The sequence below is a fragment of the Microtus pennsylvanicus genome, chromosome 13 (genome assembly GCF_037038515.1).
Source record: "Microtus pennsylvanicus isolate mMicPen1 chromosome 13, mMicPen1.hap1, whole genome shotgun sequence".
Taxonomy (NCBI): Eukaryota; Metazoa; Chordata; class Mammalia; order Rodentia; family Cricetidae; genus Microtus; species Microtus pennsylvanicus.
In genome coordinates, this window is record NC_134591.1 from 31939915 (window position 1) to 32084093 (window position 144179).

At 42.9% G+C, this 144179-nt stretch overlaps 2 long non-coding RNA genes across 2 annotated transcripts; one reads left to right on the forward strand and one right to left on the reverse strand.

The window, feature by feature from the left end:
* Positions 1–4616: 4616 nt before the first annotated feature.
* On the reverse strand, positions 4617–19083 carry LOC142833753 (uncharacterized). Its single transcript, XR_012907443.1, has 3 exons — positions 18746–19083; positions 5500–5677; positions 4617–4910 (listed from the first exon to the last, which is right to left on the reverse strand). It is a non-coding gene; the product is annotated as an uncharacterized LOC142833753 (long non-coding RNA).
* A 10472-nt stretch (positions 19084–29555) lies between these two features.
* Positions 29556–43107, forward strand: LOC142833752 (uncharacterized). Its single transcript, XR_012907442.1, has 3 exons — positions 29556–29577; positions 41786–41885; positions 42926–43107. It is a non-coding gene; the product is annotated as an uncharacterized LOC142833752 (long non-coding RNA).
* The last annotated feature ends 101072 nt before the right edge of the window (positions 43108–144179 follow it).

A 144179-nucleotide genomic window follows, 5' to 3' on the forward strand; every position in this document is an offset into this window, starting at 1 on the left:
CCTCTTTTTACATTAATTGTTGTTACATGTATATGTGTGTATGTATATATATGCACATGTACACACACACACACACACACATATATATATACATACACTGTTTGATCTGTTTAATGTTACTTATATATGTTTTCAGGGAAGAGTATTTGGTATTAAATAACCAATTGATGAGTTCTTCCCTGAGGAAGACTGTTTTTCTCACTCTCAGCATTCCTTAGCTGCCTAGAATTCTTTGTGTAGGGTTTAGGTTTCTTGGGCTTTTCTCTGTCTACTTTGACATGGCCATTGGTGTTGTCCTTGTTAACCTCATGTTGAAGCAGCCACGTTGGCGAGACTTTGGGGGGTAGCTTCTAACATTAGAAGGAGATAGAATCTTACAGCTAAATTCCTGATCCTACGGCTCTTCCTGTCTTTGTACCCACTCTTCCACAATGTTCCCTGAGCCTTAGGTGTGGTAGGGTTTTGTAGATGTATCTATAGGGACTGGGCTCCACAACTCTGCATTTTGATTGGTTTTGATTTTCTATACTGGTCTCTGTTGCAAAGAGAAGTTTCATGATGAATGGTGAAGACAACAGTTATGCTGGTTTAGCAAGGTCGTGGTTGTAGGTTTCCTAATATTCATGACTTTACTAGTACTGAGTGGTTAAATAGGTTTCCGGTACCAAGGATGGTTTCCCTTTATTTGAGCATGTATTAAGCCCAAGTAGGAAACTTTTGGTTACCTCCATGTTATGAATGCCACTACTGCACCCTTAGCTTATTGTGCCATGCTGATCATTGATGTGGTTGACTGTTGGTTGCCTCCCTCCTTTGAAGCTTGCATGATGCTTTCTGGTCAATTCCAGATCAGGAGCCTCTGGGCCTTGCCTATGAAGTGCCTGGTGTCTTCAGCAACAAAATCTCTTATCTTCCACCTCTGGGAAGACAACCAAGGGTAAGAAAAATAGACTGTGTGTTTGGGGGAGTTTCTTGGACATCTCTAACCAATAACTCAAAAGAGGGCTTCTTATGCCTGATATTTGAGTTTTTGTTAGGTGGTCTTCAGTTTATTGAGAGAGCATTATTACCCCAGATGTGAAAAGGTAAGTAAAACTATGTATATTTATATACAGAATTGTATGTGTTGTAATTTCAAAAGATAAATAGTTAATAGTATGATTCCTTATGACTTCTCCAGATATTTTTATTCTTATTTTACCCTCATCCCTCCTTCTGTATTAACATATCTCCCCCATTGTTAAAGAACCTCTCTTTCCATTTCCCTGACCAGATTTCTTATATCCTACCATCTTCCTCTCTATGTCTTTCCAACACCCCTATGCTGTCAATGGTCCCATTTTACTCTCCTGGTTTATGTAGTTACTACAGGCTATGTACTTGTCTCTGAAGATTTAGAGCTAAAAGCCTCTAGTGAGCGAGAACAAGAGACACGTGTCTTTCTGGCTCTGGTTCTGACACTCAACATGATCAACCCATTTACCTGTAGAGTTCATGATACCACATTTTCGTTAACCATTCACTGGTTGAAGGACAGTTAGGTTGTTTCCGTTTCCTAGCTAATGTGACTAGAGTAGTAGTAAACATGGCCGAGCAAATATCTGTGGATATTTGTGAATCTTTGGGCATATGCCAAGGAGTGGCACAGAGGGAGCATATGGTAGATTTGTCTTAGCTTTTTGAGAATGCTCCACACTTCTTTCCATAGCGACTGCCCCATTTTACCATCCCAGCAACAGCAAGTGAGAGCTTCTCCTTTGGCACATCCCTCCAGCATTTTTTGTCAGTTTATTTGTGTTGGCCTTTACCATTCTGACTGCTGTAAGATGAAATCTTCACATTGTTTTCCAACTCCCTAGTTGCTAGGGATGATGAAGAGTTTTTGAGCTATTTTTTAGCCATTTTTTCTTTTATTTTAAGAACTGTTTTTAGGTTTCAGGCCCATTTTTCATGTGTCTTTTGTTTTTCTGACTTTTTTTTTAAAAAAAGTTATTTGTATATTCTGGGTATTTCTCTTCTGTCAGATGTATAGCAGGTAAATATTCTCTCTCATTCTGTGGGTGTCCTCTTCAACTGTTTTTTTTTTTTGGCTGTGTAGAAGCTTTGTAGTTTTATAAAGTTCAACTTGTCAATTGTTGGAAGTTTCTATTCAGAAAGTCTCTTCCTAAACCCATATTCTGTAAGGTTATATACCTGTAAGATTCTGTGTATGGTTTTTGTTTGTTTATTTGTTTTTGTTTTCCTAGTAATTTCAGTGGTTCAGGTTTCATGTTTAGGTCTTTGATCCATTTGGAGTTAGTTTTTGTCCAAGATGACAGACACGGTCTAATTTCCTTCTTCTTTCTTTTTTGTTGTGTCTTTACCTGGTTTTGGTGTTAGAGTGATACTGGTTTCATAGGAAGACTTTGGGAGCATGCCTTCTATTCCACTTTGCTGGAATAATTTAGGAAAAAATATTGACTGTAAATCATTGAAAATCTGGTATACTTCTGTTATGAATTCATCTGGCTCAGGGCATGTTTTTAGGCTGGAAGGATTTTTATTACTATTTTAATCTCCTCATTTGTTATGAATCTATTTATGTTGTTGACTTATTCTGGGTTTAATTTTGGTGGTTTAGCTGAATTTAGAAACTCATCCATTTCTTTTAGGCTTTCCAGCTTAATAGAGTACAGGCTTTTAAAATATTCCATTAAAATATTCTGAATTTTTTTTAGAGTCTGTTGTAATGTTACTCTGTTCATTTCTAATTCTGTTAATTTGGTTCCTCTATTTCTTAGGATTAGTTGGGTCAACAATTTGTCAGTATTGTTTAATTTTATCGAAGAGTCAGGTCTTATAGTCATGGATTCTTTGTATTATTTTTTGTTTCTATTTCATTGATATCTGTTGTTTTTTATTATTTATTTCCATTGATTGGGTTTGGATTTGGTTTGTTCTTGGTTTTTATTTTTGTTTTTTGTTTTTTTTGCTCTTTGACTTGTATCATTTAGCCATTTGTTTGTGTTCTTTCTATTTCTTTTAGAAACTTATAGCACTTAGCGCTATAAGTTTCCCTCGTAGGACTTCTTTCAGTGTGTCTTAGAGTTTTAATTGTATTGCGGTTTCATTTTCATTTAGTTTCAGTTTTTTTTAAATTTCTTTCTTGCTTTCTTCTTTGATCCATTCGTTAATGAGTAATGAGTTGCTTAGTTGCTATGACTTGAGTATTAACAAGAGATTTTCCCTCTGTCAACTTTAATTGTATAGCATTGTAATCAGATAGAACATAGGGGGTTATTTCATTGTTTTTGAATTTGTAAATATTTGTTTTATGTCCCAGGATGTGTTCAATTTTAGAAAAGTTTTTTTTTTTAATGCTAAGTAGAATGTCTGTTCAGAGTTTGGGTGGAATGTTCTATACATAGCCGCTAAGTTAATTTGATATATGATGTCAATTAATTTTGATGCTTTTCTGTTTACTTTTGTTCAGATGACCTTTCTGTTAGAGAAAGTAAGGGACTGAAACCATACACAATAAATGGATTGATGTTAATCTGTGTATTAAATTCAAAAGTACTTTTTAAATGAAATTAGGTGTTTCAGAGTTCGGTGCATAAATGTTTAGGATAGTATTGTCTTCTTGGTTCATGTCTCCTTTTGTAAAATGAAGCGTGCTTCTTTGTATATTGTGATTAGTTTTAGCATCGTCTCTGTTTTGTCAGATATTAAAATAACAACACCTGTTTACTTCCTGGTCCCATTGGACTGCAGAAATTTTGTTCATCCTTTTGCTTTAAGGCAGTGCCTATATAAAACTAAGATGTGTTTCTCATCAACAGCTAGATTTTGTTTCTTGATCTATTTGGACAGTCTGTGTCTTTTTATTGGAGATTTGAGTCCATTTATATTTACAGTTATTATTACAATATGTGTGTTGCTATAATCATTCTGTTGAATTTTGGTGCTGTTGTTTGTGTTCTGAATGGTACTTTGTGTTTTAATAATCATGCCTTTGCACATCTTTCCACAGTCTCTCTGCTAAGCTCATTTCTCTCTTCAGCCAGAAATAATGCTTCTGGGTTTTTTTGTTTTGTTTGGTTTGGTTTGTTAGATATAATTTTATATCTCCCTGACACACTGCCCAGTGTCTGTGTCTGACACAGAAAACATAATGTACTGCTTGATGATTTCCTGGAGGAGATCACCATTGTGTTTCTCAACAACATCAATGCCTTCTTTCCTATTTAATTTGGGGTGTGTTGTTCAGGCATCCCTACGAGGGTCAATTCTCCGAGACCATCTATCATGTCCTAAAGATAAAAGCCTATTCCAGAGATGCTGCAGTGGCTCTAGCACGCTTAGCAATGTCAGAACCAAAGTTATGATCTTCTACATCCCCTAAAGGAGCAGCTCCTCACCCCAGATGGCTGCAGAGAGCATGCGAAAACAGTCAAGTCTTTAAGAGCCATTGGGGAAGATGAGTGGCTTGGAACAGATGCTCCAGCTCTGCCCAGTAAATAATCCAGAGAAAGAACAAATGCAGGGAGAAAGAGGAAGACACCTTTTCTTATTTTTCTTCATATAAAGGAGTTGGCTGAGCCTAACAGAAACATGTGAGAAGAAAGTTATTTTTGGAGCATTTTCAATTCATTTACTGAACTAGGCATTTTGTTTGTGCCTCACCTTAATGTAAATGGAGAGCATATCACCATCTGAGTTTTACGGGTGAGCTAATTAGCACCCAAAGATCTTAGAACATTTTCCCAAGTTCTTACAGGCTCTAAGAGAAATTACATCATATCCAGACTTAAATCCAGGTCTGTGTGACTCCACGTACCTCTATTTTTCTTCCTTGATTGGTGGATATCTGGAGTCTTCCACTGACATTTTAGAAGAGTTGTGTCCATTGAGATGTATCCATCTGGGTCCTGTGTTTTTAGAAATCAGAATCACTACTCGGCAATCACAGTATTCCACACATAGTTTTATGGACCAGGACTAGCTATGTTACAAGCTCAGCATTGTCCCTTATGCTCCAGGTATGTTCAGAGCATCTTTACTAAATGTGGAAGTCAGAGGGCCTCCTTGGCAGCACGCCAAGAACTGATTTCCTGCAAGGAGACAAGGAAAAGCTGCAGACTGAGCCTCGAACTTGCTCATCAGGGTATCAGAATTTAGAGAATTAGAGATTAAAGAATTTCCACCATGGCATCGCTAAGGCTAAGACCCTGCTTGAGAGGTGTGGGGAGAGGACATTGGGTTTGAAGATATGAGAATTTGAGAACCTACCAATCTTGATCTGGTTCTGTCTGTTTCTCCTGGCAGCAGAAGCTGATCTTCCCTGTTTCAGGATAACTCTTTCATCTTGTTTAAAGATGATGAGGGAAGCTCAACCTGGCAAAGAACATTGCTACATCTCCCTTAAGTCATGAGACCAAATGCAACATAACCTGTCAAGGATTTGCTGGGCTTCCAAGGAAGGGGCTAGACCCTAAAGAAGCAAAGGACTTCACCAACCTGAGTGACAGAAGCCAAGAGTGTGTTGGAAACAGGTTCCGAAGGTGCAGGAGGAGAGCAGGAACAGATGTTGGAAAGTGGAGAGAGTGTTCTTTGGCCTCATATTTAACAGCTAGTGAGGCCCCCTGAGACACAGCAGTAGGATGACCGTAGGGATCATGCAGATCACGCTGCATGCCTACAATAAGTAAAATACGCAAAGTGGGAAAGAGAAAGGAAGAATAATTGAAAAAACTCAGCGAATGGTCATATTTGGCTAGATTTACCCCATAAAGCCAAAGAATCTGATCTGATCTCTAATTCTCTAAATTCTGATACCCTGATGAGCAAGTTCGAGGCTCAGTCTGCAGCTTTTCCTTGTCTCCTTGCAGGAAATCAGTTCTGCCAAGGAGGCCCTCTGACTTCCACATTTAATCTGAAACTAGTGGGGACTGGTTTTATTTATTTATTTATTTATTTATTTATTTATTTATTTATTATTTCAGTAGTCATCTTATTCAATAGTTTTGTCCTTCCTTCCTTCCTTCCTTCCTTCCTTCCTTCCTTCCTTCCTTCCTTCATTCCTTCCTTCCTTCCCTTCATCTCTCCAATATCTGATACCCTGAAGCCCTGCAGCTATGGTTACCTTTTCTTTTACTATACTCAACCCAAGAATGCAGTCCTTGTGTCTCACTCCTATGTGCCATATGCTCTCAGTTCCCTTCCAACCTCAGCGAGGAGTCTCATGGCCAGCTAGCTTTCAGGTGACCCAGACCCTGGGGCAGAGCTATGCATGGAACCAGTTGTCTTACGTCTGAGGAGCAGACTCAGTGCAGGTACTTGCCTGTGGACAGGTCATAGGCAAATGCTCTTGAGAGCCACCTGTCGAGAGGCAGGGGACTAGAGAAGGACTGGGAAGACACAGACGCTGAACAAGATAGAGCTACGGGGCTCTGTGGTTTGGTTGTCTCTTCTGAGTTGTCACAAATTGAGACGAGCAACCCAGGCCCTCCACACAGATCCATTTGTAGGTGTTCTAGAAAACAAGCCAGGTGACTGCTGGAGTTATGGCCAACACTGTTTGTGATTGTGGGAAGAGCCTTAAGTGGACATGTGGGCAAGCAACCCATTGCCTTAAGTGACCGCTGTTGAAAGGGTCCATTTGACTCTCTGAAAAGGGCTGCGACCCACTGGTTGAGAACTGCTGGGAGCTCCGATTATGGCTACACTTCTGGTGGTTCTTCCTAAGCTCCATAGTCTAGGGCATCTTTGCTCCAACCTCTCTAGCCATGACTTTTCCCATGGTACCCGACCGGGCTGAGGGGCTAGAGGCACAAACGTTAAGAGGGACAGTCCTTGCTCCTGAGAAACTGGAGTCAAGTCAAGGTGACCAATTGGTAAAACATAAAGTTGTTTAGTATTCCCATATGAACGGAGCTCGGGGAATGGAAATGCTCTGGCCTCATAGAGTTGGGTAGTCACAGAGAACTTTCTATGGGGGTTGTTTTAGCAACAGCGATGGAGATGTGAACTGCCTTTCATAGGTGACTGAAAGGGCCGAGAAACACTATGGAGAGAGGCTGCTGGGATGGCAAAGCTTGGAGGACACTGGAAGCTGCAGGTGCTTAGTGGGTGTTAGATTGTAACATGCATGCATCTGGAAAGCAGTGAGCTCCCCGTCAGGGCCAGCATTCAAGTTTCGAGAACAGCAATAAAATCTGGAACAACTCTGCACCCAGAGAGGTTAGGATCAATGCTTATGAGCACACTTAACAGAGGAGGGTGGGCTACGCTGAAGAGCACCAAGCTTCTGCACTCAGCAGAAGGTCCTCACATGGCTATTATTTTCCCCTCTCCTTCTCTCCTCAAAGATAAGACCCTGCTTTTTGGGGAACTTGCATCAGAGTCTGCCTTTGAACTTGGGAAAATAGCCAGTGATTCCAAAATGGGCACCCCGAATTTACTTAGGGCAGGGTCTCCCTGGAGAATGGGGCTTTGTTTGATGGCTCGCTTTTACCAACTAGCTCTCCCTCGGGCAATGCCCCACTGTAGAACGGGTTAGGCATGGAAGGGGCCTCTGTCTCCTTACACCACTCTTCCTATTGGATATACAGGGACATTGTGATGAAGAGTCGGACATGGACTGACTTGTGGTCCATCAGGAAAGAAGCGAATTGAGTGTGATTCCATGAGAAAATCATGTTTGGATTTGTCATCTCGCTTCTCCTAATGGGTTTTTGGGTCCAGGATGAGATGGAGAAGCCAGGAATAAGTCCAGACATCACACCTGGCAGAGGTGTGTGCTCGTCTGGAGACTGGTGTAAAAATGCTCGTGAGAGGAGAAAGGATCGTCAGTGTTCTGACTTGGGGATGCTTGTCAGAGAGCCAGGGTTCGGCCTTGTGGACACATCAGAGGGTGTCCATGTATTCTCACAAGGAGAATCCATCGTCTCCTGCCACCTTCTTTTACAAAGATGAAATGGAGACTCAGAATGAAGAGGGACTTAGCTCAGGGTCACAAAGCCAGAATGTGACACAGCCCAGACTGTAGCATTGTCTTCAAAACCAGGACGGACTGTGGCTCAGCAGCTGGGCTGTCAAGCCCCTGAGCTCAAATCCTGCTTCTGCTGTTTGCTACCCATGTATTAAGAAAGTCACTCTGTATTTCTGAGCGTTTACTGCCTGTAAAATGAGGTCAATGGGAGAACTGAGTCCTTAACAGAGGTGCAGGTGTTGGTTCACAGTAGCTATGAATCTTCAGACGGAGCCTCCTATTTCACCTTGAAATCTTAGAAATAGCGCTCCAGAGTAGGACCGAGAAGGGGTTACCACCGGCTATTTCAAACACAAAAGTGAGAGGAAGGCGGGGTGTGAAGATGCCCAGCACCCTGGGAGAGACAACCCGGTGATGTCTCTGAGTACAGGTGTGAACAGAACCCACAGCTAGAGGAAGCAGCAGCTACAGCTGTGGGCAGGCCTGGCAGGCTCTATTTTTATCTCTGTCCTGTGGAGTAGCTGACATTTGGCCTTGTGGGTAAAGGGAAACCCAGGTGCATAGCAAGACTTTTGTTCTTGTAAGTCCTCTATAGGGGATTGGGCAGGTGAGTTTAGATATGGTGGTGGCAGCAGTGGTGTTCCTGCCATTGGGCCGGTAGGCCTGAAGAAACAAGCCCAGTGGTCTTGATGGTTAGTATGGGGTAGATGGAAGTAGAAAGATAAATGGGAGAGGGGGATTAATTTCTTGTGAAGAGCAAAGGAGAGCAGAAGGCCATGATGCTTTCATCTCCTGACACAAAAACACCGAGTTATTTACATTTCTTATTCCCTTGACAGACACCTGAGAGTAACTTAGAGAAGGAAAGATGTATTTCTGACCAAGGGAAAAAAACAGGAGTTATCAGTTAAGAAATAGAAGCTATTTAAAAAACAGAGGCGGGGTTGTGTTGTAATAGGAGCGGCGGGATGGCTCAGGTGTGTAAAAACACTTGTGACCTAAACATAAAGGCCTGAGATTGAATTTCCAGAACCCACAAAAAGCTGGATGCATAGCGTGAGGGTCTGTAATCCTTGCTCTCTCAAGCATGAGGATGGGTGGTAGAAAGAGGAAGATCCTGGAGGCTGGGGGCTAGCTAGCATGGAATAAGCAAGGAAGAGACTGGACTTTGAGAACATAGAAGGCAATGGCTGGTGCCTGAAGTTGTCCTGACTCAATGCCTGTGTATCTTCATTCACATGTTTATATGGGAATGTACACACACACACACACACACACACACACACACACACACTGGAAATCTTATATCTGAAAGACCTAATAACAGAAATAAACAATTGCCTAGAAAAGGCCAGGTAACTAAGATGAGGAACACGAAGCAGGATCAGGCTCTGATGTGCCTTTTCGGTAAAGACAAGACACAGACAGTATTTTAGACTGTGTCATTGTAATATAAAAACAGCTACAGACAAAATACAAACGAATGGGAATGGCTGTGTTTCAGGAAATCTTTGTCTAGCAAAGGAGACAAGGTAGAGACTAGGGCATCTTCAATACATTTTATGTCGTCGGCATTATCCCAATACCCAGAGCATACAACAAAATGAAACAAATGTATCCGTAAATCAAATACAGACCAATAGAAAAATTAATTTCTCACAATCAACTGAAGGTAACATGAAGAACACAAGTGCAACTCGTTACTGAAAATCGCAAATGTAATCCGCCATATCAACCAGCTACGGAAAAGTAACACATTCATAGACACAGAAAAGACCATACTCATCATTGACAGACTCAGCAAACTGAAAATAAAGAGTCCCCTAGGCTGACAAAGGGTCTACAGAAGCCTGTATATGTATTTCTGCATGAGCAAAGCTCAAAGATAGAACATTGAATGAAGAAAGATACCCATACTCAGTGAATAGACTGCAGAGCTATCCTGAATACAGTATGATATCATGGCCACAAAGTTTAATACTTTGCAAATTATCTCATATTACTTACAGATACCACATATGCTTTCAAGGGAGTAGGGAACATTAAAATGACTCTAAATCGTAACGCTTAAATTCTTTTTAAAACTGTGACTCAAACACGACACAAAAGTAAGGTCTAAGGACAGAAGGGAAGTACATGATCATGCATTATTTTACCCTTGATACTTTCCTATACGGTCAGCATTTTATGTCAAAAATATACTCTTTACTTAAAAGGCATGAATACTATGATTAAAGCTTGCTAGGATTTTATGGCATGAGGCCTAGGCAAAGGGGGAAGGAGTCCAGGTCCCAGGGGTGGGGGGCTTTGTGCAGATGACTCTCTCTAGCAATTCCAGCACACTTTCTGTGGCTTGGCAGGGCTCAGGCGCAACTTCTAGCAGAATAATTGACTTTACACGGCCAGTGATGAGGTCTGCCCGCCCCTTATGTACAGATAAACTGAAGCTCAGGAAGTTCAACAACGTATTGTCAATCAGAAAGCCAGTGAGGGAGGGGCTAGGACACAGACTTCACAGGCTGGTCCCAAATCATATGTTTTTTTTTTTATGGTGATATTTGTTGTATAGAAGCTTTCCGTTTTCTCTGGAAAATGGGACCAGAACCAGTAGTGAGAAAAGGAGAGAAATCAGAGGGGGTGATGAGATCTCTAGAAGAGGGGCTTTAGTAATGCTTCCTGTGGCCTTGACACTACAGGACGGGCTGGCTAACCCTTAGAGGACACTCAGATCTGCTTCTAGACATGGCAAGATCTGTACAGTGGTTTATGAAGGCAAATTCATGGCCAGCCCCTACCTGAGGACTTGTGGGGTTAGATGGGTTAACATCTGCAGGCTAAACACTAGCCATGGTTTGAGATTATAAAAAAAAAACCAACCAGCTTTTCCTATAGCTTGGCTCATTCTATCGAATCACTTTTCTCCCTTATTGTGTGTTTCCAAGGGGCGTGGCTGAGTTTTCATTTCATGCAAGCAAGGATAGTGATATTAGATGGCGTGTCATCACTTTCCAGATTTTTCATTAAATAACGCAAAGTTATTTAATACATTCTTTGGCTCAGTTGTTAAAAACAAAGGCAAAAACAAGTCTGAGAACAGCAGTGACCGAGAAAAGAGTCTACCTATGTCTCCAAACATGTTTTCGGTTGAGCCATACATGAATATCAGCCCTCCAACCATGAGACAAGTCAGGGAACCCCAGGGAACCCCATCACTCTTGGTCCCTTCACTGGTTAGTTATATCCGCCTTGGAAAGGAGGTGAGGAAAGAAAGAAGTGATAGGAACAGGGCTTTCGCTCGCTTCAGGTTGATTTTTTTTTCTCCCTTCCTGGCAGAAAGGGACAAGAGTTTATTTACATACCCCGACTATCTTCTTCTTTAGATCTGGTAAGAGTCCGCACACCAAAATTGCTTGTTAGAAACCACAACAGTATCCTGTGGCATGTCTTTTAGGATGGCCACTGAATTAGCTCTTGCCTCGTTGCTGTAACAGAATGCCCGGCAAAAAGCAACTTAGCGGGAGGAAGGGTTTAATCTTTAGGTTCATGACAGGGAATGTATTGGGGCGGAAACATGAGGCAGCTAGTCATTTTGCTTTCCCAGCCTGGCAGCAGACAGTAGAGTGAGGGGGTGTTGATGCTCAGCTAGTTTCATCTGTTTCCCCTTTTTATTTGGTTGGGAACCCCACTCTATGGGGTGTTGCCATCCACATTCACGGTGGGGTTTCTCTTCTCGCTTAGTTAAAGCTTTTAGGAGACAGCTTCACAGACGTGTCCAGAGGTATGTCTCCTGGGTGATTCCAAATCCAACCACACTGACAGTGAAGATTAATTATCATAGTTACTGTCAGAAAAGATGAAAAAAAGTGATGTGGGAGTGTCATATATCAATCTGTTGATTTCATTCGTTAAGCAATAAAGAAACTGCTAGGCCCATTTGATAGGCCCACCCTTAGGTGGGTGGAGTAAACAGAATGGAAGGCTGGGAGAAAGAAGCTGAGTCTGAGAGTCACCATGATTCTCCCACTCCAGACAGATGGAGGTTAAGATGATTCCTGGTAAGCCAGCTGGTGGGCTACAGCAGATTATTAGAAATGGGCTAGTCCAGGTGCGAGAGCTAGCCTAGAAGAGGCTAGATAGAAATGGGCCAAGCGGTGTTTAAAAGAATACAGTTTCCATGTAATTATTTTGGGGCATAAGCTAAAGCTAGCTGTGCAGGCGGCAGGGGTGCCAGGGATGCAGCCCCGCCACTCCTATTTCAACAAAAACGACAGAAGGAAAGAAGAGAAAGAAAGGAAGAAAGAAAGAAAGAAAGGGAAAGGAAAGGAGAAAAAGAAGGAGAGGAACGGAAATAAGTATTGGTGAAACCTGAAATTCTTATGCACTAATGTTGGGACAATGAAATAGTGCTGGCTTCTGTACAAAACAACATGGAAATTATTGAAAAATTATAATTACCCTATATGATCCAGAAAGTCCACTTCTGCTTGTGTATCCAATAGAATTGGAGTCAGGACCAACAGATCTGTGATTTGTCTGCCCATGCTTGTAGCAGTGTTAGTCATGATGGGTAGGAGCAACTCAAGTGTCCACTGAGCAGATAAATATGTAAGATGCTCGGCCAACATGTAGTGGAGTGATAGTCAGCCTTAAAAGGGCAGGGAATTCTGCCACGTGCTACAATGATGAACCATGAGACCACTATGCTCAAGTGAAATAAGTCAGTCAGGTTGACAGAAAACTTGTATGAAGTACCTAGAACAATGAACCACAGAAACAGAAAGAGTAGTGCTTAGAAAGAGCTAGAATGGGAAAACGGTAGAGAATTATTGCTGGCTGAGTGTGATTCTTCAGGTTTGAAGATGAAAAGAGGTCTGTGGATGGATGATGGAGATGGTTTACGCCATGTGAGGTCACCTCATGCCACTGGGCACCATAGTTAGTTGATCCTGGGTAAAATAGCAACTTCTATGTCAAGTGTATTTTACCACAACTAACTAACTAACATGCTAGCATGTAATTAAAAAAACTAAAACTTAATATAAAAATTTAAAATTTATTTGCTAAGTCAAATAGCTGGGAAATGAAAAAGGAGAAGGCTGGATAGGCGGGGAAGCCTCAGCAAATCTTCCACAAGGAAAAGGGAAGGACTTGTTCCCCAGAGGCCCATTTGCCTCAGTAGGGCAGCTGAGGGGCACAGTTTCGGACAGGGGTGTGAAAACACACCCTGGAGGCCTTATAGGCCTTTGCACTTGATTGCCCACCCCCCCCTAAGAGGGAGGAATAGTGAGTGAGCCTAGGAGGATGGGCACTGGAGTTGGGAACTGAGTCAGGCCTGCCATGGACCCCTCCAGTCAGGAACCTGCTCCTGGGCCTCAGAGTCAGTCCAGGACCCACTAGGATTCTCAAGACCACACCCACCATTCTTTGCTTAGTCTGATAGTGATCTTGCTGAGCCAGGGGGGCAGTGTGCATCCTCTTCAGAGAAAGCTGGGCTGTGGCAAAAATTCAGGTTCTCATTACTGGTTTCTAAAGAGGGTGGGGAAGTGTGAAGGGTGGAGGAGCTATTTCTCTAATCACATAATTAAATTAGAAACTGGTTGGTTGCTCCCAGTGGTGCAGACACACCTAAATAGTCCTGCAGGGAAGTCACCCAGCCGCAGAGCAACTCCTCTAGCTCTGGAGGGGTTTTGAAATTTTTGGACCTGACTTCTCAGTTCTCCATATACACCAATCATTTATTGACTATCTAATGTGTGTTGAACATGTAAACACTACCCTCGAGTTGGTCACAGAATCAATGGTGGACCTCGAGTTACTGTATAGTGTACTACGTTCCATAATATGGTGGTAAAAAACGTTAGCCTGACAGGCATCTTTCTAAGTGATTTGCATAGAGTTGGTTAAGGCTGAAGGAAATACCTATGAGGTAAATGCCATTACTAGCTACTTAGAGATGAAGATATTGAAGCATAGTGTCTACCATTTCTAAATTTCATCAAAGTTTCAAATGGCACGTGTGTCTTTTGTTGCGCTTGTACCAAGTTGCTTTGTCACTACAGTGTATTTTGTAGTTTATTTTAAGGTCAGGTATTGTTATCCCCTCTAGTGTTCTTTCTCCGTTGATGTTTTTGACTATTTGTGGTCATTTGCATTCCCTTATGAATTCTTGAACTGTTTTATTTTTCTAGCTAGTTCTATGTAGAATGGCATTGCAGTTTTGACAGGAGTTACACTGAACAAACAGGTTGCTTTTGGTAAATACAACTCTTTCTACAATATGTATTTTGTCGATCTAGGAGCATAGAAAGTCTTTTCACCATCTAATATCTTCTTTGGTTTCCTTCTTCAATGTCTACGAGTAGAGATTTCTCACTGCTTTGGTTAGGTTTATTCCTAGGTAATGCCCCCCCTTTTGTTGTTGTTATTGAAAGTAGATTCCTCTCTTATATAGTACATACCAACCACAGTTTCCCCTCCCTTCACTTTTCCCAGTACTCCTTCTTCTCTTCCCCAGATCCACTGCCCCTCTATTTCCTCTTCAGAAAAGACCAGGCTTCCAAGAGACCACAGTCAAACAGGACTAAACAAGATGCAGGAAGATAAGACAAAATCCCTCATATCAAGACTGGACAAGGCAACCTAATAGGAGGAAAAGAGTCTCAGGAGCAGCCAAAAGGGTCAAAGATACACTTGCTTCCACTATTCAGAGTCTCATAAGTACACCAAGCTAAGAGCCATAACATACAAGCAGAGGACCTGGTCCAGAAGGACCCATGCTTGCCATTTCAGGCTCTGTGAGTCCATGTGAGTCCTTCATAGTTGGTTTGGTGGGATGTGTTCTCCTGGTGTCCTCCAGCCCCTGTGACTCCTCCAGTCCTCCAAGAGGAGTGGCTCTTTCTCGGATAATATCAGGCTGTCGTGGGCACTCTGCACCTGCTCCTATCTGCTACCAGAGGAAGCCTCTTTTTCCTTCAGCTACTGTGAATGAGATAGTTTTCTTAATTTCTTTCTTTGTGAATTCATTATTTGTATAGATAAAAGCTACTGATTTTGTGTTTTGCAATTCTACTGAAATTGTTTATTAGACTTAAGAGATTTCTGGTGAGTTCTATGGGACCTTTTAAGTGTAATTAATGTGTGAAAATAAGATAATTGATTTTTTTCCTTTTTAATTTTACATCTTTTATGTCTTTCTCATGTCTTATTGTTCTAAGGCTTTAAATATTATACTGAGTAAGAAAGGCATCCTTGTCTTGTTCTGGACTTGAGCAGAAATGCTGTCAGTTTTTCCTCTGTTTAATATAATGTTGGCTATAGGTCTGTCATATATGGCCCTTATTATTTTGATGTATGGTCCATCTGGTTCTAATTTTTCCAGGGCTTTTATTATGAAAGTATATTGATTTTTGTCAAGTGCCTTTTCCATGTCTATGAAGATGATCATTTGATTTTCATACTTAAGTTTATTTATAATGATGTATTATATCTTTGTGTACATTGGAACAACCTTGCATCTCTGGAATAAAACCCATTTGGTCTTGACATACATTCTTAATATGTTCACAAATTTGATGTGTGAGTATTTTCTTGAGAATTTTTGTATCCATATTCGATAAGAAAAGTCTTGACTTTTGATTCGTCATTTTCTTTTTTATTTGTATTCTCTGGTTTTGGTATCAGGAAGTACTGGCTTCAAAGAATGAATTTGGTAGTGTTCCTTCTCTTTAAGAGAAGTGTTGATCCTAAATCTCCCTTAAATGCCTAATAGACTTCGTCAGTAAATTTATACCTAGCCACCAGGGAAATATGGATTAATACATGTTTGAGATACCATTTCTCTCTAGTCAGAATGGCTAGCATCAGGTAGACTGACAATTAGTGCTAGCAAGACTGTGGGGAAAAACGAGGGTCTACCTGATGGTGGTGGTGTGAACTACTCCAGCCATTATAGAAATTTTTGTGGAAATTTCTCAAAATATTAAACATAGAAATACCATTTGACATCTAAAGGCCTCCACGTTCGATGGTAGAGATGCTTCACACATCTGGGTTTGTTAGTGCTCAATTCACAACAGCAAGCAAACTGAACAATATATGCCCACCCACGAATGAATAACACACAAAGTGAAAACACACGAAGTAAGTTTACTTCGCTCTAAAGAAATACGGAATTCTGAAGTTCTCAGGGAAATCGATGGGCTTGGCTAATATTATATTGAGTGAGATGGCCCTAACTTAGAGAGACAAAAAAAAAAGTATATTTTCTCTCATATACAAATCCTAGATTGTAACTTAAATAAATGGGAGTTAATGTGGCCAACTCTCACCCAAACTAGAAATGAAACCAAGAAAGGCTAAAAGGAGATGAAGCAAAGGACAGATCATGGGAGATATGGTAATATGAAAGCAGAATGGAGACAAAGGCATGGGGAAGAGCTGTGTGGGATAATCAACTAAAAGAAATTGTGTTTAAAGATTTCATTACAACATCTAATCCATAGTGTGCTGATTTTAAAGGTTTTCCATAAAATTATATTCCTATAGGCTTAAGCACAAGGGTCAAGAGAATGAGAGCACTCAGAGGAAGGATAAAGCATACCCGTGAACATGGGAGTAGGCTTCCCAAAGATAAATGCCTGTGAATATGGAAGTGTATAGCTAGAAGTATTCTCTGTCTCTCTGGTCCCCCTGGGCCAGTTTCTCTCTGCCCACCTGTTCCCAAATAACCAGAGGCTTGATATCAGTTACAGCTGTCTGGCCATTGGCTTAGGCTTCTTACTGGATAGCTCTAAACTATAAATGAACCCATTTTTATTAGTTCATATTTTACCATGAGGCTCATGATTTCTTACCTCATATCCAGCTACCCTGGCAGCTACATGGAGTCTTCATGACTTTGCTGTCTCTCTCTCTCTCTGTGTATCTTTGTTTGTACCTCCTGCCTCGCTATATTTTACCTGTTCATTGGCCAAAGCAGCTTTATTCATCAACCAATAAAAGCAACACATATTCACAGCATACAGAAGGACATCCCACATAATCTCCCCTTTTCTGTCTAAATAAAGGTTTTAACTTTAACATAGTAAAATTACATATAACAAAACAGTTATCAAGCAAGAATTATTATAACATTTATTCTATTTGTATTAGGCAAAATTAAATACTCTATCATCTATCCTATCTTTGTGAGGTTTTATATCTAATTTATCTTCTATCATTACTAAGGAAAACTATGCAGTTTTCAACTACATCAAAAACCCCAGAAGAATATAATATTACCTAAGTAAACAGGAAGAGCACTAAAAGAAACTTCAAACACTCTAGAACTAACAGAAACGTCTTGTTGCCTAGACAGTTACCCAAAGTTCTTTTGAAACATTGGGAAATTCTTCTTCAGCCTACAGGCCCATAGTATCTGGCAGACTTTTCAGTGAAGCAGGAAATTTGGGGATCTGTTCTGCCTTGTACTGGCAAAGTTCATCTGTTGCTTTCTTCTGTGTCCAGCAGAATGGCTGGCAGTTTCTTCCGTGAAGGAGGAATCCTGAATGATTTGGCAAGTTTAGCAGTCACTTTTCTGTGGGTCCTACATGTCCAGTTGATACGAGATATCATCAAAAACTCAGAAGCAGGGGTCTGGAGACAGGAACCACAGTTGAGGGAACGAAGGACTGCTGCTCTCTGCCACATTCTCCACAGCTTGCTCAGCCTGCTCTGGTGTAGACTCCAGGACCATCCAAGGTGGGGGGACAGGCCAATCTGATGGAGGCAGTCCCTCAACCTTTAATCCCAGCACTCAGAAGACAGGCAGATAGATCTCTGTGAGTCTGAGGTCAGCTTAATCTACAGAGTGAGTTCTGGGACAGTCAGAGCTATATAGTGAGACCCTATCTCAAACAAACAAACAGACAAAAAAAGAACCACCCCAAAAACAAAAACAAAAGACAAAACAAACAACCCCCCCCAACAAACCGCTGGAGACATCACTGTTATTTCAGGCACACCATTTTCCTGAGAACAACAAAAATGACTGTGAAAACAGCTTGTATGTCAGAGCAGCATACGCCATGCTGGCAATGGTTATCCTTAATCTCAATCACATGATGCTGTTGAGGAAGTGACCTTTGACAGGGCTGATAGGAGGGGCCCTTTGAAAACATGATACAATGTGTGATAGCCCCTTTCCACGTATGTAGAGCCTAGAGAGTAATGCCTACAAGTGGATGGGGGAACTTCAGTCCTGACTAGGGCCAGCGGACATGTCAAATGCCAAGAAAGTCTATCTACCTTCTTACCATGTAGGTAGCTATGCATATAGGTAAACTCATGCATGTACAAGTGCACACACTCCCGTGAACATGTACATGCCACACCCACAAACATACACAAAGGTACAGGTGATTAATTTTGCTTTAATCTCAAGAAAACCTGGACATCTGTTAGGATGGCATCTGATTTAGTAAAAAAAACTCAGTTATTTTAAGTTTTTTTTTTAAACAGAAAATACGCTTTCTATTGTCTGCAGACAGCTCAGATACCACACAAGAATTGACTTTTAATAGCGAGATTGCTCTGCTTCTTCCAGTAAGGTGACCGGTTCAGACATTTCCATCTCCCTAATTCAGTTTTCTGATCTAGAAAATGGAGTTGCCACCTTCCTCAACGGTGCTTTTCTGGCAGCTCTGAATTAGCATATGTAAAGAACTTCTTGGCTAGGCAAGTTGGTTCTCCAGTAACTGTCTTGGCACTGAATAATTTGTTATTGTGGCTACTCACCTCTTAATGAAGCAAATTCCCTCGACTGAACTTTCACCTCCCATCTTCTCGAACCATTTAGCTCCTTTAGATAAGAGTTTTGGCTACTGAAACCACAGAGTTCCGTGGCTAAGAGATAGTGCAGGTATTCCTGCCTCCTACCGCCCCCACGTACTGACTGCAACATCCGACCGCTGCTGCAAGCTATTTACCAGAGCTGCTTGTCTTCCTAGGACACAGCGGTGTTTACCATACAGAGCTGGTATACAGGTTATGCGACGTTCGGGTGAGTTTATGTGGCTTCTAGTGAAGGAGAGGTCAGAACTCAATGAAGTAAAATCACTTGCTCTCCTCATTCTTTGAAAGACTGAAAATGAGGCATGCTGGTCTGAGGCAGGGGGCGTCACTAAAGTGCTCACCAACATGGAGCTGAAGCCTGGCCTGCTAAGGGTGCTTGCTCTGTAAACGCTGCCGGCAGCTCAGGGCTCAGTTTTGCTAGTGGAGCAAATTCTCGGTAAACAATATCTCGTTCTCTCTCTCCAGAAACCCGAGGTGTGAGACGAGAAAAATCCCTCAGCCCGGAGGTCAGTGGTGACCTTTCCACCGAGGCTGTTTACCGAAGCCAGCAGCCTGGGGTGGGCGAGCAGACAGGGTGGGAATTCCCTCCCGAGCCCTGAGCATGCCTCACTGCCTGCTCAGGGTTTCTGTTGGGCTGAAACTACCCTTCGCGAAGCAGCCAGAGAAGGGGAGACTCCGCTGTTCTGTTTCCCCCCACTTCGTTTTGAAAAGTGAAACTCTCAGACTAGCTTTCCTAAATCGCAACCAAGCCAAAGCCTTTCTGATGGGGCAAACACAGGAGAACACACCCAGGGGCACGCTAACTTTGGCTGTTGTCTTCCTGGGCTGCAGAACCCCAGCAGAACAGGTTCCCAGGCCGCCTGGGACAGCTGGAAGGCAGCTTTGCTTTCCTTTGAATTTATCGGCTGACTCCTCCTTCCTCCCCGCCTCAGCCTTGATTTATGGTTGTACAGACTCGGTGGGGTGGCTTTGCTCCAACGTTATTTCTCTCTTCAGAAATAAACAGGGATTTTTACAGCTTCATAACCGTCCCTAAATTTGTTTGTTCTTCCCTCTGCACAGCGTGGGCCATGTTTGTTCCCTGGAAAAGTCGCTTCTCTAATCATTTTCACTTTTCAACAGCTTTTGTTTCTTCTTCTTTCTTGAAGGTTTATAAAAACGCGGATGACACATTTGCTTCAGGTGAAATGATACCTTAAACGTTTTCCCTGGCACTCGCTGGGAGTCTGGGTGGCTAGAGGCCCTGTTGTCTTTGCTTAGAGTGCAATGTGCACAAATCCGAAAACTCTAAAACACACTCGTGCCTTCTGTGAGGCTGTACCAGCCTTGTTCCCCCACTCGGTGCCTGGTCCGCTCATCCAGCCACGTGGCTGGATACCCTCTCTTCACGTATTATTTATGCTCCAGGGCAGCTCCCTTGACTCTGGCTGCTCTGTGCCCCTTCTCCAGCCGGCAAACATCTGCTTAACCTTCAAGGCCCAGTTCATATGCATGCATATTTATGAGGCCTTCCCAAATTCCCCTAACTGAACTCACACATTCCCTCTCAGCCTTCAGGAAGGAGCTTGCACACATTCTCTCAGTGTCTGTTTCTATTCACATTCCAGCCTCCGACATCATACCTGTCCTATAAGGTCCTTAAAAGTCTCATCTGAAGTTGCTTCCTTCTACCTAGCGTACTCTGGCGTGGAAGATGGACATGGGAGACTTTATTCAGGTGATTTTAAGTGGTACCCATTCTGGGAACTACTGGAGGTTATGAGGGTGACAGTGAGCTCCTGTGTTGTGTAGAAGACCATAGAGATTTAATACAAGTTTAGGGGTGACCAAGATTGAAATGGATGGGGCTGAGGCTTCAGTTGTGTTCAATTCAGTCACCCTTCCAGAACAAAAGGGGAATCTTGGGTATCTCCTAGCTTGGGTATCAGGTGGATGCATTGCCTGGAACCCTTGTTGTCATGCCCCCCAGCACACATACATATTAGGTACACATGGGCCAATGCCTGAATTTGGCGTGCTTCCTATTTTGTGTAGGATTGAACCGGTGCTCATTTTAGGTCATGCCTGCTCCACCTCTTGTACTGGCCTCACCTGGATTCTGCTAGACCTGAGGATGTTTCAGTGTGCCTCTGAGACAATCCCACTTCTGCACACTTTGCCCAGAAGTAGGGTAGCAACGAGTACCTGGAACTGAGGGCAAAAGCCCCTCTTCTAAGACTCCAACGATATAGTAAAGACTCTAGGACCCCACACCTTATTCATTCATCCAGATCACTTCTCTGTGAACCTAATGTGTGCTGTGGATTATGGAGGTGCTGTCGAGACTAAGGTGACTTCATGACATTGCTGTTTTTCAAGAATTCTAGACTCACTGCAGGAGGTGGGTATTAGAGAAAGCTAAAAGGCAGGCCTGAGGAAAGTCTGAATCCCAGTGTGATCCAAGGCCTTCCTCTGTCTGCTCTTGGCTTGTTCATCTCCTTGTTCTGTTTGCAGTACAGGGTTATGAGTGCCTGTTCCACAGGTCAAGGTTAGAATTACCAGCATAAACTTATTGTGGTGTCAGCACCTAGTAGTGCTTCAATAAATATTGGTTTACTAAATGGCAACAGATTAGTGGTTTTTGCTCTTAGCCTTAATGGTGGAAGTTACAAAATAATCCCACACTAGTTTGGAATTATATATAATAAAGGGTTATTTTTTTGGGGAGACTCACAGATCACAGCCCTCTGCACGAATGGGGAACAGGAACAGAGTCAAGCAGAAAGAAGCCAGAGTTGTGCAAGCTTTACAGATGCATTTATAGTATAGGAGACCACACCCAAGAAGGCTGGTATCTTAAAGACTATTGGCTGAAAGAGCTGATGGAGCTCCCACAGCATTTCCCCCTTTTGTTTAAGTAAGAGAGTTCTAAACCCAATACAAAACTATGTACACTAGGAACAGATATCAAGTACAAGATTAGAATTACAACCAGCGTAAACAATATTAAGCAAGGAACATAACCTAGTGTTTTAATAAACATTCTATCCTAAGGAGTCTAAGTCTTGCATTGGAAAAGGCTTGGCTAGATCATAAGAGGATGGTAACTACGACTAATCTTCAACCCCATTGAAGGCCTGAGAAGGGAAATAATATTACTTGAGTAGGCAGGAAGTGCAATCAAGCAGCTTCCAAAATGTGCTGTATATGGCAGAGATAACTGGCTGCCTGAGCAATCACCCATAGTCTCATTTGCAATGTTGAAGCAACCAACTTTGGCTAAGGCCTAGAGTAACTGACAGACCATTTTCAGAGGCAGAAATTTTTTAAAAACTGTCTTACCCTGTCTTGGCAAGATTTGACAGTCTTTTTTCTTGTATCCTGCTTGTCCAGTCCAGACATCATGCATTTTGTCAGTGGTTGAGGCATGGGCAGTTTCTTTCCCAAAGGCCAGTTGTATCAAGAAGAAGACAAGCTCCTAGTGGAGTGTCTTTGGTGCTCAATTCTCTCTCGGGAATAGATCAGTGCTGCCAGGAGCAATTGTGTCTCTCGTCAACAGAATCCTAAGTTATTTAAATGTCATGTACTACAGATCTTTAAAGTGGTTGAAGGTTACCAATCGATGCAGAATAAATCTCTATGTATCTAAAGAATCTAGTTAGTCTGACTAAAAGGATAACAAACATGAATGACTATAGACCTATAATACTTAATACCTACATAACTTAAAGATTAAGACTTCATATCAGAATATTAAAGTCTTTAAACAACTGTTCAGTAAAAGAGGACAATGACATCAAAATGTAAACAATGTATAAATAGCTTAATCAGAGGTAGAAATATATAATGCAATATGATAACTATATCTTAAAATGGTATCAATTTGCCTTAAACAGAGATAGAAGCATGCATGCATACAATATGACAAAATAACTTTGCATAGGTGTACTGTTGAAAAAGCTGCGGGCCGCGTTCCTGCCATCTGACTCCTGGCCGCCAGCTAGCTTATGCCCTGAAACAATTACGTGGAAACTGTATTCTTTTAAACACTGCCTGGCCCATTAGTTCCAGCCTCTTATTGGCTAGCTCTTACATATTGATCTAACCCATTTCTAATATTCTGTGTAGCAGCACCACGAGCTGGCTTACCAGGAAAGATCTTAACCTGCGTCTGTCTGGAGTGGGAGAATCATGGTGATTACCTCACTTGGCTTCTTTCTCCCAGCATTCTGTTCTGTTTTCTCCGCCTACCTAATTTTCTGTCTTATCAAAGGCCAAGCAGTTTCTTTATTAATTAACCAATGAAAGCAACAGATAGATACAAGACCCACCTCCATTAGTGTACAAATATTGTAAACAGAATTAACAAATATAATTTGAAGTATCAATATACAAGAAACTATACCAGTGTAAATTGTCCATAAATAATAGTTCACAAGTATCACTCTATTACTCATTATTATTATTATTAGTGTGAATAAGTTCACATTAAATTACCTATTATCTCATTCAATCTTTTTTTTAAATTGAGATCTCTAGGCCTATATAATTTCCACCCCAACCCCGAGCCCTATGTGAGTAATAATGAACCCCTAAATGGTATCTCTAACCATGAAGACAAACTTTGTTGGGAGAGGGGACTTTGTTTTCTGGAAATGCTTTCTGCTGTCATGTGGGCAATGCTTTTTTCTATGGGATCCCGTAAATGTAAAATGATGGCTAAGTTTCAAGATTGCTGTTTTGTATAATTATAGATGGTCTCTGAGTAGTTGATAGGGTCTTTGTTTATTTGTTTTGAAGTTCTTATTTGTAGTTCTGGCCAAAATGTAAGAAGATACACCATTTCTGCAGCTGGTACCTAAAAACTGGTCTCATAGTAGTGCTATTAGCATCATGATGTTATATCAACCAGGTGGAGTCATTGTTGTGGGGTCCCATCTTCTTCCTGGAAGCTTTAAACATTACTGCAGGAAAATCTACTGCTCATTGTGGAAAACTTAAGCATTATTTATATAGACATATAGTCAATGAAAGATACAATATAAACAAAATAGGCATGGAGAAAAGTATATTTCCTTAAAATCTATCTTCTTCCTGTCCCATACCAGATGGCTCCTGACATGAGACAGAAATTCTGAATTTTTTCTTTGAACAACGTGCTTGGATTTAGAGAAGGATAGTCATTGTCCAACTCCAAAGCCAGCTCTGATTTTTAACTAGAGATGTATATGTGTCCAAATAATCAAATTTTACCATGCAGATAATACAGCATCATAAGGTATATTTCTCTTTGCTTGTTGACTCTTTCTGGATAGCTATCTTTTTGTCTTTAGGCACCTAGATGTCCAAGGTCTCACCATTCTTTGAAGATAAATATTTTCCTGCAAAGACAAGAACAGAACCCTGCCCCAACCCTTATGAGGTTTTCTTACCACCTGTATGATTGTCACCTCTATGGATGAGCCATCATTTCTCTTTCTCAAGATGTCTCTCTTTTTCAAACTGAATATTTATCTATTTGTATTGTGTCCATAGCTTTTCTTTTCCCATGGAAACAAGAGCAAAACCCCTTCCTCAACATAGCACATCTTCTGGTTTCCATTGTAAGGTCAGCACATCCTTGAAATATACTGGCTGATTTAATTCAGAAGTTTTTTCTATTATTCAACGTCTCTCTGCTTCCACTGTTCCTTTCTCGTTACCATTAAGAAAATGCAAGGTTAATAAAGCATTATGCAATATATTTCTGGGAGTATTTTTCATTCCTTTCTGTTTGTTTAGCATATCCTTTATAGTGTGATTTGATCTTTCTATAACTGCCTGACCTGTAGGATTCTTTGGTATACCTGTAATATGCTTTATATTGTAACAAGCAAAAGAATTGTTTTGTTTTTTTAGACTCATATGCTAGACCATTGTCTGCCTTTCTTTGTGTAAGTATACCCATAATGGCCATAACTTCTAATAAATGTGTGATTACTGAATCAGCCTTTTTTAAGCTCAAGGCAATTGTTTATTGAAAACCTGAATAAGTGTCAATGATGTGATGTACATATTCTAATTTTCAAAATTCTGTAAAGTGAAACACATCCATCTGCCAGATCTCATTTCTTTGAGTACCCTTTGGGTTACTTCCTGCTGGTAATGGTGTTTGATTATAGAAAGAGCAAATAGGACACCTCTTTATAATCTCCTTAGCTTGTTGCAATGTAATAGAAAACTCTTTAAACCTTTGCTATTGACATGATGTTTCTTATGAAATTTTGAGGTCTTCAGCATATTTCCAATCAATAATCGATCAATTTGTGCATTACCTTGAACTAGAGTACCTCTCAGACCTGTATGGGATTGGATGTGTGTTATGTATATGGGACAAAGCCTATTCCTGATTATATCTTGAACCTGTATGAATAATGCAATCAATTCTGTATCATCTGGTACAAATTCAATGGTTTTAATAGTCAAGACAACTCTTTCTGCATATTGTGATTCAGTAATTATATTGAGAGGTTCTTTAAAATCCCTTAGTACCATGAGAATAGCAAATAATTCTGCCTTCTGGACAGAATTATAAGGGCTTTGTTCCACCTTACTTAATTCTTCTGATTTGTAACCTGCCTTTCCTGATTTATTTGCATTAGTATAAAATGTATGGGCTCCAGTTATTGGTGCATCATGCACACTTCAGGAAAGAATCCAAGTAGTTATCTTTAATAGGTTAATTCTATCACATTTGGAATAATTGCTATTAATTTCTCTCAAGAAATTAGCACAAGGTCTCTGCCATGGTTCATTGTCTTCCCATAATTTTTTAATTTCATCAGCAGTAAAAGGAACTATAATCTCTGCTGGGTCTATACCTGCTAGTTGCCAAAGTCTCAGTTTTCTTTTTATAATTTATTCAGAGATTTTTTTTCCACATGAGTTTTAATTTTTTTACTTGGTTTATGTGGTAAAAAGATCCATTCTAAGATAATATCTCCCCTCTGCATTGAAATTGCTATAGGCGAAATTCTGGAAGGCAATATGACTAGAATACAATTAAGATTTGGATTCACTTTATCTACATGTGTCTTCTGTAATTTCTTTTCATAGACCATCAATTCTTTTTCTGCTTCAGCTGTTAATTCTCTGGGACTATTTAAGTCTTTGTCACCATCTAAGGTTTTGTTTAAATGAATTATTAGGTCAGGTATTATCCCAACAGCCAGTCATAGACTGGAAATATTTCCTAACAATCTTTGAAAGTTTTTAAGAGTCTGTAATCAGTTTCTCCTGATTTGTGCCTTTTGTGTTTTAATTTTCTCTAAACCTATTTTGTAACGTAGGTAATTGACAGAATCTCTTCTTTGTATTTTTTCAAGAGAAATTTGTAATCCCCATTTAGGCAAAACTTTTTTTTTTAAATTTTTTACTTCTTCAAACATTCTTTCTAAAGTATCTGCATTTGAGTCATATAACAAAATGTTGTCTATGTAATGGTAAATTATAGACTTAGGAAATTGCTTGTGTATTATTTCCGATGGCTGATTTACAAAGTATTGGCACAGGTTGGGACTATTGAGCATTCCCCGTGGGAAGGTGGTCCGCTGGTATTTCCTAGTAGTCTGAGAATTATTATAAGTAGGCACTGTGAAAGCAAATTTTTCTCGATCCTTTTCTTGTAAAGGTATAGTGAAGAAACAGTCCTTTAAATCAATAACTATAAGAGGCCATCCTTTTGGTAATAGAGAAGGCAGAGGAATTCCAGACTGTAAAGGGCCCATAGGTTGGATAACCTGTTGACAGCTCTTAGATCTGTCACCATTCTCCATTTTCTGGATTTCTTTTTAACAACAAATACAGGAGAATTCCAAGGGCTTGTTGATTCTTCCATATGTTGAGCATCTAATTGCTCCTGTACCAGCTGTTCCAAAGCCTGCAGTTTGTCTTTCATTAAAGGCCATTTTTTAAAACCCATATGAGCTTCTCAGTCAACCATTTTAAAGACAAGGCTGTTAGTACTTCTGACAGCTTGCTAGTTGCTTTGTGTTCTTGTACAGCCTGAATGGCTGGTGACCTCTGCTTATAATATTTTATAATATCCTTCCAAGAAACATGAGTTTTGGGGACTGCAGGAATGTTAACCTGAATTTTCCATTGCTGCAATAGTTCATGGCCCCATAAATTCACTGCAGTACTAGCTACGAATGGCCTCAGCCTTCTTTTCTGTCCTTCTGGCCATATGCATTCAACCCATCTCATGCCTTGTTTTCCTTGAGATGTTGTTCCAATTCCTAGGAATTAAATATCTGCCTCTTGAAAAGGCCAATCTGGATACCAAGGTTCTGGAGTAATGATAATCACATTCACACTTGTGTCTAGTAATCCTTTAATTACAATGTCATTTATATGCACTCTTAGCTTGGTCTTTGATTATTTATAGATGTCTGCCAAAATATACATTTCTTATTTCCTATTGGAGTTTTTAACTCATCTTTCAAGTCTATCTCATCATCCAGAACAGTATGGTTTTTTTTTTTTTTTTTTTTTTTTTACAGTAGACACTGGATTGTTTAATTTTCCTGGTGAGACATGTTCTCCACAGTGACTGGGAATGACTGGACCTTGTTTGACACTGGAGACTGTGTGAGAGGCCCACCAAGGAATTTCTCAGTGCTATCAGGTTGCCTTGTCTGTCTTTTGTCAACCTACATTCATTAGTTCATTGTCAGCCTTTGTCACATCTCCTACCAGAAGACTGAGTCCTACTTTCCTTACCATTCCTTGAGGAGACATTATTCTTAGGAATTCCTTGTCTACAGTCCCTTCTTGATGCCCTATTCTTCCACAATTAAAACATTTGGCATTTTGGTGTCTCCTTTTACCACTGGAAATCGCTTCTCCTATCCAAGCTTCAGTACTATAGTCAAATGTTTCAACATTCATTGTATGCAAGATCCATTCATCTACGGGTGCTGATCTAACCTTTAAAGAACCAAGGATCTTCTTACATTTTAAGTTGACATTTTCAAAAGCCAAGGATTCAATTAGTACATCTAGCTTCAGGGTCTGTCACTCCTAATTGTATAGCCTTAGTTAATCTTTGTACGAAGTCAGTAAAGGATTCTCTCTGGCTCTGTTTAACCCTAATATATGACTCAGTCCTCTTTCCTAGTTCCTGAATCCTGTCCCAAGCATTTAAAGCTGCTGTACTGCATAGAACAAGGTGTGTTCATCGTAGTGAGCCAAATATTCCTGAGGATCAGAGTAATGTTCCTCACTAAAAATTTGATATTGGGACATCTCAAATCCTTTTGCTTTCCCCTGTTGCTCTAAAATTTTTGCCTCTTCTTTCCAGCAACACTTCCAAAGCAGCTGAGGTCCATTTTCTAGGACCGCTTTGATTAATTGAAGCTAATCTTGTTGGGGTCCATGGGTAAAAAAAAGAAAACTCAAAGTTTTCTGCCAGTGTGAGTTGCAGACTGTATACACCATGGGCATTTCAGGCAGCAGTGTGTGGGCTGGTGTGCAACACACAGAGAGGTAGCATGTGGGTCATGAGTCAGGGAGCAATGAGCAGCAGCCTGTGTCTGAGGGCCAACTAGAGCCATGGGCGGGAGAGTCAGTGCCCAATGTGCCACACGACTGGCAGACCAATCCCAAAAAGTGTGGCACCAGATTATGGCAGAAGTTACAAAATAATCCCATACTAGTTCAGAATTATGTATAATAAAACACTATTTATTTAGGGGAGACTCACAGATCACTTTCCTAGATCAGAGTCCTCTACACAAACAGGGAACAGGAACAGAGTCTAGCAGAGCCAGAAGCGAGAGCCAGAAGCAAAAGAGCGAGCACAGGCTTTACAGCTGCATTTATAGTTAAGAGACCATGCTCAAGTGGGCTGGTATTTTAAAGGCTATTGGCTGAATGAGCAGAAGGAGCTCCTACTGTATTTTACCTCTGTCACAGCATGTATACATGACAACTGCTGTCTTAGTTAAGGTTACTATTGCTGTGAGGAAACACCATGACCAAAAGCAACTTGGGAGGAAAGGGTTTATTTCGCCTACACTTCCATCACACAACAGTTCATCACCGAAGGCAGTCACGGCAAGAACCCTAGTAGAGCAGAATCTGAAGGTTTGGTGAGCTGATGCAGAGGCCATGGAGGGGAGCTGCTTACTGGTGTACTTTTCATCTCTTCCTGCTCAGCCTGTTTTCTTATAGTACCCAGTACCACCAGCCCAGAACTGGCACCACTCACAGTGTGCTGGGAGCCTTCCACATTCACCACAGATTAAGACAATACTTACAGGCTTGCCTATAGCCTGCACTTATGAAAATACTTTCTCATGGGATTTCCTCCTCTCAGATGACTCTAGTTTGTGTCAGTTGACACAATCAGCTCAGCACAACAGCTAACAATACCAAGATAGCACACATACCCACAGTAAGACGGGGATGCATGAATTGAAGAAAGATTGATGGGGAGTTGTGTAGTGTTTTTCCTCCCCTTGGGAGACAGTGTAGTTACTCTTCAAGGATACAGGCAGGTGGGGCTTTCTGGAAGAGTGAATCCGTCTTTATGTAGAATTGAACCAGAAATCCTGTGTTCTTCCTCCAGGCTCCCTGAGAGACTGTGGCACTACAATGGAAGACTTCCTGCAGTTCTGGAGTCTGTATCCTAAGTGTCTCTCTCAGCCTCTTCCTCAGGATCTGCACTCACTCACTGGGAAGTAGCTTGTCTGTGAAAAGAAAGTCAGGCTAGACATGACTTAAGGGTTCTACTGTTCTTAGATCTGTGAAATTAGGTAAGAAGTGGGCTGGGGAATCAAAGCATCTGTGTGAGGAGCTGTGGCCCTCAGAGTAACAACAGGGAGCTGTGCAGTGATTGATTTCTCAATGCTGGCAGCACACGTGTGTCTGAGCTGTGTGCTGACTCATCCAAGTCAACCTCAGAACTGCCTGTTCCAGGTCAAGACAGGGTTTTCAGTCTCAGTGTGGCCACAGGCACATGTGAAGATAGAGTGCAGAAATCCAGGTCCAGGCCGGGCAGAGGCAGGCGGTTCTCTGGGAGTTCGAGGCCAGCCTGGTCTACAAGAGCTAGTTCCAGGACAGGAACCAAAAAAGCTACAGAGAAACCCTGTCTAGAAAAAAAAAAAAAAAAAAAAAAAGAAATCTAGGTCCAGAAGCATGAGTATCTACAGTGGAAATAAACTAAATACTTCACAGTACTTTCAGGAAAATAGAACTCTGTTATGGATTTCATGCTTCTATTTCCCGTTTCTGATGATCCCTAAGCTCCCAACATGCACTACATACCAGCGCTCCATCAGTGAGGTCAGGCAGTGTGTAATTTCAGCTCCCCACTCCACCCCCCCACATGGTCCTGTTGCAACCCCAATATCCAGCTACACAGCAGTTTTATGCATCACACATTAACATATACCTGGAGGTTCTGTGTGTCCCGTCCACTCACATTTCTAGCCACATACTCAGACATTTGGTCTTTCCTGGATATCCTACATTTAGGAAGCACACTATAGTGGGAAGAAGGAGAGGCCTTCAAAGATATCTCAGTCCTAATCCCTGGAACCCGTAAGCAAAAGGGAATTAACGTGCTGGCTAGAGTTAAAAGTCTTTTTACTGACCTGGCTTATCTAGGACCGCCTAATATAATCAGGGCCTTTACAAACTGTAAGATAGAGACAAAAGTCAACATCATAGTGATGTAGCAACTGCTACCCGCCTTAGATGCCTTTGCAGATGAAGGAAGGGGCTCTTGGCCACAGACTATGGGTAGCCTATAGTTGGAAAGCCAAGAAAATAGGTTTTCCCAAGAGCCGCTGGGTGTCTTGACTTTATTAGCCCAGTGAACTTCTGTGAAACATATACCTAGGTAACCACAGACGGTAAACTGTCATTTTAAGCCTCAGAGTCAGGCAATTTGTTATTGAAGCATGGAAATCTAATACCCACCCAGTCAGACAGACAGACTTCTGTCCTGTGGAGCCTGTGGTATAACAGAGACAGATCCATATCCGGGGTGCCATGGCACAGAGTAAGAAAGCTGCCATCTGATAAGCCCAGGATGTCATGCCAACACACTGGAAAATACCCAGCCTACACGTGGATGTGGAGGAGCAGTTTCCTCAGAGAACCCTGCAGGCCTAGGGCCAGCTATCATGGCGTCCGTGTACACCAGGCAGTCAAATAAATACCTATCAGAGGGAGGAGAGGGAGGAATGATGAAAGAAAGGCCCTCACTGGGCCCTGCCTGTTAGGTAAGCAGGAGTTAAGAAGGGGCAATAGAAAACAGGGTGAGGTGTTCCAGGCAGAAGCAGCAGCTGGGGCAAAGACCTGCGGGCTATTTAGAGAACTAAACAAAGTTGACTTTGGCTGGGACACAGTGCCCCGTGGGGGGCAGAGGGAAAGAGGCCCAGATCATGAGAGCCTTGTCAGCTATAATTAGACATTTGGCCTGTATTCTATGTGCCATTGGCTTGGCAGCCCCTCCTCCCTCCCTCGCCTCTTCCTCTCTTCTCCGGGGTTATACTTTAACGTCTTTTAACTGGAGGATGTTTGCTTGACCTTGATGACAATAAATAGCTCGCGTCCCAGCCCACACCTCATTCACCCCCCTATTTTGTCTCGGATTTAAGATCTAAACCAGTGACTATCATTTGGGGGTAAGGTGGACAATAAATACTGAATCTGTAATTACAAACACCAGGTTGAGTTTACACTCTCGCTTACAGTTAGTGTTTGAGGTCTACGATCCCGGGTTTCCGAGTCAGTTAAATAGGATCGTGATTGTGTTACCTCCTGTGTCTGCTGAAGATTCAATGAGTTAGTCTACATAAGCATTTTCAAAGGACCAAGTGTATACCAAGTACCACGGCAGTTATCCCTTACAGTCATGCCTACTTGTACATTGGTTATCAACGAAGTCGTAACTATTGTGTTGATAAACTTCCACACCAGTCCTGATTACCCCCAGGCCTCTGTTCTCACCTGCACCCAGATAGATAACCTGCAGGGGTCACGGCACTGAGCAGTGCTAGCTCTTAACTTCTGGAGGAGCCCAGCCTAAGGGAAGCAGCAGTGAGTAGCGGTTATGGCAAAGGACATGGACGTTTAACCCTTCAGCTTTCCCTTCTCAAGCTTATAGGCCTGCTCTAACAGGTTAGCCTCTGAGCAGCGGACCCTTCCTTACAAATACTGTCTTTCATTTCTGGAGCTGTTCCCTCCTCTCGCCCGTGAAGACATCCGCTGTGTAACAGATTCCTGCTGCTGTCGAGCGCCAGGGTTCCCTTTGCACCTAAGCCTGTGCTCTTTTCATTGCCTTTTCTTCCAGCAACTCAGTGTGAACGTTCTTCCTTCCTTTTCCTGTGGGAACCAGATTGCCACCTTTTGAAAGCAAGGAGGCTGCTAGACAGGGTCCTGGCGCTGGGAGTGGGAAGTGGACGTGAGCTCCCACCTCAGACCAAGAAGCTATCTATAGCTGATAACCGCTGACAGGTGAAAAGTTAGTTTTCTCCACTGGAGCTTCACAGGGAATATTAATCACACATGGGAAGGCCCTAAGCTAAGCACTAAATGGTCAGCACAAAATGAAGTTAGTGATGTGTTTGAAGACATTTTGTCTCATGTTGGTTTGTTTGGGCTTTTTGTTTGTTTGTTTGTCTTATTTATCTTCTTTTAATTTCCATTGGGAGGGAGTGGGGCTTTTTTTGTTTGTATTTGTTTGTTTGCTTTCTAAAGAGAGAGGTGGGGGGACCTTTTCTTGGTGTGGAGGATATGGGAGGAGTATAATCCAAACATATTGTATGAAGAAAACATTTTGAAAAAGTCTTTTTTAAAGACTAGCGCTTGAACTTGAAACACTTCCTCAACCAAGAGGAACCCAGAGCGGTCATCGGCCTCTCTACCTTGTGTAGCAGGGTCAACAGTGGTGGCTTCTAAAAGTCATGGCTTTTATTCACAAGAGTTTATTTCACAATATGTTAAAATCAAAATACAAAACAATCAGGGTTTAGAAAACATAACTAATTTATACTACTACTTTCAGGATGTTTATGTCTATAGGTGTTTTGTCTGCATATACCTGTGTATTATGTTCATGCCTGGTGCTGGCAGAGGCCTTGGAACTCAAGTTACAGATGATTGTTAGCCATCATTAGAGCGCTGGGGATTGAACTCGGGTCCTCTAGAAGAACAACTAGTTATCTTAACCACCGAACCATCTCTCTGGGCTCCAAAATAAAATAATTTTAAGTGTTCTAATTGGATTTGCAGGAAGACATAAACTACTGATAAGGCTGATAAGGTCTCCAGACTTCTAGCAACAGATTGTCTGCTGGATTTCCTGCAATGTCGTGGTCAAAGCCAAGGATAGAGATAGTCCGATTGTAGTACTCCTTTAGAGATGATCATGTGGGCCTCGGTTTGACACAAGAAGCTCTGGGAAAGAGCAATATATGCAAATGAAGAGAGCCATGTGATTGGAGCCTGGGCACTTCAATAAAGGGCTTGTTAGTTTCCCATGAGAACCAGAGAGAAGCTGAAGCAGTGAACTATGGGATATATAGTTTAAGCCATAGAAGTTGCCAGTGTAACCATCAGAGTTGTATGTGTTGCCTGGTATGCCACCAAAGTTACCAGGATGAAAAACTGAACAAATCTCCAGCCATCGTAAAGGTTGTGGCCTAGGATGATTATTTGGGGGTTAGGGGAGCAATCAGTGCCCTCAAATAGCGTCTCAGAAGTGTGAAGATTGAGTCACCCTTGCTGCAATAATTAAATTGAAGATAGTTTGTCCGTTGAAACAGTAACTTCAACCAAAGAGGAGTTTATTTGACTGCAATCTCTATGAAAATTTGGGGTGAAACAACTGTGTGATTCACTGTCCATCCATCACACAGAATGGGGGCTGAAAAACTACTCGGTGACTATGACGCCAAGACAAGTGTACAGTTCTTTATTGGATAGACTCTGACAGAGAATCGTGATTTTGAGAGCTTAATAATGAAGACGAGGTCTAAAAACCAGGGAGCTGAGGCCATTGGGCTCTCTTGTGATAAGCTACTCCTTGGCATCAAGTTTAGCTAAATTTTTTTTTTTGACAGATTGAATTTGTGATCCTCCTGCTTTAGCTTCCCAAGCCCCGGGGATTGCAAGTCCTCTCCACTTGAAGCCTTTGCAAGCTAAGTACCTGGCCTTGCTGTAGGCAGTGAGTGGGTCCTGTGGCCTGCAGTTTGATAAAAGGCAATCCCCATCTCTCTGCATCACCGCAGGAGCAACCATCTTCTGGTGCACGGCACCTGCCCCGCCATCATTCTCAACCAAAGTGCTCCCCACCTGCCATGCCCTATTTTCCTTCCCCGGGCATCTCGAGCAGTCACAAACACAGGCAGACTGGGAACTCAGAGACCGTGGAGTGGGAAAATCTGACTCTTTTCTTTTCCCTCACGTTTTCTTAAGTTCAAAAAAAGTTGCTGCAAATCACAACTGAATTTTACAGCCCCAAAGGGGCCAAAGCAGATGAACTTCACAACCACAACAACAAAAAGAACTTATTACAGCAAAATGTGGGGAGAGCTTCAGCCGAAGCACCCTTGAGGCAATTATCTTCCCCGGCTGATTTCCAAGTTCCCGGAGGCCTTCATGTTGATTGCATCCCCATGATGGGCCCCGTGTGAGGAGGCTGTCCTTGATCCAAATGTCTGTGGTTTTGGGTAAATATGTTCATATCCCAGCAACTCCACAGCACCTTAGTCAGAGGTGGGGGCTTTTGCATTCTGTTACTGGGAGAACAGGTTTGAGATGGGGCCTGAGGCCAGAATGTCTTGGTAAAAACATTAATTCATTTCCTTTTGGTCATCTTTGGCTACTCCTTACAAGTTGGAGTCATCTTCCAATTCAGCCTTCCAGTGTCTTCTAGAAATCCAATTTTCTGTCTTTCTTGGAAACACAGAAGCCAATGTTACTGATTTTTTCACACTTTCACTGAGGGCCCAGTTCCAGGTGCTGTTTGGGATTAGGAAAATGGAGATGCTTCCAAAGTGGCTTTGTCCTTGAGAAGCACAATGAAGACAGGAAGCCTGACTACAGAAGCTGGCTTAGACTTGCTCCAGCCTACCTCCATGCCCTTGCATTGGCTCTTCTAAGCCTGGAAGCCCTTGGCTGTCTTGCTTCTCCACCCTCACCCATGGTTGTCCATGTTTCTGGATGGACTTTTGATGCCCATCGGTTTCAGAATCTCACTAGACTCATCTGGTATTCAGCTTACCATTTCTTCCGACGGAACTCCTCGAGTTGGGAATTGTTGCTGGCATCGGTGGGTAGACTATCATTACTGGTGGATTAATTCAAGAGAAACGTACAGCATCCTATAGTCTCTCTGCCTCAGTTTAAGTCCTTATTGCTGAGTGATCCTAGCCTAGCCTTCCAGCCTCTTAAGACTCACCTTTTCTGCTTGTAAGATGGGAATAAACTGTTTCATAGTGTTGTAAGAATGAGCAAATTCTTATTAAATCCATGTTAAAATTACTGTCAGCTATAAGAATTCCATCAGCATAGCTACTAGGATGGCTGTCACTAACAGATATCTACTGAGTAAACACTATATTCCAGACAGTGTGAACTGGGTAGAAAGCTGGCTGTGTGGCTGTGTGGCTGTGTGGTTGTGTGGTTGTGTGATTGTGTGGTTGGATTGAGCTCAGTCTAGTCTGTGATAGGACATAGTTTGTTTTCACAGCTACTATATATTTCCTTTACACGCGTCTCCATCTATACAAACTTTGATTCTCCAAAGCAGGGTTCTCAACCTGTGGGGGTTTTGATGTCTTCGGGAGTCACACATCAAATTTCCTACATGTCTTTCTGTGATTCTTCTATACACCCATTCATTCATCCATCTAGCCAAAGATTCTTTTCTAAAAGAAAACAAGCTCATGGGATACTTATATTTTGTAACTTAATTTTCAAATTAATTTATTATAAAAAATTGAATTTGTCTCCTTTTGTCTTACTATAATAACTCTTCTTATGAAAGACATCCTTCCTCTGAAAGGTGCCAGCTAGTGGCTCAGCCAATTCTCCTACCTTATTTATTATTTATTTATTGACATGATTAAAATGTTTCCGTGAACATCGTGTTTTCCTTTTCACTCAAAGTAACAGCCAAGAAACAACTTTCCTTTCCAGCTTATGATGCTCTGCAATGATTGAGCAAGAGTGGATGGGGAGTCGTATTTAATCCACAGGCGTAAATCAAGGGATGCATCAGCTCTTTGTGATGGTCAGCTAGGCAGGGTGGACAGGCCTCCCGTGGTTCAGGTGCACTCCTGCAGCCATGGGCCATCATTGGCTGTGCACATGACGTGCTGGGACAGCTCTCCTGGCATCTCCACTGTGATGCGGATTCAGAGCTGTCAAGTGGCACAGCTGTGAGGAAATGCCCAGGAAGGATTTATGGGGTGCAGTGGTGACTTTGTGACCCTCTTCTGGGAAAGCAGATGCCTTTGAAATCGGGCAAGTCAATGTGGCAAGAGGAAGGAGGCACTTACCTTCCGGGTAATAGAAAACATCTTGCCATTTCCCCGAAGCATCAGAGATTCAATGGCTCCAATTACTTACAGGAAAAAAAGACCAAACATTTTAGTTCAGTGAAGAGACAACAGAGGTATAAAGTGGTCTGATGAAAGTCTGATGCCATAGATCCCAGCTATAGCCCAGCTACCCACTTGCTGTATAGCCCAGGCAAGTCACTCCTTTTGGGGTTGGTTTTTCTTCGTCTCCTCAATGACCTTATAGCTGATGTTTGAATGTTGAATAAGTAAGTCAGTGATAAGTCATTCACTGAGGCCTCTTGTGTAATGAGAGTACAATAGATCATGATGGAGCACTCCCTCATGGTAGATCCTGAATTCTGGGGTAGGATTGTGGGATGACAGTGACTATAGCGTTGACTGTAATGCTGTGGGATGCTGGAGACCAACTTAGAGTTCAGCATAGACTGCATATTAGAAAGAGAGTGCCCAAGCATTTCTAATGGCCTAGTAGCTACAGCTGGACTGAAGGGGATAGAACAAGGCACAAGGCAAAAAGAGGAGCATCAACTCAGGCCAAGGGCTACCATAATGGGCTTTCTCAGCAAAGGTGAGCAAGGTGTTCAATCAAGTACATATTTGCTGAATACCTTACTACTACTACTACATTCTGGAAACTCAAGGATAAACAAGAAGGTCAATGTCTCTATTCATCTGGCTCCAGAGTGGGGAGTATGTGACCAAAAGGTGACAGGCACTGGGATGATGAGCAGGAACATGTGACACAGGGCCAGGATGGTCAGTAGAGGCTTCCCAAAGGAGCCATCATCACAGGTAAGATCAGAGCAAGAAATAAATAAAGATTTAAAAAAACTACGTGAAACTTGAATTTGAACCTCCCAACAGGCTGTCTGCTCACGTTCACTCTGACCAATAACATCTGGGGCTCTGAATGACTTTGCAGAATTTTCTCACTTGGATGAAATCCAGGACTCAGGAGAGACTCACGAATTCAACAGCACTTTTCTGGTCTGCTGCTGCCCTTTGGAGCAATGGTTTCAGTCTTCAGTGTCAGAATCCCATAGCAGGCTTGGGGAAGCTGATCACTAGACCCAAACTTCTGCGTTTACAGTTCAAGGGGTCTAAGGAGGGGGCCTGAGAATCCAGCATTGCAGGTGCCCAAGCGATCTGTTGTAAGAGCCCTCCTTTGCCTTTTGTTTTAGACATTGAAGACAGTATGGTCAGCAAGGACTCATGTTTTCTGAACCTTCACATCTCCCTTTGCAAAAATCAGCCAGTTGCATCAGTTTGTGAAGTCTAGCTCCCACTGATGGGGTGAAATACCGTCATGGATGTCATGGATAAAAGATGGGAGTCACGTTGGCCAGTGTGCTTGCTAGCTAATCTTTACAGGTGACTTACCTCCTGAGCTACTTTCTCTGTTACATGGTTCTTTGTACAGCACTGAAATTATTCCTTGTTTACCTTTAACAATGCCCATACTATCTTCTTGGATCTGCACTTTGAGAAGCTCTCTCTTAGGGGGAGCATTTCAGTTTCTGGGGGTGCTGCTCAGGGATGGGGGTAGTTTCTAAATTCTCCTCAGAACTGGGGGAGATGGAGATAGAGGCTCCCAGTCTAGGCTGCTATGGCCTACAAAGGATCCTCTGACCCTATTTGAAACCAGTGGTTCTGAAAGCCAAATTATAACACCTAACCTTGCTTTGGTGTTTGTGATTTATTATACAAACCAAGCTTGGATTATTTTCCTCTTATTTCTAAAGGGAAAATGTAGAGAGGTTTTGCCAAGTGCTGTGGTATGAATGTCTGTGCCCCAGCCCAATTCATATGTTAAAATTGCATTCCCTGAGTGTTGATATTAGAAGGTGGAGCTTTAGGACGTGACCGGGTCAGGGTAGAGAGGCCCCTGAACAGGGTAATAAGTGTCATTATTAAGGAAATCCCAGAGGGATAATCACTTCTTTTTACCATGTGGGCACAGGGGTAACATGTCCTCATGGGACACTGTATCTTGCCAAAGACTTCTTCAGATCTGTGAGGAATAAGCATTTTTCTTTATGAGCCACTCAGTCTACAGTATACTGCTATTGCAGCCCAAATAAACGCAGACAAGGCCATGCAATCCACCAGCTTCAAGCACACAGATCAGTGAGCCATCTTCAGTGGTTTTTCCTGGATCCCAAAGTCCATACTAAGCTTCAGCTGAGCTACCTTTGGATGCCACAAAAATCTCACACAAGAGAGTGCAGTTGAGTGAAATTTACATCGTGTAACCTAGAGTCTGAATTTCAGGTCAATGCTTCATAGAGATAATTGAGTCAGCCTTCTTGTGCCTTCAAAGAATGATGGAGGGAAAGGCAATAAAAGCTCCACAGTTGTTGGAATAGCAAGAGGTGATGCATGCCACTCTTCTACATGTTCTGTGTCCTTCGGGGCATAGCTATAGGTGTTTGACATCTCTTGGCTGGTCTTTTATAGTGTCTTTCTAAGGGATTTCTCTCCCTCAAGAGCATCCTTCCGAACCTCCCCTTCCATATCTCCTGAGATAACCCATGTAAAGCAGGGGTCCCATCATCCCCTTACCCATAGAAAACTGACAACCCTTCTGAGAGCAAGGACCACACTCAGAAGGGGCAGAAGGAAATACATTCCATAAGAGAACACAGGCAAGGAGGTGTGGTAGGGACCCTGATGAACTTGAGCTTGGCTGACTAATGACATTCAAATTAAGAATTCTGGAAAATTCTAGTCTACAGGCTCAGTGAAGCTTGTTCTGGCCTTGACTGCTGGTGAGACTTGGCCAGAACATGAAACCTGAGTTATTATCTTTGTTGATAATGGTCAGCCTCCTTCTTGCTATGCCCTGGTGACTTAACAGCCCTATGGCCGTCAAACTGCCGTTTTCCCCACGTACACATACAGATCCTTAGCTCAGTGCCCTCGATGGAAGCTGGCCTGCCTGGCCCCGCTCTTTCTTTGCTGAAATCCAACTCCTTTTGGCAACCGTGCTCCCAGTGTTCCTCCCTGCTCTCAGATCCACTTCACCAGACAGGTTATGTGTGTGTGTGTGTGCTGCCCCAACACTGTCTGTTGATCTCTCCATATTAATCATTACCGAGTAGTAATAGTGCTTCCCCCTCCACTTCCCAGCTAAGACTGAGACTGAGGAATAAGAGTTAACTATCTTTGTGCCTTGAATAAATGGAGTTTTCTACCAATGTTAAATAGAGGAAGGAGAAATCAAGTGACCCGTGCAGTGATTGCCTGGAATTTAAACAGTGAATGGTATAAGAATTGCTCCAATTATTTATACTGAAAAGTCGGGTTGGGGCTGCTTTTCTGTTTCTGTCTATCTGTCTGTCTTTATTTTCCTCTAGCTCTCCATAACAGGAAAGGGTGGACACACAGAAACAAGAATTAAGGAACAGTAAGTTTACTTAATTAACATCTGAAGAGTTTTATCCTTTCTTGATGATTCAAACTTTTGAACTTGACCCAGTGTGTTGGCACACCTTCAATACCAGCGCTTGGGAAGCAAAGACAGAAGGGATCTCTGAGTTCTAGACCAGCCTGGGCCATAGAACGCAACCTTGTTTGAAAAAAAAAACAAATTAAATTGTTTCTGTACTTTGTGTAACACTGCACCTCTTTGTAGATTTGAATTCTCAAGAGAGACTCTGATTACCCAGTGGGATAGTTGCCCACAGTGAACCTGTCACTAGATGGCGGAATTCCCCTTGGTTGCTTGTGGACAGGAGCTCTTCTTTGTCCCATTGGGGGTATAGCCCCCTGCCCTGGTAGGAAATTCAGCACTTTCCCTGGATAGAATCTCTTCTTTAGTCCGGTCCAGCTTAGCTAGAAGAAAGCGCCATAAACCAGGGGACTTACAGACAGTAACAACTTGTCTCTCAAAGTTCTGGAAGCCAGGAAGCCTAAGATGAAGGTGCAGGCAGATTTAATGCCTGGTGAGAACCACTTTCCTCAAAAATGATGGCTTCTTGCCATTTCGCCACCCGGGGGAGGGGCGAGGAAGAAGGTTCCGGGGCCTTCTAAAATAAGAGCACGGCTGTGGCTCAAGTGTTTGTGTTTCACCCCTGTTAGAACTTGGCCTCCAATGCAGTAATAATACCAGGCCTGGCCTTTAGGACGTCACAGGGTCACAGGACTCCTCCCTCGCAACGGAGATTCTGACCCTGAGGAGAGAAGTTTCATTAAGCGCTTGGGCCACTTTCAACTTTTTTACCGTAGGATGACGTAGCATCCATTCTTTGAAGAGGGCACCATCCAGCAAGAAGCAGAAACCAGTTCTCATAACACTCCACACTAGCTTGATCGTGGACTTTCTAGCTTTCGACCTTGGGAGAAATACATTTCTATTACTTAGAGATAATCCAGTCTATAATAGATTTTACAACACCAAAAATTGACACAGGCCCTAATTCTACTCACAAAGGCTCCACCCTGATCATCTCCTAAAGGCCCATTCACTTTCTAATACCATCACCTTGGAATTTAAGATTTCACCATGTGACTTCGGGGTGGGAAGCAGGGTGCCTGCAAATATTTAAAATTCGTCAATCCCTCTGAAGGCATTTGAGTGCAGTGGATGCTCTGCAGCCTAAATGGTATAGTGTGTTCAGGGTTAAGATGCGATGAGCTAAACAATGATCTGCAGGTATAAATCCAGAGGGAAATAACGTTCTGAGCCACGTAAGTACAGCTCTGACTGTTGCAGAGCTGACCTTGGACTTCGCTTCTGGAAAGTCACTGCCTCGTCTATAAAAGTGAAGAGGTCAAGCTGTGTGAGTATCAGGTTCTCTGGCTTGAAAACCACCTTCTAGTCCCCGGTTTCTGTGACAGCTCATTCCTCTGTTACTTCATCTGCATCTCCCTTGTCCTCCAGGGGGCCTGACCATCAGTGGTTGCCTTTCCTGACAATGCCTGGCCAGACTCTCAAGGACTCTGCCATATGTCATTTAGCAGAAGCCGTCATGAAAGTGCAACAGAACATCTGGACCTTCCTGGAGAGACTTGCTTCACATTCCTTCCCTCAAAGCCAAATTGATTGGCCTTGACCTGGGGCCACACCAGGAGCAGGCACCTTCTGGGGCAAGGGTGCCTTTCAGTGCCTGGCTGAAGGCAGTCACCACATGGTCCAGGAAGCCTGAGGAATGATAGGTATTTGCCTCGCTGTAAATTTCTCAGAAGCCTTGGGATTATCTTAGGTCAAACTGACAGTGTGCATCTTGGTAAGAAGGAACCAGAGATTTAATAGCCATTTAGGAAAAGCCCGTGCAATTTTGTTCCCTGTGTTAGAGTTAGAGTAGCATAAAAATACGGGAAGAAGATAGTGAAATTGATGGTGAGGGTCCATGCAGCATGGTTTTGTGCATAACAATGTGTTCATGTGCTGTTCATTGACTAGTGTTTTTACTATCAATCACAGGTATACGGGAGTCCGCAGAGCTGGGCTCGCTCCTGGCACTCATCACCCAAGGGCATCTGCAAACTGAGAGGAGATTTAGGAAGATGCAGTTCAATCTCAGGTCTGCTCCTTGAACTCCATCTCTCCGTTATCCCAAGAATGGGAACTCTTTCTAACGCAGTTCATTTCACTGTTGAGTGGCAAATACTGTCAGGATTGTTTGGTTTTTGTTGTTTATTTTATTTTTTTCTTCTGTGAATAGTGAGTTAAAAATCTATCTCTGGCTCAGTAACAGTGTGGGTTGGGATCAAGTCAACTTTTTGATGGTATTATCACATCCTTCCCGGTTCAGCCACTCCCATGTAGAATGCATATTAGTTTTGTCAGCCCTTCTTCATGCTGTAGGGTTTCTGGGTATCCCATTTGTTGGACTGTCCTGACCTCCTTTCCAGGATCACAGTGTCCTGGTGTCCTTTCCACAGAGCAATGTCAGCAGTGCACGTGGTCGTTCAACTCCAGGTAGCTAAGTGATCATCTGAACTTGGAGATGCCACCGGGAGATAGTGAGAGCTAAGACAGGAGCCCAGCTCTGCTGCTCTTGGGCTCCTGGGGTAGATAGAGCAAACACTAATTGACAAAACACACAGAGACACACTCTAAAGCACAAAAACCTTTTACACGAAACATAACATGTGCACAGTTTCCTCAAGGAACCCACAAACCACACAGATGAACTAAGAAAGCTCATGTTTCATGAAGAAACATGTACTACCAGAGACCTTAGATGTGTTTGGGTGACCCACACCAATGAAAATTTCAGTCCCCAGACAGTGTGGCTAAGTTGTCTTTCTTTCCCTAATTAACAAATGTAGATCTACTTCATTAAAAAACAATTATAGCTCCAGGAAATAGATTCCTTTTCCTGCCTTTCTTAACATAGTATTCTAGATCAATTATTCTTTATCTCTTCTTTCTTTTGTTAATCAAGATACATGTAGCTTACAGGAAAATTGCACAATATAGAAATGGGGAAAGACTATTCTTAACTTACCTGCGTGATTTCAGCTGCTACCTGTAAATGACATTTTCTCAGTTTTGTATAAAATCTTTATTCCAAACGGTTGGTTACATCTTTGTAATATAACCTGCCTCCTTTCTTAGGGAATTCCAAAGATGCCTGGAATCCATCACCTCTCCATTCCCTGAATTATCTAGCATGCCTGGAGGTCCTATAATCACTGTCCACCACTCACTGGGAAGCTTAACCCGGCATTGAAAACATCTGTTTCACAGAATGAGAAAAGGAAGGAGGCTAGAGCAATGGCTCAGCAAAAAGTAAAGAGCACTTGCTCTTCTTCCAGAGTAGTAGGGTAAGCATTGACAAGGATAAGGTACTCTTGAATGGTGCAAATATAAATTCACTATTTAGCTACTATAGAAAACATAAAAAAAAATTGAGCTATCTGGCTGGCAAGAGCAAGCTATCTGGTTCAGTCAAATTGTAATATTATATACTACATGAATGCAGTTTATGCTTGTCAAATATATATCAATGAAATTATAAAAGAGAAAAACAAATACAGGCTCAGCTTGCAGCCATATCAGAAATCTAGAGTCTTCCTTCTTTTTTTTAGGCCAACGGGAACTGCAGAGCTCCTAAGTGATCTACACATTTCTCAGCATCACCACTTGGTCACTGCCACTATCATCTCGTTTTACAGCTGTTGCAATAACCTTTAGCAGCTCCTGTTTCTACCCTCGTATTCACTCTCAACTATACAGACATAGCCTTCAGAGAGAGCTTGATCAACTTGAACTCCCAACTGGATTTCCCTGTCAGTTGAAACATTGCCCATTCCACTAGCTCGAGTGCCCACAAGATCTTCTTGGACCGTCTCTCCAGCTGCTCTTCCTCCCCAACCCCTGCTCCATTTCCCACACCTTCTTCATTGTCTCTAACACTTCCTTACACTCTTGCTTTGCAGCTGGTCTTTGCACTTCCTTCCCTTCTGCTGCCCTGGGACATATTCCCCACAGGTAGCTGTATGGCTTACTTCTTCATTTGCCTTAAGGCTCTGCCCACTGAAAAACTATGAAATCAGAGACATCTTCCCAGATCACTTCCTACATAAAGTATATCTTCATGTCTCTGTCCCCACTTTGTATGTGTGTGCACACGTGTTTTAGTCACTGTTCCATTGCTGTGAAGAGACACCATGATGAGCAAGGTAACGATTATAAGAGAAAGTAGTTAATTAAAACTTGGCTTATGGTTTCAGGGTTTTATTCTATTATCTTCATGGCAGGAAACATGAAATCATGTAGGCAGATGCTGGAGCAGTAGCTGAGTAGTTGAAAATTACATCCTGATCTGAAGGCAGAGAGAGAGAGAGAGAGAGAGAGAGAGAGAGAGAGAGAGAGAGAGATTTATTATTGCATGGACTCTTGAAGACTCAAATGATCCCTAGTGACATACTTCCTCCAACAAGGCACACCTTCTAATACTTTTCAAATTATGCCACTCCCTGATGACTAAACTAGGCACTCACAAATATGAGCCTATGGCGGCCATTCTTATTCAAAGCACCGCAACAAGTTTGTGTGTTTGTCCATGTACATGTGGCACATATATTTGCGCATGTATGTGGAGGCCAGAGATTGATATCAGGTGATTTCCTCAACTATTCTGCATCTCATTTTTTGAGACAAGGTCTCTTATCAAGCTTGGAGTCTACTGAGTTAATTAGAGTATTTATCTAGCAAGCTCCAGGGATCCTCCTGTCATTGCCTCCTCAGTAATGGGGTTACAAGTACATATACCCACACCTGTTTTTTTTTTTTAACATGACTTCGTGCTTGAATGGCAAGCACTTTACCAATTGTGTTATCTCCCTGTACTTGTGTGTATGTGTTTGTGTGTGTGTGTGCCTTTATATAGGGTCTGGGAGTGGGCATGCACATGTGTATGAGTACATGAAGAAGCCATAGGACAATTTCTTGTGTGCTCAAGTACTGCCTGTCCTTTTTGTAACGAGTCTTTCTCTATCCCACCAGTCAGCTCCCAAATCATTACATGGGAACTTATTATTAACTATGAAAGCTTGTCCAATAGCTTAGGCTTATCTTTAGCGAGCTCTTTTAACTGAAATTAACCCATTTCTACTAATCTATGTGCTGCCCCGAGGCTGGTTTACCTCATCTATGCGCTGTCCAGCCTGCTTTTTTGCTCCCTCTGTGTCTTCTCTTGTTCCCACCCTCTTCTTCCCAGCGTCCTCTGTGCCTGGAAATCCTGCCTAGCTATTGGCCATTCAAATATTATTAAACCAATCGGAGTGATACTTTTTCACAGGGTACAAAAAGATTATTTCACAACCATCCTTTGTAGGCTTTTTGTTCATTTGTTGTTTGAAACAGTGTCTCTGACTGGCATGAAACTCCTCAAGTATGTTATGTTGCCTAGCCACAGAACCCCAGGGATTCTACGGTCTCTGCTTTTCTAGTGCTGGCATTGTAACTCTGTATCTGACTCTTTGTGCATGGGCGATTGGGTTTGAACTCAGGTCTCCATGCTTACAGCGCAAGCACTTGACTGAGTTATCTTCCCAGCCTCCATCCCCATGCCTGAAATGCTGTTTTCCTCATGATATACTAACAACTGGCATGCATATTCACTTTCTATTTGTTTGCTATCCAATTCCAATATTCTAATGACACATTCTGCGTCTTCCAATAGCTAGTAGGTGTGTGTGTGTGCACATGCATACCTGTAAACAGTGTTTGGGATTATGCATGCACATGTGTATATGTTATTGGAGGCTGCTTGTTTGTTTCCCAGCTGCCCAGATCAGAAACTATATTATTTAAAATACTGTTTGGCCAATAGCTTAAGCATGTTGCTAGTTAGCTCTTATATCTTAAATTAACCTATTTCCATTATTTTATATTTTACCATGAGGTTCATGGTTTACCAGTAAAGTTCCCTGGGCATCTGTCTCCTTCGGTGGCAGTGGCTACATGGTGTCTCTCTGACTCCCCCTTCTTTCTCCCAGCATTCAGTTTAGTTCCTCCCCACCCCATTGCAAAGCAACACATATACAGAAGGACTTCCCGTACCATGTGTGAGTATATAATGTTCAGTGAATGGATGACCAAGACGTAAGTGGAAGAGGGGTGTATATTTTGTCATAGGCTCTGTGCTAAGTCTTAGTGAGTTAGTTTGAATGTAATTGACCCCATACTTTCATAGGTAGTGGCACTATTAGGAGGTGTGGCTTTACCCGAGTGGGTGTGGTCTTGTTGGAGAAAGTGTGTCTCTGTGGGGCAGGTTTTGAGGACTCTATGCTCAGGATACCGCCCAATGTCTCAGTTGACTTCCTGTTGCCTGCAAGATATAGGATTCTTAGCAACTTCTCCAGCACCATATCTGCCTGTGTTGGGATTAATCAGTCCTGCTGGCCTTCAGCTGCTCTCCCCTCCTAGAACCTTCTAATTAAAGTTACTAGAAGCTGTGCCTAGCTTAGAGGATCAGAGGATGGGATTTTCACCTGTTGGCCATTGACTGCAGTGTATTTAAGCCTATAGGGTGCTAGCTAATAAAGAGGGGCTTTGGTATCAGTGTTAAAAGGTCTGAGTGTTGGTCTGTCTCTGCATGAGTATTCTCAACCTCCAGCCCCTTGCCCGAAGCTCGCAAACTGGGGTCTAGCGCATAGAGCGCAGACGGGGGCCACGGTGCACAGCATGCCTGCACACCATCATACTCCCAGCTGGTGTGCTCCCTGCCATGATGATAATGGACTGAACCTCTGAAAATGTAAATCAGCTACCCCAGTTGAATGTTTTCTTTATAAGAGTTGCTGTGGTCATGGTGTCTTCACAGCAATAGGAACCCTAACTAAGACACTTAAGGATACAGAATCTGTGGTATGAAAGCACAGTGGCCGAAAATAGAACGCACGTTGTTTTGATGCCTTGTTTCCAGATCCTGTGCATATGACAGGTCCTCCTTCAGGCCCCCAGGGTCGCATTCTGGATGCCCAAGAAAGCATCCTCTTGTTCTTTGGGATGCTGATTTACATCCTATGCATATTTCTCTTCTACTTAGTGTGGCTGCCCAGCAGGCAAGGTATACCCATCCAAACACACGTCGTGTAAATACGATCTGACCTGGGACATCTTGGTAACTGGTGAAGACAGAGCAGCTTGGGAGCATGCGGGAAGTCAGTTTGCCAAAGAACTCAGACATGCTCTGCTGGTGGAAACCTCTGGACACAGGGCACAGGGGAACGTGGTTGAAGTCAGGCCATGAGGAACAGAGGACACTTTGGTCTGCTGGGATACCAGTCATGAATAAAGCAAGCTTTAGCACAAGTGTGTGTACATATTTTGAGTTCAGAACTGTCCTAGAGGAGGTCTGGGAGAATTTGTAACATGTTGTTGAGGTCACAGTCCTCTGAGAGCCATTATTATTCTCCTAGACCCCTGTCACATGCACCATGAGGAAAAGCAAGCAAGCGATCTACTTAGACGTGGTTTGTGAGATGTCAAGGAGGAAGGGGAGGGTCACATCCATAAGTGGTTTTTGGTTTTTAATTTTTTTTCCAGTTGGTACAGGAGATAGCTAAGAAGAGAAGAGGGCAGGAGGTGACAGTAGGAGACACTGTGAGGACCCTTAGAAACGGAACCTGGAACACACGACCCATGGGCAGGCTTATGCATGCCATCCCAGGGAGGTCCACTCCAGGCCGGAGAGCCTTTTCCAGGTTTCCCCAGGGGAGACATTGAAGGAGTAGGGCCCACCATGTGCCGTGCTTGTGTCTGTGCTGGGAACTGAGCCTAGCACCTCTCATGTGTGAAGCAAGCTCTGCTACTAAAGCTTGATCTCCAGCCCTCCTTTTAGTTTTTAATTTTAAGAAAGGGTTTCAAAAAGTTATTCAGGCTGGTTGAAATTCAGCCTGTTCCTTAAGCAGGTCTTGCACTTGCTGTCCTCCTGCCTCAATCTGCTAAGCAGCAAGAATCACCAGGCTTGCATCAGCAGGCCTGCTTATTCTTATGTTTTTAGAACTGATTCTGTCATGCTTTCTATGCCAATCTTTTGCACCAGTTAGACAAAGCAACACCCGTGAGTATTCAGCCAGGCAGCCTGTATATTTGTCTGCTAAGTCTGAAGTTCTTTGCACGGTCTTTAGATGCTTTCTTGTTTGTTCTCCACGGGTGGTAGGATATCACGAGGCACTGCACAACCTGCAGAATAGGAACAAGAAGAGAAAATGCCTCCAGGAGCAGTAAGCCCTCTGTTGCTAGGACTTCCCTTGAAGTCCCTATGTTCTTCATGCACCTTTAATCCTTCAGCATCTGTTTCCTGGGTCAAGCATCATGGACCCTGGAGTAGTGTGCTAGGGTCTGACTCCTGGATCCACAACATGTTAGCTGCATAGCCTTACATTGTGCGTGTGACTTCTCCGTGGGTTTCTTGTGTTTTCATCCATACAAGGGGAGTCCCAATAGCAATTTTGAAGACACAAAGTTCTCAGATCAGTGCTTTAGCCCCAGAAAGAAATAAAATCTGTCAATCACTGTTGAAAGGAGTTGGATGCTGAGGAGCCATAGATACAGCAGAAACTGGAGGTTTTAGAAGACTGCCTAGAACACCGAGGCTCAGAATAGGAAAAGTGTTTGGGGAATCTTTGAAGAGGCTCTTCTGTGTTAGAGATGAAGGTGGCAATCAAGGCAGGGAGCCAAATGCTTACGAACTATGCAGGTGGCTCAGCCCAAGATCACAGGGTACCCAACGTACCCAAGGGATAGTGGAAAGCCACTTGCCGGTAAAGCCAGAGAATCCTAAGACTTTAGAATCACAAGAAGGGTCCAAGGCAGACTACACCAGGGCCAGCGTAGGGCAAGAGGCTGGCACGAGGAGTTTAGTTTGTGGTGCTCTTGTCCTCGTGCCCAGGTGTGCTGTCCAGCTTTTGACAAGCCTTCACTGTCTGGCCTTTGATTTCACATCTTACCAGAATGGTGCCTTTGTGTCCTCGGTCTCTAGTGCTGAGAGTCACGGGGAACTCTGGATCTATTCAATAGATACCCGTTGACTCTCTCATGTGGCTCAGCTGACCTGCACTGCCCAGCAGCCTACATTCAAACCAGGTAAAGAAGGATCAAATGTTACTTTGTGACTTAACCCTAGGAACCTAGCAAAAAGATGAGCCCAACAGTGACATTCTCTGTCAGAGATGCTACAGGAAGGATTTAGGGACCTGTGAGACCGATAATGTGTGTGGTCAGCTATCAGGCACACGCAGTGATGTTCACCAGCCTCTCTGATTTTCATCAGACTCTTCATTTGGGATCTCGGCTCCAGTTGCTTAGACATGTTGCTGTTTTCTGGCTCGTGGGCTATGCCCTCTGCTTTATCTCCTTCTACTACCCTTCCCCAGGACGTCCCTTGGGTGCTCACCTGCCATTTCCTCTTCTAGAAGCTTCCCGTGAGATGTCCTGCAGTAGATACACATCTGCTGCTTCTGAACTACACTGCCAGCCGCCTTTTCCATGCACAGAGATCTTGAGAGGACAAGTCTGTGTCCTGCCCCACCCTTTCCAATCCAGTGGTGCTGGAAGACTATTGGTACCAACTTTGATAGAAACATACTCTCAGTCCTCGCTCAGAGCCACTGATGGGGGAAACACTACTGGTGAGGTAAGACAGCTCGATCCACCCCTGCTCCAGTTTGAGAGTCTCCCCAAACTCTGGCCTGGGCTACAATAGTGTTCATCTCAGCCATTTTGGCTTCTTCCTACTGTCTTCTAAACAGCTCTCACCCCACTGTAGAATTCTCTTTTTATATCATGCGAGAGCTCTTCGCAGAAACCTTCAGTGACTTCCCCTTACAACGAAGGTTCAACCGTGCTCCTTGGTGACCTGTAAGCCCCTCCATGACCTGGTACCCACAGCAACCCTCCATCCCTTCTCAGCTTTCTGGATTGGTGTGGGCTTCTCAGACTCCCCTCACCACTGCTGATCTCTCCTCCCTCAACTCAAATTGTGCACTGGGACAAATGATCAGGATGAACTGCCTCACCGACAATTTGAGGAGGAGGGGCCGGGTGGGAGAGACAAGTAACCTGGTAGTTTGTAGGAAGCCAAGTGGCTTCAATAGCTGTGCTGTGTTTCCCTTGGGGGCTTCCATCTGCGGTCATTCCTGACTTTGTTTCTAAAGGTCAAAGGTGTGGGGTTTTCTCTTTAAACCTCCCAACTCTAGGTTTTCCACCACCCCGGACACAAGTCCCCACATTTATTGGCTTGGGATCATGCCCACCATATAGGGATGTTGAGAGGAACAGAGAGTATACTGAAACCTCCCCTTATTGGTAGGGGACACATCCCGAGATGCTACACCACCTCAAGTGTAGACAGTATGGAAACCTGGGCGTGCAAGGGTTTTCCCACACATAAACACCCACGATCAAGTTTAGCTTTCAAATTAGGCTCAGTGAGAGATTATCAACTACAGATACAACAGAACAATTATAATGGCAGGCTGCTGCTAGTGTAGGAAGTGCTTCTAAATCTCTGCCTGCAGGGAAGTACCACTGTGGACAAGAGAGGGAATAGTATGGAAAGCATGTCCCATACAGGCTGGAAGCCACAGGCAGCAGACCCCCCAATTACTGAAGCAGCTGAGAGGCTTGTGCTCGTGAGGAGCATCTGTGTAAAGCTCAGTACATCCTAAAAACTCTGAAGCTTTTAGGGTTTGACCAAAGGAAACAGGAGAATGCCCTTACTGCGGAGAAATCTCCCCTTGGGGGTGTTCAGGGAAAGCGAAAGTGGAACCCCCGCCAGTAGGGTTTACCAGAAGGGCAGTGGGGCTTGTGGAAACCTTTCAGAAAGAGAGGCAACTGAACAGGAACCCAAACAGTTTCTGAGAAGCTGTGAGCTTCAGGGAAGATCCTGGCAACCCCTGTTTACAAGCTCCAGGAGCACCTGCAGCCAGATGTGTTTGCCACAGACTGGGTCATGGTGCTCTGGGGGCAGTATTCCAAAGCAAGGAAATGGCAGCAAAAGCCAAGGTCACTTCCCCAGGATCTGGAACGCCCAGTAATTCAGAAAAACAGCAGAGTTTCAGCTGCTGAGGGAAGATGGTTGACAGCTGGACTTGTGTGAGTGAGATATTCATTCAGTTATCATTCAGTAATATGTCTATTTATTTACTTACTGTAAGTAAACCAAGTACCCGCTGCAATAAACATGATAACGAATGCTTACTGATTGACAAGCACATATCAGGAGATTAGGCTAACCATGTGGGTCCTTACAACAAATGCCCGAGGTGACTGCTCTTTACTGAACTTGCAGACTGGGAAACTGAGGCTCAGAGAGATAATCTAGTCACAGCCCAGCTAATTCACAGAACTGGGACTTGACTGCTAATTGGTGCTGTGCCCATAGCCATTCTATCTAATGAGGCTCAAGTTTAATTGCCTGTGCTGAAGTCAGAGATCGGCAAGACACCAGTGAGCCTTTAGTAACCTCTAAATCGGTAGTGCCTAGGTCACAGTCCAACATATAATAGCTGCTCACTAATGTGAGGAAGCAGCATGCATCTTGTTACATGAGGAGGGGGCCCCTTGTTTGTCCTGGCCGCCTGGCTAGCCTACACCCAAAATAATCACACAGAAACTGTATTAATTGGCTACCGCTGGTTTTAAAGCAAAAGAGACCACACACAAGTGGGCTGGTATCTTAAAGGCTATTGGCTGAAGGAGTGGAAGGAGCTCCTGCAGCAGCATCTCTTTAAGTCAAGGTGAAATGAGACAGCCTCAGAGGAAGGACAACATCCGGAACCAGATCTATGACAGACAAAAGGACTCACAAGGTACCCCCTGAGAGCCCTTTGTACCCAGTCACTGTGTCTAGGTGAGGGTTCTAAGGCTCCCAACAAACAGCATACTTGTTTTTCTTATTCACAAAGATGTGGAGGTAGAAGAATCACAGAGCAGAGTTGGGGGGCTCATACACAGCAAGGAGGGTTCAGAAGTCTCACACTGTTGACCGGCAAGCAAGTCAAACAAGAATAGAGCTGCCCATGATCCAATCTTCCACCTCATGCCTCTGGTCTCCAAGCTACTAGTTGGTCAAAAATGACCAGAGACAGAAGACTTAAGAACCTACAGATCCAGTTTAACTCCCTGTACTCAGAACACCAGAAGACAGGAAAAGTGTGGATATAGAAGGCCTTGAAAGGTACCCTGTATGTACCTGAAGACTGCAGATATTTTCTGTAAGGCAGAGTTGGCAACAGGCATCCTGATGAGAGAAAGAACCTGCTAGCATAATGTCAGGAATGCGTAGAGTGTTTTAGTTGCTTTGGCATAGCAAAGCCATAGGGAAGGAATGATTCACTGTTGAGAAAGGAGGAGGGAAGCGGTGACAAGGCCTGGGTCATGGGGAGCTGGGCAGGGGCTGCCCTTCTGAAATCACCAAGGATCACTGAAGACAGGAGAGCAGGAAAATGACTGAGGTGGGCTTGCCTTGAGGGGCAGTTCTTGGTCCTGAATGCAGAGTAGTGACTTATTTAAAGAAGGGGCTTGAGATGGGGAAGCCCATGGGAACAAAGGTGAGGGTTTGTACAGGTGGACATTCACCCTCCTAGAAGAAGATGGAGACAAACTCAGCAGGCTGGTACCATGAGACTGAGGTGTCTTTCCCACTTGTCTCTCAACGCTAAGCGTGGGGTTACAGTGAACACTGCTCAGTCCTTAAATCAGGCCCATGTTGAAGGTGAGAGTAAGCTCACAATGTCTTGGGGAATATTCTGCTTGGATTTCTCCTCAGGAAGAGGAAGTTGATAGTTAGAACTTTAAAAGAGACAAATCCTCCCAGAGCAAAGCTGTCTGACCACACAGGACTATGTAAGACAGAGGAGAAAAGAGGTCAGAAACTAGGGAGCCACCTTCATCCTTAAAGTGCCAGGGATACTAGGCCTAGAGACAGCAGAAGGTAAGTGTAGGATACCAGGAAACAACAGGGAGGGAAATGAGCAGGTTCTTTCTTCCCAGATTTATGTATTGATCAGTTGGTTTCTATTATTGAATAGGAGGGGCTTTCAGTTAAGAAAATGCTTCCATAAGATGGGGCTGTAGGCAAGACTGCAGGTCATTTTCTTAATTAGTAGTTGATGGAGGAAGGCCCAGCCCATTCTGGATGTGCCATGCCCAGGCCAGTGGTTCTGGATTCTATAAGAAAGAAAACTGAGCAAGTCATGAGAGCAGACTAATACACAGCTTTCTCCTGTGGCCTCCATCTGCATCCTTTCCTGCCTCGAGGTTCCTGCTCTGTCTGAATTCCTGTCCTGATTTCCTTTGATGATGAACAATGATGTGGAAGTGTAAGCCAAATAAGCCCTTTTGTTCCTAACTTTCTTTGTGGTCATGGTGTTTCATCACAGCAATAGAAACCCTATTTAAGGTGAATACCACTGAAGTCAAGGGAGGAAATAGTAGGAGATATTGTAAGATTTTCACAGAAACCCAGACATTTCACATGGTAGAGGGCTGGACTTTGAAAACAAAGGACTATATTGAGCTCTAAAGACAAAGGTATCATGAGTTGGGGGCCCATGGTAGAGGGGATGGTGGTTTGGAGCTAGGGCACATTATAGCATCCAGAAATTATATGGGGGATTTTATTTTTCTACTTTATTGAAGTAAAATTATATCTGCAATTCTTCATGGTAAGACAGGGATGAGGGAATGAGATGGGAGGCAGAACAGAGGAAGCAGTGTACTATCTGGCAGCTCTTTCAGACTTCCCCTAAGGTGAGTCTGAGCCTAGAGATCTACAATTGCTCTGTCTGCTGGGGAACAAGCCCTGCAAAGGGGAGCCAGTATCTCTGAACACCACCCACACCCCTCCCCCCCAGTTCCTTTATTTGATCCTTAAAGCAGTATATCAGCCCAAAACATAAAGGAGACCATAGAGTGAAGAGGTTACTAAGTTCTTTCCACTAAGGGCAAGACTAAATATTCTGAGCTTTGAGGAACCATAAGGTTCTTGTTGCCTCTACCACCACCACTTCCTCCTCTCCTTGTTCTCCCGCTAATTCTCCTTCTCTTTTCCCCTTCTTTGTAACAATCTTTAGAAGCACTGGAAACCATGATTAGCTCACAAAAACAGGCTTCTGCATGGTTGTGAAATCCAGGCATTGGACTTTGACCTGGGCATGAATTTTGGTTCTGCTACTGTCTTAGTTAAGACTAAGATGCCACAGTGATCAAGGCAACTTATAAAGGAATAGGTTTATTTGGAGCTTATGGTTTCAGAGGGTTAAAAAGTCCATGGCCATCATGTTAGGGAGCATGGCAGTAGCGTGGTACTGCAGTAGTAACTCAGAACTCACATCTTGATTCACAAGTAGAAGGAAGTGGGCGGGGGAGAACACTAGTAATCACAGGAATCTTATGAAACCTCAAAGCCCGCACCTAGAGACACCTCCTCCAACAAGATCATACCTCCTAATCCTTCCCAAACTATTCCATCAACAGGGGACCAAGCATTCAAATACATGAGCCTATGGGCCATTCTCAGTCAAATTAATATGTTTGAATTCAGATTAACAGGTCATGTGACATTTGGCAAGTTACTTAAGTACTCTTTCTCTGTGAAATTAACCCAAATCTGCCCCCCCCCATTCATAAAATGAAAAGAAGAAATACTATCAGGCACCAGGTTCAGATCCTTGCTCTGCTGTTTACTCCTAGTATGAATCTCACTAATGAACTCTCTGTGCCTCAGTTTCCTCATCTGAGTAACGATGGTGACAGCAGTACTATATATAAATGTTTCATATACTATCATTGACACTGTAGCTAGTATAAAATGGATACTTGGCAAATAATGGGTAAGCATTACGGTCACATCTCAATGAGGAAGCAACAAAAAATTGAGGAAGGCCAGCTCTCAGGTAAGGCCAGGTTCTGGTTGGGGTCACTTACAGGTCACTCTTAAGCCTGTCCTATAGGATGAAGCCATCCAGATGGGCTGTGTGAAAAGATCTCTGTTTCTCCGTTCCATGTGTGGCACTCCCCCAGCATCAGATAAGCGCTTTCACAAGCCAAGACCATTTTGATCTCGGCGGAGATCCTGTACATATGCACACACTTGGCAGCTGTGGGCTGCAGGCCCCGTGTTCTTGCTTGTGATTTGAGCTGTGTTATCAATACTTGTGAATGTAAACTTGGGAGATCAAAGCCGCCCAGGTCAAAAAGGCTAATATTTAAATTCCAGACTTACAGGCACGGCTCTGAAATTCCCTGGCTCCACATCAAGTCTTTGTACCAGAATCAAGTCAAGCATGCATTTGACACAGTTGTGGGGCTCTGGAGTGTGGGTGTGGTAGGCATTCAGTAGAAACTGGGGGTCCACCCAGCATGGAATTCTGTGGAATTCAAACGAAAGGCTGTTCTTCAGTTCAGTGCCCTGTGTGACCCCAGTCAGAGCAAACACATTTCCACAGTACAGAGTTATCATGGACGTGGTTTCAGTATCTGGAAAGACCATATGCTGTCCTCGGGGGACGACTGCTTGGACTTGGCACCGCTGCTTTTCTAGCTTGCTCTCTGTTGCCATGACAAAACACTGACCAAGGACAGCTTTGGAAGGAAATGGTCTCTTTCATCTCTCAGCTCTCAGGTCACAGTTTATCGCCGAGGGAAGCCTAGGCAGGAACCTGGAGTGGGAATTGAACTAGAGACTACGGAGAAGCCCTGCTCGCTGGCATCTTTCTCGTGGCCTGCTCAGTTATCTTTATTATACAACCCAGGGACGGCAGCACCCACAGTTGGGCTGTGACTCTTTCACATGGATCGATGATCAGGGAAATGAGCCCACAGACATGCCCCAGTGCAGCTGACAGGAGCAGCCTCATCCTTAGTTGACTTTCCCTCCTCTCAGATATGTGCAGATTTGTGTCAAAGTGACAAAGGCCATGTCAACTGACTAGGCAAGTAATACAGGGATTACAGAGAATGGTCAGAAATTTCCTGAGATCTGACAGCACTTCACAAATATTTTTTATCATTATTCCTATTGTTTGCATGGTACCGCCCACCTCCTTTACAGTTTTGAACAAGCAAAACAAAGATATTCTTTGGGGATACCAACTACTCTTTTGTCATCTGTCTAGCTCTTGCAATTCAATAAAACTTCGCTGAGTTCTTTACATATGCTTTTTGGAATATAAGCCTTTTGTAAATACAAAAAAAAAAATGAGCAAGATAAAGACCAGAGAGAAGGTTCTAGAGGTAAGGGTGCTTGCTGCCAACCCTACATCTGGTTCCATGTGGTGGAAAGAGAGCTGATTTCAGAATGTTGTTCTCTGACCTCATGTCTGGACACTCTCTCTCTCTCTCTCTCTCTCTCTCTCTCTCTCTCTCTCTCTCTCTCTCTCTCTCTCACACACGTATGCACATTGTATGCACATACACTCACACACACATGTATGCATACATATTCACTCACACACACTCATATGTATGCACACATATTCACTCACACACTCATATGTATGCACACATATTCACTCACACACACTCATATGAATGCACACATATTCACTCACACACACTCATATGTATGCATACATATTCACTCACACACACTCATATGTATACACACATATTCACTCACACACACTCATATGTATACACACATATTCACTCACACACACTCATATGTATACACACATATTCACTCACACACACTCATATGTATGCACACATATTCACTCACACACACTCATATGAATGCACACATATTCACTCACACACACTCATACGTATGCACACACACTCTCACACACACTCATACGTATGCACACACACTCTCACACACACATGTATGCACTCACAGTCTCTCAAATGTATGCTCGCACACTCACATGTATGCACACACACTCTCTCTCTCTCTCACACACACACATGTGCACACATCACAATTGTAATTTTATAAGAATTAGGGTTGGCAAGAGACCTGACCCTAGAGGGGCTCCCAGGTGCCCAAGCCGAGGTCCCCAGTTAGTTCCTTGGGCAGCTGAGGATAGGGAACCTGAAATGACCCTATCCTAGAGCAATACTGACGAATATCTTGCATATCATCCTAGAACTTTCATCTGGCGATGGATGGAGATAGAGACAGAGACCCACACTGGAGCACTGGACTGAGCTCCCAAGGTCCCAATGAGGAGCAGAAGGAGGGAGAACATGAGCAAAGAAGTCGGGACCACGAGGGGTGCACCCACCCACTGAGACAGTGGAGCTGATCTATTGGGAGCTCACCAAGGCCAGCTGGACTGTGACTGAAAAAGCATGGGATAAAACTGGACTCTCTGAACATGGCGAACAATGAGGGCTGATGAGACGCAAAGGACAATGGCACGGGGTTTTAATCCTACTTAATGTGCTGGCTTTGTGGGAGCCTAGCCAGTTTGGATGTTCACCTTCCTAGAACAGGATGGAGGGGGGAGGACCTTGGACTTTCCTCAGGGCAGGGAACCCTGTCTTCTCTTTGGACTGGAGAGTGAGGGGGAGAGGAATAGGGGGAGGGGGAGAAGGGTGGGACGAGGGGGAGAAGAGTGGGAGGAGGGGGAGGGAAATGGGAGGCTCGGAGGAGGTGGAAATTTGTTTTTTTTTCTCCTTTTCTCAATAAAAAAAATAAAAAAGAAGAATTCTAAACGAACTTAAGTGGCAGCCATGGAGAACAGATGCTCACTACCAGTTATAATACCATGCCAGTGGCTTGGCAGAAGAATATGCCCAGGTCTACACATCACAGGCAAAGGGATAGCTCATTCTTCCCATTAGCGGTAAGTCTGCTTGCATGGAGGACCTGCACCTCCAGTCTTTCCTAGTCTTACTTGTAAGTCTTGGCTCTGTTTTTAAATGGTGTCATGGGAAACAAATAGGTTAACCATAATAAACCTTTGTTTGCTTGACTGTAGAATGAGGATCTCACAGAACTTGCTTTGGGGAAAAAAAATGAGATAATCTATGCAAAACTTGCAGTGCTATTGCTCAGTGCAAGCACAGCAAACAAGTGTGGCCATCACTGTAAGACAGACCCCACTTAGAACATGGCATTCTTTTCAGATGTTCTTCTTCCCTTTCCTGCTGGTTATAGCCCTGCACTCCTGCATTGAATCCGTGTAACACTTCCATGGGTTGCAGCATGCAGAACCTCCAATGTGCAACCAATTATAGTCTATAAAATGCACAATTTTTAAACAGTTCTTCCAAGTACCCTCTTCCACAGCATCTCATCAGTCTGGCAACTCTGAAGCAGTGGCTGAGTGGCTGGCTTTGAAAGTCTGGCTGGGGAGAGGGGAGATTAAGAAAGACAGACAGACAGACACAACACAAGCAAAGCATGGATGGGGGCACTGTGTGCTCTCCCTGCAGTGAAGTAGTCTCGGCTGCAGTCATCCCAAATGAGGGCGCTGCACTCTGTGCTATCTGTACATATTGTTAACATCTGCACATGGACTACGGGGAGGATTTGCCGTTCCTGTGGATCTGAGACACTGGAGCCCTTGAATTGGCTATGCTCGTGTCAATAATAAACATCCACTCAAGACGTCATCTGCTCCTCACACTGAGGAGGCGGATACCCTTGAGATGTCCCAGATAGTCACCCAGCCTGAGAGTAGCCCAGCGAGATGTGCACACACAGGATGTACCCTCTGGCTTTTGCACCAGGATCAGGCTACCTTCAAGCCATTCGTTTATTACTCAATGGACAGTTTGAGTGATCATTACGTTTCAGACCTGGTTCTCAATGGTCCCCACCTGTAGAGTTTCACTCTAACCAGACAGTGCTAGATAGAAAAAAAAAATCAGGGCATATCTGTTGAGGATAATCTAAAAAAAGATTTGATGAGACTATGATTCTGTGTCATGGTCTGTGTATGGGAAAGAGAGTCCTGTCCAGGAAAGCCCTCTGTGAAGAAGTGCTACTGAAGACAATACATGAATGGGCAGAAGGAATCAGGCACACGGGAACGTGAAGGAAGAGAATTCCAAGGAGAGAAGGCAGTTGATGGAAAAGCTCCAACACTCAAACAAGTTGATATGTGTAAGGAATAGAGTTGAACATAGTGAGATAAAGTAGGAAGGCAGCTGAGCATGGCCTGAAGTTGAGGAGGTGAGTGGGAGATAGACGGCATCCTCTGGGGTCCAGGTAAAGGGCTGGATTTCTACCGAGTTCAGTGGAAGGTCATTAGGGCAGCGTAAAGCACAGGAGAAACACCGCTAGGTATACACTTTAATAAAACACGATCATGCCTACTACCTGGGCGTGGAAATAAAAACTGAGAGTGTAGTAATAGGAGTGGCGGGCTGCGTCCCCGGCACCCAGCCGCCTGCACGGCTAGCTTTACCTGAAATAATTACACGGAAACTGTATTCTTTTAAACACTGCTTGGCCCATTATATCTAGCCTTTTCTCGGCTAACTCTCGCACCTGGACTAGCCCATTTCTTATAATGTATGTAGCCCACGAGCTGGCTTACCAGGAATGATCTTAACCTGCGTCTGCCTGGAGTGGGAGAATCATGGCGATTCCTTGACTCAGCTTCTTTCTCCCAGCATTCTGTTCTGTTTACTCCTCCCACCTATGTTTTAACCTATGAGGGCCAAGCAGTTTCTTTATTGCTTAACCAATGAAATCAACAGATTGATATATGACACTCCCATATCATGAGAGCCTGTGGTGAGGTAGCAAGGCTAGGAACTAGGGTCACATAGTAGGAGAGATAAGGAAGAAGGAGAAGTGTACGAAGCAAGCAGGGGCAGGACTGGAGTTTGGTAGGGATCTGGAATTGGATAGAATTTAGGACTATTGATCAATCGTGGGTTAAGAAACCAAGAGGATAGTGTTTCCCCTCAGGGTGGATAAGGGAAACATAGAAATATAAACTTATCAAGATTTTGCTCTTGCATCTCACCCCACACTCTTGAACAGCTGGTGCTGGAGAAGTGGCTCAGTGGTTAAGAGCACTGGCTGCCCTGCAAAGGACCCCAGTTCAGTTCTCAGTACCCACATGGCGGCTTTCCACCACCTGTAACTCCATGTAATCTGACACCCTCTTCTAGATTCTGGCACCAGGCGCAAATGTGGTGCACAGACAGATGTGCAGGTAAAACACACATCCTCTTGGACCCCAAGAAGTCTACACTCAAGGTCAACAGCTGGCATGTCAATACAAAGAAGACTCGATAGAGAACCATCAAGGATGCAGGTCACAGACTGCTCCTCATGGCCATACAGTTGGCCATCTAGTGTTCTGTCTCTCATTGATCAGTGAGTGAAGAGTATGAAGACCAGAGAGTGGCACTGGGCAATTACTGAGATAGATATCTAGCATAAGAAATTAGAGGTCCACCTTCTGGGGGAGGTGTGGAGAAGCAGGGTTGAATAGGAAGGGTCTTCTAAGTGGAGAGAGAACCTGTCCAGAGATGGGCAGGATCACCATGAGCTGGTACTGAGACAAGCAATACTCATGAAGACTTGCATATAGTCCATCATGACAGATGAGCATTTTATTTTGCAAGAGAAAGGGAAGCATAGAAAATATCACCAGTAAAAGAGCTGAAAAGAAAGTCAGACTCATTCTCTCATTCATTCAATATTATTAACCCTAACCCATGTATAAAGCTATTTCATGTATAAGCACTTGGTGAATATCCCCCTCCTAATATGGCCTCCAATTCTCTCTTTATGCCAAGTGGTCGTGGTAGAAAGGCTTGGGTCTGAGAGAACCAGGACCTGGGCCCATAACTGTCTCTCTGTGTCCTGAGCGAGGCAAGTTCTGTCAAAGAAACGGGCACTCAAGGGCTTTGAAGGCATCATCCTCTCTAAGTTTGCTTTCAGCTCTTACAGTCCTTGCACGCTCCCTCGCCTTTTTCTCTTCAAAGTTCCTCCTCTTTGGGCTTATAAATGTGTAAACTGTTGAAAACCCAAGGAGGAGGTGCAGGGTGGAGACCTCTGGGGGTTGGGCGAGTGACCAACGCCCAGGAGCAGCCAGGATCCTGGGAGTCTTAGCTGGTGACCAGGGAGAAAAGTGTAAGCTCTCCTTGCAAAGGGGCTCTGACAGGCTAAATCCAAACCAGATGTGCACCACAGAGCGCAGCGCCTATTACTAAGTGTTGTGAAATGGCCCAGGGGAGGTAAATAAGCAAAAACAGGCCGGTTGCCTAGCAGCGCATACAACAAAACAAGCGGCAGCTCAGCTGGCGTTGGACCAGGCAGAGCAGCTTTCTGAGAGGGCTGGGGGTTGAGGGGAGACCGGGAGGGCTCAGTCTGATGAGACCCAAGGGGCTGGCTCCCCAGCACCTTCCAAACTCCCCACTAGGCAATTTCTGATCCCTTGGGTGCTAGGGTCTGTCATCTGATCTGCCCAGCTTGCCTCCACAGCTGCAGTAACTGCTTTTAGTCAACCCCTGAGCATCACTGTCACGGATTTCTTAATGCAGAGGAAGAAGGGTCTGTCCCCGTTTCTGAAAAGTGCTATGACTATATCCACTAAGAGGGGTAACTGCAGGGACAGGGTTGCAAAAGGTCTGCTGAAGGTCCCCAATATACTTGACATAGGCTTCTTCATTCACCAGTGCTCTCTATCCCATGTATTTTTTGACCTTGCAGCCTGTTATGATGGGATGGCTCCAAGTTAGACAGAGTGGGTCAAAAGAGGTTCATGCCTTGTTCTTAAAGGATCTACAGCTTATGGAGGAGATAACCATGATCAGGGAATCACATGCTCAAATGTACGGTTGTAAATATTGCTTAACGTTTGGAAAGAGAATACAGAGTGGCAAGAAACAACAAAGCAGTGGCCGAGTTTCCACAGTATGTGAGGCAGTTTTCCTTCAGGAGGAGAAGCTGCGACATGTAACATGGAGAAAGGAGGGGCCAGAAAATGAGAAGGCTTTGTGACTGGGAGTGTTGGGGAAAATAAATGCCTTGAGAAGAGGCTGGAAAAGTTTCAGTGCAGGGGGTGGCGAGATAGAGAAGCAGGTAAGGGACAGGTCACCCGAGACACATGAGGAGGTCACATGAGAAAGATGGAGGATTTTGTCTCAAGTTCCATGAGAAATGTATGGAGTTTATTTACTGATACCTCATTTCAGGAGTGTAGGAGTCCTGATTTTATTAGGCTCACATTTGTAAAAGATTATTCCTGGGTATAACATGGCAGTCGCGAGAAGGAAAGAGAGAGAGGGCAGGAGGGCTAGTCGGGAGGATAGGATTATCAGCAAACTGAAAACAGAAAAGTTCACGAATTAGCTCAGGGTCACAGGGCGGGCTGGGATCCAAGCCTAGACTTGCAGGGTACCAAATCAGGGTAGTGTTTCCAGGTTCCCACTGACTCCTCAGGCCAACTCTGCAGAAACTTCCTCACCCATATTTGACCCCTTGGAGGAGGAGTATATCCCCAGCCCAGCTGGAAGATGAGTAAGCACTGGTCTGTAAGGGTTCAATCAACACTTTCGACAAGAATGCCTTGCCTGCCACCCCAGTGCCCTTCAAATGTGATTTCGTTTTGCCTATTCTCCCAGAACTAGCCATCTTGACTGGAGAATCTTTACCCCTACCAGGTCCTTAAAGAAAACCAATCTCTGACAATGTGGAGTTATGAACAGACCCGGCTTGGCAGTGTCAGGTTTGAGTTCTTGATCTGCCATGCGTGAGCTTCCCCTCCAAGATGGCTGTGTGTCCTGAGCAAGTCACTCAACCCTTGTGAATGGAATAAAAATGCTTGACTTCTAATATTAGTACCAATAGAAAATATACTTTGAATTCTTCTCCTCCCTGGCTCTCATCCACGTTTTTTGGCATTTTGCTATTATCACTCTGGGCAGTGTACCTCCAAGGTAAATCATTAGTGTGCAATGTCTCAGTTGGACAAGGACAGGCCAAACTGAAGACCATGTCCATGAGACTTGATGGATGACCTCTCTACCCACTGCAGGGCAGTGAAGCCTGAGCCCTAGGGAGGGGAGCTTTCTTGGTTAGGATTTCTAATGCTGCAATAGAATGCCAAAATAAAAAACCAACTCGGGGAGGAAAGGGTGTATTTCAAACTTACAGTTCCACATCACAATCTACTGTCAAAGGAAGTCAGGATAGGTGCTGTGGGAACACCTTCAGCCAATAGCCTTTAAGATACTTTGGGCATTGTCTCATGTACTATGAAAAGCATGCACGGGCCTCTTGGATGCTGGATTTGATTCCAGTCCACAGCACATCAGAGGACTGCGGATCACTACTCTTTTTGTGAGTATAGATAAATAAACCTTTTTTTATACTCCATTCTGGGCTATTGTGGAACTCTTTTGTACACCAACAAATTGGTGCTTGACATGGAGCTTGAACCTATGACTCTGGGATTAAGAATCTCATACCAAATAGGTAGATTAGTGTGAGCTTACTCACATTAATAATAATAGTGAGTAATAGTGAGATTATGTGTGAGGTATTATTTATAGACAATTCACATTGGTATATTCTTATATATTGATACAAATTCAGATTATAGTTGTTATATTGAATATGCTTTTATTTCTGTTTACAATATTTGTGCACCTATGCAAAGTTATTTTGTCATATTGTATGCATGCATGTTTCTGCCTCTGCTTTAGACATTTTGTGTATTAATGCAATTGTAAGATATATTTATCATATTACACTATACATTTCTACCTCTGACCAAGATACTTATACATTGTTTACATTTTGAGGTCACTGTCCTCCTTTGCTGCACATTTCTTTAAAGATTGTTTAATTTTTTAATATGAAGCCTAAGTCTTTAAACTATATAGGTATTAAGAATTACAGGTCAATAGTCATCCTTTGTTTCTCATACTTAGACTAATCAGGTTCTTTAAATATAGACAGATTGTATTCTACACAGATAGGTAATCTTCAAACACTTCAAGGTACTGTAGGATATGGCATTTAAATAACTTAGGGTTCTGTTGGTATAAGATACGAATGCTCCTGGAAGATTGGTGAATCTATTCCCAAGAGAATATTGGGCACTGAAGACACTCCACTTGAATTTGTTTTCTTCTTGGCAAAACTGGCCTTTGGGCAAAGAACCACCCCTCCCTCAATCGCTGACAAAATGCTTTGTGTCCAGACTGGACAAGCAGGATATTAAAAAAAAAAGACTTCTAAACCTTGCCAAGATGGGGTAAGATGGTTTTTCAAATTTTCTTGCCTCTGAAAATGGTCTGTTAGTCTCTCTAGGCCTTAGCCAAAGTTGGTTACCCCATCATTACAAAGGAGATTTTTTGAGGGGGGTAATTGCCCAGGTAGCTGGTTGTCTTTGCCATTTCCTTTTACCTTTTGGAAGTTGCTTGATTGCACTTCCTGAATACTCAAATAATATTTTTTCCCTTCTCAGGTCTTTAATGAGGTTGAAGACTAGATAGACATAGTTACTTTCCTCTCATGACTTAGTCAAGCCATTTTTAATATAAGATTTAAACTTCTTAGGATAGGATAACTATTGAAACATTTAGCATATGTTTCTTGTTTGATGTTGTTCATGCTGGTTATAATTCTAATTTTTGTGTATTTTTTGCCTCTTCTTTTCCCTGAACAATACTTGATATTTGCTCTTATTGTATATAGTTTTGTATTAGGCTTAGAACTCTCTTATTTAGACAAAAGGGGGAGGTGCTGTAGGAATTCCTTCAGCCAATAGCTTTTAAGATACCCACCTACTTTGGGCATGGTCTCATGTACTATAAATGCAGACATAAAGCATGAGCAGGCCTCTTGGCTTCTGGATTTGGTTACAGTTCCCAGTGCATGCAGAGAACTGTGGATTGCTACTCTTTCTGTCAGTTTATCTCCAGATAAATAAATCTTTGCTGTACTCCATTCCAGGCTATTGTGGAATTCTTTCGTATGCCAATAGACAGGAACATAAGGCAAGAACTTGGAAGCAGGAACTAAAGCAGAAGCCATAGAGGAGAGTTTCTTACTGGCTTGTTAACCTACTTTAATACCTGGAACCATCAGTCCAGGGGTGGCATCACCTACAGTAAGCAGTAGTCCTACATCAGTCATCAGTCAGCTCACAGGCCAGTTTTGTAGGGACATTTTCTCAGCTGAGGTTGCCTATTCCCAAATGACTCTAGCTTATCTCAAGCTGAAATAAAACTAGCAGCAGAGGAGCATTAATGGGAAGCAGGCAGTTACTTGATTCTAGCACTTGACTCCCTTGGAGTCTGGCAGCTGCAGGTGGTGGAGCCTTTAGAAGGAGGACATCAGCTTGAAAGGACGTGACACACATTTGAGAGAATGTCAAGGGTTCTGTGACTGGTTTTCCAGGTAGACAGAGTCCCCTTTGCAGGGCATCTCTGCTGTAATGAAAGAAGTAGGGAAGGAGAGCATCATGTGTAGTGATCTGCATGGTGCCCTCCTGAGTTCAGGCCTCCTTCCTTTCTGGGAATGCTGTGGTCCTGACTGGAGACTCTGGGCAATCAGTGAGACCTGTTTGCTTACCTTGGAGAGTATATATAGGACTTCTTATTTAGGTACACTAAATTAGCTAAAATAACTTGACATTTCATGTAGGAGTGAGTGTTTCAAATTAAATATGAATTCTTTTCCAGAGGAGTCCTTTAGAAATGGAGTTATTTTTTTCTATTGTATGTGTAGGAGTATTTGCCTTCATGTATGTGTGTGTACCATGTATGTGCCTGGTGCCTGTGAAGGCCAGAAGAGAGCTTCAGATACCCTGGAACTGTGGTTAAAATGGTTGTCATCTTGACCAAAGCTAGCATCATTTGGGAAGAGGGAATGGCAAATAAAGAATTACTTCCATCAGGTTGACCTATAGGCAAAGTCTGTGAAGCATTTTCTTGATTAATGATTTATATAAGAGGGCCCAATGCACTGTAGGTGGTGGCATCCCTGGGCAGATGGTCCTGAGTTACATAAGAAAGGTGGCTGAGCCAACCAGGAGGAGCAAGTAAGTAAGCAGCATTCCTCCAGCCCCGTGCTTCAGTTCCTGTCTCCAGCTTCCTGCCTTGCATTCCTGTCCTGACTCTCCTTCATGATGGATTGTGATCAGAACATGTGAGCCAAATAAATCCTTTTCTGCCCATTTATTTTTTTATTCATGGCATTTATCACAGCAATAGAGACCTCAAAAGAACAAGTAACTATGGTAACAATACTGCTTACGACCCATGGTGGAGTCAAAGGATTGTGTGCGGGGTAGCACAGCATTTCCAGGATTGTAATCACATTTGCTCCACCTTCACTGTTTTCTATATATGCTCATTACCATATCCAGTTCATTTCAACACGGCTTAGAGAGCTCTGTAAATCACGGATGCTAAAATACATAAAGTCACGGATTTTTTTTATTGATTTTTTAGTTAGCATGCAAAGTAAAAGGTTTCATTATAAAATTTTCATATACATACGTGATTATACTTTGTTCTTATTCACACCCCATCCCATGCCCTACTGTTCTTCATGCCACCCCCATCTTGCAGGTCTCCAATCTCCCTGCAAATGGTCCTCCATGGGCGGATAAACACAGCTGCCGTGAGCCCATGAGTGGAATAGCTACACCATGTTTGCCAACATGGAAACGTCGTTCAAATATTTGTTCCTCATTTGTATTTCTTTTGAAAATTGTCTCTTCAACGCATTAGCATTAGTTTATTGCTGTGCTGTTGAAGGAAACACTGAGCAACAGCCATCCCTAGCACATATATTGACTGAATGATCTGGTGTTCTTCACTGCTCAGAGGTCTTTTAATTCTATGTAATCTCACTTGTCATTTAGGGGCTTACTATCTGTGCTATGGGAATCCTTTTGAGAAGGATTTTGCCTACGTTTATAACTTGAAGACTTTTTACCTGTGTCTAGAAGTGTCATAGTTTGGGGTTGTAAATTAAGGTTCTTAGAATATTTATATTTATTTTCCTTTTCTGTGTGTGAGAGAGATGGGTTCTTCTTCATGTGGACGCCCAGGTTTCTGATCACCATTTATTGAAGGGACTGTGTCTTTTCCAATATTTTTTAAATATATATGAGGTAGCTACAGTTGTAGAGTTCTGTTCTATTTTTCTCTGTGTCTGTTTAGTATAGTCTGAGATCAGGTATTGTGATAACTTGTCATCATTCTTTCTGTCTAGTATCACTTTTGCTGTTTGGGGTCTTTTACACTTAAATATGAATTTTAGGTTTGTTTCTTCTAATTCTGTAAAGAGTGTAGTAGGAATTTTGATGAAGATTTTATTGAATCTGTATATAGCTATTTTCATAATGCCAATACTGCTAAATCCACGAGTATGGAGTTCTATGTATCGCTGATGCCTCTACTGTTCATCTATGGAGTTCTATCTATCGTTGATGCCTCTACTGTTCATCCATGGAGTTCTATCTATCGCTGGTGCTGCTACTGTTCATCCATGATCCACAACTGCTCCAAGCCAGTAACTGAGTAGTTCAAGAGGTAGTTAATTCTTGGGATATGTGCAGCTTCTATAAGAAATAACATTGCATCAAAAATTCCCAGCAACTTGGCTGCCTCTTCGTACAACTAGCAGCCAAAAAAATAAACTTGTAATGTTGAAACACTGGTGTATTGTTCTTGCCTGATAAAGAAATTAATCTATTATGCTAATTGTATATTTTAATATGAGAATCCTGGTTAGTCTTGGGTTCTCCCATATGCCTTATCATCTTCTTAGTTTTTTAATGAAGATATAGAGTTTAAAATATTTTTTTTCCTGTATCCAGCCCACAGCTCATAGTATTCCCATCTGTAAATTACAGCCAAATATGGGCTATTTCTCCTTGACCCAGTTTCTAATAGTGCACATCACACACACACACACACACACACACACACACACACACACACACACACACGTTTAAAGAAAATATAATTAGGAGAACCGAATTAATATTCAATTCAATGAAATTATACATAACTGCTGATTGTTAGGTAAATTTTCCACATTTTCTGTTTCCTTTGGGCTTTCTGTAGCATTTTAACAAAGGGAGCTTTACGAAACATCCATTGCTGCACAACAATTAAGTCTCCAAATTAGTGGTTTTCAAACAACAAATATTGATCATCTCAGTTCTGTGGTTAGAAATCTGAGTGTGGGCTGGCTTAAGGGTTTCCATAAGGCTGTGGTCCAACTGAGCTCAAACTGCAAGGAGCAGTAGCTTTTCTTCTTTCAAGCTTACTCTTGTGTTTGCAAGCCTCTATCCCACACTTCTGGCCCCTTTCTTCAGGACTACCTAATTGACAGTTATCTCCTCAAAAGTGGGCTGCACGAATATGATTTCAAGATGGAAGTCACAGAGCTTTTATAATATAGTTTCAGGAGTGGCCACGAATCAGTTTTTCCGTGAAGCCTAGCATGCAAGTATCATTGGGGGCAGTCTTTAGAGCTGCTCACATCAGGAAAAACCTGAGATTTTTCAAGATTCTCTTTTCAAGACTACTGGAATCTCTTAAGCTTATTTCTGCCAACGTTTCTCCTGTTTCTTCTTCAGGTCTAGCAGGGTTGTGAGTAGAGTTGCTCAAGATATAACAAAGAGACAGAAACATTATAAAGGATTGTTAATGAAATGTTAAGGAATTAAAAAAACAACAACAAACGAGAATAATAGGATTCAGCAATCAAAGGGAGCAGGGATATTAATTTCTCCTAGGGAAATTAAAGAGCCAGATGTGTTTTAGGAAGCTGCAGTGCTCGGGACACTGAATTACAGAGGTATTAGTCAGTGCGGAACCTCTGGCCTGAGAGAGTTGCTCTGTACTTGGGACCTAGAGTCTTTAGGAGTACTTGTAGTTGGTGCTGGGGTCCAAACCACAGAGAAATAGGTGAAGCTAGTTCAGAGCTCTGTAATACTTTACACCGGACTCCCTCACAAAGAAACAAGGCTGGGGTGGTCCTGACAGAAGATGAAGCAACTGAAGTAACATGTCTTCATTTCTTCTGCCAACCCAACACCTTTATTGTCAAGGCCAAGAAGAGAAATTTGTTTCTAAAAGGGTGTCGGTCTAGTGTGTCCAGAATACTGAATGGGGTGCCTGCAACTGACAAGAAGAATCATGATTTGTACATGGACCCAGTTCCAACTCTGGCGACAGTACTTCTATATGCATGTTAAACATTCCATTGCAACGGCTGACATTTGTACATCTCATGTCTGTTATAAGTAATGATAGAGAAAAACTACCAAACTAAACCATTCAGGGTAGAAATAAAGGTTTATTTGGGAATCAAACTGCCAAGGCCATCTCTCAGGCTGGGAGAGAGGCAAAGAGAAGAGTAAAATGGCAGAAAAGCTTGCAGATTTTATGACAGCAGGACAGGGATCGGAGCTTATACAGGCTGTCTGGATCTAGGTAGTTGACCTTCAGGAACGCCCCTTAGGAGAACCTGTCAGAAAACCGGCCTTTAGGCTTGTTCAACTAATAACAGTCCTTCTGTTGACCTGGCTAAAGTCCTCCTGTTAAGGACACTGCTGCCAGCACTGCCCTTTTTTGTTGTTGTAGTTTGCAGGTTGGGATGGGAGTGGATTTGGACCAATTTTCTCCTTTCATCATTTGTGAGTGATAGGAATCCTTTTTCCATTAAAGACCACGATGCGCAGAAAGGGTAAACACCTATCGAGTGAGGTGGAACACATCAACCATCAGAGCTACAAGTTCAGCCTCTGGTCTCGAGCCAGTGGGTTGTTCACTGCGCCATACTGTCTTCTCGATATTTATCCATCAAGGGAGTCAGTGGCCCAATGCAAGAATCTTAGCAGTACTCATTAATTTTCATTTGGTCAATGATAGTTCTATTTATCCAACCAATATTCAGGGGGCACATATTAACTATGAGCACATACATAGAACAGACTTCATAATTTAATATGAGATAGAAGTAGAATTCAGTGTCATTGAAGGGCTGGTGGAAGATTCCAGTTGAGACAAACAAAAGCACTGTAGTTGCAAAGAGGAAAAGGGGAGGACAGCAAATGTTGTAGAGGGTGACAGAACTAGAGAGTGTTCCCAGAAGTGTGTCCAGAGGCAGGAAACAGCATATTCTTCTGGAAAAGCTGCATTTGTGTGCCCAATAATAGATTTTCTACCCCCTGATAAGTTTCTCCACCGATGTAGTAAGTCAGATACAGCTGGACTGAAAAACTATAACAACAGGTATATCTGAGCAGAAAAAGTCCTGGGGGCAGGTTCTCTGGTCCCAGAGACCGAGGACAGAGAAATCACATTCTTGAACTAAAGCAGGGAGGCTTTATAGGTTGTAGGTGAGGGGTGATGACCTGTCCACCACAAGCTGGGATTGTGCCCAAGTATGGTCAAAAGCTGAGTGCTTAGGTGGGGATCTGGGCTGCTGGTGACAACAGGGGAGGAGGTTGTAAGGAACTGGGCTGTTTGGCTCCTTTTCTTTGGAGATTCTCTGAGCAGGCAGGCTTGGAGAAAGAGAGATAGGAATGGGGCTTTCTGGATTGTGCAGGGGTGAGCTAGAGGCTTAATCAAACACCCAGCAAAGCTTCTTTCTGAATAACAGTGAGGAGGGGCAGGGGAACACAAGTGAGATGGACTGAAGAACAAAGTGTTTAAGACTTGTCTTCAAATCGGAGATGCCATCCTGTAGAGGTGACTGGATTACAAGAGTTTTTCTTTATCAAAAAGAAAGAAATCATTTTTTTTTATGATTTCCTAGCCAGGTTTCATAAAGAAGTGGGGCCTGGTTGGAGGAAGCAGGTCACCAGGAGGCATGTCTTTGAATGGTATATCTTGCCCTGGCCCCTTGTTGTTTTTCTCTGCTTCCTGACCTCTATAACCTGACCACATCTATAATCTGCCACCTGACCTCTATAACCTGGGTGGTGTTGCTCTGCCACATCTCCAGGTCTACAGCAATGGAGTCAGTTGACCATGCCTGATGCTTCTGAAACTGTGAGTCAAAATTAATGCTTCCTCCCTAATTTGTTTTTTTTTTTTTTTGATGGGGGAAGTTTTTCAGTGATGAAAAGTTGATTACCTCTGTGACAGTGTTGGGTGACAGACATTTCTGGAAGACAAAACACTCGTGTCTACTCACCACAGAAAGGGAACCCATAACAAATCAAAGTAATAATTGTATCAGTGTCCAACTTGGTGAATCAATGAGTCTTTATTGTAGTGATTAACAGGAATATGGGTAAGAAGTTACTTACAAGGAGCAAATATGACTCAAAAAAGCAGCCATACCACCCCAAAGCCCACCAAAGAGGCTTGGCAGGTTATGACTCATGAAAACTGTGACCCTGGACCCAGAGTCTCCTTCCCCAGCAATTGCTTACTCCTTTTTATTCCACTGACATGTGACCTTTTCTTTTCCTACTGCTTCCCCCTCCTGCAAGAAACTGCCATACAACAAACAGTTCGAATGCAGTCTTGAGGTCAACTGGGAACTTCCTCAGGAGTTTTCTCAAAACAGCAGCAAGACAACAGTCTTCTCTGGCCCTCTAAGCTGTATGTATGAGGTCACAGGAGACAAGACTTGCTTCTCTCTTGAATTCCTGGACCAAGGAGTCTGCTCTGGGTCACCACAGCTCAGCCATTCCTGAGCCCCGTTGAAGAAACTCTCCTCTCTCTTTGTCTCATTGGGTCACTCTTTGATGTTGCTAGTTATTTTCTAGAAGAAGAATGCTCTAGATTGACTCCTAAAAGGTGAGCAGCGTCTCCTCGGAGAGACCGAGCAGGAGAGAGCCCTTGGAGAACCACTAGTGGTAAGATTTCTAAGGCTGTATTCCCACCATGCCCCATCCCTTATTTCTGTGAAGATTCCTGTCTGTAGTCGCAGCTCTAATCCTCTGTCTGAGAATGCCTCCCCAAGGCCTCTGACATTTGGTCTTCTTAGCCCCCAACTCATAACATGGTCACTCCCTGTGCTGGTTATTACAATGGCTTTGACATAGAGGAGAAATATTAATACTTAACAAATACAAACAAAAACAAAACTCAAAACAACAACCCCCCCCCCCCCCCCCGCCAAAACTAAATCCACCCCATAGGCTGAATGAACAGGGACAGCAGGACATCACAGACTTTCTGGATGGTTGACATATTCTTGAATGTTTTGCCCAGCTAACAGTAGTTCTTTCTTGTGGAATATGGGATGAGCGAGACTTTTATAAACTTGTTATATTTTTAAATATCTCTGCAGTGTCAGAATTTTTAAATCACTTGTTATATGTGCAATTTGTCAAATGTGTGTATATATAAATATATTTAAACCCACTTACTGTGTTATTGTTACAAAAGCATGTTTAGTATATATAGTATACAGGGCCCAGGAGCTGGAGGAGACTTCTTTTTTTTTTTTAATTTATTTATTTATTAAGGATTTCTGCCTCCTCCCTGCCACCGCCTCCCATTTCCCTCCCCCTCCCCCGATCAAGTCACCCTCCCTCATCTGCTCAAAGAGCAATCAGGGTTCCCTGACCTGTGGGAAGCCCAAGGACCGTCCACCTCTATCCAGGTCTCTTAAGGTGAGCATCCAAACTGCCTAGGCTCCCCCAAAGCCAGTACGTGCAGTAGGATCAAAAACCCACTGCGATTGTTCTTGAGTTCCCATTCTTCCTCATTGTCTGCTATGTTCAGCTAGTCCAAATTTATCCCATGCTTTTTCAGACCCAGGCCAGCTGGCCTTGGTGAGTTCCCGATAGAACATCCCCATTGTCTCAGTGTGTGGGTGTACCCCTCGCAGTCCTGAGTTCCTTGCTCGTGCTTCGTCTCCTTCTGCTCCTGATTTGGACCTTGAGATTTCTGTCCGGTGCTCCAATGTGGGTCTCTGTCTCCTTTCATGGAATTGAATAGAAGACCCTGACTTTAACCCACAAACCTATGAACACCTGATTTTCGATAAAGGAGCTAAAAGTATACAATGGAAAAAAGAGAGCATCTTCAACAAATTGTGCTGGCAAAACTGGATGTCAATCTGTAAAAGAATGAAAATAGATCCATATCTATCACCATGCACAAAACTCAAGTCCAAATGGATTAAAGACCTCAATATCAGTCTGAACACACTGAACTTGATAGAAGAGAAAGTGGGAAGTACTCTACAGCACATGGGCACAGGAGACCACTTCCTACGTATAACCCCAGTAACACAGACACTAAGGGCATCATTGAATAAATGGGACCTCCTGAGACTGAGAAGCTTCTGTAAAGCAAAGGACACTGTCACTAAGACAAAAAGGCAACCCACTTACTGGGAGAAGATTTTCACCAACCCCGCAACTGACAAAGGTCTGATCTCCAAAATATATAAAGAAATCAAGAAACAAGACCGTAAAAGGCTAATCAACCCAATTATAAAATGAGGCACTGAGCTGAACAGAGAATTCTCAACAGAAGAACTTCAAATGGCCAAAAGACACTTAAAGTCATGCTCAACTTCCTTATCGATCAGGGAAATGCAAATCAAGACAACTTTAAGATACCATCTTACACCTGTCAGAATGGCTAAAATAAAAAGCACCAATGATAACCTTTGCTGGAGAGGCTGTGGAGAAAGGGGTACACTCATCCATTGCTGGTGGGAATGCAAACTTGTGCAACCACTCTGGAAAGCAGTGTTTCGGATTCTCAGGAAATTCGGGATCAACCTATCTCTGGATCCAGCAATACCACTCTTGAGAATATACCCAAGAGAGGCCCTATCATACAACAAAAGTATAAGCTCAACTATGCTCATAGCAGCATTGTTTGTAATAGCCAGAACCTGGAAACAACCTAGATGCCCTTCAATGGAAGAATGCATGAAGAAAGTATGGAATATATACATATTAGAGTATTACTCAGCAGTAAAAAACAAGGACTTCTTGAATTTTGCATACAAATGGATGAAAATAGAAAACACTATCCTGAGTGAGGTAAGCCAGACCCAAAAAATGGAGGAGACTTCTGAAACGTTACTCATCGAACTCTGCTCGACTTTTCTCATCAGCTTCAATAGGAACTTGAGAGATGTGCAGAATCCCAAGCATTTGAACAGGCCCTCAGGTGATTTGTCTGCACATTAGCATTTGAGAAACTCTAGATCAGCTAGCTCCTGGATTCTGCAAACAGGAGTGTGAGGCCTTTCGGAAATGTTCACATATTAGCATCTTCAGGGTGTCAGATCCTATCCTCAAACCTGCTTCTGTAGTTTGCAGTCTTCCAGAACTCAGCTTGTTTATCTATTCATAAGAAAATGTGTTCTAGGTCTCAGGGCCACATGGTAAGTGAACATCTTCCAATATTTTGTCTCTCAACACAGTTTAAAACTACTGGATAAGAGACCCTTTGCACTGGGTACCACTCGTCAGCCCTGGGTTGTGCCCCAACTCAAAGAGTGGTTGTGTTTGAGAAAAAGACCAGGGCAGATTTGGAAACAGTTGAGGCAGAAAAACCTGGGTAGGTCCATGTCACCAAGGAACTTCTGGAAAGTCAGAGACAGGCAAAGGACAAGGCAAAGAATTCTTTAGATGATATTCCTCTTTTGTACAGGTGCTGGCTTCTGGGCCACGATATGAAGGTCGGAGTCAGTGCTTGTGACTTGACTGCTTTTGTGGGTGCTGGGCAGCCCAGTTGTGGAGTCTGTATTCAGCTCTTTGCACGCTCACATGGACGAGACGATACCCGTACATTGGTGTGTCTGGGTTTGTTAATTCCACCGAGCACGAACAAGACCACTACCAGAATTTTTGAATCACATTTGAAGGAAGCTTTATTAAATACTGACTAGGATGATGGACATTCGCCAGGTTCATACCCAGAATTCCTAGGGAATGGCTGCAAACCACATTCATGGGTTCCTTAAAAGGCAAAGCCCACAAGACTATATACTTCCTGTCTTTGTCCAATTTAGAGAAAGAATACACCCCAGCATACTTCCTGCCCACATGTCTCCTACCTACATTTGATCAAGCACACCCTGTGCTGTTAGGACAACCAACTTTGTTTATACAAACGAAAACACATGGCTTGTTATCTTACACATACAATAGTCCCCAGCAGTTCAGGAAATTATCTATCCTTGGGCAAGTAGGGCTTACAAGTTTGAGGCCTATTTGTTTTATAGATCTATTAAGCACAGGGTCTGCAGCTCTGTCTATCGGTTCCTCTTGATCTGAATATACCCTGTGGTTTGGGGGTATACTGTTGAACTTAAGAGATATCTGAGTTCACACCAGCCAGCAGAGGGGATAGCTTATAGGGGGGCTTGGAAAGCCCCCCCTCCCCCCCAGAAAACCGCAGGAGTCAAGGAATCCTTACTTGACACCTTGGGAGTTCTGAGGCTGAAGATATGACTGAGTGGGGAACGTCTTTAGGACCAAAAGGACTCTCTGGAAATCAGGGGCCAAGGTCTCAGCAAGAAGCAGTCAAGAGTCAAGAAAAATAATCTGATTGACAGCTAAGAGGTGAGAAGTGGAGAAAAGCTCAGCTGAGTCCCTACCAAGGTGCTGGGGGGGGGGGGTGACCATGGAAGGACTGCTCCTCTCAAAGTACCATATATCCCGCTAACATTATTTCAAGCGAGTGGCATATCTTTTTCTTGAAATTAAAACACTATTTTTTTTGTAAGGAATAGTATAGAAAAATCCAACTCACTCTTTTTTAGCAATCTCTCTCTTTTGTGGGGGTGGGGGAGTTGACTTTACTTTGCTTTTGGGCGTACATTGAGCTTCCTCGAGGTCCTGTGTAACAATTAGTCTGGGTGATGGATGAGGTTTGCTGTGATCGATCTCACACCAGAGGTCAAGGGCTCAGTCACGAAGCTCTGCTGCCTCTCCACTGTGACTCAGTCAGGGTACCACCTGCTCAAGGCTTCCCTAACCATTACTCCTGTTTCTGCACGTGTGTGGGACTTGAGCAAGTCCTAATTTGCCCTCATCAGAACGCCATGCGTTCCTCTATAGAGAGGAAGACACCCCTTAGCCACACCAGGTTCATGCTGCACACTTAACACACAAGGCAGATTTACAGGAGAAGAATATACATAATGAATCCTAACACATGTTATAATATGTAATATAATGAAATGTTCTATGGACATCAAAGACTTCATTAGGAAATGAAGACCCAGAAAAGCAAACCCAAATAATAGGTCATCTAAGCAGTAGATAGTGTTGCCGACAATGGTGTGACCTAACAGCAATAAACTGGGAAACTGAGCTGAGGTCTTTGCAGATCCTTCCCTGTGAACTTTCCTCCCAAGAGGAACTGCCTGTCCCCTGGGTGTAGGGCGGCTTCCTTTCAGTTGAGTGCCTTATGACTTGCTCCAGGCAAAGGTTAGGAACAGCCTTCTCATGAAATGCTTGGGACAAAGAATTGAAGGACTGAGGGACATTCCTGCCTCAGCTGTTTTTCTTCAATCTGCCCTGGAGCCATATTTAAGATGGTAGGTCCTTAAATTCCTCACCACATTGTTGGGTTCTAAATTGTGGGGAGAACTCTCTGAAAGCAAAGGGTGCTACACTCACGTGAGCATGCACACTCTCCATGTATTAACTAACAGACAGACACAGGACAGACTCTCAGAACTATCTAGGGATTGGCCACCTGTTCTCAGGACCTTGACAACTCCCCCTTGTTGGATGCGGCGAGCTAGCCCTCAAAAATCTGTCTCCTCCTAGCGTAGAGCCTGTGGTATGAAAGGCAGAAGATGCCTGCAACTTAGCTCTGGCCAAGATTTCAGTTCAGCCAGTCAGATTCATGAGCGTGAAATCTAGGATGCAGAAGAGAAGATACGCTGCTGCCCCCTGCACCATGGCCTGGCCAGCGGAGTTGTGAGAGTGTTAGTATTTTTGACAACACTAGCAGTGGAGAGGCCAATGTGGCCTCCGCTCTTTAGTGGATGGATGGCAAGGGGCGTGCATGAGGCAAACACCGCTGGTGTAGACTGTGACGGGCGTGACACAGCTTGTCATACTCATAGCCTTGTGAGATGGGTTTGCAATGAAAACTTCCATTTCATAGGAGATGTTAAGAAAAGACAGATTTCAGAACTTCCCAGAACTTTGGAATAGTTCCTAAAGGCCAACTAGAGTTCGTACCTCTTCAGCCTCCTCAGTCAAGCTAGAGTATAGGCCATTTGAAAGCTAGGTTATTTTCTACTGGGGCATTGGCTCAGTGATTGTGTTAGTGTAAATCACTTAAGCAAGATAGGAACTCTGTCCTCCCAGAAGATTATAAGGTGGTGGGTATTACAGAGGAACATGGCAGCCTTGTTACTTGAGGATTCAATTTTTACATGTCTTGGTCTTCTGCCATCATCCCTAATTGTTGATCTAACCCTAAAGACCAAGCTATTACCTCCAATATGTCCCATATTCCAGTAGAGAGCGGGAAAAAAGTGTTCCAAGGGGATCAGCAGCTGCTGCATCTTTAACATTGTATTTATTTGAACTGTGTGTATACAAGCACATATGTGTGTATGCGTATGTTTCAGTGTGTGTGAATGAGTGCTTATGTGTGTTCACTGTGCATGTATGTGCATGCATATGTGTATGTGTGTGTATATGTGTGTATGTCTGCGTGTGTGTGTGTACATGCATACATACCATGACATGCATTTGGAGGTCGAAGGACAACTTTTGGGAAACCGTTCTTTCCTTCTACCATGTGGATCCCAGGAATGAAACTTTATTTTTCTTAGACTTGGCAGTAGGCACCTTTATCCGCTGAGCCATCTCACCAGCCCTTGGAAAGAAGTTTCTTTTCTAGGAAATGACTCCAGGGCTGGAGAGCACTTGCTGCTGTTGCAGAGGGCCTGTGTTTGCAAATCAGCAGCCATATTGTCAGCTCATCATCTCCTGTATCTTCAGTTTCAGGAAGGACCAGTGCTTCTGGCATCCAGGTCACGTGTACTGATGTGCACATTAACTCCCTCCCCCATCAACATATACATAATTTAAAATAAAATGCATTTTGGGAAAAAGTGCATTAAGTATTTAACTTAAAACTTCATGCATGATGTTTCCACGTATCCCACTAGCTTTATCATATGCACAGAACACTGTTCAACCATAAAAGTACTGGAAAAAGCATTTTCTGCACTGGTAGTCAAATCAATGTTCAGTTAAAATGTAGAATAAAGTTTTAGTATCAAAAGGATGGAAATAATAAATTTAGAATAATAATCTTCCATGCATGATTAAAAATAACAAATCCTGTGCTGTTTAAACTGGCTAGAAGAATGGTAGTCTCCAGTGGACACAGCCACAACTTCTTAAACCAATAGGAAGAGGGTTTTCTACATGCTGTTGGAATAGAGTTAAGCAATCATTATTGAGCCAAGTTTATGTCCTAAAGTCTCATTAGCAAAAGAAACACTAGCACAGGACCAACAAGTGGTTTTGAGAAATAGGTGGTACATTTGAAAGACCCAAAATCATGTATAAGAATCACCTAAGATGAGAACATTTGAGATTTATACTTGGGAATATGATGAGCAAAAAGGCAGACAGGCGGAAGCATGTGTGATAGAAAATAAGGATTTCAGGTCACGGGACACCACATAATAAACTACTTTGGAAGTGAGGGATGGAAAGTAGGTATGGTTTGTTATAGGCAAAGAGTTAACTGAGAGGCAGGTGGGGAGATCCGTTGTGTGCTTGTGTTCCCACTCATAGTACTAGATATGTGTTGTTTATACCATTAGCATCTATGTGTGTTCCGAACATTATAGGAATACTCAATAACTGGAACACAATGAGAATAAAGAACTTTCCCAAGGTTGTGTGGCTAGTATTAATGGTATGGCTGGGTTCCAAAGCCGGGCGGTCCATAACCTCTGCTCTTCATCACTCCTTTATGTGGTGTGTGGTTGTTGTTGACATGCTTAGCTGTGGTTACAGTCTCCCTAATTTCCACTCCAGGGTGGCCACCACCAGCTCCAGATCAGACACTGAAATGTACCAAAGGATCCATAAGATTTGTAAACGTCTTTGTATTTGAGGAGTCTCTATAAATGAAGAGGGGGTCACGTTTCATCCATCTTCTGTTTAGCCACCACTGCGTGAGCCATGGGAGAGGAAGTCCCCATGTGCTCTATGAATAATCTGATAGACTCAGCAATGTGGGGACTACAGAAAAGCCTACGCCTGCCACAACGGGTGTTAAAAAATCATGACTCTACGTCAGAGTCAGTGCTTTGTAAGAAACAACAAAACTGATAGTATTTCTTCTCTCATGAAGCTCAAAATCTAATAGGCAAATAGATCTTAAATATTTGAAACTTACCTGAAGCCCTTTAAGTCCTACAGAAAGATATGATGTATATAATAAGGAAAATGGTGCGAGGATGTACGTTTAGGATTGGATGCCAGGTAACAGAAAACGGGGTGGTGGGAGTGGAAGAAGTGATGGACTAGGCATTGAGGGAGAGTGTGGCAAGGAAGAACCGGGTTTCTGGGGTGGTGCGGAGCTCAGTGGAGTGAAGAAACTCAGGAGGACACAGGTGACCAGACCACAGTAATTAAGAGAAATAGTTGAGGATAAGGCTTAAGTTTCTGGGGAGGAAACATGGCTTTTCCTGTAAGAGGAAACAGATTCCCTTTAGCTTAAAATAAAGAAATACTTTTATGATGTATGCATGAGATAATCAGTCTTGATGTAATATTAATGGATTAAAGAGAACTAGGAGTAAAAAGAAAAGCTAGTTAAACGCTAGTTAAAGGTGTTAAACTAGTTAAAGGTGTTTGATTACATTCCACTATACCCCAGGTATATTTTGATACACCCAGACTAGGACTCTTCACCAAATTTCAGCTTGGCCACCTAGTTGTTTCTTGAACTCAGCCAACAGGGGCGCCCTAGGAGAAACCTGCACACCTGGAAGGCCAAAAGAATGGATTGCTCCTTTCCGCTTCGTGTTTGTTTTGACTTCCTAACTCTATTGTGAGCAATGACATGTTCACTGTGAAGGTAGAAGTCATTGTTAGGGGTAGCAGCTAAATTCAATCCACTTTTCATGTTTTCAGCACATAGAATCTGCCACATTGTGGCCCCCTTAGTAGTACCAGTCAACTTGACCCTTTCCGCAGAGATCTGTGACCCAGGTTAAAACACTTTGTCCTTCAAACTCTGGGACACCATCAGTGTCCTTTCTCAGAGTCTGAGTTTCGGCTCTGTGAGGGTCTTTACCCCATAGCTGTGTTTTGCAATGGCAGTCTCTTCCTTTTGTGAGCTAGTACTATAGGTAGATACTTCCTACAGAATTACCCCTATAGTACCGTAGCATTATCATTTGTCATTTAAATCTATAACTTACCAGACAGAAATTCTTTATATTAAATTATATCTGTTAAAATAATTCTTTTGGTTGGGTCTCTACTGACACAGGATACAATTTTCTTTCCCCTTACTTTTGATCTTTAAAATATGTATCCCTATTGAATCATCTAAAAATCCAAGTCAATAAAATGACAAAAGCAGTCACAGAATACATACAAACCTCAGGGTCAAGAAAGTAGCAGAGTTCTAGTGTTCACAGTGCTAGCAACTTCTGTGACGTTTTAGCTTCGGTATGTATAAAATAGATATAGTAAAGTCCATTTAAAGGGCCATTTTGATGATCTGGCATATTCCTCATAGGTATATGATTCATGGCAGCTACTATTAGAAGTACTAAATTATTAAACAATCTTGTAGCTATGGCTACATGAGGTCCTGAGTTCGATAACCAGAGCCTCCCCAAATACATTGTTCAAATGTTAATTAATTCAAAGTCTGTCTTAGAGCATGCTCAGCAATGTCAGCTTCCTGTTCTCTCTTGCTAGCTTAGAGGTCCGTCTGATTCATGACTTGCTCTCTCGTTCCTGGTCTGAGAATTCTCCTATCTACACATCTTTACTTTATCTCTTCCTCCAACATCCATCTTCACAAGATCAAGAAGAACATTCTGTACAATACAAAATGCCAGCATTTTGTAAACTTACAGTGGTCATTTGTTGGCTAATTCCCTCTCATTGCTAACAGCTCACTTCTTGTTTGGCTCCCCGCTGCCTAGACTACTCTGGCTTCTCTCAAGACACTTCATGGCTATGCTGGAACATTAGGAGAAAAGGGCAGGGCAGGAAAAATGAAAAGAAGACATTTTCCACCACGCCTCATGGCTTCCAGTTGATGAGACCAACAGTATCTCAGCTTCTCTTTAATGTCGGCCAGCTGGATCTCTAGCCGAGGCCCAGGGCTAGCAGCTAGGGCCCATTAGCAGCTGATTGAGGGATAATTAGGAAACCCTTTCAGGGCTGTTAGCATTTCTCAGTTTTCCTAGTTGTAAACTGCAAATGACTTGAATGAGGGGCAAAATAACTTAGGGAGAAATTCATCCTGGAAGTTCAACTGCAGTGCAGCTTCAGAACTGGGCCTCCATGAACCTTTAAACAATGTTGAGACGGATAGTGTCTTAGGGTTTCTATTGCTGGGATGAGAGACACCGTGACCAAAAAAGCAAGTTGGGGAGGAAAGGCTTTATGTGGTTTACAGTTCCAGATCATAGTCCATCAGGGGAGGAAGTCAGAACAGGAACTCAAGCAGGGCTGGAACCTGGAGGCAGAAGTTGATACCGACAGAGGCCATGGACTGAATGTGTTTTTGTATTATGATATGGATACAGACCTATGGAGGCCAAGGAGTGGAATGTGATTTGAATAGGAATGGCCTCCATAGGCTTATATATTTGAATGCTTAATCACCAGTGAGTAACACTACATGATAGAATTAAAAGGTTTAAGAGGTATGGCCTTGTTGGAGGAAGTGTGCCATTGAGATCTCAGATGCCCATGCCAAGTCTCTCTCTCTCTCTCTCTCTCTCTCTCTCTCTCTATATATATATATATATATATATATATATATATATATATATATATATATATATATATATATCAGGATGTAGTTCTCAGCTACTTCTCCAACACCATGTCTGCCTGTGTGCTGCCACGCACATCATGCCAAAAATGGACTCAACCTCTGAAAGTGTAAGCAAGCCCCCAATTAAGTGCTTTCTTTTATAAGAGTTGCCTTAGTCACAGTGTTTCTTCGCAATAGAACAGTGATTAAGGAAGAATTCTGCCTTTTCGGAAGCTTGCATGGTGTCTTCTGATCCCTAATAACAATCTATAAATATCTGTCCTCATACCCACAGGTAAGTATAGTCTTCATCTTCACCCTCATCCAGGAAACTTCTCTTTGCAACAGGACATCACTACAGAAAACTACAACCAATCAAAATGCAGAGATGGTAGAGCTGAGTCTCAATGTATATATCTATAAAATACAACTGCACCTAAGACTTAGGGAACAGGGCAGAAGAGGGTGGGGAATGAGTGTAAGAGCCGGAGAACCAGGGAGTTTGTCGTGAGTTTTTTGTCTCCTAGTAATATCAGAAGCTACACTGGTAAAGTCTCATAAAGACATAACTACCCAAATGTGAAGTGAACAGGAACACACCAATGGACATGCCAAAATAAATGAGCAAAGGGGAATAAGACCTCAACTCTACACAAAGAACTATGAGCAACTGCGGAAAGCTAGGAGAAGAAAAGGAGGTCTTCTTCTTCTGGGAACACTGCACTAATTGGTTATCCAGTGCCAAACAGTTAGTTTTGAAAGCATACATACAGGTAGCATTATACAGACTGAACAGCTTATATTTAGGAAAATATAAGTATACACATACACATGTATGCATAGAATAACTAGCCAAAAAGAGATCATGAATTTGAAGATCAGGGAGAAGCATATGGGTGGGTTTGGAGGGATGAAAGGGAAGGGAGAAATGTAATTATATTATACTCTCAAAAATAAAATTCAAAAAAAAAGATTTTTGAATGCTCCATGTAATTGGGTTTCCAGGAACCAATTTACTCAGACGGCAAGTGGATAAAGACTCTGAGTGGAAATTCTGTGCGCAGCAACACAGATACCCATTTTTGTCATAGTACTGCTAACATGGAACACCTGACTTCCCAGTTGACAGAACAGCCCACATCCTTTGATTCCGAATATCTTGAATTTTGCTGTGCATACATCCGCTAATGAGTTTGACTTAGGAGATCTGAAGCTCTGTATTTCCAGTTGCATCCCAGGACTACAGATGCTGCTGGTCTGTGGGCTACATTTTGAGTAGTGAGGCCTCGGAGACTCCCAGGTGATGGATGGCATCACCCCCATTTTTATAGCTGAATGGTCTCAGGGCTTCACAAAAATGGAGGATTAAAGGCATGTAATCAGCACATGTCTAGGGTTTCCCTGCTGTCCTGCAGGAAAGAGAAAGGAAGATGGGCTGCATGTCTATCCATCCATCTTAGGCTGTGTGAACTCAGTTTCTGAGGTTCAAATGTCTGAGCTGTGAGACACAAACACAGCAACAGTGACATCCCAGATGCTCTGTGGCCGCAGTGATGAGAGGACTCACAGGGGCCTTATGGTCTGCTTTGGGACTGTTTTTTCTTTTTCTGAGATAGGGTTTTTCTGTAGCTTTGGATCCTGTCCTAGAACTAGCTCTTGTAGACCAGGCTGGCCTGGAACTCTCAGAGACGCTAAGCCATGAAATCTTGCAAATATTTGTGATGAAAACTGGCATTGGGTATAGTCACCAAAGCAGTGTTCTGCATCCGTAAGATTTCCTAGGTTGGGCGTCTCAAGACTGCTTGTCATTATGGAAGTCCTACAGAAACTATGAAAGGTGACCTTGTTCCACATGTATTAGGCTTTTATAAAAGGAACCCTAAAGAAGTATTATATTCCATCCTGGTTTTCCTCTAAGTTAAATTATTACAGTTTACTGTAGGGATCAAAAGGAAGACAGTGTGAGCTCTGCAAGAGGAGGTACATAATTAATGTTTGAATAATGATAAACTAAGACATTATTGGCCCAGTAAATTTCTTGATTAATGTTTTCTGATTTCCCATCTGAGTGATTCTTCTTAAAGTTATTTTACATCGACATTTTATTTTTAAAGGTGTTATAGTTTGTAGACTTAGTAATAAGGGGAGAAATGCAACCAAAATTATCCTTCTTCCACTCTGAATACTGATACTTGAAATTTTTTTTAAAACAATCTATTGGTGCACATGCCTGTAATCCCAGCGTTTAGGAAGCAGAGGCAAGTGGATCTCTGTGAGTTTGAGAACAGCTTGGTCTGCATAGGGAATTTCAGGACAGTCAGGGTTATGTAGGGAGACCCTGTCTCAAAACAAAATAAACAAACCAACAAGCCTTGTCCTTTTAATATTTAATTCTCATTTTCAACATAAGTGATTCTAGTTAAAAACCTATATTATTTTTTGTTCCTTCTAGTACCATGCTTGAGGCTTTAAGCCAATACTAAGACAGTTTGAAAAAAATCAGCTGAAGTCATACAATCATTACAAGTGAATCCTGAAAAGGGAAGTTTGAAAGATTTAAGAACATTGTATTTTATATTTCTTTGCCCTGTGAATTCCCTATTTCATATCATCCAAGAAAGGGTATGATGAAATGATAAAGCTCACTTGCATTCACTTGGAGCAGTTTCGAGAGAATTTGAATTTTATCTGGCTTGTGTTTTTTGTTCCTGGGAATGGCATACTTACCCAAGCTTTCCTGCTCTAGCATCCCAAATCACCTCTTCTCCTCCTTAATCTTTGAGGCTTTCAATAACATTTCCTCACCCAAGGGGGTAGGGATGTCTTGGAACCAAGGTTTAACTCTGTCATTTCTGAGTGGCAGAAGGTGTGCGAGCCAAAGTTACATTTTAAGTTTTAATCACTATGCCTTAGAGATCCATGAAACAAAAATGTCTCTGATCTGCAAGCCCCTGACCCAAGAACAGACAGTTTCTGAAATGCTGGAGGTTACTGTTTATGGGCGATGACAAGCCGCGTGTTTTCACTCCCCTAACAAGTGTGACCCATCTACACCAGATGTGCTTTATCCCATGTGGGCAGGAGATAGGCAGGCAGGAAATACGTCAGGATATATGCCTGCCCCTGATTAGACCTCATGGGAAATACAATGAACTATGGGTTTTCCTTCTTCAGCCTTTGCAAAATTTTATTGGGGCCATTTTCTGGGGCACTGGATATTGAACTGACCACAGCCCATCTACCAGGCCAGAATTTAAAGTTTGCTTCAAATTTGGCTGTAAATTGTGGTAGTGTTCTTATTCTTGATCAGTGGGTTTAACAAAGGCTGACTTTGTGTTCTGTCAGAAGTAAGTTTGGTGTTGTAGAATATTACTTAAAGATGGGGCACATTTGTTTAATGCTGTGGAACATTTGTTTAACAAAGCAAAGATGTGTTGTATTCTTTTATGTCTCATTTCTTTAACTCTGCATAGCTATGTTACTCTGTCTGTCTAAAACACCTGATTGGTCTAATAAAGAGCTGAATGACCAATAGCTAGTCAGGAGAAAGGAAAGGCAGGGCTGATGTGTAGAGAGAATAAATAGGGAGAGGTAGGGAAGTTTGTAGTAGGAGGCTGCTCAGTTGGTAGAACATGAGACCCTTAATCTCAGGGGTTGTGAGTTCGAGGAGGCCACTCATTTGTTCCTGCCTGCTTAGACCCAACATAATTATTCTATATTATTTTCACAGGAACTATATTATTTTCAACACTGTTTGGCCAGTAGCTTAAGCATATTGCTAGCTAGCTCTTACATCTAGAATTAACCCATTTTTATTATTTTATATTTTACCATGAGGCTCATAGTCTACCTGCAAGGTTCCAGCTGGCGCCTTGTATCTTTTTCCTCTAGTGGCTCCAAGGCATTTCACTGACTCTGCCTTCTTTCTCCCAGCATTAAGCTTAGTTTCCCCTGCCTAGCTCTACTCTACCCTATGGCAGGCCAAGACGGATTCTTTATTCATTAACCAATAAAAGCAACACATAGACAGAAGGACCCCAGGGTCTCAGGCCAACATCCATCTTCCAGCTGGCAGAGGTAAGCCTGCAAGGTTCCAGAAGATTCCACAGGCTTCTGTGGAGTAAGGACGCATGGGAGGGCCAACTTATCTGGTGTCCACAGTCTGAAGAGGTTGTCAGCAGCTGAGGTGAAAGGCAGGTTTTCTCAGTGGCTAGGGCTGCCACGTGTGAAGCAAGTTCTGGGTGGAAGTTCTTCTGTGATCATCCATCTTCTTTGGAGGAAATAGGGGTGGTGCCAGGAGCTGGCATGTCTCTCTATTACAAAAAGTCTTTTTAATTAAACATTTTACAAGCCAATTTCTTTAGCTCTCTGAACATCAGAGGACTGTTTGTCTATTGGGTATATCTGAGTTATGACTATAATGGTCAGAATCTGCCTGGAGAGCTGAACACAGGATGAGAGGTTGTGGAGGAATGTTTTACCCAGAGTCCTCCAGCTTGAGTCTAACTGGTTTTAACTTAGCAGATCAGATTTATGCTTGTGAAGGACAAAGAAGTAAAGAAAAATTCCCCTTTGCAACAGAAGCTTAACACTAAAAATTGACAACAGTGAAGGCCACACAGTTCAGGAGGGAATTCTCTTCTAGGTTCAGTTTATACCTGATTTAATTTAATTTTGCTGCATTAGGCCACTGTTATAAACAACTTACAGGAAGGGCTGGGTGGTATAAATCTCTAGCTTAGTTTTTGCTCATTTGAAATAAATCTTTATAATCTTAAATTTTTATCGCTATATATAATATATTTTAAAGCAGCATAAAATCACATGTACAGTATGTTATAACAGATCTAACTGTATTTTTATCATCATCTAAAAGTACATACCAATTTAAAGTATTTGAGACTTGTTTTCTTAGTTTAGAAGGAGATTTAGTGAGAAGAGCTCTTGAGGAGTGTTTGACACATTAGTATTACTCTAAAATAATAATACATTCTTTAATAATTTTTTATTAGTTTCTAATTAAGTGCATGTATGTGTATCTGTGTGTGGATATATACATGAGGATTTTCTTGTACCTGTTGCTAAATGACCCCAAGTTTGTTACTTTAATTCATCTCTTCAAATGAGCAGCTGACACTCAGATGAGACCATTCGTTTGTTACTGTTAAAGGAGATAGTGGAAATGCCCTATAAGAGACTGTGGGTGGCGAAGAAACACGCTTCTGGAGAGCAGAAGGAGTGAGTGGGAGGGATGCCAAACAGATGAAAGTATGCCCGAGCCACCAGAAAAAAATAATTGCCTACTCAAATCCATCAGTCTTGGAGTTGGAAAACTGTCATTTCCCAGCAGGGAAATGCCAACCAATGTGAGAACTACATGTTTCTCTCTGTTCCCTGTTTCAGAGAGATCTCTTTGAGCAAGAAAACTCTCAAGTATAGGGAGTGTCTACTCTGTTACCTGACCTTTATTAAGGTCTTTCCTTAAGGATGGGGGCTGCCGCTGGGTGGTACAATATATGCTCGGTGCATTTATGACTCTAGGCCACCCTTAGCACGAAAAGCAAACAAAACTAAATATCTCTCTTTTGACCTGCCCAACCCTTCGTTGTGACATAAATCCTGTCAACTCCTTTTCATACAAGAAGAGCCCAGACTCAGTGGTTGAGGGCTATACCCAGTGAATTGATGGGAGCTGGATTCTGGCCTGACTCTACTAAACCAACATGAGAGCTTTGACGTGTGCCTTCCCTGGACTAGCACACACCCAGCTTTTGCAGGGATACCACTCAGCACCAGATGGTCTTGAAAGCATTTCACCAGGGAGCGCAGGAGCCATTTTCCATGAGCTACATGGTTACAATTTATGAGCCCCAATTCACTTCTACGAGGAGGCAATTGGGTTGATTATTCCAGCCGAGAGCCCATCAGTAGTGCCAGCTGCGGTAACTCTCTGCTCTTGGCTGCCGGCCCCTGGCCAGAGCTTTTGTTGGCTAGTTTTCCCCAGGGAAAGTTCACACGCAATTGTTCATTAACATGATTGGGATAATTTTCTCAACAGCCCTTTCGTGGAGCAGTCAAAGAAGACTGAGATCGCTCAGTCCATTCTGATTCCCCCAGCCTCACCGTTTCCTGTTTAGACATAATGTACAGGCTCAGTCTTTGGAGAACAACAGATCTGCATTGGGATTTTGGTGAAGACCTTGATTTGCTGGGCAATCTGCGGCTTCTTATCTCCCCTTACTCAGCCTGTAATTTCTCTGTTGTAGAACCAGACTGTCATAGTCAATGAGTTGTTTTAAGGACTAAACCAGGCAGCCTGGAAGGACAGGGAGGAGGGGAGCAGATTAACTGATTTATTGAGTGACCTGTATGTTCAGGAAACATACAGACATCCGACCACCACAATAATTCAATGAGACAAGGATCATTGCCCCATTTTAAAGGCAAGAAAGCTGAGTCACAGATAGTGTCACCTCATAGCTAGTAACTAAGTGTAATCGTAATAAATCAAGCCAAGTCTGGCTCTCTCTCTCTCTTTTTCACCCCTGCTCCCATGCTGGAAATTGAATCTATAGCCTTGTGCATTCTTGACAAGTTCTTCCCCAATGAGCTGTACCCCCAGTCCTTTTTCACTTTTTATTTTGTGACAGGATCTCAATAAATTGTCCAGATTGGCTTTGGACTCACATTCTGCCGGTCCCAGGTAGCTGGGACCGTAGTCTCTTGATCACACCTTTGAATTCATTTTTCTTCATTCTTGGTCTCTTACTCAGACCATGTTATTTGTCTAAATCAGCATGTTGGAAAAAGAAAGGTGACACTTCAGGCAGAACAGTAGGTCTGGGGACAGAACCTGGCCTCTTATGTGATCTTCTCCAAGAGGAGAAAAAATACACACACACACACACAGAGAGAGAGAGAAGGAGAGAGACAGAGAGAGACTAATGAGGACTCTATATGACTAAAGAGGGACTATACACACACACGCACACACACACAATAACTAAGAAGGGTTCTATATAGTATGTACAGTGACTAAGGAGGGACTATATACACAACACACACACACACACACACACACACACACACACACACACACGTGTGTATGTGTATCATACTTAGAACCTGGAATCAAATCTCTGGCTCTACCGATTTAGGAAATAAGATTGGACAAAGTCCTTCCCAGCCTTTGAGCCTCATTTTCCTCGACTATACAAAGGCATCATAAACGCATTCCTGCCCCCAGGACTCAAGTGAAGATCTAGTGTGATGAGACAGGGACAATACAATGTTCACTGTCCTGCCTGGCCCTCTACAAGAGTTAGGCAGTACTAGAAATTCTGCCACCACTAACCCAGCCATAGAAACTCTCCTCAGATGTGAAGGTCTTTCACGAATGCAGACGTTTCCTTCTCTGCTTTCCATGGTGATTTGTCCTCTTTAATCACAGGAGTGTTGAGGAGTATTTGTGAATCAGTCATCAGGTGTAGGCAGCTGCGTGACTGGGGGGTTAACCCGCAAGTGACTAATGTTTGGAGAGACTCCTTTGTACCCTTCCCACTGCAGCAGCATGGCTGGCTGCAATTCCTGCTGATGCATTTGCTGAGGGGCTCATTAGAGTGTCGGTATTAATATCCGCATGAGTACTTCCAACAAAACCCTTTGTTCTCTGAGTAGGGGGTGTGGGAGGTGATTACAGGAACTGTCTTGCTTTTCCAAATTTAATTGTCTAAATACAGAGCTATCTCAGCAACACGGGGCATTTTTTTTTTTCGCATCCCCTCCCCTTTTTTTCTTGCTAGAGCCCTGCCAAAAAGCCTACTTTGGTGACAAGGATCAGTTTGTGTTTTAGTAAACTTGCTGTGTCAGTCACTTCATCTCAGCAGGGGCAGGAGAGTTGACAACACTCCCTAAGCTGTCTGAACTGTTGCTTATTAGACACAAGTCTGCGGCCGAGGCTGTGGGAGTTGTGAGCAGGAACTGATGGCTCCTAAGCCAGTCACCTGTCTTTCAACAGATGCCTTGGTGATGGATGTTCTGATCCCAGGCTCCCTAATGGGTGACCCCACTGCCTTCAGAATCTCCAAATTAACTTCCAGCATGGTTCTGGGTGCTCACACAGTGCGAAGCTTGATTAGGTTAACCATCATGGCACACCAAGTAACAGCTTTTGTTACAGTGATCACTTCTTTTGACAAGTGAAAAACTAAATCTCAGAAAATGAGGGATTTACTCAAGTTGACCCAGATCAAGCTGATGACATTAGGATCTGGCCCAGGGATAGCTGAGTCCAGTGTCCAAGTGCTTATGTGCTTTGCTGCTGTTTGTAGTAGTATGGGGAATCCTGCCCCTACCCACACCCCTATTCTCAGGCTTATACAGGACCTTGCCATTTTATAACTGGAAGGAACCCATGGGTAGATTGACCAAATGTCATCGTCTGCCTAGCAGTGAATTGGCTCCTGGGTTTTAGAACTTTCAGGTTTAGAACAGGAATAGTCAGGGTAGGGATGTAGTTTAGTTGACAGAGTGCTTGGCTAGCAGACACAAGGCCGTGGGTTTGATCTTTAGTACTTCATCAGCTGGGCTTGCTGGCTCATGCCTGTGATCCCAGAACTCAAATTTAGAAGTAGGTGTATCAGGGTCACTATCTTTACAGAGAGAGTTTGAAAGGCCAATCTGGGATCCAGGGATATGTCAGACCCTGTCATGGAAACAAAAACAAACAGGAAGAAGAAGAAGAAGAAGGAGGAGGAGGAGGAGGAGGAAGAGGAGGAGGAGGAGGAGGAGGAGGAGGAGGAGGAATGGGAAGGGGAAGAAGAGGGAAGGGGAAGAGAGGGAAGGGGATAGGGGAAGGGGAAGGGGATAGGAGAGGGGAAATGGATAGGGGAAGGGGATAGGGGAAGGGGAAGAAAAAAGAGGAAGGAAGAGGAAGAAGAAAGAGGAAGAAGAAGAAGAGGGAGAGGAAGGGGAAGAGGAAGAAAGAAGAAGAAGGAAGAGGAAGATGAAGAAAGAAGAAGGAAGAGGAAGAAGGAAGGAAGAGGAAGAAGAAGGAGGAAGAGGAGGAGGAGGAGGAGGAAGAGGAGGAGGAGGAGAAAGAAGAAGAAGAAGAAGAAGAAGAAGAAGAAGAAGAAGAAGAAGAAGAAGAAGAAGAAGAAGAAGAAGAAGAAGAAGAAAGGAGCAAGATTCCCTTTAAGCTCTAATGTTAATATCACTCTCAAAATAAAGTTCATAGACCTAAAGACCAGGAAATGTATTTTTAAAGCTTTATTATTTATATGTATATATTCGTGTCTATGTATGTACAGTGTATATGTATATGGTGGGGAGATTGGGCCTATGGAGGTCAGAAGGGAGTGTCAGATCCCCTGGAGCTGAAGTTATAGGCAACCGTGAGCCAGCCAGCCAGTGTGAGTTCTGGAAACTGAACTTGGGTTCCATGGGAGAACAGCAAGGGGTCTTATGCACCGAGCCATTCTTGGGTCCCAAGCTGTCTGTTATCCCAGCACTCGGGAGGCAGAGGCAGGTGGATCTCTGTAAGCTGAAAGCCAGCCTGGTCTACAAAGCGAGTTCCAGGACAGCCAAGGCTACACAGAGAAACCCTGTCTTGGAAAACCAAAAGACAGCTATGGAGAAATATAACTGGGTAAAAAGGGTAGTGATAAACTAGGACAACCGAGCCTCTCTGTCAACATCCCTTCCTCCCAGTGCGGAGGAGGGTTCTGAAGAAAGAGCTGAGTGTTCCTCCTTAATGTTCTCGCTCGCCTGCTGGGAAGGGCGTTCACGGCCCTGCAGTCTTGGAGAAGGTCAGTTCTGCTCCTTGTCATGCGCTTTGGGAGAACAGAGAAACAGGCATACAGAGGAGTGTCAGAGAGACTTTGCTTCTGTGGACTCAGAGGCTCCTTCCATTCACAGCACTGAACATGCCAAGGTGCTGTTCTTTGGGGTGCTATGTGCTGAGCCCTGATGGAACGGAGAGAAATTGTATTTAACATGCTCGACAGAGAACATACTTATCAAGTGGTGGCTGCCTCGACCCTTCTGTCTTCCATCGTCCTCATTCTCCCTCACCCTTCTGTTGTCTCACCTTTCCCAGAAATCTCCGAAAGCATCCCTAAGTAATGGAGAGCCCGCGAGACCCCTTCCCCATTCCTTCAAATGGCTGGGAGATCTTCAGGGTCAGGAGCCTCTTTCCTTTCATTCCAGGGCCTCTCACAAAAACTCCATCAGGCCCTGGTACCTTATCTCTGCATCCCACCTCGGGATTAAAACCAGAAATCACAGGGAGACACCAGTATGCTCTTAAAAATTACTATCTTGGGCTTTCAAGATGGCTCAGAAGATAAAGGCACTTGCAGTCAAGCCTGACCCGAGTTTGCTCCCTGGATCCCACGTGGTGGAAGGGGAGAACTGACTCCCACAAGTGTTGTCTTTGTCTTCTGACCTCTACTCGTGCACGGTGACACACACACACACACACACACACACACACACACACACACACACACAATGTAAAATATAATAAAAATTGTGATTTTGGAATGACCTTAGGAAAAAAAGCTACAATGTTCCTCTAAAAGGAACACAATTCTCTTTGGCATCTTAGTCCCCCCAACTCCGATTCATTCTTCTATCGACCCTCTCCATCTGCCTGGCTTGGGACAGCCTCTCTTTAGCAGGGCCCTGGGTCTTTTGCACACTGGCTCTTGAGAAGTGGATGATCCTTAGCTTCTTAGGCTACTCAGTTGAGAACCTGCCAAACTGTGAGCTTCTGGGATAGCTTTGAGGGATTCACCCCCAAAACAGTTTCTGGCATATTTATGGAACATATTTAGCAAGTAGTGGCTGCCTCGACCCTTCTGCCTTCCATCGTCCTCATTCTCCCTCACCCTTCTGTTGTCTCACCTTTTCCAGAAATCTCCGAAAGCATCTCTAAGTGATGGAGAGATGAAGGAGCCCGTGAGACCACTTCCCCGTGCCTTCAAACAAACAACAAACATTCATTAAAGTTCATTGAGGTTTTGTTTTTGTTTTGTTTTGTTTTGTTTTTTGTAGTAGACTGCAATATTGATTCCAGTATTTCAAGATAAGTCACTTTTCCCTGACTTTGCCACTGATAAGTTTTCTCCTCAGCCCAGCAGTTGTGGAGTGAAAGGGGAGAGGAGGGAGGGGGGAGAGAAGAGGAGAGAGGGGAAGATTTGGAGTTTGGGAGTTTTGGAGTTTTGGGTGTTGCAGGTCTGAGTCAGCACAGAAAATAGCTAAACCACAAGCATGTTGTTTTCAAAAGCTGCGGCGTATATTCTTCATGTTAACACCGAGGGTAAAAAAGGAAAGAAAGCTCCACACTGAACCGAAATAATTTGTTTTTCTTTCAAAAGGTTCGAAGCAAACTCGATTTGAAAAGGCCACTCAGCTGCCCAAGAATTAAAATTCAGTTTCTCAGAGTAACATTATTTACAGATTCCTCTGCAGCTGCGCACTGTGCCCAGCCGGACCCAGACAGTCCTAGGGCTTTCAGGGTCCAGGGTCAGGTCCAGCTGGGGGCCTAAAGAGGCCCAGCTCCTGTCATTTCCCTGGCCTGACTCCTTCCTTTCTTCTTTCTTGGCAGAACCCACATCCCGTGGCTCTGAGAAAAAGGCCAGAGACAAGTTCTTGTGCTAAGAACGAAGCCAAAGAGCCCATTCTGTGGTGCTCCTGGCATCCTGCTGGAGGAAGGAAAGCACAATGCTTTGGCGGAGGGGGCGTCGCTCACCTCCTCCCTCATGGCTTCCCCTCCCCTTTCCAGTACCTCCCCCAAAGCTTCCACTTCCTGCGGAGTCCCTGGATGCTTTAGGTATGTGGCTCCTGATGCCCAGGCAGGTTCCTGGCCATATCTCAGGAAGTGCGGCTCAAAGAGCTCTGGCCCCAGACCCCGGAAAAGGATACAGTCTGCCCTGCTCTCTCTCTCTCTGCGAAGGCGGCCATGCCAGATCCTCAAACAGCCCAGGGCCTCTCAAGTGCACTTACTAAAGTGTTTTCAATGTGCCAACAGGTGCCGCCTACATCAGTGGCCCCAGGGCTCATTGATGCATCAAATTCTCTGGGGAGCTTTACTAACTTGTGCCCTTAATAGGCCACACTTTAACATTAGCCTCCAAACAGACATGTTCTGTGTTGACTCCAGTCCTGCGAAACACAAGCTGTCTCTCTGAACTTAGTGCTTTTATCTCCTTGTTTAATACATTGGTGGGTGAGAAATGGGTAGGTACACGGAGATTGGCAGCAGGAAGAAGGGATTAGGAGCCAGGTCCACCCCTAAACATGTGACCTCGAGAAGAACTTGGAGCCATCAGGTTAAATACTTTATTCATCTGCAAAATGGAAACAGCAGTAATGGTTCAGAACTGGGCATCAGAGCTGATGAGTTTGAATGGTATAATCACTACCCCAGAGGGTCACTGGAAGTCTTGATACATTGAACAGTTGAGAGAGCATTTCTCTTGTAACTGCTATCAGACACAAAAAAACAACAACGAACAAAACAAAACAAAAACATTGGTGAGTTATGAATACAGAGAGCTGGTTATCGGTGGATTCAGACTCTGATATAATCTTGTCATATGCTGTAGTCTCCCAACCAACAGGCTTGAGTGTTTTAATCAGGATGTCTGAGAGAGGGCAGCGAAGCAAATGTCTAACCAAAGAGAGACAGTGGAAGCAGGGCCGAGAGGGAGAAGACAGTTCACAATGAGGTCCCCAAGTGATCTTGATTGCTTCACTCAGAACTCAGACCTTCAGAGCTCTCAACAGCATGGCTAGTCCTAGTCATTGCTTCAGAAAGGGGGACGACCTTGAGGAGCTCAAATCCTTGAAGGTTGGTAGATAACATTTGGGATAGATAAAAAGGCATTGAAAGGGTTCTGAGGAATGCCCCCAATATACCCAAAATCTCTGAGGTAAATTCTGTACCAAAATCTGTGAGGCGAATTCTGTACCCAAAATCTGAGATGAATTCTGTACCTAAAATCCATGAGGTGAACTCTATATCTAGAATCTGTGAGGTGAATTCTGTACCCAGAATCTGTGAGGTGAATTCTGTACCTGGAAACTCTCAGGTGAATTCTGATGAAACAACCAAAGAAATGAGAAGAGTCAAGGATTCATCAGACACCTGAATTGGGGTTGAAGGTCACACCCATCTTTTTATTTCGGTGCTGAAGATCTGAACTCAGACTCACAAACTTGTGTAGCAAGTGCTCTTATGAAGCGAGCCTTCTCACCAGACCCTCCACTTGTTTTAGGCAGATCCTTCTCTGTCTCTTGCCTTATACTACTTTCCCTCTGCTTCTCTGTCTTTGCCCATTTTTTTCTCCACAAAAATCAAGGGACCATGTTAAAATACACAACTGTCCCTTTTTCCCATTATGAAGGATGAGTAAGGAGGCTGGGGTCAGGAACACATTCAAAAGTATTAGCAACCAATAAGTGAAGATGACCTGAGTCAGAACCGATTGGCCAAAGATTTGGGTGAGGGCAGGTAGACAGGTACTGAGCAATGACTTATCCATTGGGCTGCTGACCCATAAGGAGGCCTGGAAGGTCCTAGAGGAAGGTCTTGGATAGCAGAGGTAGCAGAGAAGATAGGAAAGGAACTCTAAGAAGAAATCTCTAGAGTAGCAGTTGTTTCCAAGTTAGTCTGGGAGTATGTCAAGTTTCGGGAGAGCCTTGAGCTAAGTTGCAAATGCTCTTCAATGTTGGGTCAATTACCATGATCTCATATACCTCAAAGGCCTGGCTGTAGAGACCAGAGCTCTTCTTTCTGTCACAGGCATTGTGGTATTCTGAGAACCTTCAACTGTGATGCCCAGAAAGCAGTTCAGCACTGTCCTTTAGATGCTCTGAAAACAGTAACCCTTTATCCTTTGGGGAATTCAATTTCATCCACTGTTTAATGGACCCAATACTGCTCACCTTCTGTTCCTAGAATTAAACATCGTTATGTCAGTGCATGATATTATAAGTATGCCCGGAATATAACAGCTGCACAGCAAACACTTCTCCTGCCCTCGTTCCTGTCTCTCCCACTTTCTGTTTCCTCCGACCCTCATTTCTGTCTCTCCCACTTCCTGTTTCCTCCTACCCTCATTTCTGTCTCTCCCACTTCCTGCTTCCCCATCCTTGTTTCTGTCTCTCCTATTTCTGGTTTCCTAATACTCTTTCTTGGGTTTATGCCCCTAGACCATGCACACTTTCCACAAAATAATGATAACGATAGAAAAATAATAATGACAATAATTTTAAAACAATAAGAAAAGCCCTTAGAACTGTGGCAACCTACTAAGAACTATAAAACTTCTCCAAACAGATAATTCTCATTAAGAGAGTAGACTCCCTGGATAGTTCTTTCTGCCCAAGCAGAACTTCCTTCTTTCCCAGGAGGAGAGGGGAGCACCTAGGGTCTAGGTAACTGATTGAGAAAGATATCCGGGGTAGGAGGGTAGTACTCAGTTGGTCCATCTGCACACATGCACGTCTGAGATTCCATTAGGCCTTCCTCTTGACAACAGAGTAGATGATATTTGAAATTTTGGAGACTTTCCCTCAAACATTGCTTAGTGATCATCAGTAGTTAGCTGTTTTGTGTTGTGTGTGCACGCACACACACAGCCCAAAAAAGCAGCTGCTTTTAACAAGCAGATAGCATGTTGCTTTCTTTGTTACTGAGAGATGAAGCACAAACATACAAATTCAACTTCCTTTTTAAAATTTAACTTTAAAGGACTTTCTTACAAGAACATTTCAAATAATAATAAAAAATGCACACTGGAAAATTAGCCAGGCCCAAAGATGATAGGAGTCAATGCACGTCTATATAGTTAGAGCAGCCATTAGAAATGGAAGCTGTGGGGCTTCGTGTTGGATTTTACATTTCTGTACATTCTGAACATCCACTGCCAACAAGGAAAAAAACCCACAGCAGAGTTAGAACGAGACAGATGGCTGGCTTTATGTCCTCTTTCATGGCTGGTGCGCGTCACCTGCTCTCAGTCCCTCCACATCCTCCAATGCTTAGCCCTTCTTGTCCTCTTTTCCACACTTTATATGGTGCCCACGTGCACATTTGTTTGCATAGATACACATACCATTGGCTGGATTCTGCATCTGAGGGAGAAGGCGTGGTGTTTTGTTTTCTTTCTGTCTGAGATTGTGGGACGTCTCATAATGTTCTACCTATTTTACCACAAGTCTGCCCATTTTCCTGAGTAAAGTCAACTTGCTACTGAATTGTTTAGTTGACTATTTGACAGGGTTTCTCTGTGTGGCCCTGGCTGTCCTGGAACTCATTCTTTATACCAGGCTGGCCTCAAACTCACAAGATCTGCCTGCCTCTGCCTCCCAAGTTCCGAGATTAAAAGTGTGCACCACCACTGCCTAGATTACATTTTACTCTCTAAAAATGATATTTCCATTTCAAATTCGGGAAAGAATCATGTTAGCTCACCTGAAGAGGCCATGCTGCAGTGCGCTTTGTTCCTGGCAGGTTTTGCATTTGTGACACACAGCTGGGGTAACTTTTCCCTTCCAGCAAAGTGTCTTTAAAAGTAGAAGTCAGTTAGAAACCTGCTTTCCTGGGGAAGAATAAGTGGAAACAATAATATCTTGTCCATTTCCTGGGAAGGTTTCTGCTTCACTTGCACAGCATTAGTAGTATGGGTGTATGTAGCATGTAGTATGTAGTAATATGGACATGTAGCAAACTGGGCCAGAGAGAGCTGTACTTAGTGGGACATCTCCCTACTGTGTGTTTATGAAGAAGCTGATGGGAGACTTTAAACTTTTCTAAAAGGATCAGTTGGTCGGTGAAATCACGTTGGTTTGTTGACTACGTTGTCTATGTTTAAATGAGAAATTTGGTCAAGAACTAAAGACGGAAGGTGAGAGTCTGGAAAGATGGCCAACTAAAAGCAGGGTACTGGAGCCCCGTGTGGTACGGAGTATAGCTAGTACAGAGGCAGCATGGAAGCAAAGATTGAGTAGAAATGTGTTGAAGCATCCTACATGTTTGTTCTGGAATGTGCCCTGTAAGATACCTCCTCTGCTTTGGCATAAGATCACTAATAAAATTCTTGTCTGTGTGGATTTTTTTTTTCTGGAGAGTGCAAATCGGCTGAGGCCTGCAAGGCTGGTCTGAAGTGAGGCTGAAGCTGCAAGGCTGGTCTGAAGTGAGGCTGAGGCCTGCAAGGCTGGTCTGAAGTGATGCTGAGGCCTGCAAGGCTGGTCTGAAGTGAGGCTGAGGCTGCAAGGCTGGTCTGAAGTGAGGCTGAGGCCTGCAAGGCTGGTCTGAAGTGAGGCTGAAGCTGCAAGCGTGGGCTGCCTGGATGTGGGCATCTCAGTTAGAGTAGGAACTTGATCACTGAGCGCTTAATAAAGTAGATCTATCTCAGTCTTCATTGCTACTACTTAGTTCAACTGGTTATCCCCTTTGATCTAAACTATAGTTCAGAGGACTAGCTAACTTGCCTAGGGAAATTCAGCAGTAGGTGGACGAGTTGGACTAAGCACAGCATCTGTATGGATCCAGAGCAAGCCTGCTTTCTCCCTTGTGCTGTCTTCTTGGGGGCAGAGGCAAGCAGCTGGCAAGGGGTCAGGTGTACACACAAGATGCACACACCAAGTGGGATAGCTGGTGCTTCTGATCTCAGTTCTGTGGCCCCTCGTGTCTCATCAGAGCATGCTGATCTTCATCTAGCTTTCTCGTAGAGTTCTTGGGAGGGTAGGGTAACCTGGCACATATTTTCAAATGCTTCACACAGTGCTTGGCATGAGAAGCACCCAATAAATGTTTTCCTTTTACTAGAGCGTCATCATCATCATCATCATCTTATCATTTCCTCTCTCAAGCCTGTGAGGTGGCAGCTGTTGCTCTTGTTTATAGATGATAAAACCACCGAGGGCTAGCGAAGGCTGAGTAATTCGCCTAAGCTCATACAAAGAATAAACCCCAGAGCATGAATCTACCCCCCAAGTTGAAGGATACAGACATCATCACTACCTCCATCTCTCACTCAGCTCCTTCACTCTTGTCCCTAGTTTCCAAAGTTTCTGCAGTTGGGGACTGCAAGTCTCAGGCCAGTTCTCATCCTGAGGTCCACCGTGATTCAAGCATACGTGCTGAAAGGCCCCAAAGCATTAGCTTTCCAGTTTCTTCTTTGTTCTGTATACAAGGGGCCAGAAGCTGAAGCCAGCAAGTCAGGCTCCTGTGGCAGCCCATCCTCTTCACGGGTGTGATCTCACAAGGGTTAGTCTGTTTACTGTCAGCAGGGCAGGATTTCAAATACTCTATGAGGGGATTATGACTTAGGAATCCAAAGCAAATGGTTTTCCCAAAGGCCTCCCTGTCATGTATCTGTGTTTGTGCTAAATTGCTTTGTAGTGTGGCTTATCTCTCAACTGGTGCAACCAAACTGTCCTTGCTGCCTCTGAGTTTAAGTGGCAGCAATTCAGAGATGTTGTACCATAGCCATGTGAATCTCAAATGTACTCAAAATCCAGCACTGGACAATTCCGTGTAGCTACAGTTGCCCTGAACTTTATGGAAGAAAGTCCCAGCTCCTCCACTTCCTAGATGTGTGACCTAGAGCAAGTAACCTCTCAGGAGATTAAACTCCAATATTCTCATTAGCAAAAGAAAATACCTGTATAATTATTCACCTAGTGCTTATGAGCTTAATGAGCATGCTTGCAAAATGCATGGACACATGGAGATAAGTCAGGATTGACTGATTGTTATTAGCACTAATACTCCAAGATTCTTCTGGGGATTTAATAATTTAGCAAACATGATTTGGCAATACTTGGCACAGAATTAGTGCTCCACAAGGGTCAGTCATCAGTAGCATTGCTATGGTCCTTGTTGTTTCCATTGTTAAACCTATAGTCCTTTACCTTCAATTCACCCATTCTCTCATCCACGAAATGGATCTCCTTGGTGACAGACCCTCCTGGCATGGGAATGAATCAGACGCCATTACCAGCTTCAGAGAGTCCCCAGGTTGTGTGGGAATGATCATCAAGGGAGAAGGATCTCAGCTTCCTGCTTAGGAGAGAATGGACTAAAACCAGGCAGGAGGGAGGCTAGTGGAGCCGTACCTCCTGGATTAGGTTGAGACTAGGAAAACCAAAGAAGGTGCTGAGCTGAAGTTTGAAGAGAGTGTGTGGGGGCCAACAGCTCCAGAGAAAGCCCACGTTAAACTAGCAGCATTGAGGTCCAAAGCAGCAAGGATTGCATCTGACAAACTTTGGCATATCTAGACTGGCTTGTACATAGGGACAAACTGTGGTAAAGGAGTTGAGAAAAGAGCTACGTAAAGTCCCAAAGATCCAAATGTGGAAGAGGACTGTCTCTGCATGGTAAGGACTTGGGCCCCACCCCATTGGAGTTAGAGAGACCAACCAGAAGTAAGCATGGCCATGACAAAGCGACTTGTTATGAGCTTGGTAATAGCAGAGACGTGACACAGTGGGAAAGTTGTGTCACTGAGTTGCAGAAGGCAGAGTTTGGAGAAGGAGACCAACCTACAAAAGTCATGGTGAACTCACTAAGACAAGAACTCAGAAGGGCTGAGTGGATTGAGCAGTTGTAAAACCATTAAACACTCTCGGAGACTACTTTAAAAAAAGTATTGATTTTTATTGAGTTCTACGTTTTTCTCTGCTTCCCTCCCTGCTTCTCCCCACCCCTTCAACCCTATCCCAATGTTCCCATGCTCCCAATTTACTCAGGAAATCTTGTTTTTTCTACTTCCTATGTAGATTAGATCTACATATGTGGAGATTACTTTTAATGGAGCAGAAGGGACAAGATTCTGAGATGGTGGGTTCTTCCTACACCTAAGTAATGTAGGTATATCTATTTTTAATATATTCACTGAATGATTTTAATATTAATTATGGACCACATGATTCTTTGCCCCCAAACGCTTCAATATGGGTATCATAAGAACAGAAAAATTAGAATAGTCTTTCATATGAATTTGACATTTACAAAGTATATATTGACAAAAAATTACTGCCTTATGTATAGTTTATATTCAATTTTCCCAAGTGTCCCCAAACTGGCCTTTATATCTGTTTTGTTTTTTCACAATGCCGTTGAGAATAGTGCATTTTAACCCATATTTTCTTAATCTCTTTTCATCTAGAGAAATGCCCCCAGGGAATTTTGTTTATCTGGCTGTCTTCCTTTCTGGTTGGTCACAATAGTGCCCCAGGGAGAGTTTAAGTACAGAATGTCCCTCAGTTTGGAGTCCCTTGGTTATTTCTTCCTATTTAGATTCAGGTTTCCCTGTTTGGTGTGCACACTATTTAGGTGCCACATACATGCCCCACAGAGCAAACCAGAACTTCAGGCTACTCTATCACTGATGATGTTGTATTTAATCATCTAATGAGTGGGTTCCATCAGATCTCACCATTGTGGAAGTGGCATTACATCCCTGTAGTTGGCATGACATCCCAAAGAAGGGCTGGGTGACTATCCTGTTCACTAACCTTTTCTTTATCTAATGGTTTTAACATCTTCCATTGATGACTCTTGCTTGGATCTATTGCTATGGCTTCTGTAAATGATTTTCTATTTTTAGTCTCCCTGCTTCGTTTCTTGGCTAATATTCTATAGTGGAGGAAGAGCAATCACCTCTGGGACATATATACACTGACAACATTCTTAGTGTTTGTGTTATACTGTCCAAGATTCAGATTTCAATCAAATTCAAAGTTCAGTTAGTCCATCTTAGAGAAAGGTAATATAACTTAATACTTCTACTAAGAGTTGGAAGAGGGAGTAGTTCCTCAAAGAAAATGAGCTGACTTTATTAAAGTCATGGTATGGGAGGTCCTTCTGTCTATGTGTTGCTTTTATTGGTTAATAAATAAAGAAACTGCCTTGGCCTGTTGATAGGGCAGGACTTAGGTAGGTGGGGAAGACAGAACTGAATGCTAGGAGGAAGAAGGTAGAGTCAGAGGGGGATACTATGGATCCACCGCCTGAGACAGATGTGTTAAAACTTTGCTGGTAGACCACAACCTCGTGGTGATACACAGATTAATGGAGATGGGTTAAATTAATATGTAAGAGTTATCCAATAAGAAGCTAGAGATAATGGGCCAATCAGTGATTTAATTAATAGTTTCTGTGTGATTATTTTGGGTCTAAGCTAGATGAGCAGCCTGTAGCATGAGGGCCTGCTTGTTGGGGTTTCTGTCCTGCCCAGTTCCCACAGTTGGTAAATCCCAAAGAAAATCACAGAGGTCTGCATAAGTTATAAACTGATTGGTCCATTAGCTCAGGCTTCTTATTAACTCTTATAACTTACATTAGCCCATTATTCTTTTCTATGTTAGCCACCACGGCTCGGTACCTTTTTCAGCAGGGTAGGGTCATATCCTGCTTCTTAGGTATCTGGACAGGACTGGGGAGAGAGCTTCCTTCTTCCTAGAATTCTCTTGTTGTCATTGCCCTGCCTTTACTTCTTGTCTGTTTGTCTGCCTATACTTCCTGCCTGGCTACTGGCCAATCAACATTTATTTAAAACATAATTGACAGAATACAGAATTGTCTCGCACCAGCAGCCGGGAACCAAACAAGTGGCTCCTCCTACAAAGTCAAAAGAAAAAAAATAGCATGAAGGTAAAGGGACATATGCCCTGACAGCAATGAGTCAGTAGTGGTGGGACTTCCTCCTATCACTTTGAGAAACATCCTAAGCTTATATTTACATATCAGAGAGATCTCCTGAGATTAGGTGAGGTTCAAGGCATCTCAAATTTGTTTATTTAATTAGTATCATTATTTATGTGTATGTATATATGTGTGTGTGTTGTGTCTGTTTGAATGAATGCCACATGTGTTTGATTGCCTGGGGAAATCCAAAGAGGGGATCAGTTCCCCAGGAGGTGGAGTTATCGGCAGTTGTGAACAGCCTAAAGCCTACAGAAGGTGCTGGAACTGAACTCAGTTCTTCCGGAAGAACAGCAAGTTCTCTTAACTAATGGTCTCTCTCTTTCTCTCTCTCTCTCTCTCTCTCTCTCTCTCTCTCTCTCTCTCTCTCTCATAATCCTTTGCAGTTCCTGATGTCAAAGAGTATCTGGTCTCCAGTTGCTTGTCTAGCTTCAGTTTTCAGTCCTGTATTACAACCAAATGGAGAAGAAAACAGAGGAAAAGGTCACATGGTCCGTGGCTCTCTCAGTTTTGCTTTGTGAAAATTGGACGTACCAGTGCTGCTGACCACAGCAGAGAATTAGCTGTCTCTCTTTGGAAACAGAGACGATATCCTCTTTATTCCAGACAGCCATGTGCTCAGATAAGAACTGGAGGTTGTAACACAAAAGATGACAAAGCAAACAGTTCCTCACATAGACACTACAAAGAATGTTCTAGAACACTCATTCTCAAAGGTAGAAATTAGAAAAAGGTCAGTGAAATCAATCCGGAAGAATCACACAGAAAACGGATTATTTTTGTATGGAAACCAGTGTTAGAGCAACTCTGACATTCAATCACACCTTTGTGGACTGAGTTGCAGCAGTGGATTAGGGACCCTAGTGATACCAGGCCATCTTGGAAATGCACTATTGTCCCCAAGGTAACCGGCATTGACAGCTGAAATTCTGATACATACGTGTCAGTGACAGGAGTCTCATATGGAAATTGAAATGAAAGTGGGCATATGAGGGAAAGCACCCCAGCTAGAAGTTAGGATCCCTAGGTTCTAGGTCCAGCTCAATGACTGGATCCATTTTTAACCCATTTCCCTTCTCTGGGTGTCTCCCCCTGGTCATATTTCCTTTCAGGATAAACTAGTCTGGGATCCGGAATGAAAAGCCTTTACTTTGCTCTGCTAGGCAATGTGAGAATCTGGCAAATTCCAGGGCTTAGCTTGCTAATTGCCTTTCCATTTGGCTTTGACACAATGCTGTATGATTAATGGCAAATGTTCATTAACCAAAGGTTTAATGAGAACAGGAATCCCTTTGGCTTTTCCCACCAGTGTATCACCAGCAAGTAGCATAGTTCCTGGTGCATGGGGGTTAACTCTGTCATAACAACTGACTGACTGATTGGCCTGGATCGTTTTCTTCCCAGACATGCAAGAGGGCTGCTGCTCTTCTCCTTCCCAGACCAGTGGTGGTGGTGGCGGGGTGGAGGTAATTCAAGAGAAGGAGCCTCAAACAAAGGCTTACAAACAACTTATGTTGTACCTTATTTTATTTAGTTTTCTAAAACTTTTTTAAATTAAGAAAGATACTGTGACCTTTTTCATGGATGACAAATCTGGGGAACAGAATAATAAACGACCTGTTTAAAGTTTTTAATGTGAGTGGAGATCAAAGGACAATCTGTGGGAGTCAGTTCGCTCCTTCCACCATGTGGGATCCAGGGATTGAATTCAGGTTATCAGGCTTGGTGTCAAGTGGCTTTACTTCCTGAGCCATCTCACCAGTCCAAATTTGCATAGTTTTTAATGAGAAATATCCACAAAGTATAGCCACAAAATAAAACCATAAAACATGCCCACCACATTGATATGACTTTGCACAAAAGAAGAAAATCTTCCTGCTTTTTATTCAGACATCTCAACACCACCAGGATCTGAGTTTACCTTAAGCTAACCTACTAATTCACTAAAATTTTAATAAATAAACAACAACCTTTTATTTCCAAAGATAAATGAGCTTGTATTAAAATTCATGTGCAATAGTCAGTATGAATAAAATGGATAGGAACACACTAGGAAGCAAAGTTAGAGTGAACACTAACTCCACTCAACAGTAATATGTCCCTCTATTTGAAATAGTGCAGAGCTATTTCTAAATGCATGGATTCCAGATGGGGGAGGGGGACCAGAAATAGACAATTAGTTCAACATTTGGGTAAAGGTTCCCATTCTTCATGCTGGAAGAAAGAAAAAAAAAAGAATTTCCAATACATCAAGGAACAAAACGTGAAGCAAGGTACTATACAAGTTGCGGAGGAAAATAGGATTGATTCCCTTTGGTGGGGTCTAGAGAATGGTTTCTTAGCTATAATTCAAAATCAAGATGTGATAAAGAAATGATTGATACATCTGACTAATTCTTTTAAAAAATGTGTTACATGGAAAGGCATCATGAGAATAAACAAATAGCAAATGACAAATTGAGGACAAATATTTGTGACACATACCCTGAGGAAAGGGCCAAGATTGATGACATGTGAGATGATAAATATACAAAGAACTTCCTCCCGTCGAGGAGAAAAGTGCATGCCACATCATGGATGAACAGAAAGGAAATGCGCATAAGAGGCCCACCCATACGTGCAGCAATGCTATGACAGACGGGTGGCCCCTAAGTGTCTCCCATGGTCTGCACCCTTGTATCACTCCAGTTGAGTGTGAGCTAGACCTAGATTCTATAAAAGTGATAGGATATTTCATCTGAGATTAGGCTACAAAAGAATGTGACATTGGCCTTTTAATTCTCTAGTGTACTTGCTGTGACAGAAGCCAGCTGCTGTGTTGTGATTTACCCTCTAGAGAGACCCATTGACTTAGGAGCCAATGTCTCTAGCTAGCAGCCAGCAAGGACCTAAGGCCTTCTAATAGCTACAGCATCTACTTGAGATTGGATGATACCTCAGTCAAACCTTAGGATGTGTGCAGCCTCTGAAGACACCGTGGCTTGCTGTTTTAAAGAGCCCTGAACTGGAGGCATTGGCCAAGCTGAGCCTACATTCTTGACTCAAAAAAACAAAAAACAAAAACCTGTAAAATAATAAATTATGGTTACAAAGCCACTAAATATTTCGTCAGCCACTAATCCAACTTCTAGGATTTCATCCTTGAAATATACTCTGATAACACAAAGGAATATACAAATTCATTCACTGGAGCATTATCTATAATTGAAGGTGAAGGGGTTGGATCTTCTCTTAGTGGAATCTACAGCTTCCGCTTTCCATTGTTTTGTAACAAATGGTCTCAAACCTTAGTGCCTTAACCATTGCATATAACCTTCCCTCCATCCTCCTGCGATCCAAGTGAGTGTTTCTGTTTAGCCACAGGATGTAGGCTAAGGTCACTCAGCTGACCACATTCAACAGATGCTAAAAGATAAAGCTAGCCTCCAGGACCACTCAGCATGTGCTTCTTGCTGCCCAGTAGCATCTTTGAGCCTCTGGCAGCATGCTGGCTCCTTCCAAGAATGAGAAAGCAGAAAGAAACTCACATTCCTCCAAGATCGTGGCTTGGAAGTGCAGGACGTTGTATGCGTTACTTACTGTTGCTCAGAGCCACGCAGAAGGGGGAGAGGAACAGCAAATGGTTTATGAAAATTTATTATGGATGTGCAAGGATGAGAAAGAATGGAGGCCAACATCATGATCATCGGTGGAGTAACTGCCAAGAAAAAAATGCAACATGTCTCTATAGGACTCCTCATTTTACAAAAGAAGAATAAACAAGAAAGCCCACATACATCTATCTGATCCTTTGTTTTAAATTTAAAAATAATCTGGGAAGAATAAACCAGGAAATCAAACGGGCCACCTATTGTGGACTGTCCTTGGAGTGGGAAGAGAAGAGAGAGAGGATGTTTCTCTAAGTGTGATTCTTTTCTTTTACATGTGACCTTGGAAACATGTTGATCTTCCTGTTCAAAAATAAAATTCCTCAGAAGAAGGGGGTGGAAAAACACAAGAGATAGAGGGTGGGAGAGATGCAGCAAAAATACATCTTTTAGAATGACTTAGGCTCTGAACTTTTGAACTCACTGTAGTGTGGTTATCTGTGGGAAAGATCTGTATAACACTGAACCTATCAGCATTTATTTCATCCCTCCCTGAGGGTCTAGGGATAGATGAAGGTTTCTGAGGGAACGGATGCCTCTTTTCCCTAGGTAATAGCCTCGTGCTATATAGGACTAACCTTCCACCCCATGCTCAGGCAAGAAACACTGACTAAACTCACTGGGCCATGGGACTGGAGAGATGGTTCATCAGTTACGAACACTGGCTGCTCTTCCAGAGGACCAGAGTTCAATTCACATCAACCACATGGTGGCTCACAAGTGTCTGTAATCCAGTTTTAGGGGATCCAACCTCCTCACACAGACAAATGTACACATAAAAGAAAAAGAAAACGCATAAAAAAAAACTCACAATGGGCCTCACCCCAAAAAGATAGAAAAATAGGAGAGGGCTTTTTGAGAAGTCTTCCAGTGGGAGAGAGAGGAGGAGGAGAGAGAGGAAAAGGTTAAGATTCATTATTTAAGTGTATGAAACTGCCAAACAATAAAAAAAGTTGAAAATAAATACAATTAAGTCAAGAAGGAAAACCATAAAAATAAATACAAAGTGAAGCAAATGTACCCAGGTTCTCCAGGTACTGGAAGGACATGTGGTTTATAAAAATGTTATTGATATATATGAAAAAGAATATAATGCAGACCACACACATATTAAAATACTTTATGACTCTTAGATTCCCTGAGACTACACTGAGGACACATAGGAGAATATCCTTACTCTTAGATAGATGCATTAATATACTGACTGCGTCCTAAGGGGCATTCTATGCCTGCAACCTATTTTCAAATGGTTCTGGAAAATGCTAGGATACATTAATGTTATATAAGATCTCAAAAACTCCCAGTACAACTCTATTAGCTTTTAAAGTAGAAATGTTACCAGCTTAGTTTCCTTTGAGAATGTCCTTCTGTTTCTTTTGTCTTAGTTCTTATGGCTTTCAAAGAACATACTTTTCCGGTTCCAATATTTTGTTTGTCACTCCAGTGAGCTCTTGTCATCTTCTGTCAGAGACTCTGACACAGAAGAAGGGGAGAATGATCTGGCGGACGCGGCAGACGGTTATAAACCGGTGGTTCTGGGATAAAGGTACATAGGAGGTTCCTGTAGTGTTTCTGGAACTTTCTTTAAGGTTGACGTTATTTCAGCATAAATGATGGTGCAGCCGGATGACTAAGATGGCTGTGTTGTTCCTCACGTGTGCGATGCCCAAGCTCAAAGTTCATTCTGGGCTGTGGCCGCTTTCCATTCTGAATAGAGCAGTGGGTCGCGTTGACTGGTCTCATTCTCCAGCCTATGGACCTGTCAGGACACAGGCGGCACAGGCACCATGAACGGGGCCACCAGCATACAGTCTGGGGGTGGAGGGAAGGAAAAGACGCCCGTTGCCCTTGAGAGACTTACTCCCTAATCCACTGAGCTAACTAACTCCAGACCTTACCCTGAAGAGAACCGTGTAATAGGCATGTCAAACGATGAAGGGGATTGCTTTGGAAACTTGTGTAAATAACTCTTCGGGCAGGAGGAGGATCGCCAACACCTGCTTTTTGTTTTCTGGAATTTATTAGAGCCACCCTGTGAGGGACGCTAAGCTTCCTGGATCTTATTCACTTATCTGAGTTCATTCTTGGTTCAGGGCCGGCATCTTGGGGGGGCCTAGGAAAAGCTGTCAAGGATCAGAGGAGGGTCACCAACTGTAGGCTTTGTGGGGAGGGGGTGAAAGGGAGTCATGAAAGCCCAGGCAACTGAAAAGTCACAGTCACGGTCTGGTCTTAACAGCCTAGTGTGCTTAGTTGCTGCGGTTCCCTACCCGGATGCAAGGAACAAGACAGCCTTAAGAGCTGGATGGTAATAGGTGTAGGGGTGCCTCCCCCATCTGGTGGGGGAAATATCTGGGGCTGAAGTTGAAAGGATGCTGAGAATGATGTGTCAGGAGAAGGAATAGAGTGGGCAAAGACAGGGTCTTCTAAATTCTTGCTTCCTGAAAGTAAAGTCCCTTGATCAGCAGAACCAACCTTAGCCAGAACTTGCTAGAAATGCAGAAGCTTGGGCTGTGTTCCCATCCCAGTACAATAGAGATGCATATTTATAAGGTCCCCAAGCAATTCCTAAGCATAGGGATCTGAGAGAAGCCCTGATCCAAACTCCATTTCTTAGAGACGGTACTGCTGGTTTAACAGCATCTCCCTCGTAGCTAGGGCAGCCTCCTCCCTGCCAGCCCAGGGCTCTTGAGACTTACTTCAAGCACCAGCATCCCCAGCCTTCCTAAACCCTTTGGGAAAATGGGAAGTCCCTCCTGCTGAAAGGCTCAAGGAGTCTAACCTTCTTATAGCTGTAACACTGTCTGTACTTTTTGACCTAGTAATTATAGTTGGAGGATGTGAGCTCAAGGGAAAAATAATCCAGAATAAAATGGCCATCTAGGTTCAGATGTTGGATGTTTACAGCTGTGCTGTCTCCAGTCATAAACAACCAAAAGGGAAACAATCCAAATGTTGGCAGTGGCCTAGGGGCAAGGCGGGGGCAGGTTGTTCCCTAAGCATCTTGGGAACAGCCAGTCTGCCTGCAGGGACTGATCCTCACGTTCTGGAAAGTGCCCTAACTGGGCAGATGGGAAACTTGGGTCTCATTTTCACTCTGCCCCTCCAACCTGCATCCCTTTAGGCAGTAGGCTCATGCCTGTCTCAAGGTCTTCTGTAAGTCTCTACTAGTTAAACATTTTGTATGTGCTCATCCCTTTCATGCAGAGCCTGGGAGGGGCCAGGGCCAAAGAAAGAAAGAAACTTAAGTGCAGCTGACAGCGACTATGTGGAGAGAGAAAAGAACAGGCACGGAATGCGTGTTCTGTGCAGACTCTGGGATACAAATAGAGGCTGATGTTTATTCAGGGCTCGCTGTTGCCAGATGCTGGTTTAAGTGCTTTTATGTGAATTAACTCACTTAATCCTCCCATCAACACTATAAAATAGGAGTTATTAGTCCCCTGTTTTCTAGATACGGTTGAGAAAATAATTTGCTTAAAGCCACTCCAATGGAGGGAACAGGGCCAAGAATAGTAAGTACCCTTCCCGCCTGACCCCAGAACTCACACTCTACCATCTCCCCTAGTCCTTACCATGTGGTACCCAGACCACCATCAGCAGCAATCATGTTCTCCAGACCCAGGCAATCAAGCACTAGGGAGGTCCAAGCCCCTCTGCTTCAGCAAGCCTGATCCACCCGAGCGATTATGGTGCATGACAAATTTCTAGAGTCGGTACTGTGCCGCTTGCTGCTTTTAATACTCAAGGCACATGAGGGGTAGAAGTTCAGATAATTAATAGCACTGTATTGCTAAGGCAACTGAGAACCATGTGGTCACTTGCTTTTATATTAAATGGCCAGAAATATAATAGATCCAGAATGTGAGCCTAGTGCGCCATGCCTACATTCTGTACCTCTGCAAAAGTCAGTTTATCCAAAGAGAAGGAGAGGAGAGAGGAAGGAGACACTCAGTAGTTCTGGAACAGATGCAGGGCAGAGATTACAGGTGGGAAAACAGGTGAACTATGGAAAAATAGATCAGCTGTTGTGCCCAGGGGGGAAGGGGATTAGAGGTGGCATCTGAGGTAGTGATGGTACCTGGAATGGTGGTGGCAGCTTGGTTTGACCTGGTTAGCCAACCTCTGTGTGCTGGGCTCCTGGATTTTCTAGGCCCCATGCATAAGACCTATTTTTAGTTCAGCCTTGATGGGACATGCTTGCTGGGTGTTGCCAGATCTCAGGAACAATCCCACTCTGGCAATAGGCAGACTTTGCTTGGCTCACAGCTCATGGAGGGCTGCCTGGGCATGCACCCAGGCTCCACCCAGATGCCAGTTCCACCTGGGCCAGCCCTAGGTGAACAAAAGAGATTCCAGAGGACTCCAAAGGCATCCCCGTGGTACAGCTTTTCTCTAATCTTATGATACACCTACTGAATGGCTATCAAAAGCCCACGGGCCAGGGGGATCCAGGGACACGTTCTAACTGGCGTCCAGCCACCCAGCCAGTTGGTGGGAAGATGAGAGTACAGTACCTTAGGTTTTCAGACTTCTTTCTCTGTGTGATGCAGATGATCTTAGAGTTCTCTAGGACTTGTTTATCTGTGTTCTGTCCGCTTCTACTAACAACAAAAGATGGATGTGTACCAGTCTCCTTACAACAGGTTCACCTTCGCCTGTAAAGACAGCAAGCTGGAGCCCCCCGGAAGGTGGTTTCCCAAGGGCAGTGCTACCTCAGTGAAAATGCTAAGGGGAGGAAAACTTGACACACCTGCCACAGCTGGAGGTCACACTTCAAATTTTCGGCAAGTGTTAAATGTCTCCTCTCTTTTATCTAAGATTTTTCTGCAGTTTACCCGTAGGAGAAGACAGACCAGAGGCAATTTAGTATCACTAATTACAAATATATTTGCAGTGATAATGACTGCTATAGTTGGTGTCAGATTCTGTCTCACATTCATTAACTCATTTAAACATCACAGTAACCTCGTGCAACGGAGACTAATATCATGTTACCAGTAGAGCAATGAAAGCCCAGAACGGGAGTCAGTAGAGGCCCTGCCAGCATGTGTTAGATCGGCTGACAAGTCTCAAATATGAGACTGTGGTGCCTTGAATAAGAATGGCTCCCATAGGCTAAGAAATGAACACTTGGTCACCAGGTAGTGATGTTACTAGCAAGTATGGCTTTGTTAGAATAGGTATGGCCTTGTTGGAAAGAGTGTGTCCCTGAGGGTGGGCTTTGGGGTTCCAAATGCTCAAGCCAGCCCCAGTCTCTCCCTCTCTCTCTCCCCCACTCTTTCTCTCTCGCTGCAGATCTGGATATAGAACTCTCAACTTCCTTTCTGGCTCCATGTCTGTCTCCATTGTGCTTCCAGCCATAATGCTAATGGATTAAACACTGAGTCTGTAAGTCAACTCCGATGAAATGTTTTCTTTTGTTGTGTCTCTTCACAGCAATGGAACCTTGATTAAAACCGTGAGCTTACCCGTAAGGTCCACCCTGTCTAGAAACAAAGATAATAACCCAAAAAGTCAAGAATAGGTATAGATAGTGTCATATTGAGTTGGAAGTGTCACCCCAGCCTTGCCTGGGACTTGCCAAGCACTTGGACTCCAATTTCCAGCCTGCCAAGTGCTGACCCCTCCCCAGGGAGGGTCAAGACCACTCCCACATATTATTTAGGCTCACACTGGAAAAAGGAACATGGTGGTTTCAGGTTTTTGCACATGCTCTCCCTCTGTCTTCCCCGCCATGCTCCCGGCCACCCAAGAGCGTGGCATTCATTAAACGTGGGCATTTTTGATTCGGTCTAATCTGGTTTGATTGGAGTTCTTTGCACCAGCGGTGGAGAAGCTCCATTAGGAAATATTCCTAAAAGGTGAGTAGGAGAGCTCCACCAGTCAGCATTGGGTCTTTCATAGAATGAAGAATCAGCAAGACCCACTCCCTGTGGGGGAGAAGCGACCACTATGTGAATATTGCTCAGTGGAAGAAATGGTGTCAGTTGACTCACTGACTAAGCTTTCTGTGGTAGTGGTTGACAGCATGAGAGATACTGAGCAAAAGTTGGAGGCAGATGTCCCCATCTAGACTAAGGGATGCCTAAGAACCTTAGTCTTAGGTTGGTGAACATGTTAAGTGTCTTGATAGTAAATACCACATTAAATATTTCTCCACCTCCCAGATACCCAGTGAAGACCTTCTTACTCTGGGCTTGAACAAGTGTTTGCTAGCCATGGCTTTACCAGCAACACAATTGATTTCCTCTGCATGGCCCTCAGAAAGGAAGACTGGTAAGTAGCATTCTCTTTGCCACGCCAGCAGTCTTGGTTTTAGTCAAAAAAAACAAACAAACAAACATAAAAAAACAAAAAAACCCTGTCATTATCTAACCTACATATATATTCTGCAGTACAGATCTGGTTTTTGCAATAAAGAGAACCGAACTTTAGAAAGTGTTGTCAGAAGACAAGATATTGGAAATATTCAGCCTCCCGTTCTGGGCTTTCATTTCTCTACTGGTAACATGACATTAATCTCAGTTGTATGAGGTGTGACTTTAAGGCCAGTCTGATCTATGCTAGGATTACATAGTGAGACCATGCCTCAATATTTGTGTGTGGGGGGAGGGGGTTGTTAATGAAATCACACAATTAAAAAAAAGTCCCATGTAGTTTGAAAATTCATTTGGCCTGCCAATACTGTGCATAGCTGTAAATCATAGCTATAGGAAACAAGAGGATTGACCTGTAAGGTTCCTTTTAAATTGTCTTTTCTTGTCCTAAATTGATCCATAAACTTGATGTTGTTTGGACAAGTGAAAGATGCTAATTTCATGTGCCTTACCATGCATTGCCCTATCTCTTGATGGCTCACCGTTGTTGCTCCCATCAGCTGGATCAAAGAAGAGTTGAGGACGCACGGGCTTCAGTTCACAGCTCAGTTCCTCAACTCCCTACGTCTGTGACCCGGCACAGGTGATTTTACTGCTGACCTCAGTTTTCTCAGCCGAACTGTAACAGTATCAGAATATTGACTTTACAGTATAACACGCTGTTTTAAGCCCTTTTAGTACTAACTTCATTCATTTTTTAACAGCTTGTAAGATAACCTCCATTTTAGAGATGAAAACATTGAGGCTTGTATAAATGGAGCTTTGCTAGCAGAAATAGGGAGTGAAGCGCAAGCATGGACACTGCAGGGCCAGTGACCTCAATGACTTTACTCTTCTGACTGGAATCCGAGAGAGGGGAAGGCTCTAGGAGTGAGCCAGGATTCCCCAGGAAAATGGGAAAATCATGAAAACATAGAAAATCATTAGCCAGGGGAAAGGACGCTAACGCTGTGTAAAGGTGTGATAAGTCACCTTCATTACATCACTGACTTTCCTGTGATCGTCCTCAAGCCACCCCCCATTCCTATCCTTGGTCTCTGGATCCTCTCCGTTCCATTCTAGTTAGTGTGAGAGGAATTCTGTGTGCAACCAGCTCTAGGCAAGCACCTCTCTTATCCCCTCCTCAAGTCATGGTGCATTTTTTCTTCACCTATCTGTCCCCTACCGTCCCTTCCAAGCCTTTCCTCAACATTTTTGTTTAATCCAAAGGACTATTTATCAGGTAAAAATCTATCATTAGGTAATGTTTTAAGAACATGTTTCCCATCAGATAAATGGATATTACGTAAACCCTAGAACCAGCCATGCCCTATGGTAAATATTATCCTAAAAAGGAAATTCATGACTCACGATTAGCTGAACAGCCAACTGAGGAGACAAGGAGTTCCCATTTATGAAAATTAGTATTGTCTGATTGGTTTTTAACCCACCCTCTGCCTGAGGGTCCTTTGAGTCATGCGTACATGTATAGCATGCAAACTGGCAGGAGCTGATTGGCTAGAGGTGAAGTCAGAGTGACTTAATACACTATATTTATAGTATCTACGTATAAGGGGAAAATAGCTGTTTTGTGCAATGACCTCTAATCAGGAATTTCCTGGCATACACACGGGTACACATACACGGGATCCCACAGCTCACCTGCCCCAGCAGGCCAAGAGTGCTACTCCTCCCTTGTTCTCCTCCATCAGTTTGCTAAGCTGTAGGGAGGCGCTCACACTTGCCAATTCGCAATGCCTACATTGCAACCCAAACTGCTGTTTGTTTGCTCTGTGACTTCAGACAAGAAAAACAAACTTTCTGAGCCTCAGTTTCTCCGGGAGCTGTGATGAGGATAAGATCAGATAAACCACTTTAATTTATATTAATATAGTAAATCACTTAATTTTTGACACTACTGTGGACAACAAAGTTGCATCTGGGGGAGATTCTGCATGAGACAGTGGTGGCTATAATTTTGAGACTTTTCTATGGGGAAACACAAGACTCCTACATTTCAGAATCCTCCGTTCAGTCTGCTTTGTACTGACAGACTGAAATAGTGAGACTAAAGGTCTAGTCTGCCCTCCTTAAGAAGCTACAGTTGCCCAGGTACTGAGTATATAGGCAAAGGAACAGAGAAATGCCATAAAACTTACAGGCTGCTCAGTGATCAGTAAACTATGAACAAAATCTGGACCACTTCCATCCCAGATGTAATGAGCCACATCTCTGATAGAAAGAGCTACGGTTTTCATTGTTATAAGCTACTGCTCAATTCCATATACACTAAAGTTTGAGACTCATTTGGCAGCCTCTAAGGCTAACTGATCATTACCTATCCTTCCTTTCACTGGACAATTATTTGTTGATGGTATTCCTGAGCTGGGCACAGGGCTAAATGGTTTGTGTGCATGGACCCATCAAGTTCTCTCAGCAGGTGTAGGATGAGGTTGAGGCTAACTTCCCCCTTCTAGTCTGTCTAAGGGAAGCATACACTTCACATGCATGAGTGGGATAAGTGTATGCAGGGGGTGCAGTAAAGAAACTGCTGATATGATCACTCTATAAGGCTTTTATTCTGGGTAAGAAAGAGAAAATATCCAGAGGCATCTAGAAGAGTCCAAAACAGAGAGAAAGAGAAACAGATTGGACATGGTCAGGGGTAGGGAAGTGGGAGAGCAGGAGAGAATAGTGGGGACAGCAAGAGATAGAGAACAGAGCATATTGAGAGAGCAAGAGGATAGCAAGAAATGGAGATAGAGAGATAGCGGGGGATAGAGAGTAGCAAAAATGGAAATAGAGATAGAGAAGGGGTGGGCAAATCAAATGGATTAGAAAGAGGACAAGTAGCTGGGGGAAGGGAAGCGCTACGATGCTAACATGGACTTTGAAATATGTAATAACTACTTGTGATTCTGAGGGAGACTGAGGCCAACATGAGCTTTCATATACTGATAGGAGTCCCAGGTCGCCATATGTTCTTTCTGCCAGATGTAAGGTAAGTGCAAACCAGTTTCCTAAGCTCCTGAGGAATGCTGGTTTCTAACTAACCACCACAAATCCTTCTACAGCCAACTGGGTTCATTAATGGATATTTGAATTGATTGCCTGAGACCTAATTTCCAGCCTTTGGTTGATGATAAAGGACAACAAGTCTCTCCTGCGACTGCTTCTCAGCTGGACAGGGTCATTGTTAGAGGGAGAGAGGTCTAGGAAGACTGGAATATGAGTCAAAGTTAGGGAGTGGGTAAGAGCTAGGGGCCAAGGGAGACCATGGATAGCCTTGGAGTCAGTCCCTGTAGTTAGCAAACCAGTTCTCTTTCCCTTGGCTGGACTGGTTCAGCAAGTTTGGGGCTTCAGCGGGACCACCTAGGGTTGGCAAAGTGTAGGCCCTTTCAGAGTAGTCTGCAGGGCTGCCATTGATTCCTGGATGGCCTCAGCTGAATGGAAATGCGCTAGGACAGACACAGACTAGGGACAGAAGGCTTTAGCATGACCCTGTCCCTAATCTGGACTGAAACCCTCATTGTGAAGAAAGAACTTAGTAAGTGTCCATAAACAGTCTGAGTAGACTCACATCTCTGAGATGTGAAGTTATCAACACAATAGAAGCATAAACATTTATTTGTAATAAGACAGAAAGTTCTTGTCAGGAAGAGAACAAAGGGGAAGAGGAGCTTGAGGGGCTATATATATAGACTGGACAGAGATGTTTTTAGCACAATGAGAAGCACTTTAAAATCTATATTTAGAAAACAACCAAAGGAAATTTAAATTTTGGGACCTGTGACCACAATAATGTAACAGTCACCAAGATTAGATTAATAACACAGCAGAACTCCATTGATGAATGTTAAACCTTGAACTCTGAAGCCTTAACATCATCACTTCCTCAGATCTTCAGAACTTATACAGGCTTTAAACTCCACCCCACTCCAAAATCTGGAAATATCCAATCATTTACCAGGAAACATAAGCGCTTGATTACTGAGAGCAGTTACTAAAAGCCAGTTCTCTTTTAATAAAAGAAGAGCAAAAAGTAAGTTTTCAGTAAAGAACAACAGCATGGTATTTTGAGTTTGTCTTTCCTGAAACCTGTTTTGTGAGTTTATTGCAAAAGATAAACAGGGCATGCTTAATTAAGTAAATTAAGATTATCTATGTATAGATTTAAAAAAATATCAACCATTTCTGTCAGAAATTTTAAATTAACTTTTTGTTATAGATTTTATAGCACTTTTAATCATGCCCAATAAAACCTTAAAAGTCCCAAGATGCAGAACGTTTAAACAATAGTCTTAAGAGATTTTTTGAGAGCAGAGAGCAAAAGAAGGATCTAGAGAAAAAATATTTTCAAGAGTGGAGAACAGAGACAGCTTAGAGAAAGATATTTGAAGGTTCATTTATTTGTGCAGTGATGGGTGTTGTTACAATCTTCAAGGATTTGGAAAATGGGTGTGCCCTGGTTTTCACAATTGAGCTGCACAGAGGCCAAGCTGTTTGCAGTAAGAGAGTATAAGGCTTTAATGGTATATGAGTTCAAGGAAGGAAAGACTAGAAAATGCAGGTGAGTAGTCCAGTAAGAGCCCATGGGTTTAGGCTCCAGCAGCCAAGCAAGAGAGACAGAGCAAGTTCCAGGAGCAAGCTGAGAGATAGTCCAAGCAGGAAAGAGGACATCCTTTAGAAACAGAGCAAAGCGGAGGTGGGAGAGACTTGAGGAAAGGGGTTGAAAACAGGAACTCCACCAGAAGGAGGATTCTAATAGAAGGAGAGGATTAAGTGCCTTGGTAAGAAATACCCTGAGTCACAGTGGAGAAGCATAGGAGTGTACAGCAGAATCCAACAAGCCATCAAGAGGCAGACCCTTTCCACATGATGTGTGCCCAGGAGAGTGTAGCAGGACATAGGGTTCAGAGAGACAGAGAGGACATTAGTGAGTAGAAGAGAGATGAATGGTTAGAGCAAGTGTAGGAGAAGTGGCTTGAAAAGGTGAACTTTAGAATTTAGGGTCAAATATGATTAGTGGCAGAAACCAGCAGAAACAAGTGATCCACACCTTAGGAGAGTCAAATCAGTAACTTGGCTCAGTTAAGAAAGGCCAGGCCTCTTGAAAAGAGATCCATTTACCTACCACCTGGGTTTCAGCACCAAATGTATGCGAAGGAGCACAGTAAAGAAGCTACTAGTACAACTGCTTCATCAGGGTAAAGATTATTGCTGTAGGTAAGAGAAAGAAAATAATCAGAGGCATCTGTAAGGGTCCAAAGTAGAGATAAAGAGAAAAATACTAGGCATGGACAGGGATAGGGATGTGGGAGAGCAGGAGAGAATAGTGGAGAAAGCAAGATAACAAGAGACAGAGAACAAGATAACAGAGAGAGGGAGAGAGAGAAAGAGAGAGAGAGAGAGAGAGAGAGAGAGAGAGAGAGAGAGAGAGAAAGAAAAAGAGGAAGAGAAAGAGAAAGAAAGAAAAAAAAGAGGGTAGTGAGAGTGGAAATAGACATAGAGAGAGTGAGGTAGACAAATTATGTGGATTATAAAGAGGATGAGTAGCTGGGAGAGAGAACAGCAGGATGTTAGTAATGGACTTCGAAATGTATAACAGATTTTTATGATACCTGGGGCCTAGCATGATCTTTGCTATGCTTACAGGTACCAAAGGGTAAGAGAAAGAATTCTTTGGGCAGATAGGAACCAATTTCATAGCAGTAGAAATCAAGAACTTGAATAAATCTTCATACCTCTGAGCTTTCTAATTTCCTTTCTGTGGCATGTGACTCTCAGAACATGCTGGGATATAGATTTATAAATCAGTATGCTGTCCCTTGTAGTATTATTTTTAGGGTTATTAAATCAGGAGCACTTTAAAAGAGATTGGCTAAAGGAAACTGCCAGAAACTCATGTGACAAATGGGAAACGAAATGTTAGCTCTATGGGGCAGGCTTTGCTCTTGAGTTTACTACCATCCCCAGTGCCTAGCCCAATGCCCAGCTCTTAGATACTCAGCAAGTGTTTGCTGAAATAGAGCACAGTGAGACACAGGCATTTTGAACTTGGACTTCTTGGCACTCAGTCTACAGCTGTGACAGCCGTGTCTCAGTATTTTTATTTGGAAGATGAAGCTGCCTTCAACCTTTCCAGAGGACTCTGTTGAGGATCAAATGCTGATATTAATAGACAAAGCATATTAAATAAATGCTAAGTGACTACTGTACGTAAGAGTTTTAAGTGAACACTTTCATGTTTCCTGAAGCTAGCATATTTTCCATAGTTGGGGAAATTCACAATTGACCAGAAGTCTACAGAGTATTTATATTTATAAAACTACAAAGAAACTTAGATAGGCAATGTCCTCTGAAAGACTGGTGAGTACAGGCCGAGTTTAGAGCAGGTAAACCTTCAACTGTGCCTGCACACTTCAGGAAGAAACTAAAGTAACCATGCATGCCTGAGGAGAAAAATAATAAGATCATGTTGTAAGCAGAATAGGGAAGACACGAGCTCTGGAATCTCTGCTTACTTCAAGCCTATGTTTCCTGCTGATCTTAGCTTGCTGGTAAGATGCTGCTCTAGTGAGTTTAGTTCTTGGCATGGTCCTTTCATTTGTTGGGAACATCTGTAAGCCATGGAGAAGTTTTGCCACTTGCTGTTTCCAGGTTTCCTTTAAGCGGTTCTGTGGCTCTAGACACACGTGCATAGACCACTTGGCCAAAGCCTTCGTCTATCAGTCTAAAGACTTTCAGGACAATTTATATTTTCAGGGGTGTTCATAAAATTTTGTGGTGGCATGAGCAAGCCCACAGTAAGAAATCTGAGGTTAAGAGCAGTGATCACTGTTCAGGTGGAGTCAGGATTTGTGCTGTAAGGAACTATAGACAAATCGTGCATTACCGAGTTCTGTTTTCTGAACCACAAGCCTGAAGCACAACCTGACAGATTACTGAGACCCAGCATTCTGCAGCCTCATGCCCAACTACCCACTACAATTACTGATAGGCTGCTAGACCAAGGGTGAGCACTGGGATGGTGGTGGTGGTGATAGGAGTGGTGGTAGTGGTAGTTATGATGAAGGTAGAGGTGGTGGTAGTGAATCTGGAGGTGATTGTGGTGCTGGTGATAGAGACGGTGGTGGTGGTGGACATGGTGATAGTGTTGGAGGTGGTGGTGATGGATGATGGTGGTGGTTGAGGTGGTGGTGGTAGTCAATCCTGAGAGATTGTCCTCTTCCAAAAATTGAAAAAATAGTTTCTGAAATTAAAGGTGAGAGACCTCAAGCTCAAAGGCTATCTCAAGAGTACAGCTGGAGGATTTATTAATCACAAAAACTTTTCACTATTTAAACCACCTAATATTTCAAGATAGGCAGTTTGGTGAGGAAGGATATTATCAGAAATGTGAATCACTACGTCACAAGCTGTGGCAGTTTGAATGTAATTGACTCCCATAAACTCATAGGGGGTGGCACTGTTAGGAGGCTTTGTTGGAGTAGGTATGGCCTTGTTGGAGGAAATGCGTCACTGTAGGGGCAGGCTTTGAGGTTTCCTATGTGCAAGATACTGCCCAGTGTCCCAGTCCACTTCCTGTTGTCTTCTGATCAAGACGTAGTTAGCACCATGTCTGCCTGCATGCTGCCATGCTCCTTGCCATTATGATAATGGACTAAACCTCTGAAACTATAAGCCACCACTTCAATTTAATATTCTCTCTTATAAGAATTGTCATAGCCATGGTGTCTCTTCACAGAAATAAAAACCCTAACTAAGATACAAACCAAGAAATTATTTTTCAAATATATTCTTTCACTTTGATTGTATTCAACCCCATTATCTTCTCTAATCCTTCTCTGCCAAACTACTTCTTTTACCCAACAAGTCTCTCTCCTACTTTCATGTTTTCTTTGCTTGCTTGTTTGTTTGTTTTGGTTCCCCATTGCATTTCGTTAAGGTTGTTGCATGAGCATGGATTGGGGAGGTGTTTACTTGGGCAAGGGTTGTTTCCCAATGGTTACATTATTGAAAAATATAACTCTCTCTCTCTTCCCCAGCAACTATTAACTGTCTATAGCTCTTCAGAAAGAGGTGGGGGTCTTATAAACCACTCTCCTCATTCATAATGAAATATTGAATGGTCCAGTCTGTGCAAGTAACTACCATTGCTAGGAGTTCATAGGTGTAACAGCCACACCATGTCTAAAGACAGCAAGCATTTCATACCATTCCGCTCCATTTTCTGGCATTTGCATTCTTTGGCTCCCTCTTCCACAATGTTCTATAAGCCTTGGAGGAAGTGATATTAATGTCCTTTTTAGGGCCAATCACTCAGTACTTTGACCCATTTTGAGTCTTCATATTCACCACCTTCCACTGCAAAAGGAAGCCTCCCTGACCAAGTCTGGGAGCAGCACTAATCTGTGGGTATAAGTTTAAATATTTAAATCAAATGCTGTCCTTTTAGCAAAACATCAGTAGTAAGTTCTCCCTTAAAAACTATGACAACCTGGCTTTTGACAGGTTTCCAAGACTTGATATGGGCTTCCTCTTATAGAGTTGATCTCAAATCCTACCAGAAAGTAGTTGTTTTCCCCCATAACAATAATGCTTCTACTACACCAGTAGGCATATCTTACAGGGTTGTTCAGTATTATAGCATTCAAAGTTCACAGCTGGGTAAGAGCACTGATAAATTTTCTTGCCCCCCCCCCCCCCCCAGGAACTTACATAGAACCTTCTGGCACTATGAAACCTCTTGACGTTAGTGAAACAATCTATAAATAGACTCATGTCAAGTAAGTTTATATCTTTATTCAATTCTGCTTTATTTTTGATGATTTTCTTTATGCTTAAAATATTTATTATTCATAAATAAATATTAAAACTTCTCAAATATTATTGTGTGTCTGTTTCTTCTTTTTATTTTGTCATTTTTCATCATGAACCTATAGCTGAAGGATAGCAATTATGATTATTAATGTCTAGAAGAATTCCCCTTATTACCATTGTGAAGCCCCTTCCTCATCCCTGGTCATAATATTCATACAGAATCCCATTCAGATCTCTCAAGCTTTCTTTTAATTGGTATTTTCACAATGTATTTACCCACTTTTTAATTTTTAATTAAGAGATCGCTAATAGCACCTTGTCACATTTTCTATCTTTGAATCTGAATACTCTAACTATATTCACTTGAATTTAGTGATATAGTGTTGTCCAGGTTTAATGGATTAGACAATATTGTGGTGCTTCAACCTACCATCCCGTTATTTGTCTCTATTTTCCCGACTTATTCTTTGTCCTCATCATTTAGAAGACTTGTGAGTAGTCCTTGGATGGATGAGTTAGAAGGAAAGTGCCAGGTGAGGGAAGTAAAAGTTATGGAAAGAAAAAGTCACATTTATGTGCCCACATGTGTGGACATGAGAAAACCTATATAATTTCTTTTTAAAAAAATATTTATTTATGAGTGTTCTATCTGCATGTACACCTTCATCCTAGAAGAGGGCATCAGATCCTACCAGAGATGGTTTTAAGCTACCATGTAGTTGCTGCGAATTGAACTAAGGACCTCTAGAAAAGCAGTCAGTGCTCTTAACCACTGAGCCATCTCCCTACTCCCCCTGTAATGTAATTTTTTAAAAGGAAAATGAAGTGCCAGGAGGGAAGAAACACAATGGAGTAAGATGAAGCTGAACAGATGCATAGTCGTGATGTAACATACAGCCTTACTGACACTTTAACTCTAAGAGAACTGAAGAAAATTATTTAATAGTTTTTGTGGGATGATAATATGATCTGTTTGATGTTTTAGAAAACTGCTATCATTTTTAGTTGGAAAATGGTCTTTAGGAGGAAAATAATGGCCCAACAGGAAGCTATATTAATTAAGGCAAAAACTTATTTGGGCTTGAGTTGTGTTATTGGAAATCAAAATCACAAGGCATAGATGAATGTGTGGTTTAAATAAGAATGGCCCCCATTATGTCATATATTTGAAACCCAAATTTTGCTTTGGTCAAGTGGAATATTCTATAATTAATGGGGCATTTCTTGGTGTTTATTTGGTTTGATTACTGTCTTGTCATGTATGTGATTCTGGATGTCTAGTGACTGATGCCTGTACACTCCTGTGGGTACTTTCTGTCCACTGCTCTGCCTTCCATCTCTTGCTTGTTCTAATAGCAACATTTCGAGTGAGCCAGGCTCCTGTCCTGCTTCTGGTTGGGTGACCTCTTGGATCTTTCACTCTCTCCTCTGTATTCCTTTCCTCAAGCTTGAAAATAGGATCAGGATTTTTTTTTCTGTGACTTGTGAATAACTATTAACACAAAACTCAATTAATAAATAAATTATGCTGGATGGAATAGCTAAGTGTAATTGCTCAATATTTTGGTTTAGTTCCCAGCATTAAAACAATGCTTCTTCCCCCAAAATGATAAAATAATTCTTGGAGATCAGATACAGAAGAGAACCAAACCTTCTATAATGCAATGACAGCCATGTATGAGATAAGAAAGATGATATTTTTTTCACATTCAGTTAAGAGCAGAGGATAAAATGATGATAAATATTGCTTTATGGAGAACTAATTAAAAAAGATTTGGGACTTGAGACTACAGTACAAGTGCTGATTTTTTTGTAATACTGACTCTTATTATTAGTAATGCAACCTTTCCCTTTTAGGTATGTGACAAAATCCTGAAGTTAGGTAGATATGTCAAACTGACAAGCAAATACAGATGGTATAACCAAAGCAAGACAAGCCAAAGAGAATTCCTTAATAAACAAGATATGTACAAGGATGAGTTTGGAGGAACTGTAAGTATTGTATAGCAACATAGATATCATATCAGTGAAGCTGTTACCTTTTTAGGACAGGATAATATAAGGAAAACAGCAGTTACCTAAAAGAGATAGGATGAGGTAGGATTAACCCTTTTTCAAGAATCGGTAATCTTGAGCTGATGGACAGATTCAGTCTAATTCAACCTTAAAGAAGATATTTAGAGAAATAAATACCTGTACCCTATTTTTCTCTCTCAGATCTCTTTCTAGATACCCCATTTTCTTCAGTAAAACCATAGAATTCAGATGTAGGATATCCCATTGAAGAAGTCTACAAAAGTCAGCCACCATAACAAAGAACAGAGAAAAGAATTAGCAGTAAGTCTGGGAATGGGGAGCACAGAAGTAAGTCTGGGAATGGGGAGCACAGAAGTAGTCTGGGAATGGGTAATCACATGGAAGATGGAAGGGAGCAGAAATATGGCAGTGAAATTTCTATGTTTCAGACAACAGAATGTAAGAAGATGTTGCATGTTCAATTTGGGATACATGTTTCTAAATGTCAAAATGTGTCTTGCTCATTTCTGTCAGCTAGAATAATGACATATCAGATGGAGTTGATAAGGCTATCTTGATCCATAGGATGGAAACCACCTTCTAAAACTGGTCAAGCAATAAAATAGAAGGTGCTTAGAACTCTAAAGACCATGTCACTAGTTCTAGTTGCCTACCTTTAATGGAGAGAAATAAACATATTTTATACGTGTCTGTTGCTGTAGACTTTCTTTCACTTGCAGTTGGTACAAACCCTGACCAGTTCAGAAAACCAAACAGGAAATTCTTCAGGGACATAGACATATTGGTTATGACATTTTTTTTCAAACCTGCAAGCATCTGAAATGGATTTCGTCTAGCTTGGGCAAAGGGGAAATTTATTGGAAGGATGCTGTGGGTGTCTCAGAGAATCAAAGGAAGTGCTGAACTACCGAGATAGGAGGACCGAAGGCCACTCTGGTATCTCAACATTCTTCATGGCCTTTTCCCTGGAGGAAATGTGACTCACTGCCCAGAACACCCACTCTCTTCTACAACCCATTCCAAACATCATATTTCTATTTGAAATTCTCTGATTGGGTTGGCCTGGGTCAGGCTCTGGTATCTTTGGAACTGGGTCTCGGAATATAAACCGGGGTTCCCTGAGGTTCTGAAGGCCATGAGGTGTTATGAGTTAATCACCCCAAAGATAAGATTTAAAGAGACCATTACTTCAAGTTATACCAGTCTTTAAAGGATCTGTGCAAGTGCAGTATGTCTCCTCAGTGAAGTCACAGCTCTTCAAGGACATTCTTCATCCATATTCTGGAGGCAGAAAGGATCATAAAAATGTCTGGCCTTCAGTAGCTACCTAATGTCTATCTATACTAGATATTACAGGCCTAGTTACATGGAAGAGGAAGGGACCAAGGCCTAAAGTTTGTGTGACTAAGTTCATCAAATTTCTTAGCACCTACCATGTTTTAGGACCTATATTTTAGTATAACTGATAAAAATCATTGAATTATTTTAAATCCTACAGTCTGGCAGCATTGAGGGCATATAGACAAATTACAACAGACATATGCTACCAGAGAAGGAAAATATATATCAAAAGGATAAGGGGACAAGCCTTGGGAACTGCCTAAGTGCTGTTCGAGATAGGTTCACTGAGTAAACAGAGGTTCTGAATGTTTGATTGGAGGAAGAAAATCCAAGCACAGGAAATTCCTTGTGTAAAGCTAAGGAAGCAAGGCAAAAGCTTAGTTCTGTTGAGCATATGCATGGGAGCTAAAACCTCTTCCAGGCACTGGCTTGATACTTGGCAGTAATCTACTGATTATCCATTGTGAGTGCTGAGTTATTGAAGAGTCAAAGCTAAAGGAGATTCAATTCTCACCTTCAGTGGGAGGGACAAACAATGATTACCAATCAGATGAACTAATACAGCAGGCACGAATCCCTTCTGTGCATTTACAGGGGAAGGGTGTTTGAAAAGTGAGCCCAGAACTCTAGCTAGGAGCCGAGGACTGGAGTCTAAGGTAAAGTTACCCGGATTTCTGCACCATGGATGTCTTGACACCCTATAAACTTGCCAATGTTCTTTGTCAGTCAACAAGACTCATTTGCAGATGCCTCTTCAAAATCTGTAAGAAAGGAAAGTCCAGTTGTTTCACGTCTGTTCCAGGAACGGTGCTAGGGATCTTGCAGACATTATCTCATTTCAGCTGACATTGGTGCTCAGGTACAGAGGACTGTGTGCCTGAGTTAAGACAGGAGCAAGTGAGAGAAAAGGATGGGAGCAAGGTGTTCATTGGGATTGGCTTGGTAGAGCAAATGTTCTGCTTTTTTTTAATTTTTAAAATTGATTTTATTGAGTTATATATTTATCTCTGCTCCTCTCCCTTCCTCTCCCCTCCCCTTCGACCCTCTTCCATGGTCCCCATGCTCCCAGTTTACTCAGTCTCTTTTTCTACTTCCCGTGTAGATTAGATCCATGTAAGTATCTCTTAGGGTCCTCATTGTTGTCTAGGTTCTCTGGGAATGTAAATTGTAGGCTGATTTTCTTTGCTTTATGTCTTAAAGCCACTTACAAAGTGAGCACATATAATATTTGTCTTTCTGGGTCTGGGTTAGTGCACTCAATATCACAAGGACATATTCAAAGCAGCATTGTTTGTCATAGCCAGAACCTGGAAACAACCTAAATGCCCCTTAACCGAAGAATGGATAAGGAAAATGTGGTACATTTACACAATAGAATACTACACCACAAAAAAAGATAATGACATCTTGAAATTTTCAGGCAAATGGATGGATCTAGAAAACATCATATTGAGTAATTCTGTTTTATGTAGAGGTACAGGACCTGAAACTCCTCCCCCTTCCTTAAAAGATATTGTCTACTGGGTTTGTGTGATGGGTCAAAGCCATTGATTACTCCATGGGTCAGGAAGACACTCAGCTGAAACTAGTTATCCTTGGATTTTATCACTAAATCCAAGGAAAGGTAGGCCAAAAGTTTCCTCCGAGATCCAGACTCATGCCTTTTGCTTAGATGGCTGCTGTACCTCCGAGTCTCCCTTCCCCATTCCAAGAAAAACGAGGAAATGCTTTTCCCAAAAAGGCTTAGCTTTCTTCTTTAGGACTGGCTGCTTTATCTCACTGGTCAGTATGATATAGCATGACCACCCCTAGGTGCGGCTGGAAAGTGGAAGTATTTTACAGGATGCATTCTACAAAATATCCACGTAAAGATAAGTCACTGCAGCTCAAGGGAGAAGAAGTGGGCATATGTCACTTGACTCCCTATTTCCCCAGTTCTGAGAGGTAGGCAGAGTAACCCAGAGTCTATCTATGGAGAAGTGTATTAGAAGAGTAAAATCAATTTTCCAAAGTCACCCAAGTAATGAATCATGAAATAAAGATTCTAAAACAGGTCCATATTATTCCAGCAGCAAAGGATTTATTTTATGATGTCACACCATCACCCTACTGTAACCTTGAGTAGTTTGCTAAACTGGCCTAAGCCTCAGTCCTAAACTCTGTTAAAAAAAGAATCAGCATGCAGAAAGCGTGTGTCGGTGAAAGGGTGGACACAATGTAATGGACTTGAGTGGGCCCTGCTTACAACCTCTTGCTAGTGTTCCACCCATAACTGACGGGTAACAGTCTTTCTTTGAAGAGCTTAGCTTGAACACGGCATTTGAACTTGGCACTGTGAATTCTCTTCTTTGGCATTTCCTATTTAGGCTCCATCACAGTTTCTCAGGAATTTCCATGGGCTGAGTTTCCTTTGTGTATGTCAAGGCTGCCTAAGCAGGGTAGAGAAGACAAATAAACCCTCCTTCCTGCTCTCACACTCTGCCTTCACTGTCCCAAGGAGAGCTAAACTTGGGCTGTTTCTTAGATGGGGCTACTTCTGTGCGACATTTCAAGACAGAAAACACGATCTGAGCACCTGGGGATGTCTAGCTGCAGAACCCCACAAAGCTTTGGCTTTTACAGATCTGGAGATTTCCTGATGCCAGTCCAGGCTCAGGTCCCCTCCCCTTACCTTCCCTGCTGGTCTCTTTATTGACCTTTGTTGTTGTTTTCATTTCCCTCTATATTAGCATACAGCTTAGTGGATATTTCTGTCACAGTATAACACAGCAGACCAAGACTGAATTAAGCCTCAACCCACAGAGCAGAGGTTCTCAACCTTCCTAATATCGTGCCCCTTAAATACAGTTCCTCATGTTGTGGGAGCCCCCAGACATAAAAATAATTTGTTGATACTTCATAGCTGTGCTTTGCTACTGTTATGAATCATAATGTAAATACCTGATATGCAAGATATCTGATATGTGATCCCACCCAGTGTAAAGGTCATTCAACCCCAAAGGGGTTGTGACTCACATGTTGAGAATCACTGCCATAAAGTTTGTTTTAACCTCACTAGACACCAGAAAACTAAAACCAAACCAAAAAGAGTATATATATATATATATATATATGTGTGTGTGTGTGTGTGTGTGTGTGTGTGTGTCTGTGTGTGTCTGTGTGCATATATTTATATATCTAGGGAGATAGATAGATAGATAGATAGATAGATAGATAGATAGATAGACAGACAGACAGAATGCATTGTTATGGCCTGAGTACTTGCATTCTCTCCAGACTCATACATTGCAGTTTTGGCCTCCAAGATGATGTATTAAAAAGAGGGGCCTTGATGGGCTCACCAGGGCAGACACCTCACAGTAGGAATAGGTGCCCTGAGAAAATGAGGAGGCCAGAGAGATCCCCATTGCTTCTTCTGCTACATAATACGGACATAGTGAGAAATGTCACTGGTGAGGAGGATGACCATAAACAGAGGCTGTTAGGCTGCTCCTTCGTTTCCAGCCACCCAGATCCGAATAATCACACAGAAACTGTATTAATTACAACACTGCTTGGCCAGTGACTCAGGCATATTTCTAGCTAGCTCTTGCATCTTGAATTAACCCATTTCTATTAATCTGTGTATCACCATAAGGCTGTGGCTTACAGGGTAAGGTTCTGGTATTTTCCTCCTTTAGCAGCTACATAGCATCTTTTTGACTCTGCCTACTCTCTTTGTATGTCTCTTCCAGATTGGCTATATTCTGCCCTGCCATAGGCCAAAGCATCTTTATTCATTAACCAATAAAAACAATACATACACAGAAGGACATCCCATATCAGATGGCCGTCGACAGACTCCAGATCTTCTGGGCTTCATCTTGGCCTGAAATCTGGCTTCTGCATCTGCAAGAAGTAAACACTCATTGTTTACAAACCTTCTGGTCTATGATATTTTTGCTGTAACAGCTTTGTTCATTGTATCATCAAGGACAGAAAGATGGGAAGGAGACATGGAGGGATAGTTTTAAAACTTCTAACCCCTCATCACCAACCACTTAGCTGTATACATGTATGACCTAAGCGTGGTCCCATTGAAGTAGACAAAGAGCTGAAGCAGTGATTCAGAGGCCACTTGTGGAACCCAAGGTTCCCTTTTCAGTTGCCAGTCTGGTCTTTCTGTGTCGACAATGTATTTTCATTGCCTTTTAACTACTAGATGCGTATGCTATGCATTTTCTATGCCATTTCTCTGCTTTAGAAACTCACTGTTATGAATGAAGCTTGAATGAAAATGTTTGCTAATATAATTGTCAGTGAGGTGATGGTATTTTAGAGTGACAAAATCTGAGAGATGAAATTTGAATGGATGCTCCAAAATTGCTTTTTCTTTTTACCTTTTTGCTAATGGAATATAAGTATACTCACTTCCCCCGAGCTTCCCTGAACCTGGATGTGGCAAATACCTCAATCATTCCTGGAATTGAATCCCTCTAATGACCACACAGTTGCCATTTTCCTTCTGTGGCATAACTATTATCATCAGACTCTTGATTGCAACACATAGGGCTCTAGATTGTAATAGTTATTAGGTCCCACTTAGGTCTGAGACCCAGCTCTCATAATGCCCGCTGAACTGCTTTATCACAAAGATTCATTAAGAACACGCAGGTGTCAGGCCTTCCAAAGGTCTTCCTGAAGTTTGCTTAGCATCTCTTCCCTGTGTTTTCTTTTTATTCCTTTTTTTCCTCTGTTTTTTTTTTCCTCAGTTATTGTCTGAATCAATCTTGACTTTGCTTTGCCCCAGTCTGGCTGAGAATCTCCCATGTGAGATGATGTCTGTGTCTACAGCATTCAAGTGTGCTAAGTCATCTTCTCAAGACAGAGCCCCTGTTGTTGAATGCTCATCGTCTATTGTTCTTTGCATAAGTCACTTTTACTTCATTGCAAATTCAGGAAGTGCCCACTCTGGGCTAAACTTTGGGAATACAAAATTGTGAACCGCTCAGTCCCATTTCAGGGAACACTGAACCCTAGAGAAGTAGAAAGTCAAGAAATAAAGAATGTTGTCAAATCAGAAAGAATGGAGCCTGCATGCTCTGACAGACAGGACAGCTCCTATACCCACAGCTGTGAAGATCAGGGTCTCTCTGTGTCCCTTACCTTAAATCCACATGTTGAAATGCTAACACCAAGGCCTAAGTGTCAGAGATGGGGTCTAGAAGAGACGAATATGTCATGCGAACAATCCCCATTTGAATTGGGTTAATTTGTTGAAACCAAGAGATTCCCCATCTTTTTATCTTATGAGGTCACAGCAACACAATGGCCAATAATGAGGATGTGAGCTTCGCCACCAACTCTGTAGGCCTTTGATCTTGGTCTTTCTAGCCCATAGAACCATGACACACACGTGTTCAATGTTTACAAGTCGTCTAGTTTGTGGTGTTTTGTCATAGTGACTTGAGCTGGCGAAGACACCAGTGATGAACCGGAGCAGGCAACCAAATGCTGTGTACTTGTTTCTTCAGCTGGTAAGAACTGACAGCAACATGTCCCTGAAAAGACGGTTATGAGGACTCAGTAAGTTAATCCACATGAAGCTCTCTAGGCCTCTCCTCTGCATGCTGCCCATCTTGAGACCCTCAGAGACTATGAAGAGTGGGCTTCCTCTGCAAGGCGCCTGGGTTTCTCCGAAGAAAAGGGAGCAAGGAACAGGAAGATGGAGATGGTGGCATTTTCAAGGGCGGAGATGAGTGGAAACTTCCGGACATTTCAAGCAACAGCATCTGAAAGGAAGTGGAATTTTCCTGCACCACAGGCAGGACGTCTCTGTCTCAAGCTATTGATCTGGTGTGCATGTCTCGCATTTAATCTGGTGATTAATTTGGAGGGACACTGCGTGAATACTTGCTTTCATTTAGTGAGTTTAAAAGCACTCAGTTTCTGATTTATTTGGTCTTTATTTATGCAGGGCTATTGGATTGGGAAGAGTTGAATGATAGCCTTCTGGCAGAAAAGACAGGTAAAATTTAAATAAGAAATATAAAATCTTTTAAGGTATTCTATTTATCTTTTGTGATTTATCAATAACATCCCCTGAAGGTTGATTAGCCCTCTAAGAGCAGTTCAGAAGGAGGGGCTATCCAGTATGTGAAGTCTGCTAGTATCCCTACCTTTCATTTTTTTTTCTTTTAGATGAAGTGAACTAAAGCCCTGAATAGGAAGGAACTTCCAAAGTCCAACTATGAGTTAACACTGAAAGTAATGCGTAATTTCAGGTAAGTTGAGACTCCCATATATGTCCAAAGCTCTTTAATAGGAAGCCGACAATTGATATCAGTTTGACCTGCTCCCTCTTGATTTAAGAAATGACTTTATGAGCTAGCCTTGACTAGCCTGGCCCCTCACCTATAGTATTTGGATTGCTCACTGTTGCTCTGCCTCTCTTCCTCTCCTCTCAGCTCTTCTTCACATCCCACAGGCCTGACTCTGCTTCTCCGTGCAGTTCCAGCTTGCTCATTCCCTAGGACCCTCTCAGCCTTCCTGTCTAGCCATCACATTCCTTTGTGTACCAGCGACCACACTGGGCTGGGACTCTGGTCAGTGCCCCACTCAGAGGTCTCATCAGAGAAGCATCTTCTTGCAGGAGATGGGAACTAACACAGAGACTCACAACTAGGCAATGTGCAGAAAGCCAGAGGGTTTGAATGCCTCCAAGGAAACAGAACTTTCCAGACACAGCAGGACTGATGCACATTTGAATTCGCAGAGACTGTGGCCACATGCACAGGACCAGACAGGTTCAAGTCAGATGGGACCCAGTGCTGAGAGAGGGAAGCGGGCATGGATCCCATCTCTAACCAAAAAGCTAACTGCAATTGACTCTTGGTTGTGAAGGGAAAAAATGTTTTTTTTTCCAATGGAGTCTCACTGGGTATTAAGACATTAATCAATTAAATAATATATTAAACAACATCAAGGTAGACCCCATGCCCAGAAATAGGTGGCCAATACAAAACAAACAAAAATATTTTTTCAGACTTTTTGTCTCAAATTGTTTTGTTTGGGCATTTTTTTTCTTATTGGTCTTTTGCAAGTATATTTTGATTTCTGTTTTTGTGGTGTGTGTGTGTGTGTGTATGAGAGAGAGAGAGAGAGAGAGAGAGAGAGAGAGAGAGAGAGAGAGAGAGAGAAGGGTCTTTGTTAGGTTGGCTTATTTGCTGTTTGTTTTGAAAGAGAGGAAGAAAGAGAGAGAGAAAGGGAAGGAGGGAGGGAAGGAAGGAGAAAGGGAAAGGGAAAGAGGGGGGGGGGTTGGGTGGATGGAGAGGACCTGGAAGGAATTGGAGGAGGGACAAAGTATTATCAGAATGTATTTTATTTAAAAAAAAATCTGTTTTTCAATTAAAAAAAAATGTTCCACAGGTTTAGTAGAGAACAGTGTCTCATGTTTCATGTTTTGTTGTATATAAAATAATTCCAGACAGGCAACTATAGAAAGAGCTGTTCCAGGGTAACTTGCCTTGTGGAACCTTTAAAGAGCAAAGAGCTCTTTCCCAGACTTGCTGGGATGGCAGACTACAACATCAGAATGGCAGAAGCGGGGCCACAGAGGCAAGAGAACCCGTACAGACCCTGATCCTCCAATGAATACCAGTCAGGCATCCCTTGGAGGAAAAGGCCATGTCCTGATTGATATTAGCTACAAACTACTCTTTGGAGTCTTAAACCCTGTGTTGTATTTGGCTCCACATTTTTGTGGCTCATTTGAGAGATGAGAAGGAACACACCTCCCATGCTTATGCCCTGATGATGATATGGAATGACTAGTGTTTAAATGAGTGGAGGTTAGTAGAACCATCGGCCAAGCTAGGCCATCAAATACTGTTCATTAACTGTGATCAATGCTTCTTCTCAGCAGTGAACAGTATTTATAGCCCTGATGGTCAAACTAGAGAGGCCTTGCTTCTCTTGACTAGTGCTCTGTGGAGGAATACAGCATCAGAACTAAGGATCCAACTTCCATGAACACAGGAACTGAAAAATCTTACCCTTCGTTGTACCTCCAGAGAACCCCTGCTTGCACTAAGAATGTGTTAAATACTCAGTGAATGAATACGTTGTAGAAGAGAGAGAAATAAATATGGATGGAGTATGTTTGAACAAAGTCCAACACAGTTTGAACACAGCTCCTCACTACAGGAAACAATATTTTGTGCTTTAGAGAGGGATGAGCATAACAGAGAAACTGCAGAAGGAAAAGCAAAGCCATACTATTAAAAGACAAAATACAACCCAGAACACAAACTGTAACAGCAAAAAGCAACAACATTATGACCATAATAGACACACACATTTTAATAACTTTTAAATATCAATGACTTCATTATCAAAAAAAGCAGGCTGGCTGAATGGATCAAGAAAAAATCTAACTTGTTATCTAAAAAGCACCCACCTTTATTTTAAAACAAGCATCACCTTGGAGTAAAACATGGACAAAAGTACCCAAAGCAAGCAGGTGTCACTAACCTAATATGTGATAAAATAGATTTGAAACTAAAACCAATCAGAAGATATAAAGAGAGACACTTCATTCTAAAAAAGGGAACAGTTAACCAAGAAGATATTACTACCGTAAACATATATGCACCAAACATTAAGGCACCCAATTTCATTTAAAAAAAAAAGTACTACTGGATTTAAGGACACAGATTAGCATCAATCCGTCAATACTAGGTGTCTTAGTTCAAGTTTCTATTGCTGTGAAGAGACACCATGATCATGGCAACTCTTATGAGGAAAATATTTAATTGGGCTGAATTGCTTACAGTTTCAGAGATCCAGTCTATTCTCATCATGGTTGGGAGCATGGTAACATACAGGCGGCTGTGGTGCTGAAGGAATAACTGAGAGTCTTACATCTTGCAGGCAACAGGAAGTTATCTGAAATATTGGGAGGTATCCTGAGCATAGGAAACCTCAAAGCCTACCCCCACAGTGACACACTTCCTCTAACAAGGCTATACCCATTCCAACAAAGACACACCTCCTAAGTGCCACTTTCTGTGAGATTATGGGGGCCAATTACATTCAAACTACAACAACAGGTGATCTCAATATCTCTTTTTCTCTAACAAGCAAGTCATTAGAAAAAGTATATAGATAATATAAATAAACAAACAAATAGTAAACTAAGGAATATCAGAATTAATTGATATTATATATTAAATGGACTTACTATATATGTATAGACTATTCCACCAAAACAACAAAGAATACACATTTTACTTAGTAGCACACAGAAATTTTTATAAAATACACAACATACTGGTACACAAAAAAATCTTTATAATTTGTTCAATCTTCAGAACGATTGAAATCACTATAGCCTATCTGACCACAGTGCAAAAAAACTTAAAATTGATAGAAAAAATTCTAGTAAATACACAAACTCATGGAAATTAAATAATTTATTACTGAATGATGAAACCAGAGAAGAAGCAAGAAAGAAACAAAATATTTCCTAGAACTAAAGAAAAATGAAAGCACAATACAATACCAAAGCTTTGTTTTCAATAAAGATGTGTCATGGAATATTAACTTAAGGTCTGTTATATTCATTTAAGCTGTGACATATTTGTTTGATGATGCAAAGATGTGTTGCATTCTTTTATGTTGCATTTGTTTAACTCTGTAAAACTGTGTTACTTTGCCTGTCTAAAACACCTAACTGGTCTAATAAAGATCTGAACGACCAATAGCTAGGCAGGAGAGAGAAATAGGTGGGGCTGTTAGGCAAAGAGAATAAATAGAAAGAGAAGAATGAGAAGAGGGACGAACAAGAAAGGAGGAGAGAAGGATGCCAGGGACCTGTTACATAACCAGCCACAGAGTAAGGAAGAAAGCAGGGTAAAACCCAGAGGCAAAAGGTAAACAGGATAATTTAAGTTAAGAAACTCTGGCAAGAAACAAGCCAAGCACAAAGTTAGGAGAGGGTGGAGAGGTGGAGGTGAATCTGGGAGACATTAGGGGGGAAAATAAATGGTGAATATTATCAAAATATGCTGTTTAAAGTTCTATTGGGTTAAATAAAGTACAGTACTAAAATTAATTGCACCTGTATAATTTTGATTTTGTAACATTGCTAGGAAACTTGGAATTTCATATATTCTTACTTCTTTTGGTCAGCACCCCTGGAGAGCAACATCTGTCACTTTTCACCACTGTGCAGTGAGTAGCTAGCTGGAAGACCAGCACAAGAATGAAAGCAGGAAGATGATAGTGTCTCAGTCAGCAACTCCCCAAGCGAAGGGCTGTCTGCTTCAGGTGAATGACCTGTTCTGCTTCAGGTGAATGACCTGTGAACCGAGGTAGCCATGGCTGGCAGTCGCTAAACTGTGGGAACCAGGGAAGATTTACACTTAAACTGCAGCTTTCTAAAAAGCAGACAAAAGAAGGCACCTTTTTCCTATCTTAAACATTGATCCTGTTACATTTTTAGTTAGCATGTTGTTGCGGCATTTTCACACATAATTTGTTTTTGTTGTTCCTCCCCTCTCTTCCCCCCTGACTCCCCTGCTCTCTCCTTGTACCCTTCCATCCCCTCCCCCCCATTCCTCTTCCCACTTACTTCTACTTTCCATGACTTCCCCAACCTGTCTTTTTTTCTCATGGCCCCCTTTCTAGTTTCATGGCATGCACCAACATTCCAACTCGTATCTATAGGAATTGCTAATATCTGTATACCAGATAGCACACACAGTATTTGTCTCTCAGGATATGAGTGACCTGCCTTAATACTTTCCAAATCCATCCATTTTTCTGCAGAGATCATAATTTCATTTTCTTTTAGTGCTGAGTAAAATTCCATTGTGTATATGTATCACATTTTCATGATCCCATCAGTTTTTGATGGAGGTTTAGGCTGTTTCCACTTCCTGTTCACTGTGAACAGAGTGGCAATAAACATGGACGTGCAAGTGTCTCTTTGGTACAATAAAGAGTCAAAGGAGGCTTTTAATCCTTCAGTGGAGCCTTCCTTCAGCTATTAAAAAGTACAAATTTAAATTTTAAAGAGGAGAAAGAGGAACCACTGGGAGGGAGGGCCAAGAAAAGGGACTTTCCCTAGAAGGTAGGGGCTATTGTTTCTCTGCCTAGTACCCTCTGGTGCCACACAGGCACAAGGTCAGTACTCCTTGACAAACTGAGAGAAAATGAAAAGGGACAACGGGATGCAGAGAATGAAATGGGATGGGGGAGATAAAGATAGGAAGTGAGAGATGCCCGAGGGTAGAGTGATAAAGAGGACTGGTCAGGAAGGAAAAGGGCCCACGTGCCCACTCTTCTGTCTTCTGCAAGGTGATGGTGCAGAATGGAGTAGAACTGGTCACCTGTCCAGGCACAACCTCATGAAAACCAAAGCCTGGCCAAGAGGTGGGAGTGCCTGGGATCCCTGGTTATCCCCACATTATATCAGTCTCCCCACCCACCCCCACCTAGTTGGAACACTCCATGGATTCCTGGGACAAAGAGAAGATGAGATGGCCTCTTAGCTTCACAGGGCCTTTGCCCTGCCAAACCCACAGGTGTCGGGTGACCTGCTGGGCGCTAACCGATCCCTGGTGCAGGTAGGGCACCAGCATCTCCCTGAGCTTTATGAAAACCAGCGGCTCAGCCCATCTTCAGTTTCTGATCCAGTTGGTTTGGTGTGAGGGCTGAGAACTGCTGCCAAGTGATGGTGACCTGTCCAGCTCGAGGACCAACCCTTGGGATTACTCCCTTTCAGGTAGCACGTATGGCATCATATTCTTCTTCAACGCCCTAAGTATTTATTCCAGAGAACCTGGAACCTTGACCCTTAGGGAAATGGCTCTGGGTCCGGGACCTGTAGCTGAGCAAAGCTGAACAGGCACCTGGAACACCCAACATCTGGTCCAGGCTGCTTTTACCCTCACATCAACTCTCTGAGGAGCCTACCATCTGGGACTCAGAAGGAAGAGAATGCAGAGCCATAGAAACTGAGTGGTTGAACACATTAGACATACAAGCCTTACTTCAGGAAGGGGATAAAACATTCATTTAAGAATTCTTGTGTGCGGTAGTGGCACATGCCTTTAATTCCAGCACTCAGGAGGCAGAGACAGACAGATCTCTGTGAGTTCAAGGCTAGTCTGGTCTGCAAAGAGAGTTCTAGGACAGTCAGAGCTGCACAAAGAAATCCTGTCTTGAGAAACAAAAACAGAACAAAACAAAAAGAATTCCTGTCAGCTAAACTTGTCCTACTGTTGGAAATAATGCAGGGACCAACACTGAGACCCTTGTCTTTGGAGAGCGCAGATGAGAAAATCAAGAGTGACAGATGAAAAGGTTCACTGGTTGAGTGAGCTCAAAGGTAATACAAGCCACGCGGGAGGATAGGGACAAAAGCACGGAGAGGAGAAAGCAGTGGGGGTTACAACTCGAAACAACACGGTCAGGTTGACCTCTTGGTAAAGTGGCGTGGAGCCTAGTTAGCCCCCTGAAGCTCCAGCAGGAGCATTTCAGGCAGTGCGAACAGTCAGAGAGCAGGTCCCCAGAAAAGAATGGCATATTCTTAAGGTTCCCAGAAAAGATGGTGAGTGTGATTGTGTGAAGGGTTGGGGGGTCAAGGAGCAGGGGTGGGGAGGGGAGAGAAAGGAGATGATTGGGGGTTGAGTTAAATGAAGGAGCGGGATGTCAGAACTGACCTAGAGGTCTGGATGTTACTATACAGAAAGCCTTGGATTTTACCCTAATATTTTTCCATTTTTTTTCTCCCTTCTGGTTCTTGCCTTTTCCATCTTCAAAACATTCAAAGGTTTGCAGAGATGCCTAGCACATAGCCGCAGCTGCTGCTGTCCAGGCACAAGACAATGGAACCTAATGGCTCACATTTGGGCAAGTTGGGGTTACCTTTTTGGGCTTAAGAGCAGAAGACCAGAACCCCAGGGTGCCCCCAATGCTTTCTTTTGTTCCATCTCATTCTCACCAGCTCCTCATACTCTACTTTCCCCAGTAGACCCCACATTGCAGAGGAGTATCAATTTATACACATGAGCCTTGTTTCTGATTCCTCAAATTATATCATACCGCAGGGAAATGGGTAACGTTGACTTTAGTAACGAAGGGCTCTAGCATGCCCAAGCATTGCAAACGTGGTGCTGGTAGGACTTGCCCTCCTCCCTTCCCTCCCCCTCGCTAAACTATTGGATTATAATCCTAAAGCTAGACCCCAAGGTCTAGTCCCTTATTTGGCCACTTCCTTATATCTGATTAAAACTCTAAGGTGCAGCTATCAAAACACCAAGGACCAGCCATCAAGATTCATTATTTGCCTAGACTGGCTAACATATCCAACCAGGACGTACCAACTCATTCCAGCACAGATCTCCCCTTTCTCCCTAAACCACTTCTGCAGAGACACTTGCTGCTGTCTTTGTCCAATCCAGAGGCACACACACTCTGGGGCCTTTTCAAGTAATGTGTTGGATAGAATCTAATATATTCCATCCCTTGATTTACCATGTAACCAACGTAAAAACAATGAGAGAGTTTATACTACCTTGTTTGTCTGTGCCAATTCTTTACAATCTGATGTGTATCTTAGAACATACACCAATTTGGTCACGTGTCAAGTGCTCAGCACCCTTTTGTGGCTAAGGTCCACCCAGACAGCTCAGACCTGATACTCCTTTCTCCTGTTTCCAGATGGGTTCCTGCACTGATGTGTGATTCTCTTAGGAGAATTCAGTGAGTTGATTTACCAAGAGTGCCTAGGATAGTTCTTGGTACATGATAAATTCTACAGAAGTGTCGGTGTCAACGATATACTACCTGCTGCAATTATAGTAAAAGGGATTGCTTGTCACCTCCAAACACTGTGAGGAGAAACAATTCACCTCTTCCATTGTTCTGCATTTGTGAACTTGGACTGGCCATCACACAACTATTTAATATAAAATAATGAGTTAGTAAATGCCTAAGGAAGCCTGTTCAGTCTGATAAGAAAGATTTTAGGTAAATTTGCAGGGGGTTAAAATCATAATCCTGGATGGCAGTGGTATTAGACTTTATATTTAAGGTTATCCATGCAATAGATACTAAAGAGGGATGGAATTTATTTTCAGAACACAGTGAAAACAACAGGGTGGTATTTTGAAAAGGGTCCAGGTTCTGAATTCAGACAGAGCTAGGTCTGATCAGCTATTGCACAGATGGGGTTTGGAAAAGTTACCTAACTTTCCCAGACTTCCATTTGTACCTCCGTACAATGGACATGGACATCTCTTTGTGTTGTCTATCTAAATGCACAATCAGTTTCTAAGTTGGAAAAACACACTCTAATTATAGCCTAGCCACACCCACTCTGAATCTCCTTGCCTGTCAAGCTGCTCATTATCAGACCCAAAATAATCACACAGAAACTATATTATTTGCAATACTGTTTGGCCAATAGCTTAAGCGTATTTCTAGCTAGCTCTCACATCTTAAATTAACCCATTGCTATTAATCTGTGGTTGTGGCCTACTGGTAAGGTTCCATCCTTCACCTGTCTCCTGTGGTGGCTACAAGGCTTCTCTCTGACTCCGCCTACTCTCTTCTCCTCTATCTGCTTGGAATTCTTGCCTTGCCCTTTTCTGCACTGCAATCAGCACAAAACAGATTCTTTATTAACCAATGGTATTCACAGCATACAGAGAAATCCCACATTACTCTACTGTGAACCTGTGTTCACATGTATTCTTCTAGTGTTAAGTAAGATAAGAGAGTGTACATAGGAAGGCTTGGCATGATAGATGGGAGATACTCAGGCTAGTTTTTTATTTAACTTTTATCTGACAGTATATGCCCTTTCTTTTTGCCACTTCCATTTCCTCCTGAAATAAATGAAGGAAGCGCAGAGAATTTGCCAATCAGAACAGAGAGCTGTATTACCAAGATGGTGGTGCATAGCAGTTTCAAACTTTAAAACAAAGACCTCTGGGAAAAACAGTGAACCTGGCTATTTATGGCAATGAATACTGACAGCCTGACACTGCCTAGAACAGTGGCTCTCAACTTGTGGATTGAAACTCCATGGGGTTATCATATCAGATACCCTGCATCTCAGATATATATTATGATTCATAATGGTAGCAAAATTACAGTTATGAAGTAGCACAAAATAATTTTACGGTTGGGGGTCATCACAGCATGAGGAACTGTATTAAAGGGTCGCAGCATTAGGAAGGTTGAGAACCAGTGCTCTAGAGTCACCGAGGAAACACTCTAACTGTATCTGTGAGGGACTGTCTGGATTAGAATAAGTGAGGTGGAAAGAACTACCCTAAATAAGGGCAATGGCATCACATGGACCATGGCTTTGGATTGCAGAGAAAGGAGAAGACGAGCTGAGCAGAGGTACTCACGTCACTTTTCTTCCTAAATACAGGCGGACTATGGCAAGTCAGCCCCCCTGTTTCTCCCGCTTTGCTTTGCCTGTCTTGTCTGGTCTGCCATGATCCCTTCAAACTGAGGCCCCCAAACGCTTCCTTCTTTTTGCTGTTTCTTGTCGACTATTTGGTCACCGCAATGAGAAGACCCTTTTGACTTCCTTGGCCTGCCCTGTTTCTTCTGGGAAAGCCTCTCTTGCCATACCAGTTGCTAGCATATTCTTTCCTCTCGAAGCCCTCCTAGATCTCCATGCATTCTCTCTATTTTGCTCCCCGTTTTGGAGGACTTCCAGGCACAAAGAGTTGACACCAGTGCTGGCCATTCTCAGAGGTCCCTGACATTCTGCTTCTGTGCATTTTCCATGGCTTCCTCAGTGTCTGTCCATGCATTTTACCCCACCAAGCCCGTGAATGGTATATGCAGATGCAACCTATACCTTTCCAGATCCAAATCCTTAGCAATCAGCAGACACACTGTAGGTGCTGGATGAACACAGAGTGAATGTGTAAGTACATAGTGCTTAGTGGTTGTGTCTGCCTGCTTTTCTCTAGTGTATACCAGAGACTGACAGCTGTGTACAGCCAAAAGCCACAGTGAGAGGAGGAGGAGGAGGAGGAGGAGGAGGAGGAGGAGGAGGAGGAGGAGGAGGAGGCTGGCCGTTTATTAGGAAATGAAACTGAATGCTAAAAAGCTCCATCACGGATCCCTTCAGTGTCCTCTGGGGATGCAGATGCGGCCAAGAGGGGAGCTAAGAACCCAGCAGGGCTTACAAGGTGCCCTCTTCAGCACTGAGTCAGCAACAGCCGCCTGTGGACACAAGAAGATCCTGACTACAGGGGCTGAGTCACACAAATAACTGGAATAGTTGTTTAGATCATAATGAATTCCCAGAACCTTTCTGACCAGCAGGCTCACTTTCCCTACCCTCAGTGTGTTCCAGCTTTTTATGAGTTATCAGATGGGATGAAACCAGACCTGGGCTGGGGGGAGGGAGCACCAGGATCCAGGAATCCTCACCATCTCCATCATCAGACTCTGAAGGCTGTTTCATGACTTTTATGTGTTCTCAAGATGGTGTAGAAAAGAACTGGCATCATGGGCACAGACTGCACAATGGTCATGTCAGTGGATGAGGTGTGGGCCAGGGCCTCTAGTGTCTTGCAGGGTGAGAGTGGAAACTGATAGGCCCAGGCAACTTATCCTCTCCTGAAATGTCTTAAACAGTCTGTGTATCTTTGATAAAACAAGATATTTAAATCTATCTGTAGTAGGAGGCAGCTTGTTCATTTCCCAGCTGCCCAGACTCCTGAAATAACCACACAGAAACCATATTAATTAAATTACTGCTTGGCCTATTAGCTCTAACTTCTTATTGGCTAGTTTTTATATCTTAAATTAACCCATTTCCATTATTTTATATTTTACCTTGAGGCTTGTGGCCTACTGGCAAGGTTTTGCCATGTCTGTCTCCGGCGGCAGCTCCATGGCTTCTCCCTGATTCCACCTTTTTTCTTCTAGCATTTAGTTTAGTTTTCTCCACCTAGCTCTACTCTACCCTATCGTGGGCCTAAGACAGTTTCTTTATTTACCAATGGTATTCACAGCATACAAAGGGGAATCCCACATCATCTACCCTTGAAGGAAACCGTATGGAGAAGAAAGAGTTGGCTCATAAGGCATGGTAGGATTGATAGACCCATTGCAGGTTGTATCTACTAAGCTGCAAATACAAAGACGAATGTCTGGCTATAATGCTGGTTCTGAGCCGAGGGGATCCTTCAGTGAAGGTTTTATTCAAAACATCAGCTCAACTCAGGCTGCATCCCAGTGTTTTCTTCCAAAGACCTCAGGCTTGAGACTTTGGCCTTTCTCCTTGACATCGCATGCACTGTGAATGCCTCACCAAGGCTTATACTCTAGGCAGGAGTTAAAACTTGAGCACAGAAGAATCATTGGAATTCTTAAGACAGATCTCTGGGCACCAGCCGCACAGTTGCTGCAGTGAGGCCTGGAAAATGACATCCTTGTAGACCTTGGAGACTCTGCTGCTGCTGCCTAGGGTCACTCTGTGAGAAGCACTGGTCTAAGGTAACGTTCTGAAACCCTATACTTAGACCAAAGACCTATCAGACAATCCCTTGAAAAGCCTTGCCACTGATTCTCTGAGACACAATAAACCTATGCGGGAAAGGCACACAAACTTGCTCTGATTTCAGGGCTCATTAGACGTGAAGAAATTCAGCCATGAACTTTTTGGCTCAAAAACTTCCTGACTCTGCCTCAAGCCAGAATTTCTAGGTGGCGAAAGATTTATAAGGTGAAATAAAGCAGAGATCATAGCAAATCAGTTGAGCAACTGTTACTCAAAGCCAGACCCACTTATTTCCCATCCTGTGCTCACCGTGCAGCAGCTATGATTCAGTTTCCTCACCTGAAGACTGGACTAGGCTTGGCAATCCAGCACCAGGCTGGAACGAGTTCACGGATGCAGCTGGGCACGTAGTATGCATACAGTTAAAGCTTCCAGTTGCCTTAGGTCAGCTGAGTGTGATTCACTCGACTACCTGATATCTTTCAAGCTTCTACTTTGCAACCTAATACCCATAGTCCTAATGTGGGTCCTACTTATGTCTAGTCTAGCATATTGCCATTTCTTCCCAGCTACTCCTTATGCTAAAGTCTCCCCATTCCAATGCGTCTCCTGAAAGTGCTCAGTGATTTTTTTTCTTTTTGATCAGTCCGTGGCTTTTCACTATACCAAAATATCTGAAGCTGGGAACTTTTTAAAGAAAAAAAACCAGATTTTTATAATTCACAGTTCTCCAGATTCGAGAACCTGATTCTAGAATTGTTTGTTCATCTTTGATGAGTGCCTCATTCCTACATCACAATAGGGTAGACCACATTATAATGGAAACATTTGTGAGAAGAAGAGATTACACAGTTAAGCAGGAAACCAGAGAAAATCAGGAGCCAGACTAGCGCTCTTTAAAACAAAGCAGCTATCCAGTATTCCAAGAGAACAGGTTAATCATTTCTAAGGGTATCATGCCCAATGTCTTAGTCACTTTCAGTAGGCTTAACCTCTTAAAGTTTCTGCCATCTCAGCTCATACCTTTGAACATAGAAGTCATACCAAAGCACAATCCCTCCCAAACCAACTTCTCCTGGACCCTGCTTTTCATGTTCTAAAGAGTCTTTTCTCACCTCAGAGAAAGTCAAAACTCATGTACTTACTATACAAAGTCTCTTTTATTCTGGGTCCTTCTTTCTCTCAAACTTCATGGCTTACTACTTTCTTCTTTCTCCCTGGGCTCCAGAAGGAGAAAAAGAGGGCTGACTACCTTCTCAAGCTCCCTTGCCTTGATCACAAAGTCTACTCTGTGGTAAAATGCCCTCCAGCCATTTTTAAGGAAGGCATTTGGTGGATAGCCTTCAAGACCTTATAGGAACATCTTCTCCACCTTATCCCTGAACCTTCAGGTAGAACTGACTCCTTCCCTTCCTGTAGTCTACCAAGCCTTGCTTGTTCCTATGCTTCCTGGAACACTTCAGTTCACATCTTTAGTCACAGGTAGGTGGCCAGAAGGGGTGGGTCCAGCACAGCCTTAGGATCTGATGCGCACAGCACCACCAGCTGCAGGAGTTGATAGTGCATGGCATATGGGTGACTAGAGTGAGGAACAGAGTCTTTGTGAAAAATTTAAAGTAGATGTAGTGAGGGACCCATGTATTTTAGAAATGAGATGGATTCATGTAAGTCCTAGGTTTGACCGCTAATCACCGTGAGACCTCTAATAATCCCTTTAGACTCTGTGCTCGTTCTGTTCCCATTAGTAGCCTTACTTTGTTATTCCCACAAATGAGAGAAGAAAGACTACCTATCCAAATCGTGGCTAAATTAATTCTAGCAAGCAATTAGTTAAAACATTCTTTTTTATTCATGTACATGGGCTTTCTCCCACCAAGGCAGGGTTCAAGAAGTCAGCATTGGTAGTGAGAAAATAAGGTTTTTATAGCTCAAAGGCAGGGGGTTTGGCAGTTGGGTTGCAGAAGCAGAATGTAAGCATAACAAGGTGATCACAACAACCTCCTGAAATGAAGACATGGTGGCAAGGTGATCA